The sequence below is a fragment of the Bubalus kerabau genome, chromosome 23 (genome assembly GCF_029407905.1).
Source record: "Bubalus kerabau isolate K-KA32 ecotype Philippines breed swamp buffalo chromosome 23, PCC_UOA_SB_1v2, whole genome shotgun sequence".
Lineage (NCBI taxonomy): Eukaryota > Metazoa > Chordata > Mammalia > Artiodactyla > Bovidae > Bubalus > Bubalus kerabau.
This window is the reverse complement of record NC_073646.1, coordinates 19,619,804-19,763,982: the sequence shown is the minus strand read 5'-3', so window position 1 is coordinate 19,763,982 and position 144,179 is coordinate 19,619,804. Positions and strand designations below refer to the sequence as shown.

General features: G+C 41.8%; 3 protein-coding genes and 2 pseudogenes across 13 annotated transcripts in view; 2 read left to right on the top strand and 3 right to left on the bottom strand.

Annotated features, from left to right (window-relative positions):
- DNAH3 (dynein axonemal heavy chain 3) overlaps positions 1 to 44,456 on the top strand; it is a 242,515-nt gene extending 198,059 nt beyond the window's left edge. Inside the window, exons 52-61 of the mRNA XM_055562073.1 lie at positions 10,207 to 12,348; positions 19,637 to 19,862; positions 23,521 to 23,765; positions 26,658 to 26,774; positions 30,291 to 30,445; positions 31,271 to 31,438; positions 34,024 to 34,166; positions 36,709 to 36,913; positions 37,919 to 38,056; positions 44,103 to 44,456. Coding sequence (XP_055418048.1) covers positions 10,207 to 12,348; positions 19,637 to 19,862; positions 23,521 to 23,765; positions 26,658 to 26,774; positions 30,291 to 30,445; positions 31,271 to 31,438; positions 34,024 to 34,166; positions 36,709 to 36,913; positions 37,919 to 38,056; positions 44,103 to 44,456 — 3,893 coding nt within the window. The remainder of the gene's footprint in view (positions 1 to 10,206; positions 12,349 to 19,636; positions 19,863 to 23,520; positions 23,766 to 26,657; positions 26,775 to 30,290; positions 30,446 to 31,270; positions 31,439 to 34,023; positions 34,167 to 36,708; positions 36,914 to 37,918; positions 38,057 to 44,102) is intronic.
- A 3,423-nt stretch (positions 44,457 to 47,879) lies between these two features.
- On the bottom strand, positions 47,880 to 84,785 carry LYRM1 (LYR motif containing 1). Of its 4 annotated transcripts, none has more exons than XM_055562548.1 (4): positions 84,651 to 84,785; positions 55,452 to 55,610; positions 51,435 to 51,527; positions 47,880 to 48,478 (listed from the first exon to the last, which is right to left on the bottom strand). In XM_055562548.1, exons 2-4 carry the CDS (start codon positions 55,608 to 55,610, stop codon positions 48,362 to 48,364), a joined length of 369 nt encoding a protein of 122 aa, XP_055418523.1. In that variant the 5' UTR covers positions 84,651 to 84,785; the 3' UTR covers positions 47,880 to 48,361. The 4 variants fall into 4 exon arrangements, with proteins under 4 accessions (XP_055418523.1, XP_055418522.1, XP_055418521.1 ...); XM_055562547.1 differs by lacking the exon at positions 84,651 to 84,785 and adding an exon at positions 84,114 to 84,242; XM_055562546.1 differs by lacking the exon at positions 84,651 to 84,785 and adding an exon at positions 83,736 to 83,886.
- LOC129638233 (uncharacterized) lies at positions 72,011 to 72,129 on the bottom strand (annotated as a pseudogene).
- DCUN1D3 (defective in cullin neddylation 1 domain containing 3) lies at positions 84,301 to 143,502 on the top strand. 8 transcript variants are annotated; one of them, XM_055562539.1, is made up of 6 exons: positions 84,303 to 84,454; positions 88,300 to 88,446; positions 89,339 to 89,430; positions 90,847 to 90,922; positions 135,814 to 136,349; positions 137,942 to 143,502. In XM_055562539.1, the coding sequence occupies exons 5-6, from the start codon at positions 135,919 to 135,921 to the stop codon at positions 138,423 to 138,425; spliced, it is 915 nt and encodes a 304-aa protein (XP_055418514.1). In that variant the 5' UTR covers positions 84,303 to 84,454; positions 88,300 to 88,446; positions 89,339 to 89,430; positions 90,847 to 90,922; positions 135,814 to 135,918; the 3' UTR covers positions 138,426 to 143,502. The 8 variants fall into 8 exon arrangements, with proteins under 8 accessions (XP_055418517.1, XP_055418519.1, XP_055418512.1 ...); XM_055562542.1 differs by lacking the exon at positions 88,300 to 88,446 and having other exon boundaries at positions 84,301 to 84,454; XM_055562538.1 differs by lacking the exon at positions 84,303 to 84,454 and having other exon boundaries at positions 87,962 to 88,446.
- LOC129638056 (mitochondrial import inner membrane translocase subunit TIM44-like) lies at positions 108,146 to 109,503 on the bottom strand (annotated as a pseudogene).
- Positions 143,503 to 144,179: the final 677 nt, after the last annotated feature.

Sequence of the window (144,179 nt, the reverse complement as noted above, 5' to 3'; positions counted from 1 at the left end):
TAGCGACCCCATGGACTACAGCCTACCAGGCTCTTCCATCCATGGGATTTTCCAGGCAAGAGTACTGGAGTGGGCTGCCATTGCCTTCTCCGAAAGATGAGCTAGGCAGCTAGCCAGTGCTTTTCCACTCGGGCTGTACCCTGGTATACCTGGGAACTTAAAGAATGGTAATGCCCCTGCCCCCACTCCTAGAGACTCTTATTCCTTTAGCCTAGGGTGTGGCCTGAGCATTAGTATTTTTCTTAAAGCTCCCAGGTGATTCTAAGGTACAGCCAAGATTGAGAACTACTGAAATATGCAAAGCAGGGGCAGGTCTCAAAAATCAGTTCTCTTCTTCAATCATTGATGTTGGCCACAGGATGCATCATCCACCTTTCTTATTTTAAAATTGAAGTGAATTTTGTGTATTATTCACAAAATAACTCACAGAATTTAGCCAGTATATTGGGATGGAGCAAAAGCACACATAAATTAATTTTGTACTTAGTCGCTCAGTTGTGTCTGTCTCTTTGAGACCCCTGACTGTAGCCCGCTAGGCTCCTTTGTCCATGGGGATTTTCCAGACAAGAATACTGGAGTGGGTTGCCATGTCCTCCTCCAGGGGATCTTCCCAACCCAGGTAGATTCTTCCCGCATTGCAGGCAGATTCTTTACTGTCTGAGCCACCAGGGAAGCCCAAATTAGTTTTGGATACCTTAAATTTAAACAAAGCAGATCATTTCCTAGGATGCAAAGAAAAGCTTTCATTGGAAATATTTGTTTGGTGTCTAAGCTTGCTATAGAAATAGGACGTATTTGACCTGTTGTATCTAATACAATATCTCAAGTACAACTCTTTTTTTTTTTAACTTTTTATTTTGTAGTGGGGTTTAGCAGATCAATATTGTGATAGTTGCAGGTGAACAGTGAAGTGACTAAGCCATACATATACATGTATCATTTGTACCCCAAGCTCCCCTCCCATCCAGACTGCCACATGACATTGAGCAGATATTTTTTGATGAGTGGACTTTGGCAAGGGTTTATCATCAAAAAGAGTGACATTTTTCTAACACATTGACACATCCCTTCCTGGGATGGGATCAGGGCTCACTCATTTATTAGTCATCATGAGGGGTGCTGAGGTGAACAAAGGCCCTGTTTCGTTTCAGGGCAGGCTGAGAACCGTCCTCTGTCTGGTTGCAAGTCTGCAAGTTGCTTCCCCTACCCTCACTCTTTACCCTCACTCTTTCTCTGGAGACACTCAGTCACTCAGTCACTCACTAGAAGGACTGATTCATCCCAGGGATGACAAAACATGCTCTATCAGACCCACCTCCCATATTTGGAAAAGAATATTCAAAATATTAATACATGCTTATGGATCCAGTTGCCCTCTTCATGTATGACTGGAGAAAAGGGCAACATTCATTAAATTCATGTTAAAAACTGATAATCAAGCACTATGCCAGATTGTAATAAACACAGAAGGAGCAAACAATTTTTTAAATGTATAATTGATTTACTATATTAGTTTTAAATGTATAACTAGTGACTCAAGATTATTATAGATTATAGATCTATTAATAATATATTAATAATATATTAGGTTATAGATTATTATAGGTTATATAGATTATAGATATTGGAGAAGGAAATGGCAACCCACTCCAGTGTTCTTGCCTGGAGAATCCCATGGACGGAGAAGCCTGGTAGGCTGCAGTCCATGGGGTCGCACAGAGTCGGACACAACTGAAGCGACTTGGCAGCAGCAGCAGATTATAGATATAATCTATTTATATAGATTATATAAACTCACTATAAAATACTGACTATATTCCCTATGTTGTACAATATATTCTTTAGCTTACTTACTTTAATCATAGCAGTTTGTACTGCATAATCCCCTGCCTTTATATTGCTACTCTCCCTTCCATCTCCCCACTGGTAACCACTACTTTGTTCTCCATATCTGTGAGTCTGTTTCTGTTTTGTTGTATTCATTCATTTGTTTTATTTTTTAGATTCCACATATAAGTGATAACATATAGTACTTGTCTTCCTCTGTTAGACTTATTTCACTAAGCAATGTCCCCCAAGTCCATCCATATTGCTACATGGCAGTATTTCATTCTTTCTTATAGCTCAGTAATATTCCATTGTATTCAATATCTTCTTAATCCCATCATTTCTTGATGGGCACTTGGGTTGTTCCCATATCTTGGCTATTGTAAGTAATGGTCCATAAACATTGGGGTGCACATATCTTTTTGAATTACTGTCTTTGCGTTTTTCCAGATACATATCCAGGAGTGGAATTGCTGGATCAATTTTTAGGTTTTTGAGGAGCCTCCATACTGTTTTCCATAGTAGTTGCACCAATTTACATTTGCACTAACAGTATCTGAGAGTTCCCTTTTCTCCACATCCTCTTCAACATTTGTTATTTGTGGTCTTTTTAATGATGACCATTCTGACAGGTGTGACATGATACCTCATTGTGGTTTCAATTTGCATTTCTCTAATAATTAGTGATGTTAGGCATCTTTTCAGTGTGTGTTAGCTATCTGTATGTCTACTCAGGAAAAATGTCTATTCAAGTCTTTGGCCCATTTTTTGATTGGATTGTTGTTTTAAATACAGAGTTGTATGAGCTGTTTATAGATGGATATTAGCCTCTTACTGGTCATACAATTTGCAAATAATTTCTCCCATTTCAGTAGGTTGTCTTTTTGTTTTGTTCATTATTTCCTTTTCTGTGCAAAAGCTTTTAAACTTAATTAGATCCCATTTGTTTAGTTTAGTTTTGCTTTTGTTTCCTTTGCCTTGGGATAAGAATCCAAAAAAATATTGCTATGATTTATATCAAAGAGTGTTCTGCCTATATTTTCTTCTAAAAATTTTATGGTTTCTAGTCTTATATTTAGTTTTAAATCCATTTTGAGTTTATCTTTTGTGTATGGTGTTAGGAAGTGTTCCCATTTCATTCTTTTACATGTAGCTGTCCAGTTTTCCCAGCACCACTTATTGAAAAGACTGTCTTTTCCCTGTTATTTATTCTTATCTCCTGTGCTGTGCTTAGTTGCTCAGTCATGTCTGACTCTTTGTGACCCCATAGACTGTAGTCCCCTAGGCTCCTCTGTCCATCAGGATTCTCCAGGCAAGAATACTGGAGTGGGTTGCCATGTCCTCCTCCGGGGATCTTCCCAACCTAGGTCCCCCACATTGCAGATGGATTCTTTACCATCTGAGTCACCAGGGAAGCCCTTTTTATCTCCTATATCATGGATTAATTGACCACAAATGAGCATGTTTATATCTGGGCTGTCTATTCTGTTCCATTGATCTTTGCATCTGTTTTGCTTTATCAGTCTTATACTGTTTTGATTACTGTAGCGTTGCAATATTGTCTGAAGTCAGGGGCTGAGATAACTTCTGCTTTGTTCTTTTTTTCTCAATATTGTTTTGGCTACTCAGGGTCTTTTGTTGTTCTATATACATTTTAAGATTATTTTTTCTAGTTCTGTTTTTAATATTTTGAAAGGTTTTTACATTAGATTGCTTTGGGTAATATGGACATTTTAATATTAATTCTTTCAATTCATGAGCATGAGATATCTTTCCATTTATTTGTACCATCTTCAATTTCCCTCCACAGTGTTTTATAGTTTTCACAGTATAGGTCTTTCACCTCCTCGGTTAAGTTTATTCCTAGGTATTTTATTCTTTTTGATGATTTTAAGGAGATTGGTTTCTTGCTTTCTCTTTCACTATTAATGTATAGAAAAACAACAGATTTCTGTATATTAATCTTGTATCCTGCAACATTACTGAATTTGTTTTTCAGTTCTAATTTTTTGTGGAGACTTTAGGGTTTTCTATATATATATGTATCATCTGGAAATAGTGACAGTTTTCCTTTTTCCCTGCCAATTTGGATACCTTTTGTTTCTTTTCCTTGCCTGATTGCTGTGGCTAGGACTTTGTTTCATTGATCTTTTCTATTTTTGTCTCTATTTTATTTCTCTTTCTTTGATCTTTATTGTTTCCTTCCCTCTGCTAACTTGGGGCTTTGTTCTTTTTCTAATTCCTTTAGTTGGCAGGTTAGGTTGTTTATCTGAGATTTTTCTTGTTTCTTAAGGTATACCTATATCACTATAAACTTCCCTCTTAGATCTGCTTTTGTTTTGTCCCATAGATTTTGGAAAGTTGTATTTTTCTTTTCACTTGTCTCAAAGTATTTCCTGATTTCTTCTTCAATTTCTTCACTAATCCATTGGTTTTTAGTAGTTTATTTTTGTGTTTTTACCATTTTTCTCCCTGTAATCGTTTTTCTAGTTTCATATTGTGATCAGAAAAAAAAAAAGTGATATAATTTCTAGTTTCTTAAATTTGTCAAGACTTGTTTTGTTGCCTAGAGTGTGATCTATCCTGGAGGACATTCCATGAGCACTTGAAAAGAGCGTGTATTCTGCTGGTTTGGGTTGGAATTTCTTCTAGATATTGTTAAGTCCAATTGGTCTAATGTGTCATTTAAGACCACTGTTTCTTTATTGATTTTTTCTCTAGATGATCTAATTATGTGAGTAACGTGTTACTCAAGTCCACTCCTATTAGTGTATTAATGTCAGTTTCTCCTCTATGTCTGTTAATATTTGCTTTATATATTTGTTTGCTCCTATATTAGGTGCATATATGTTAACAAATGTTATATTTTCTTCTTGTATGGATCCCTTTATCATTATACAATGGTCTTGTTTTTCTTTTGCTATAGACTTTGTTTTAAAGTCTATTTTATGTGATATGAGTGTTGCTACCCCCACTTTTCTTTTCATTTTGTGAAATACCTTTATTATCCCCTCATTTTCAGTCTGTGTGTCTTTAGCTCTAAGAAGAATCTCTTATTAGCAGCAGTCTTGGTTTTTTTTTTTTTTATCCAATCAGTCATTATATGTCTTTTTATTGGAGAATTTAGTCCATTGACATTTAAAATGATTATTGATAAGTATAAACTTATTGAGATTTTTTTTTACTTCTTTTCTGGTTGTGCTTGTAGTTTTCTCAGTTATTTCCTTCTTTTAGCCTCTTCCCTTATGGTTTGATCATTTTCTTTTATCCTTATGCCCTGTTCCTTTCTATTTATTCTTGTATCTATCATAGATTTTTGATTTTGATTTGTGGTTACCAAAGGGGTAATATGTGTTGACCTATAAAATGTATCTACTTGTTTAAATCTGATAGTCATTTAAATACAAACACATTCTAAAATATTTATATTTTCACTCCCCTCCTCCATGTTTTGTGTTTTTGATGTCATATTGTACATCTTCATGTTTATCCCTTAACTGTTTATTGTAGCTATAGTTGATTTATAGATGATTAAACAATTTTTTGTCTTTTAATCCTCATACTAGCTTATTTAACTGATTGATCCACAGCCTATACTATATATTTGCCTTTATTAGTGGGATTTTCATTTTCTATAAATTCTTACTTCTTGTTATAGTCTTTTCTTTTCCACTTAAAGAAGACACTTTAACACTTCTTTTAGATTTGGCTAGTATTGATGAAATCTTAGGTTTTGCTTGTCTGAGAAGTTTTTATCTCTCCTTCAATTATGAATGATAGTATTGCTAGGAAAGTATCCTAGGTTGTAGGGTTTTTCCTTTCAGGACTTTAAATACATAATTTCACTGCCTTCTGGCTTGCAAAATTTCAGCAGAAAAATCAACTGATACCCTTATGGGAGTTCCCTTGTATGTGACTCTGCCTTTCTTTTGCTGCTTTTAGAATTCTCTATCTTTAATTTTTTGCCATTACAATTATGATACCTCTAATATCACCTCCCAGGGGCACATGTCCCAACCTGATTGCTTTTCCTCCCTTCCTGAACAACTCCATGTGGATCTTTGTTTACAGCCTTGGTTGTCAAAGAGCCTTCCTGCCAGTCTCCAGTTGGTTTTCAAAGAAATTTGCTCCACATGTAGATGTATTTTTTATATGTTCATGGGGGGAAGTAAGCTCAGTATCATACTACTCTGCAATCTTGTTGCCCTCCCCCAGAAGGTTACAGCTTTGAGGGAGAAGCACACAGTTAAAACTAAACCAAAAAAAAAATCACAGATTCCCATTTCTGCAATCTATAAAGCATTTATGGATATTCTAGCCTCTGAGATGAAAGAAAATACTCCATAGTTCAGTTCAGTTCAGTTCAGTCACTCAGTCATGTCCGACTCTGCAACCCCATGAACCGCAGCACGCCAGGCCTCCCTGTCCATCACCAACTGCTGGAGTTTATCCAAATTCATGGCCATTGAGTCAGTGATGCCATCCAACCATCTCATCCTCTGTCAACCCCTTCTTCTCCTGCCCTCAATCTTTCCCAGCATCAGGGTCTTTTCAAATGAGTCACCTCTTTGCATCAGGTGGCCAAAGTATTGGAGCTTCAGCTTCAACATCATTCCTTCCAAAGAAATCCCAGGACTGATCTCCTTTAGGATGGACTGGTTGGATCTCCTTGCAGTCCAAGGGACTCAAAAGAGTCTTCTCCAACACCACAGTTCAAAAGCATCAATTCTTTGGCACTCAGCTTTCTTCACAGTCCAACTCTCAAATCCATACATGACCACTGGAAAAACCATAGCCTTGACTAGGCAGACCTTTGTTGGCAAAGTAATGTCTCTGCTTTTCAATATGTTGTCTAGGTTGGTCATAACTTTCCTTCCAAGGAGTAACCATCTTTTAGTTTCATGGCTGCAGTCACCATCTGCAGTGATTTTGGAGCCCAAGAAAATAAAGTCAGCCATTGCTTTCAGTGTTTCCCCATCTATTTGCCATGAAGTGATGGGACTGGATTCTGTGATCTTAGTTTTCTGAATGTTGAGCTTTAAGACAACTTTTTCACTCTCCTCTTTCATTTTCATCAAGAGGCCCTTTAGTTCTTCTTCACTTTCTGCCATAAGGGTGGTGTCATCTGCATATCTGAGGTTACTGATATTTCTCCCAAAAATCTTGATTCCAGCTTGTGCTTCATCCAACCCAGCATTTCTCATGATGTACTCTGCATATAAGTTAAATAAACAGGGTGACAATATACAGCCTTGACGTACTCCTTTTCCTATTTGGATCCAGTCTGTTGTTCCATGTCCAGTTCTAACTGTTGCTTCCTGACCTGCATATAGGTTTCTCAAGAGGCAGGTCAGGTGGTCTGGTATTCCCATCTCTTTCAGCATCTTCCACAGTTTAATGTGAGCCACACAGTCAAAGGCTTTGGCATAGTCAATAAAGCAGAAATAGATGTTTTTATGGAACTCTCTTGCTTTTTCCATGATCCAGCAGATGTTGGCAATTTGATCTCTAGTTCCTCTACCTTTTCTAAAACCAGCTGGAACATCTGGTAGTTCACAGTTCACATATTGCTGAAGCCTGGCTTGGAGAATTTTGAGCATTACTTTACTAGTGTGTGAGATGAGTGCAAAATTGTGCGGTCGTTTGAGCATTCTTTGGCACTGCCTTTCTTTGGGATTGGAATGAAACCTGACCTTTTCCGGTCCTGTGGCCACTGTTGAGTTTTCCAAATGTGCTGGCGTATTGAGTGCAGCACTTTCACAGCATCATCTTTCAGGATTTGAAAGAGCTCAACTGGAATACCATCACCTCCAATAGCTTTGTTCTTAGTCATACTTCCTAAGGCCCACTTGACTTCTCATTCTAGGATGTCTGGCTCTGGGTGAGTGATCACATGATCGTGATTATCTGGGTCATGAAGATCTTTTTTGTACAGTTCTTCTATGTATTCTTGCCAGCACTTCTTAATATCTTCTACTTCTGTTAGGTCCATACCATATCTATCCTTTATTGAGCCCATCTTTGCATGAAATTTCCCTTGATATCTCTAAATTTCTTGAAGAGATCTCTAGTCTTTCCCATTCAATTGTTTTCCTCTATTTCTTTGCACTGATCACTGAGGAATGCTTTCTTATCTCTCCTTGCTATTCTTTGGAACTCTTCATTCACATGGGTATATCTTTCCTTTTCTCCTTTGCTTTTCACTTCTCTTCTTTTCACAGCTATTTGTATGGCCCCCTCAGACAGCCATTTTGCTTTTTTAATTTTTTTATCTTGGGGATGGTCTTGATCCCTGTCTCCTGTACAATGTCATGAATCTCTGTCCATAGTTCATCAGGCACTCTGTCTATCAGATCTAGTCCCTTAAATCTATTTCTCACTTCCACTGTATAATCATAAAGGATTTGATTTAGGTTATACCTGAATGGTCTAGTGGTTTTCCCCACTTTCTTCAATTTCAGTATGAATTTGGCAGTAAGGAGTTCATGATCTGAGCCACAGTCAGCTCCCGGTCTTGTTTTTGCTGACTGTATAGAGCTTCTCCATCTTTGGCTGCAAAGAATATAATCAATCTGATTTCAGTGTTGACCATCTGATGATGTCCATTAGAGTCTTCTTTTGTGTTATTGGAAGAGGATGTTTGCTATGACCAGTGTATTCTTTTGGCAAAACTCTATTAGCCTTTGCCCTGCTTCATTCCGTACTCCAAGGCCAAATTTGCCTGTTACTCTAGGTGTTTCTTTACTTCCTACTTTTGCATTCCAGTTCCCTATGATGAAAAGGACATCTTTTTTGGGTGTTAGTTCTAAAAGGTCCTATAGGTCTTCATACAGCCATTCAACTTCACTTTATTCAGCATTATTGGTCGGGGCATAGACTTGGATTATCGTGATATTGAATGGTTTGCCTTGGAAATAAACAGAGGTCATTCTGTCGTTTTTGAGATTGCATCCAAGTACTGCATTTTGTACTCTTTTGTTGACTATGATGGCTAATCCATTTCTTCTAAGGGATTCCTGCCCACAGTAGTAGATATAATGGTCATCTGAGTTAAATTCACCCTTTCCATATAGAGGTGGCTTTTAAAGTGAGCCTGAAGTTTGTTTAGGAGCCAGCTAGATGCCATTTACAACCTAGGTGAAAAGCTCGTTAGGCAAGCACTTGGGATCATCAGGAAGTTGAAGGAAGCTTCTTGTAATTAAAGACCAGGGAGCAAGGCAAAGATGAGATGGTGAGGAGCTTGGGATTTGAGATCATTTTTTTTTTTCAGAGTGGTTTTAAGGTCACAGAAAAATTGAGTTGAAGATACAGAAATTTCTAATATACCCCCTGCTCCTACTCTTGCATGTTGTTCAGTCATACAACAGTGTCCAGCTGTTTAAGACCCCATGGACTTCACTTACCAGGCTTCCCTGTCCATCTCCATTTCCCAGAGCTTGCTCAAACTCAGCTCCATTGAGCTGATGATGCCATCTAGCCATTCTGCCCTCTGTTGTCCCCTTCTCCTCCTCCCTTCAATCTTTCCCAGCATTGGGGTCTTTTCCAATGAGTAGGCTCTTCACATCAAGTGGTCAAAGTATTGGAGCTTCAATTTCAGCATCAGTCTTTCCAATGCACATTCAGGGTTGATTTCCTTTAGGATTGACTAGTTTAAGCTCCTTGCCATCCAAAGGACTGTCAAGAGTCTTCTCCAACACCATGGTTTGAAAGCATCAATTCTTTGGTACTCAGCCTTCTTTATGGTCCAGCTCTCACATCCATACATGGCAACTGGAAAAATCATTACTTTGACTATACAGACCTTGCATAGGTCTGTATAGTCACACACACATGCATAGCCTCCCTTATTATTAACATCTCCCATCAGAATGGTATATTTGTTATAGGTGATGAACCTACATGGACACATCTTATCATCCAAAGTCCATAGTTTACATTAGATTTCACTCTTGGTATTATACATTCTATGAGCTTGAATAAATATGTAATGACACATATAGTCTCTGCCCTTAAATTCCTCTGTAGGATCTTGGGGGTTTTTTTGTTTGTTTGTTTTGTTTTTTTGCTAAATATGAGGAGTAGCCCCTGCAGGGCTGCAAATTTCAGGCAGGATGTCTTAATAATAGTCTTATCTCTTAGCTAATAGGAAGTTGCTATATAACACAGGGAGCTCATCCCAGGGCTCTGTGACAACCCAGAGGGGTAGGATGGCAGGGGGGGGCAGGCTTGGAGGGAGGCTCCAAGAAGGAGGGGATATGTGTGCACTTGTGATTGGTTCATGTTGTTGTATGGCAGTAAGCCAACACAACACTGTAAAGTAATTATCCTCCAATAAAAATTTTTAAAAATAGCTTTATCTCTACTTCTTGTCCCAAACAGGTAAAATGATAGAAGATTACTGGGGGGTATCAAGAAAGATTCTCGGAGACCTGAAATTCTTGGAAAGTCTCAAGACATATGACAAAGACAACATTCCCCCAGTCATCATGAAGCGGATCCGGGAAAGGTTTATCGATCACCCAGATTTCCAGCCTGCTGTAATTAAAAATGTATCATCTGCATGTGAGGGTCTGTGCAAGTGGGTGAGGGCCATGGAGGTGTATGATCGTGTGGCCAAAGTGGTGGCTCCCAAACGGGAGCGGCTGAAGGAGGCTGAGGGGAAGCTGGACACACAGATGCAGAAACTGAACCAGAAGCGAGCAGAGCTGAAGCTAGTGGAAGACCGCCTCCAGGCCCTGAACGACGACTTTGAAGAGATGAATACCAAGAAAAAGACACTGGAGGGAAACATTGAAATCTGTTCCCAAAAGTTGATCAGGGCCGAAAAACTGATTAGTGGTCTTGGAGGAGAGAAAGACAGATGGACAGAAGCCGCTCGGCAGCTGGGTATCCGTTATACTAATCTGACGGGGGATGTGTTGTTGTCCTCTGGGACTGTGGCTTACCTGGGGGCCTTTACTGTGGATTATCGGGCTGAGTGCCAGAAGCAGTGGTTGGCGCAATGCAAGGACAAGGTCATCCCTGGCTCCAGTGACTTCAGTCTTAGCAACACATTAGGAGATCCTGTAAAAATTCGTGCCTGGCAGATTGCTGGGCTTCCCATTGACTCCTTCTCCATTGACAATGGCATCATTGTATCCAATTCCAGACGCTGGGCCTTAATGATTGACCCTCAGGGGCAGGCCAATAAGTGGATCAAGAATATGGAGAAAGCAAATAAGCTGTCAGTCATCAAGTTCTCAGATGCCAACTATGTGAGGACGCTAGAACATGCCCTGCAGTTTGGTACCCCAGTCTTACTAGAAAATGTTGGGGAAGAGTTGGATGCCTTTATTGAACCCATCTTGCTCAAGTCCACATTCAAACAGCAAGGGGTTGAGTACATGAGGCTTGGTGAAAACATCATCGAATACTCCAGAGATTTTAAGTTATATATCACAACCCGTTTGAGGAACCCACATTACCTCCCTGAAGTGGCTGTGAAAGTCTGTCTCCTCAACTTTATGATCACTCCCTTGGGCCTCCAAGATCAACTCCTTGGCATCGTGGCTGCCAAGGAGAAGCCAGAACTTGAAGAGAAAAAGAATAAGTTGATTGTGGAAAGTGCCAAGAACAAGAAACAACTAAAGGAAATTGAAGATAAGATATTGGAAGTCCTTTCGCTTTCTGAGGGCAACATACTTGAGGATGAGACTGCCATCAAAATTTTGTCTTCTTCCAAAGTGCTGTCTGAAGAAATCTCTGAGAAACAGGAAATTGCTTCAGTGACAGAAACACAGATCGATGAAACCCGTATGGGCTACAAGCCAGTGGCAGTTCATTCTGCCACCATCTTCTTTTGTATCTCTGACCTGGCCCACATTGAACCCATGTACCAGTACTCCCTGACATGGTTCATAAACCTCTACATGCAGTCTCTGGCCCATAGCAAGAAGAGCGAGGAACTGGAGCTACGAATTGAGTACATCATTGATCATTTCACCCTCAGCATCTACAACAATGTCTGCCGCTCTCTGTTTGAGAAGGACAAGCTGCTTTTCTCCCTCCTCTTGACAATAGGAATCATGAAAGAGAAAAAGCAAATTAATGAGGAAATTTGGTACTTTCTTCTAACTGGAGGCATTGCCCTGGACAACCCTTTTCCCAACCCAGTTTCTGAGTGGCTGTCTGAGAAGGCATGGGCAGAAGTGGTCCGTGCATCGGCACTGCCAAAACTGAAAGGCCTTATGGAACATTTGGAACAAAATGGTAATGAATGGAAGTTCATCTATGACTCAGCCTGGCCCCACGAGGAAACATTCCCTGGATCCTGGAAGTTTCTTCATGGTTTGGAGAGGATGGTGATCCTCCGATGTTTGCGGCCCGACAAAATGATTCCAGCCATTCGGGGGTTCATTGCTGAACACATGGGAAGTGTATACATTGAAGCCCCTACGTTTGATCTCCAGGGGTCCTACAATGATTCCAATTGCTGTGCACCATTGATATTCGTGTTGTCTCCAGGTGCAGACCCAATGGCAGGTAAGGGTAGAATGTTGTGTGAGGAATATTAATGGATAACAATAGCTTGTCTCTATTGAGCAGGAATCTCAAACTCAAATGGCTTTGAAGGGCATTCCAATTAACAGACTAAGGCAGGGCTGGGACAACATAGGACTTCTTTTCTGGCCTAAAGAGGGCAGCTCTTTTGTATTGTGCCATTTGATAATGTGATCTTAGGATGACCAGATTATCTGCTTCTTCAAAAGAAACCAGAAAGGTAGAAATCATCCATTTAAAAAAATATTTATTTGGCTTCATCAGGTCTTACTTGCAGCATGTGGCATCTTCTCTGCATCATGTGGGATCTTTCATTATGGTGTACTGGCCTCAGTTACTCTGAGGCGTGTGGGATCTCTCTTCCCTGACCAGGCGTTGAACGTGTGTCCCCTGCACTGCAAGGCAGACTCTTAACCACTAGACCACCAGGGAAGTCCCAGAAATCACCCATTTTTAAATCTTGATAACTCATTCAATTTTTTTTTTTTAAAACTTTAAGAGGGTTCAGTTCAGTTCTGTCACTCCGTCGTGTCCGACTCTTCGCGACCCCATGAATCGCAGCACACCAGGCCTCCCTGTCCATCACCAACTCCCGGAGTTCACTCAGACTCACGTCCATCGAGTCAGTGATGCCATCCAGCCATCTCATCCTCTGTCGTCCCCTTCTCCTCCTGCCCCCAATCCCTCCCAGCATCAGAGTCTTTTCTAATGAGTCAACTCTTTGCATGAGGTGGCCAAAGTACTGGAGCTTCAGCTTCAGCATCATTCCTTCCAAAGAAATCCCAGGGCTGATCTCCTTCAGAATGGACTGGTTGGATCTCCTTGTAGTCCAAGGGACTCTCAAGAGTCTTCTCCAACACCAAAGTTCAAAAGCATCTTAGCCACAGCTAGATTTAGCCTGGTGACTGCTAGTTTATCACCTTTGTCTTAGACCATTTTCTCAGACCATTGTTTCTCTCAGCTATGCTTTTTCTCTTCTTTGAATCTTAAAATTTTTTGAGTAATTGATGCCTCATGTAGTAAAAAAAAAAAAAAAAAGGCAAAAAGCATAGGATTATGGCTCCATTAGGACCATTTTGTTACCTCAACAGACATTCGGCAAAGTGGGAGAACATTTTTATTCTCACAAATAGGGGGTACTACTGGCATCTAGTAGGTAGAAGTAAAGGATGCTGCTAAACAGCCTACGATGCCCAGGAGAGGCCCCACAACAAAGGATTATCCAGACCATGATATAATAGCACTGGGGTTTAGAAGAGCTAAAGGTACATCTTCCTCCTAACTCTCTCAGAAATAACTGCTACTAGTAGTTTGTGTAATTTTCCAGAAAGTGTGTGTGCACATAAAAGGGTATGAGTTATTGATAGAAATAGATTAGTTTTCTATTCTGTTAGGGGATCTTAAAGCTTTAGTTTTCTCTGTTGTTGAGTGAAAAAAGAATACCAGAAATGTAAGTGACAAGATTGGCAGTTCTCCTGTGAAAACAGAAATTTGACATGTATTCTGACCTTGTTAGAAAGCTTCAAAGAAAATCAGAAGAAGGAGCTGAAATGGACTGGTACTTTTCCAGGTTCCAACACTTAAATTATTGTTATTGTCAAAGCTCAATTCATGACCCCTTACTAGCATCTTGCTTCTTCCCCTATGTTGTTTCTGTGGTAGGCTTATATAGGAAAAATGAGGGGAAACTAGCAAAAGTAGAGAAAAGAAATGGAGGAAACAGTAGAATATGCTCTGTAAAATGATGACGTGTTGGGAGAGAACAGGTCTGTAAAATCTAATGCTGTATGTAGCTTATTCCTGTCCCTCTATACTAGAGGCTTCATCAGATTCAGCTTGGATGATGTCCCAGGCAACCGCAGACGCTGTGTCCCCATAGTGTGTCGTATTAGGAGACAGATACGGTCTGGTTGTCATCTATCATTAAGATTGATCAGTGGGTTCAGGAGTTGTCAGTGTGATTCACGTCAATACTCCTCTACTGCCTCCTTTATAAAATTTCCCATCAGCCTTTCACCTAATATGGTGGCTCTCACTCTTGGCTGCACATTGAAATCACCTAAAGAACTTTAAGAAAATCTCCATGAAAAAACAAATACTGTATAATATCACTTATATGTAGAATCTAAAATATGGCACAAATGAACCTGTCTATGAAACAAAACCAGACTCACAGACATAGAGAAGACTTGTGATTGCCAAGGAGGGGTTGGGAAGGGAAGGCTTGGAAGTTTGGGGTTAGTAGATGAAAATTATTATATATAGAATGGATAAATAATAAAGTCCTACTGTATAGCACAGAGAAATATATTCAGTAGCCAAGGATAAACCATAATGGAAAAGAATATAAAAAAGAATGTATATATAATGGAATCACTTTGCTGTACAGCTGAAACTAACACTACACTGTAAATCAGCTATATATTTGATAAAAATAAGTTAAAAGCAGCCAGTGAGAAAAACAAGATAACCTATAAAGAACAGCAGTTACACTAGCAACCAGTGTTTCAATAGCAACAATGCAGTTTGTGCAATAATGTCATCATTGTGCTAAAGGAAAATATGCAAACATAAAATCTATCTTTCAAGAATGAGAATGAAATAAAGAGAACATCTTAATTAAAAACTGAAAAAAAGAAAGAAAATCTTCATGTGTAGGCCTTGCCTTCTACCAATTAAATTAAAATCTTTGTAGGTTAGACCCAGGCATTGTGTTTTATAAAGCTTTTCAGGTAATTTCAACATGCAGCCAATGTTGGGAACCAGTGACCTAATGGTTTTATTGGCCTTAGAAAATCATTACCCAGATGCATTATTGCATTAGGGACTGCAAAATGATGAGAATTTAATTCTATCATTCCTCCCTCATAAATTAGCTGGAACTCTTCCATAAAGAAGAATTTTTCTTTATCAACTCTTTGGTTTACTCAGGCAGCAAAGGTTCTTGGCTCATACTCTATTTACCAGCTTTCAGAGTAATGAAAGCACGAAGAAGGTGGTTTTCTGGTGCATTTATTAGTGCATGGGTTTTAACATAGTGGATGTTTCACATATAGCAGTGTTTTACTCCACTCCTGTCATCATTCTTTTTGATACTCAGATTATTCATCCTTTAGCCTATTAGGATAGGAGTACCTCCATGGCTATATGCTTTTCACATAACCCCAGTAGTTTTTGATAATGTCCTTGCTGTGTAGAACTACCATATATCATTCAGGCTTATCTTGAACAAGTGTTTCTCCAAGGAACTCCAATTCCTTTATTGGGTCATGGTATTTGGAAACCTAGGGTTCCTGTCACTACTGAGTACATCATTGATTGCAGACCTTACTTTCCACTCATTCTCTTTTTGGCTGCATTCAACCTGCTTTTTTATGCTAATTTTGAAAATGCATTTCTTTTTGGTTGCAGTGGGTCTTCATTGCTGCACATGGGCTTTCTCTAGTTGTAGCGAGCGGGGGCTACTCTTCATGGAAGTTCATTGAGGAGGCTTCCGATGTTGCGGAGCACAGGCTCTTACGCATGGGCTTCAGTAGTTGCAGTACATGGGGCTCAGTAGTTGTGGCACAAAGGCTTAGTGTTGCTCCGTGACAGTCTTCCCAGACCAAGCATAGGATCTGTGGCTCGAAGGACTTCATGTGATCTTTGGGTTTCCCTGGTGGCTCAGATGGTAAAGAATTCACCTTCAATGCGGAACACCCAGGTTTGATCCCTGGGTCAGGAAGATCCCCTGGAGAAGGGAATGGCTACCCTCTCCAGTATTCTTGCCTGGAGAATCCCATGGACAGAGGAGTCTGATGGGCTACAATCCATATGGTTACAAGGAATTAGACACAATGGGAGAGAGTAACACTTCCACGTTGAATTTTTATCTTCAATAACAATGCTTTCCATTTCTAGAAGTTTTATTTGTTTTGTTTCAAATTCATGTATTTTTTTCCCATAGAAGTCTGAAATTTAGGCTACTGACTCAGGAAGCAATGCAGAAGCTTGTCACTGGCCTAAAGTCTGGGTAAAAACAAAAAAGCAACAATTGTTCGGTGAGAAATTAAAATACCAAGCCTAGGCTACACGCAGATGAGGGTTTTAGAGTTATAGTACCCTGTGGTATGGGATTCTCAAGCTGAGAAATTTCCCGTAAAACTGATCCAGAATGGGAAAACCCTGGGGACACTAGTGATTGTGTATACAAAATTGTTCTGTCAGGGCACTCCTTAAACCCACAGTATGTCAGACTCCCACAGAATAACACAAACTTGCTGATTGTGAACTGACAATAAAAAAAAATTATAAACTACATGAGGAAACACATCACTATAAGGGATAATCAGCACATCAAACAATTAAGGGAATTAATACCTCCCCACAGGATTATGAGGATATTATGGGCTGAATTTGTCCCTCGCAGGTCAGTATGTTAAAGACATAATTCCTAATACCTCAGAATGTGACTGTATTTGGAGATAAGGTTTTTAAATAGTTAATTGTGAGGTCATTAGGGTAGGTCCTAATCCAATATGACTGATGTCCTTAGAAGATTAGAACACAGATACAATGACAGGGAGAAGTCCATGCAAGGACACAATGAGAAGATGATGTGAGGAGAAAGTGAAAGTGAAGTTGCTCAGTCGTGTCTGACTCTTTGCGACCCCATGGACTGTAGCCTACCAGGCTCCTCTATCCATGGGATTTTCCAGGCAATAGTACTGGAGTGGATTGCCATTTCCTTCTCCAGGGGATCTTCCCGACCCAGGGATCGAACCCAGGTCTCTGGCATTGTAGACAGACATGTTACCGATGTGAGGAGAAAATGGCCACAAACAAGCCAGGAAAAGAAGCCTCAGAGGAAACCAAGCCTGTCAGCACTTTGATTTTTTATTTCTAGCCTCCAGTACAGAGAGAAAATAAATTTCTGTTGTTTAAGTCATCCAATCTTTGGTTATTTGTTATGGCAATCCTAGCAGATTAATATTGTCTCTGACACAGACCATAAAAGAAACACACCTAGTTGAGCTATTTCAAATCCTGAAAGATGATGCTGTGAAAGTGCTGCACTCAATATGCCAGCACATTTGGAAAACTCAGCAGTGGCCACAGGACTGGAAAAAGTCAGTTTTCATTCTAATCCCAAAGAAAGGCAATCCCAAAGAATGCTCAAACTACCTCACAATTGCACTCATCTCACTTGCTAGCAAAGTAATGCTCAAAATTCTCCAAGCCAGGCTTCAGCAATACGTGAACCGTGAACTTCCAGATGTTCAAGCTGGTTTTAGAAAAAGCAGAGGAACCAGAGATCAAATTGCCAACATCCTCTGGATCATTGAAAAAGCAAGAGAGTTCCAGAAAAAACATCTATTTTTGCTTTATTGACTATGCCAAAGCCTTTGACTGTGTGGATCACAATAAACTGTGGAAAATTCTTCAAGAGACGGGAATACCAGACCACCTGACCTGCCTCTTGAGAAATCTGTATGCACGTCAGGAAGCAACAGTTAGAACTGGACATGGAACAAGAGACTGGTTCCAAATAGGAAAAGGAATACGTCAAGGCTGTATACCGTCAGCCTGCTTATTTAACTTATATGCAGAGTACATCATGAGAAATGCTGGGCTGGAAGAAGCACAAGCTGGAATCAAGATTGCCGGGAGAAATATCAATAACCTCAGATAGGCAGATGACACCACCTTATGGCAGAAAGTGAAGAGGAACTAAAGAGCCTCTTGATGAAAGTGAAAGAGGAGAGTGAAAAAGTTGGCCTAAAGCTCAACATTCAGAAAACTAAGATCATGGCATCTGGTCCCATCACTTTATGGGAAATAGATGGGGAAACAGTGGAAACAGTGTCAGACTTTATTTTGGGGGGGCTCCAAAATCACTGTAGATGGTGATTGCAGCCATGAAATTAAAAGACTCTTACTCCTTGGAAGGAAAGTTATGACCAACCTAGATAGCATATTGAAAAGCAGAGACATTACTTTGCCAACAAAGGTCTGTCTAGTCAAGGCTGTGGTTTTTCCAGTTGTCATGTATGGATGTGAGAGTTGGACTGTGAAGAAAGCTGAGTGCTAAAGAATTAATGCTTTTGAACTGTGGTGTTGGAGAAGACTCTTGTGAGTCCCTTGGACTGCAAGGAGATCCAACCAGTCCATTCTACAGGAGATCAGCCCTGGGATTTCTTTGGAAGGAATGATGCTAAAGCTGAAGCTCCAATACTTTGGCCACCTGATGCGAAGAGCTGATTCATTGGAAAAGACCCTGATGCTGGGAGGGATTGGGGGCAGGAGGAGAAGGGGACGACAGAGGATGAGATGGCTGGATGGCATCACCGACTCAATGAACATGAATTTGAGTGAACTCTGGGAGTTGGTGATGGACTGGGAGGCCTGGTGTGCTGTGATTCATGGGGTCACAAAGAGTCAGACACGACTGAATGACTGAACTGAACTGAACTGAAAAATCATTAAAGAAGAAAAACTCACAAATATAACACTGGCTGCCTCTGAGGAAGAGAGATGTGAAAGAGACCTACTTGAAATTTCACTGTCCAAATACCAGTTTTCCTAGTAAGTTTGTAAAAGCCCAGTTCCTAAATTAACTTATTTACAAAGCAGAAACAGAGTCACAGATGTAGAAAACAAATATAGTTACCAGTGGGCAAAGAGGGTAGGGATAAACTCAGAGATTGGGATTGACACATACACATTACTATGTATAAAATATATAACTAATAAGGACCTACTGTATAGCACAGGAAACTGTTTTTAATATTCTGTAATGACCTATATGGGAAAAGAATCTAAAAAAGAGTGGATACATGTATTTGTATAATTGATTCACTTTGTTGTACACTTGAAGCTAACACAGACCCCATGGACTGTAGCCTGCTAGGCTCCTCCACTCATGGGATTTTCCAGGCAAGAACACTGGAGTGGATTGCCATTTCCTTCTCCAGGGGATCTTCCTGACCCAGGGATCGAAACCTGGTCCCCCGCCCCACAGGCAAACTCTTTACCATCTGAGCCACCAGGGAAGCCCAAAATACTGGAATGGATAGCCATTTCCTTCTCCAAGAGATCTTCTCGACCCAGGGATCGAACTTGGGTCTCCGGCACTGCAGGCAGATTCTTTACTATCTGAGCCACAGGGGAAGCCAGATCAACTATACTCCACTAAAAATGAAGTGTAAACCCCCATTTCTGTGTTGTTATTGTTAATATGGTCTTAAGTAGCCTGTTCTCTTTCAAAAGTCCTTTTTCTTCCTGATCTCAGGCCTGCTGAAATTTGCTGATGATCTTGGCATGGGAGGTACCAAAACACAGACCATCTCCCTTGGCCAAGGCCAAGGCCCTATTGCTGCCAAAATGATCAACAGTGCCATCAAAGATGGGACCTGGGTGGTCTTACAGAATTGTCATCTGGCCACAAGCTGGATGCCTGCTCTGGAGAAGATCTGTGAGGAGGTGATTGTTCCTGAGAGCACCAACATGGGATTCAGGTGAGATGTTGTCCTCCACTATGTCTCTGGGCCCCAATCTTGAGATCCAGATGTCATGGTAATGACTGGGAATCCAAACAAGACACAGTTCAACCCTTAAGAAGCTCTCAGACTAGTAGAAGGCAGACCATATATGAATAATGTTGATACCATGCAGTACTTGCTGTACTTGTTTGAACAAGTATGGACAAGGAAGGAAAAATTGAGAAAGGCCTTGAGTATTAGGAATTTCCCAGGAAGGGCATTCCAGACAAAAGGGACATTTGTAAAAGCAAAAGAAACATCAAGAAGTTATCTTGTGATTCTGGGGTACATACTGTGAGAAACTGTTGTAGGGAGGTGATATGATATGTGTCTGAAAAGATAGATTTAATACCAGCAAGTTAGTTTTAAAACTTATTGGTCAAAAAAAAAAAAAAAAAAGAAAAATCCCACCTGTAATCTCGCTATTTGCTCTATCTTCTATTTCTGGAGATCCATGGAATTTTAATCAGTATTGGAAGCAGCCGTTCATTTTCTATGAACTTTAAAGTCCAGCAAGACTAGGCCTAAATTTTTGCATTTAGCGAATGATGAAATGAACCAGATAGGCTTTCAAGTCTTTTAACTTAGATTTTCAGTGATCTTATTCTGGACCAGGGTGAGCAAACTATGGCCGAATCCAGTCTGCAGCCTGTGTTTATATAGCTTACAATCTAAGAATAGCTTTACATTTTTTTTATGGTTTAAAAAATTGAAAGAAGAATAATATTTCATGACATTATATAAAATTAAATTTCAGTGTCTATAAATGGAGTTATAAAGTTTTATTGAAATATAATCACATTCACTCACATATTGTCTACAACTGCTTCTGTGCTTCAGGTAGTTGTGACAGAGACCACATGGCAAGTCTAAACCACTTACTATTTGATCCTTCATAGGAAAAGTTTGCCAAATCCTGTACTAGGCAACAAAGTTTGCTAGTTATTTTTATTTTAGTTATGTCTGCCTGAAAATAGAAAAGTGTTTGGTGTTTATTTACAAAGCCAGATTAGGCCATAGTTGATTGTATTCATGTAAGGCTCATACAAGATTAATGTAGAAGTTTAAGAGGGAATCCATTAATTTCAAGAATTCTATTTTGTATGGGATGCTGAGTTGTTTCATTTATTATCAGTTACATACTCAATGAAGAAAAATTATTCATGTTGACATCTAAGACTTCTTGACCCCAAAGTTGGAGAAGGAAATGGCAACCCACTCCAGTACTCTTGTCTGGAAAATTCCATGAATGGAGGAGCCTAGTAGGCTACAGTCCATGGAATCGCAAAGAGTCGGACACAACTGAACGACTTCACTTTCACTTTCACTAACTTATCCCCAAAGTCACAAGCTTAAGTGCTTACACAAGCCAGCAATGTAACATAAATCACTGAAGAGGATTTGGGCACAAGAAATATTCCACTTTCCACACTGCCGTAGCTATCATCATGGGCATTCAGCCTCAGTTGAGTATCAGTAGGGAGTGGTGGGGACTGTGGTAAACTAGAAGCACATGCCCCATAGAGATGAGCTACTAGTGCCCAGTGGCAGCTAACTGTTGCCAAGCAGGTATGAAGGCCTCTTGTGTCCAGATTTTCTGATTATTTTAAAGGAAAGATGGGAAACTAGAATTATAAAGAAAGAAAATGAAAGAAAGTGAAGTCGCTCAGTCATGTCCGACTCTTTGCGACCCCATAGACTGTAGCCTACCAGGCTCCTCTGTCCATGGGACTTTCCAGGCAAGAGTACTGGAGTGGGTTGCCATTGCCTTCTCCAGAGGATCTTCCCAACCCAGGGATCAAACCCGGGTCTCCCACATTGTAGGCAGACGCTTTACCGTCTGAGCCACCAGGGAAGCCAGAATTTTAAAAGAAAGCCCTAGATTTGTAAAAGTTGGCAACTACTTCAAAAATATGTTGCAGAATGTGTTGGTTTGCATGGTGAGAGTTAAACTTCAGCCAGCTGCAAACTGAGGTCAGGTCATAGGCCACCAGTTTATGGCCTGTCCTTCCTCTTTGAGCCCTGTGCCTGGACCATAGCAGGCTGCCCACCAGCTCTTACCACATCCCCAACTTTTCTTCCTCCATGTGGTTGCTCAGCCTGTGTCTTTAATGACTTTTCACCCCCAAATCTGCCTGTTGGAAACCTTTCTAATGTCTAGCAAAAAAAATGAAACAAAACAGGATACCACAGTTTGTATGTAGCTTAAGCCTGAGTAAAAAAAGCAAATGAAAGACAATATGCCAACATGTTAAGCTGTAGATGGTAAAATTATATATATATATATATATATATCAGATCAGATCAGTCACTCAGTCGTGTCCGACTCTCTGCGACCCCATGAATCACAGCACACCAGGCCTCCCTGTCCATCACCAACTCCCGGAGTTCACTGAGACTCATGTCCATAGAGTCGGTGATGCCATCCAGCCATCTCATCCTCTGTCGTCCCCTTCTCCTCCTGCCTCCAATCCCTCCCAGCATCAGAGTCTTTTCCAATGAGTCAACTCTTCGCATGAGGTGGCCAAAGTACTGGAGTTTCAGCTTTAGCATCATTCCTTCCAAAGAAATCCCAGGGCTGATCTCCTTCACAATGGACTGGTTAGATCTCCTTGCAGTCCAAGGGACTCTCAGGAGTCTTCTCCAACATCACAGTTCAAAATCATCAATTCTTCGGCGCTCAGCCTTCTTCACTGTCCAACTCTCAAATCCATACATGACCACAGGAAAAACCATAGCCTTGACTAGACGAACCTTTGTTGGCAAAGTAATGTCTCTGCTTTTGAACATGCTATCTAGGTTGGTCATAACTTTCCTTCCAAGGAGTAAGCGTCTTTTAATTTCATGGCTATATATTTCTTACTAAATACTTTTGCCTATGTTCTCATTTTTTTATGGACATAGATAAAATTTTATTATTTAAGGAAAAAAATCTTCCATATTCTCAAGACCCATTTCAAATGCCACTGGCCTCTATGACAGAAGTCAGCAAACTTTTCCTGTAAGGGGCCAGATAGTGAATATTTTAGGCTTTGCAGGCCATATTGTCAAATGCAACTATTCAACTCTGCTGTTCAAGCATGAAAGCATCCCTAAACAATTTGTAAATAAAGGGGTGTGGCCATGTTCCAATAAAACTTTATTTATAAAAATAGGTTAAGGCTAGATTTGACTCCCTGGCAGTAGTTTGCAGACATCTGCTCTCCCCACCCCATGTATCCCCATGGCCTATTACTTCCCTCCCCCCCTGCAGTCTTGATTTTAAAACTTCTTGGCACTGTTTGCTTGTCTTTTCTCCCCTCCTCAGCTCCCATTTCCCTTCCCCTCCTCTGCACCCCCTGGACCCTGCCCCTGACATCCCCAGCAGCAAGACTGTGAGTAATCTGGAAGCAAGAAACAAGGTGTGTCCTTGAAAGCCCCACTTGACCTTGCCATACCTCTGTTTCCTCACTGGTAAAGGGGATGGTAAATCAGAGGGTGGCTGCGAGGATTAAAGTAAATGAAGGGACATAAATTCTCAGCATTGGGTTCAACATCTATCAGAGTATTAAAAAAATGGTGGTTATTTTTTTGTTACTGTTTTTTAATATATGTATTACATTGCTCTAAATAATTGGATCTGTTGCTTTTCTAGACTCTGGTTAACCAGCTATCCATCAGAGAAGTTTCCAGTCAGCATCCTCCAGAATGGGATTAAAATGACCAATGAGCCCCCTAAAGGGCTCCGGGCCAATCTTTTGCGCTCTTACCTCAATGACCCCATCTCAGACCCTGTGTTCTTCCAAAGCTGTACCAAAGCAGTGATGTGGCAAAAGCTATTGTTTGGCCTTTGCTTCTTCCATGCCATCGTTCAAGAGAGGAGAAACTTTGGACCCCTAGGTGAGAGATGACAGCATACCTGGATTGCTGGGGGAAAGATCACACAGATGCAGAAATGCATTCAAGTTTGTGCTCAGGGTTGCCAGTAAAATAAGGTGTAAGAAAAAAGATAAGATATAAGTACATTCCATGTAATATTTGGGGCATATTTATACTAAATATGATTTGTTGTTTATCTGAAACTAATTTCACTGAGTGACCGTGTATTTTTCTTTAATAAGTCTGGCAACCTTATAACCAGATTAGGGTCAGGGTCAGGGAAAGAGGTGATGCCCCAGAATCCGAGGTCTCCTAATTACTGAAGTTATGTGATAATGGGAAGATTGAAAGCTCTTCCCTTTGGTGTGTATTTGCCTGGCTTGGGTACAATGGCCATTCTGCAGGGAATTTTCACCAGGTGATTTATAACACTTTAGGTTGCTCTCTTTACATGTGCATAACAATGAAAGAAATACAACTGCGAAATTTTTCTGTGCTTCTCCTTGAAAAAAATAAACATAAATTTCTTTATTAATGTAACCTATCCATGGCCTAACTTAAGTGACTTAGTATTCTTGTTGGAACAGATCTTCAAACTAAATACAGATCCCAAGTCACCATGATTTTAAGGATGGATTATTTTTCTCATGGAGAATGGATGGATATTCATATCATTTCTAATGGATCATTTTTCTCATTATTAATCCCATGGGCTGCCTCCAATTCTTTTCTTGAAATGACCCACCCCAAGGTATTCTTAGCAATTTTGGGGGGTTACCAAAGGAGGCAAATTGTCTTGGTGAGTCTCCCCGAGCATTCTCTTTCCTTCTACCTGTCCCAGTTAGAGCCATACCACCTGACTCTTCCACTTAGGGTTTCAAGGATGAGACAGCCAAAGTGGACACTCCCTCTACACTTGCATCTCACACACCACATTCTTCCATCCGTGACTAACCTCCCAAAATCCATACAACAATTCGGCTTATAGTCAACTGCCCAGTTGTGTTTTGTTTGCCAGAACACAAGTTTTGGGGTTTTTTTAAATTTATTAATTATTTTATTAATAATAAATAATTGTTGGCTGCACTGGCTCTTCATTGCTGCCTGAGGGTTTTCTCCAGTCCCAGCGAGTGAGGGCTACTCTTCATTGCAGTGGCTTCTCTCATTGCAGAGCACCAGCTCTAAGGTATGGGCTCAGTAGTTGTGGCACAGAGGCTTAGCTGCCCCACTGCATGTGGAATCTTCCTGCACCAGGGATCAAACCTGTGTCCCCTGAGTTGGCAGGCAGGTTCTTAATCACTAGACCACCAGGGAAGTCCAGGTCTTTGTTGTATTTAATTTGAATGTGAATTGTTTGGGAGGAAATTAAACATCTCCATTGAATGCAGGTCCTACCACACCCTACTGTCTTACATCAGGCCTCCTTCATACATTTATGTGACTTGTATAGCCCCACTCTATTAGCCTTTGCCCTGCTTCATTCTGTACTCCATGGCCAAATTTGCCTGTTACTGCAGGTATTTCTTGACTTCCTACTTTTGCATTCCAGTCCCCTATAATGAAAAGGACATCTTTTTTGGGTGTTAGTTCTAAAAAGTCTTGTAGGTCTTCATAGAACCGTTAACTTCAGCTTCTTCAGCGTTACTGGTTGGGGCATAGGCTTGGATTACCGTGATATTGAATGGTTTGCCTTGGAAACGACCTGTCACTTCATGGGAAATAGATGGGGAAACAGTGGAAACAATGTCAGACTTTATTTTTGGGGGCTCCAAAATTCACTGTAGATGGTGATTGCAGCCATGAAATTAAAAGACGCTTACTCCTTGGAAGGAAAGTTATGACCAACCTAGATAGTATATTGAAAAGCAGAGATATTACTTTGCCAACAAAGGTCTGTCTAGTCAAGGCTATGGTTTTTCCAGTAGTCGTATATGGATGTGAGAGTTGGACTGTGAAGAAAGCTGAGCGCCGAAGAATTGATGCTTTTGAACTGTGGTATTGGAGAAGACTCTTGCGAGTCCCTTGGACTGCAGAGATCCAACCAGTCCATCCTAAAGGAGATCAGTCCTGGGTGTTCATTGGAAAGACTGATGCTGAAGCTGAAACTCCAATACTTTGGCCACCTCATGCGAAGAGTTGACTCATTGGAAAAGACTGATTCTGGGAGGGATTGGGGGCAGGAGGAGAAGTGAACGACAGAGGATGAGATGGCTGGATGGCATCACCAACTCGATGGACATGAGTTTGAGTGAACTCCAGGAGTTGGTGATGGACAGGAAGGCCTGGTGTGCTGCTATTCATGGGGTCGCGAAGAGTCAGACTGAACTGAACTGAACTGAACTGAACTGAAATGATAGGCATTTATCATTATAAACTTTGGAAATACAGTGGAAGGAGGGGAATTCTCAAAGCTAACTTAGTATTGCCCAATCACAGATACTGCTCTCTACCAAGTCACTAAGTCATTTCTGACTCTTGCAATCCCATGGACTGTAGCCTTCCAGGCTCCCCTGTCCATGGGATTCTCCAGGCAAGAATACTGGAGTGGGTTGCCATTTCCTTTCCCACTAAATCTATGCTTTAGTGTTATTTTTGGCGTTCTATACATTACCATGGTATTCCAGCCAGGGTGAATAATCCTATTTCACAAATCCCAGGATGGTAACATCTTCCTTAACAAATGGGGAGATCCATAAAGTAATTGACTTTAGAATGAATTTTTTTTTTTCAGGCAGAATGTCTCCCATGCTGGCAGTAAATACCAAAGCTAATAGTTGGCAAGGTGCTTAATATTCATGGGACTGAAAAGAGGCTCTTGATCCATGATGATGTTTACTGTCACCAGCCCAATCTCTGAGTGGGAATTAAGAACTCTCATCCCTGAAGCATCTAATTCATCTCTGCCTCTTGCAGGTTGGAATATTCCTTATGAATTCAATGAATCTGACCTGAGGATTAGTATGCGACAGATCCAGATGTTTTTGAACGATTACAAGGAGGTGCCATTTGATGCTCTGACCTACCTGACAGGTATTTATGGGAGGAGGTTTTGAGGTGCCATTTGATGCTCTGACCTACCTGAAAGGTATTTATGGGAGGAGGTTTTGAGGTGCCATTTGATGCTCTGACCTACCTGACAGGTATTTATGGGAGGAGGTTTTGAGGTGCCATTTGATGCTCTGACCTACCTGACAGGTATTTATGGGAGGAGGTTTTGACAACCACTGCTGCTGCTGCTGCTAAGTCACTTCAAACCTCCACAATTATGCTCCACCTTCCTGCTCCTCTGCTTCCAGCTCCATTCGTTTACTCACTTATGCCTTCAACAAGCATTGAGCTCTTACTGATGCTGGTCATCATGCTGGATATTGTAAAACAAAAAAAACAACATACCAAAAAATCAAGATTAATCCCTCCCCTTAAGTGGTGCACAGTCTACAAAGGGAGAGAAATATAACAAAATAAATGACAATACAGTGGTAAGTTCAATAAGAGAAACATTTATAAAGTAGAAAGGCAGCACAATGATTAAACTTCAGATATGGGGTGGGATGATTAGGGATAACTTCCTCAAGGCATTAAAGGTGGTTTTGAGGGAAAAGTAGGAGTTTTACTACTGGAAGAAGAAAGTGGGAGTGGGTGGTGAAAAAAGAAGGTGAGTACCCTGAGGTGAAAATGACCCTTGCTGGTTTGTATTAAAGCAATTCATCAGCAGTATCATCAATATATACCAGTACATAATATGGAAGAATGTAAATATATAAAACTGGGTCACTGCCCTCAAGAAAAATACCATGTAATCCTAGAGAGAGGAGATAAAATGGGCTAATTTAGATGAGCTAAATGAGTGGGTTACTATGGCCAAAAGTCAAAGTGCAGCTCAAAAGAAAAACCTGGGCATCTTCAAGGTCACATACAAGTTCCTCCCTCAACTCTGGATCCTTTCCCCAGTCAAATGGCAGGTGCGTTATCTACATCATTCAGTTTTCACAGTAATCTTATAAGCTTCATGTTAGTGACCCTGTTTTACAGCTGGCCAAACCAAGATCTTAGCACAGGGGTTCTCAGCTAAGGGTGATTTTACCTCCTAAGGGACATTTGACAAATTGAAGAGACATTTTTTGTTGTCACAACTAAATGGGTGTTCTACTGGGTAGAGGCCAGGATGCTGCTAAACATCCTCAATGCACAGGACAGCCCCCTACAACACAGAACTACTCAGTGTACAACATGTCAATCATGCCAAGATTCAGAAATTCTGCTTTAGAGTGATTAAATTCAGTTTAAAGTACAAGGTGACACAGACCTTACTTCAGCACAGTGTCCCCTAAAACAAAACCCCAGGTGACATGCACAACATAAGTTCAGTGGATTTTAGTTTGGTGAAAGAACTTTTCCAAATAAGTGAGCCATATTCCCATTATTCCAGGCCACACAGAAGCACATCCCAGAGCTCTTCTTCAGATCACAGAATGAGTGCATAAGTGTCCTGGGATGTGGTCTTAATGTTGGACTGCCTGGCAGCTCATAAACCAACCCACCCCAGTTGTGCCAGCTGGCCTGAGGATGGTCACTTTCCAACTGTACCAATCAGGATAGCCTAGTTAGGCTGAGATGACAAGCAATCTCCAAATCTCAAGGATGTAAGACACCAAAGGTCTATTTCTTGCCAATCCTGTTATACACGTCCAGTGTGAATTGCCGAGGATCTCTGTTCATTGTAATTGTCTATCAGAGGCACAGTTGGCAAAGGCTGTACCAACTTTTGATGCCACCATCTCAACATATACTTGTGTGGTCACTGCCACAGGGGTAGCACTGAAGAGCTCATGTTGGGAATTAAATATGCAAGAAGTTGTCACCTGGCCACACCTCACTGCAAGAAGTGTAGTGAGGGAAGTGTAGGAGAAGGGAAGGGTAACCTTCCTATGTGCCTGGAAGGAAAGACGAACCAGATAGAGATGACTATCAGAGCTCCGAGACCAAGAGACAAACTAACCAAAGAGACAGGTCTTGTTTGGAGAGTGGTGATCTAAATAGATGGACTAAAGTCGAATACATTCTTAATCTGGTACCCCCAGCCCTGTGGCAGAGCCAATGGAAAATCTTGAAGAGATATAAGACATATCCTGTTTCTGTAGAAACTTGTGTTCTTGCTGTAAAGAAGAGATATATAAGTAAAGAAATGCACCTTCCTTCATAAACATAAAACCCAGGGCCTTAAGGGTACCCCCTGAAGTAGACTTTGCTGATGAGGGGGTGGTGGTGGCACCCTGAACCATGACCCTGCGCCTCAGGTTTACCTTCACCTGTAGTCCCTCTTTGGTCCCTTCTAGCACTGCCACGCTGACTTCAGGGGGACCACTCTCCCTTTAATATTGTAGTTTAGTGTCATCGTAAACCTATTTACAGCTGGGACAAACTATAGTGTTCACACTAAATTTTTCTGAAGGCCTGAGAAGTCAACAGAAAGAGATCTAGGTGGTGGTTTAAGGTAAAGCAGTTTCCATAGGGCTCAAATTATTACTCAGTAGGTATAAACGTCCCCTTAGTCTCTTACTTCTCCCATTATGAGCCACCAAGATGTTCCTCTTAGGCATTTAGACCCCTCCAATGCCAAGAGAAGCTGAGGCCTCTTCCACTTGTCGTACTTCCTGCTTCATGTCCATAGACCTGCCCTCTCCTAGCATGGTTGGAATTGGAAATGAACCCCCCTTCAGGAGAGGCTTTGCATGTGCGCACGCACACACCCACAGATGTGTCTTTTCCTTTCAAATTAATGTGTTGTTCCCAACTTCCAAATATCAGGTAACACACACACTATTGAATCTGATCCAGCTAGAAAATGCATCCGGGGTTGCTGTCTCCTCAAAAGAATTACCTAATTCTTTTTGTAGAAATCTGAGTGTAGAAACCTGAGTTACAGAGAATGATGTTGATGATGGGGATAGGGGTAGGAGAGTCATATCCCAAAGCAGTGTCTATGGATAATCTCAATTTTCTAAATTTGTGAAAGCGGTAATTGAATGTCTTCTATATGCCAAGCATTGTGCTAAATGTTTTATAAGTATTGTTAACCACAACCATGTAAGATGGGTATGCAGTTATCTCTTACTGACAGATGAGAAACTGCTAATAAGCGGCAAAAGTTGGAGCCTAGAAATTGGCTGAAATTGGAACTCAGTACTGTCTCATGCCACAGTTCTTACCCTGAACCACATTTCTATACTGCTTTTCACATATATGTACACAGATACACAAATGTCCAGACGAATATCTGGAAGATGCCTAAATGTTAACAGTTACATTAGTTGAAATAATTGGTGACTGTATTGCTTTTATTTCAGTTTATTGCTATTTTCTAAATTCTAATATAGGAACATGTATTATTTTTGTAGCAACCATAATACCCAAAAGGCCTGGTCTTAAACTAAGCTGAGCATGGTTTTTAGCAACCCTGTGTCTCATTGTTGGCTGGAGGAATCCTGTTTTAGATTAATGACCAAGTTCATTATGGATTCAGCTTCTTCTGTTGGCTATCCCCAGGGGAATGTAATTATGGAGGCAGAGTAACGGATGACAAAGATAGGAGGCTCCTGCTATCCCTTCTGTCCACGTTCTACTGTAAGGAGATCGAGCAGGACCATTACTTTCTTGCTCCTGGAGACACTTACTACATCCCTCCTCATGGCTCCTACCAGGTAAGGGGCAGGAGGAGCTTGCCAGCCTCCATGTGGCCAGGGTTGCAATTGTATCCAAGGAGGGCCCAGGGATAGCTTGGGTTTCCTGACTTGGGTCCATAAGCTATTTCGAATCTTCCAAAAAGCCTACAAGATAGACCTTATTACTATCTAGTGAATCCAAGGCATTTGGTAGATAAGATCTTTCAAAATATGGGGTCCATCTGGGGGAAAAAGGAAGGGATGGTTAAGATGAAGCTTTGCTGGTGAACAGGTTGGAAACTGCTACTTGAAACCAAAGGTTCAGAAGGTGGCACAGGGAGGGACAGAAAAACTGAATGGGAGAATAATAAATGGAAGAAGAAAACGAGATCTGAAGGATGAAAAGGGCTTGCTTTTATTGAGTACCTGTTATATACCAAGGCCTTATTCCTTCATAACCTCATTTATCTTCCCATTTGCAGATACGGAAACTGGGCTTTCGGGTGACTAGCTCAAGGTTACACAATTAGTTTAAGATGGAGCTAGGACCCAAATCCAGTTCTGTCTGAATCCAAATCCAATTTTGTCTCCAAAGCCAAGACTGCTGGTAGAGCAGGAAGGAAGCCAGCAGAGGTGGGAGGGGAGATAACCCATCTACCTTCATATTCATACTCACTGTTCAGAAACCTGTAGGAGGGAAAGCTTGTGATGTCTTGGCCCTGGTGGTGTGTGCATGTGTGTGTGTGTGTGGCCTGTGCTACCAAGACAGTGTGATTTCTATGTGGGTCTGGTCTGGCCAAACCCTGGGTGATCTGTGGGACCCCAAGAACCTGAACTTACATTAACTGAAGATTTTCTTTCCAGTCGTATATTGACTATCTCAGGAACCTCCCTATCACAGCCCACCCAGAAGTGTTTGGCCTCCATGAGAATGCTGACATCACCAAAGACAACCAGGAAACCAACCAGCTATTTCAAGGGGTGCTCCTGACACTCCCTAGGCAGTCAGGAGGGAGTGGCAAGTCCCCTCAGGTAACCAGGCTTGAATTCAATTTCCTAGGCAATCTTCCCTCTAGTGGGCATGCAGGATTATGGGTGATGACCAAAAAGGAAGAAAAGCAGAGGCATGGCAGACCCCTGAGGAAGGGCATGGATGCTCTGGTCTTAATGTTGAGAGCCCTTAAATACTGAGCTGGTTTCTTAAAATGTCAGTCATTCCTGTATAACCTTCATGATTCATTGTTATAGCCACATATCATCTATACTCCATTTACATAATATTTTAAAACAAACCTCTTTTGCTTAAAAACATTTTAAAAACTGCATATCAGGATTGTAAGTGAAAACAAATCCAGTACCATTTCAATAAAGTCATGATAGCCACAAAAAGAAAATGAAGGCTAAACATTATTAGGTTCTTCCGGCTGCGGCTGCTGAGGTCTTGCTGGCTCCTCGGGAAAAGAGGAGGATCAACAAGTGTTACAGAGCATTTAATTAGTCCTGACCTCAACTTTCAGAAAGCGAAGATCATGGCATCTGGTCCCATCACTTCATGGGAAATAGATGGGGAAACAGTGGAAACAGTGTCAGACTTTATTTTGGGGGGCTCCAAAATCACTGCAGATGGTGACTGCAGCCATGAAATTAAAAGATGCTTACTCCTTGGAAGAAAAGTTATGATCAACCTAGACAGCATATTGAAAAGCAGAGACATTACTTTGCCAACAAAGGTCCGTCTAGTCAAGGCTATGGTTTTTCCAGTGGTCATGTATGGATGTGAGAGTTTGACTGTGAAGAAAGCTGAGCGTCGAAGAATTGATGCTTTTGAACTGTGGTGTTGGAGAAGACTCTTGAGAGTCCTTTGGACTGCAAGGAGATCCAACCAGTCCATTCTAAAAGAAATCAGTCCTGGGTGTTCTTTGGAAGGAATGATGCTAAAGCTGAAACTCCAGTACTTTGGCCACATCTTGCAAAAAGTTGACTCATTGGAAAAGACTCTGATGCTGGGAGGGATTGGGGGCAGGAGGAAAAGGAGATGACAGAGGATGAGATGGCTGGATGGCATCACCGACTCGATGGACATTAGTTTGAGTGAACTCCAGGAGATAGTGATGAACAGGGAGGCCTGGCGTGCTGCGATTCATGGGGTCGCAAAGAGTCGGACACGACTGAGCGACTGAACTGAACTGACTTGACCTGACCTGACCTGAGACTTTCTCCTTGAAGGGAATGAAAAGAAAAATGTGGCTAAATCTTGACAAGAGTGACTTTCTCACCATGTGATTCAATATTATTTCTCCAAGTCTTGGAGACACTTGGAATCATTTTGGGTGCCTCCTATGATCATTTCACTTGGTCTACAGATAAGGGCAAAATGAGCCGTACAAGAAGTGACCCACTTCAAGGCACTCATAAACCCAGAGGCAGTGCCAGATCCAAAACCACACCTGACTCTGTCCTGTTCTCTCTTTTCCTTCTCTTCTCTTCTCCAACTTCTAAGCCAACCCATGTTCAACTTTTCTCAGCTGTGGATTTTGCATACAGTTGGCTTTGCATATCTGCAGGTTTTACATCCTTGAGTTTGACTAAGATTGAAAATATTCAGAAAAAAATTTCCAGCAAGTTCCAAAAAGCAAAACTTGCACTTGCCTCACTTCAGCAGCTATTACATGATGTTTACATTGTATTTACCACTATTTACATAGCATTTACATTGTTTTAGGTAATATAAGTAATCTGTAAATGATTTAAAGTATGAAGGGAAGGAGAGATGTGTGTAGGCTATATGCAAATACTACACCATTATACATAAGGGACTTGAGCATCTGTGGATTTTGGTCCTGCAAACCATTTCCTAGTGGATTCCAAGGGATGATTGAATTTGGTTTCTTGAGTCTTTGGTTACTTGGTTCATAGTACCATAAATGGTAATACATGTGAAGATAAAGCAGCCTGGTTTGTGTGTCTCAACTTAGGAAAGGAAATAGCTCTCACAGTGGGAAGGGGGGAAGAAGTATACATTCCAGCTTCCCAGAGTCACAGCATGGCAGAGCTGTGTGTCTCTCCCACATTCAGGTCCTCCTACTCCTCTTCCTCTAGGCCTTGTCCATTCCTTACTTGGCTAAATTCACTGGGCTATTCTTGCTCAGTGCTGAGGAATGGTCTACTGCCTTCCCAGATGTCCATGTCACTGGCTCTGAGCAAAGTCCCATCTGTACCAGGAGCTGGTTCTTAAGCAGCTGGCTATGAGAGCCTTGGGAGATTGTCTCCCAGGAGTGACCTTGAAGACTGGAGGAGCTCTGCAGGGTTCAGCACTTCCCTGAGGCTACCTGGCTGGCTGAGCAGGAAATCCCCGTCCAACCCTCAGGCCTTCGCTCTGGCCATGAGAACAGGACTCTCATTGTTTGGCTTAGAGGCAATGTCCTCCCTAAGTCTGGGGCCAGCAAGGGTAGCCTCCATACCTTCAAGGCAGAATTGGCTTCTGTAGGAAAGTTCCGAAAAAGCTCCTATAGACTAAGTTTAAAAAGACAAATGCTCACTGCCTTAGGTTTACCTGGACAAAGTCACAGCCCAGGAGCCTTGTTTCTCATTCACCTCTCTAATGCTTACACTTTAAGGAAGTGGTTGAGGATCTGGCCCAGGACATACTCTCCAAGCTTCCCAATGAATTTGACTTGGAGTTGGTCATGAAGTTGTACCCTGTGGTCTATGAAGAATCCATGAACACTGTCCTAAGGCAAGAGCTCATCAGATTCAACAGGTGGGCTATATGGTCTTACTTGGATCCTGGGAGTTTAGAGTGTGAGGGGAAGGATCTAATAGGCAGATCCTTTCTATAACTAGAAAGGACACTTGATAAAGGTTGCTGTGCAGAGTTGGTTTGCCCTACCTGCAGGAAGGCCTATAAATAGGGGCATCCCAGCATGTGTTGGTCCAGGGTTAAATCATTCCTTCTATTCATTTGCTCTTACTCATTCACGTGACATCTGTTAAGTGGGGTTAAAACCAAAAGGCTAATAGTGAAAGTAATCATTAAAGCCACTTTTATTGAGCCTTTATTACCAGATACGGCTCCAAGTACCACTCAAGCCTTTGCATTCAAATTACACAATAGTCTTATGTCCATTGGCTCCTCAACCAAGCACATACACCACATGTCTGAACCTGCGACCACAGACTCCAAATGCTGCTGTCTCCGTTTTTGCTCAATGGTCATTGCATAAAGGGACAGCCGTGACTCTGAAAGACAAGGGAACTGGAAGAATTTCATCTAAGAATTGATTAACCTCCTTAGTTTTAGTGTTACTCTCTAGAGTCAGTAGTCAGTTGGCCATATGGGTAACCAAGCAAAATACAGAGTGTGAGTTAAGGTTGCTGACTGAGTCAATACCTTCGTATGATAGGATGCAGTCCTCATTTATCCAGACACGAGGCCAATGACTTTCCTTCTTTGCCACTCATTTGCCCCTAAGGTCATTGGAGCTCTTGGTGATTACAGTCAGCTTCACTAGCCTTTGGGCTTTGTTAGCAGCTCAGCTGGTAAAGAATCCACCTGCAATGCAGGAGACCCCACTTCAATTCCTGGGTCAGGAAGATCCACTGGAGAAGGGATAGGCTACCCACTCCAGTATTCTTGGGCTTCCCTGGTGGCTCAGCTGGTAAAGAATCCGCCTGCAATGCAGGAGACCTGGGTTTGATCCCTGGGTTGGGAAGATCCCTTGGAGAAGGGAACAGGCTACCCACTCCAATATTCTGGCCTGGAGAATTCCATGGACTGTGCTGTCCATAGGGTTGCAAAGACTCAGACACAACTGAGTGACTTTCACTAGCCTTTACCACTGGCCATTATAATGTAAGAGAAGAGGGTAACAGCACTTATATTTCAGTGATGCTCAGGATTAATTACACTGGGCAATACTGCAACATACCTTCCCATTATCCTCTTTTTTTTGCCTATTCACCTAGTGGTATGAGAAGCCCAGAATGACAGTTCAGCTTCCAGTTCAGGGGAACCATTATTGCGTCTTCTGGGGCAAACTTTCCTCCTTGATTACTAAAAATCTTGAAACTAGCAGAGCTCATAGTTTCAAGAATAGAAATAGAACTTTTGCAAGTAGCTCTTTAGGTTTAATAGAAGTCTGTGGTATAATCCCTCAGAGGGTAGTTTTGCTCTTAACTCCTCAGCCAAGTGTATATACCAATGTGTTTGAACCTTAAATTCCTCTTAATATAAATGTTTAATGGTTACACATTCAGGAATCTGTTTCTTGGGTTTAAGCATTCTCATGTCCATTTGGCTAGGATTCCATAAATCTTTGGACATGACAAGCTCTCTCTGGTGGCAGATGCATTGGCACTCTCAGGTCCCCCTGGACTTGGTGAGTCCCCACAATAGAGGCCAGAGACAAAGGCAGATGATCTTAGAATCTTTTAGGCTGCCCCTTCAGCTACCTTTTCTCAGGTAGGCATGAACCTCATAGTCTATAAAAAGAATTTTGTTTTTAAAACAAAGAAGCCTTAAAACTGCATTACCCTTTGACCCAGAAGTTCTATTTTTACTAAGAATATCATTATAAGTCTCTGCAAAGTTTGCTATAGATGGATGTCCCTGCTGCTGCTAAGTTGCTTCAGTCGTGTCCGACTCTGTGCGACCCCATAGACGGCAGCCCACCAGGCTCCCCCGTCCCTGGGATTCTCCAGGCAAGAACACTGGAGTGGGTTGCCATTTCCTTCTCCAATGCATGAAAGGGAAAAGTGAAAGTGAAGTCGCTCAGTTGTGTCCAACTCTTTGCGATCCCATGGACTGCAGCCTACCAGGCTCCTCTGTCCATGGGAGTTTCCAGGCAAGAGTACTGGAGTGGGGTGCCACTGCCTTCTAGTAATGTTATTTACAGTAACAACAATCTAGAAATAATATGCTTCAGCAAGAGGAATAATTAGATAAAATGGAACACCTTGCAGTCATTAGAAACTATGATTTTAGGTATGCCTCTATTGAATAGGAAAGATGTTCCCTTTATGCTAAGAGAGAAAAACAAATTACATATATATATATAATCCCATTAAAAATAATTTGTGTTTACATATAGAAAAATCTAGAAAGATATACATCAGAGTTATCTTTAGGTGGTGAGATAATGGGTGATTTAATTTTTTCTCATCTTTACAATTCTTCTCTCATGAATGTATGTTATCTGACTTTTTAAAGGGAAGAAAAGTAAAAGGAGACTTGGAGTCAGTGCACTTGGGGTAGAATGAGGTCAGTGGAGAGCCAGGCTGAGTCTTCTCCTTCGTTCTTGCAGATTGACAGCAGTGGTTGACAGAAGCCTCATCGATCTTGGCCGAGCAATTAAAGGGCAGGTTCTGATGTCCTCAGAGCTGGAGGACGTCTTCAGTAGCATGCTTGTGGGTAAAGTGCCAGCCATGTGGATGGCAAAGTCCTACCCGTCACTGAAGCCCCTGGGGGGCTATGTGGCTGACCTGCTAGCCCGCCTGGCCTTCTTCCAGGTACCTCGGAGTCAGGGTAACTGGGCACCTGGGACTCTCATTCAGGTGGAGAGGACATTCTGAAATGACAGGTTAGAGCTGGAAGGGGATAGGGTAGCCACAGAGCATCCTGGATTGAGCACCTACTGGAAACCCTTACTAGGGTTGAGGACAGGAGGGAGACTTTCAAAGTCCTTGAAAAGTTTATAGCCTATAAAGGCAGGAGTAGGAACGAGAATAAATGCCACAAACCGATGTGTCATGGGCTACATACAGCTCATGGGCTAATAGATAGATTTCATTTGGCTATCTGGTAATTTAAAAATCTGAGGGCTTCCCTGGTGGCTCAGTGGTAAAGAATCTGCCTGTCAATGAAGGAGACAGTGGATCGATCCCTGATCCAGGAAGATCCCACATGCAGTTGGAGCAACTAAACCCATTCACCACAACTACTGAGCCTGGGCTCTAGAGCCTGGGAGCCACAACTGTTGACCCCATGTGCCACAACTACTGAAGCCCAAGCACCCTAGAGCCTGTGCTCCTCAACTAGAGAGTAGCACCTGCTTGCTGCAACTAGAGCAAAGTTTGTGCAGCAATGAAAATCAATACAATTTTTAAAATATTAAAAAAAATTAAACTTTGAGCTAGCATATACGGATTATTACATATAAAAATACAGATGTTTTTCTTGCAAAAAAAGGAAGACCTGAATCAATGGACCTGCATACCTGCATGGCAACTACTGCGGGAATTGAGTAGCTGTTGCTTAGACAAGACATATATTTTCTACTGCTATAGTCCCTCCCACTCTCTGCTGTATCCCTGACACCAGCTTGCACCAGTGCTTTTTACTTCAAATTGGGAAAATATAAGATAAAGGAAAATATAAGATAAGCCTACAAAGTCTGCCTGTTTCCAGAAAAATGAGAAAAAGCCTATTTCTTTATGGGACTCATTTTTATTCTTGCCGTTGAACTATCTTTGATGTATTACTGATTTTGCATTTTTATTTCTGTGGTTCTCTAGGAATGGATTGACAATGGACCTCCTGTGGTCTTTTGGATCTCTGGATTCTACTTTACACAGTCTTTTTTGACAGGTGTCTCTCAGAATTATGCTCGGAAATACACCATTCCCATTGACCACATTGGATTTGAGTTTGAGGTAGGGGCATTTTAGGGTACAACAACTCAAAGGGGCAACCAGAGAAAGCAGTGTTGTCCATTTCCTTGAGTCCAAACATTTAGATGTGTTAAGGTTCAACTACTTCTGAGATGATACAAATGAAGTATTTAGCATGACTTAAAGTAGCTCCAAGGAGAAGGAAATGGCAACTCACACCAGTATTTTTGCCTGGAGAATCCCAGAGACGGAGGAGCCTGGTGGTCTGCCGTCTAAGGGGTCGCACAGAGTCTGACACGACTGAAACAACTTAGCAGCAGTAGCAGCAGCAGCTACTTTGGAGCAAAGTAGCTCCAAAAATTATCCCCAACAGAACCAGAGGATTCCCAATGCTTTGTCTCTTGTGTATATAAAAAAGGAGTCTTTCCAGAGGAAAACTCTGCCACAGTTGTACCAAAAACAATGAAAGCATATTCCATAATGTCTATTCAACATGGTGGACTTTTCATTTGGAAGGATGTTAAAGGTCTCGTGTAGGGCTTTGCTTAAAGTCAAAGGATGCCAATAGTCAAGAATCACCCAATCCATATTTGGGAGAAAGTAGTAAGACAGACTTTAATAGAGCATTGTATAATTTTAAATTTTATGGAAAGATCCTTTGAGATCATCTCATCCAGACATCACAAACTAATTGCCTTAGATTTTAATTTAGTTTATAAATGAACTTGACTGGCCTTTGTTGTTGTTGTTCAGTCACTCAGTTGTGTCTGACTCTTAGGGACCCCATGGATGTACACCAGGCTTCCCTGTCCTTCACCACCTCCCAGAGCTTGCTCAAACTCATGTCCATTAAGTAAGTGATACCACCCAACCATCTTGTCCTCTGTCGTCCCATTCTCCTCCTGCCTTCAGTCTTTACCACCATTAGGGTATTTTGTAATGAGTCTGCTCTTTGTATCAGGTAGCCAAAGTATTGGAGCTTCAGCATCAGTCCTTCCATTGAATAGGGTTAATTTCCTTTAGGATTCACTGATTTGATCTCCTTGCAGTCCAAGGGAGTCTCAAGAGTCTTCTCCAACACCACAGTTCAAAAGCATCAATTCTTTGGCGCTCAGCCTTCTTTATAGTCTAACTCTCACATCCATATATGAATAGTGGAAAAACCATAGCTTTGACTATATGGACATTTGTTGGAAAGGTAGTGTCTCTGCTTTTTAATATGCTGTTTAGGTTTGTCAAATCTTTCTTCCAAGAAGCAAGCGTCTTTTAATTTCATGGCTGCTGTCATCATCTGCAGTGAGTTTGGAGCCCAAGAAAATAAAGTCTGTCACTGTTTCCATTGTTTCCCCAACTATTTGCCATGAAGTGCTAGGACCAAATGCCATGATCTTACTTTTTTGAATACTGAATTTTAAGCCAGCCTTTTCACTCTCCTCTTTCACCTTCATCAAGAGGCTCTTCAGTTCCTCTTTGCTTTATACCATAAGGGTGGTATCATCTGCATATATGAGGTTATTGATATTCTCCTGGCAATCTTGATTCCAGCTTGTGCTTCATCCAGCCTGGCATTTCATATGATGAACTCTGCATATATGTTAAATAAGCAGGGTGACAATACACAATCTTGACATACTCCTTTCCCAATTTTGAGCCAGTTTGTTGTTCCATGTCCGGGTCTAACTGTTCCTTCTTGACCTGCATAGGTTTCTCAGGAAGCAGGTAAGGGGGTCTGGCATTATCATCTCTTTAAGAATTTTCCACTGTTTGTTGTGATCCACACAAAGGCTTTAGCATAGTCAATGAAACGGATGTTTTCTGAATCTTTCTTGCTTTTTTGATGATCCAATAAATGCTGGCTATTTGATCTCTGGCTCCTCTGCCATTTCTAAATCCGGCTTGAACATCTGTAAGTTCTTAGTTTACTACTGTTGAAGCCTACCCTGGAGAATTTTGAGCCACTTGACTTCACACTCCAAGATGTCTGGCTCTAGGTGAATGATCACACCATCATAGTTATCTGGGTCATGAAGATCTTTTTTGTATAGTTCTTCTGTGTATTCTTGCCACCACTTCTTAATATCTTCTGCTTTAGTTAGGTCCATACCATTTCTGTCCTTTATTGTGCCCATCTTTGCATGAACTGTTCCCTTGGTATCTCTAATTTTCTTGGAGATCTCTAGTCTTTTTCATTCTGTTGTTTTCCTCTATTTCTTTGCATTGATCACTGAGGAAGGCTTTTTCATCTCTCCTTGCTATTCTTTGGAACTCTCCATTCAGATGGATATATCTTTACTTTTCTCCTTTGCGTTTCGCTTCTCTTCTTTTCTCAGCTATCTGTAAGGCCTCCTCAGACAACCATTTTGCCTTTTTGCATTTCTTCTTCTTGGGGATGGCTTTGATCACCACGTCCTGTACAGTGTTACATACCTCCGTCCGTAGTTGTTCAAGGGCTCTATCAGGTCTATTCCCTTGAATCTATTTGTCACTTTCACTGTATAATCATAAGGGATTTGATTTAGGTCATACTTGAATGCCCTTGTGGTTTCCCTACTTTCTTCAATTTAAGCCTGAATTTTGCAATAAGTTCATGATCTGAGTCACAGTCATCTCCTGGTCTTGTTTTTGCTGACTGTATAGAGCCTCTCCATCTTTGGCTGCAAAGAATATAACCAACCTGATTTCGGTATTGACTATCTGGTGATGTCCATGTGTAGAGTCGTCTCTTGTGTTGCTGAAAGAGGGTGTTTCCTATGACCAGTGCATTCTCTTGGCCAAACTGTTAGCCTTGCCCTGCTTTATTCTGTACTCCAAGGGCAAACTTGCCTGTTCCTTCAGGTATCTCTTGACTTCCTACTCTTGCATTCCAGTCCTGTATGATGAAAAGGACATCTTTTTTTTTTTTTTTTTTTTTGGTGTTAGTTCTAGAAGGTCTTGTAGGTCTTCACAGAACCATTCAACTTCAGCTTCTTTGGCATTGGTGTTTGGTGCATAGACTTGGATTACTGTGATACTGAATGGTTTGCCTTGGAAACAAACAGAAATCATTCTTCCATTCTTGAGACTGCACCCAAGTACTGCATTTCAGACTCTTTTGTTGGCTATGAGGGCTACTTTATTTCTTCTGAGGAATTCTTGCCCACAGTAGTAGATATAATGGTCATCTGAATTAAATTTGCCCATTCTGGTCCATTTTAGGTCACTGATTCCTAAAATGTCAATGTTCACTCTTGCCATCTCCTGTTGACCACTTCCAATTTACCTTGATTCATGAACCTAACATTCCAGGTTCCTATGCAATATTGTTCTTTACAGCATCAGACTTTACTTTGAACGTCAGACACATGCACAACTGGGCATTTTTTCCACTTTGGCTCAAACTCTTCACTCCTAATGGAGCTGTTTCTCTGTTTCTTCAGTACCATATCGGGCACCTACCAACCTGGGGATTTCATCTTTCAGTGTTATATCTTTTTGCCTTTTCATACACTCATGGTGTTTGAAAGGTTGGGGCCGCGAGCCATGTGTTACCCCGGGATTCATGACATCGGAGAGGATTTCAATCTGGGGCCAGAGACAAGTCTTGACTCCTCGGAGTTTTTTGTGTGGCTAAGTTTTATTAAAGTATAATAGAGATAGGGAAAGCTTCTGACATAGACATCAGAAGGGGACAGAGAGAGTGCCGGGTTGCTAGTTTTTAGCAAGGCATTTTATGTCTGTTAGCAATTTTCTAATCAGACGAGACACACCTCCAATCTGAGGGAGTTTCACCAGGCCCCTCTCCCACAATATACATTTTGAGATAGAACAGGACAAGGTGTGTCATCCTCCAGCCATAAAGTAATTGACATGAATACTGGTTTGTTGAGTCATTATCAGCCCAAGCTTTGAAAAAAAAAAAAAAAGTCTTGGGTGGAACCAATTTGAAGAAAGGCAAATTCTAAAGCAAATACGTAGTTTCATTAACATAGCTTAAGAAAAACATTTCCATAATAAAGCAGCACTGGTTAGCTCAAGGTCTGAGAAAACTTAAGTTCAGGCAGAACCAGGTGTTGTCAGCAGAGAATGGAAAAAAGTCTGCCACTTGCAATTAATTTTCTCCTACAGCTTGGGGACCTCTTACCGAGGCTGTTAACACCCTCAGGTTCTCAAGGCAACAATCAGATCAGATCAGATCAGTCGCTCAGTGGTGTCCAACTCTTTGCAACCCCATGAATCGCAGCACACCAGGCCTCCCTGTCCATCACCAACTCCCGGAGTTCACTCAGACTCACGTCCATCGAGTCAGTGATGCCATCCAGCCATCTCATCCTCTGTCGTCGCCTTCTCCTCTTGCCCCCAATCCCTCCCAGCATCAGAGTCTTTTCTGAAGTGGTTTACCATTCCCTTCTCCAGTGGACCACGTTTTGTCAGAACTCTCCACCATGACCCATCCGTCTTGGGTGGCCCTACACGGCATGGCTCATAGTTTCATTGAGTTAGACAAGGCTGTGGTCCATGTGATCAGTTTGGCTAGTTTTCTGTGATTGTGGTTTTCATTCTGTCTGCCCTCTGATGAATGAGGACAACAGGCTTGTGGAAGCGTCCTAATGGGAGGAGCTGGCTGTGGGGAAAACTGGGTCTTGCTTTGGTAGGTGGGGCCATGCTCAGTAAATCTTTAATTTTCTGCTGACGGTGTGTGTGGGGGGCGGGGGAGCGGTGCGGGGACAACACATTGTGTTCCCTCCCTGTGGTTTGGCCTGAGGCCACACTATGGTAGAGGTAATGGCAGTAATGGTGACCTCCTTCAGAAGGACTTACTGCCAGCACACCACAGCTCCCAGGACTGTTGTAGTCCGTGCCCCTGACCTCATGGCAGGCCACTGTCAACCCATGCCTCTGCTGGAGACTCCTGGACACTCACAGGCATGTTTGGCTCAGTCTCTTGTGGGCTAACTGCTCCTTTCTCCTGCATTCTGGTGCACACAAGGTTTTGTTTGTGCCCTCCAAGTGTTTGTTTCCCCAGTCCTGTGGAATTTCTGCAGTCAAATCCCACTGGCCTTCAAAGTCGAATTCCTGGGGATTCTCAGCCCTTTTGCTGGATCCCCAGGTTGGGAAATCTGTTGTGGGCCCTAAAACTTTTGCAACAGTGTGAGAACTTCTTTGGTATAACTGTTCTCCAGTTTGTGGGTCGTCTGTTCGATGGCTCTATAGTGGAGCTAATGGCGACCTCCTCCAAAAGGACTTATGCCACATACCATGCCTCCCAGGTCTGCTGCCGCAGAGCCCCTGTCCCCACAGGAGGCCACTGCTGACCTGTGCCTCCGCAGAACACTCAAACGCTCGAAGGCAGGTCTGGCTCAGTCTCTTGTGGGGGTCACTGCTCCTTTCCCTTGGTCCTGGAGCGCACAAGGTTGTCTGTGCCCTCCAACCATCTCTGGCAGGTCTGAGGTTTGATTCTAAATGTGATTTTGCCCCTTCTACCATCTTGTCAGGGCCTCTCCTTTGCCCTTGGATGTGGGCTTTTTTTTTTTTTTGGTGGGATACTACATTCTCCTGTCAATGGTTGTTCAGCAGCTAGTTATGATTTTCATGTTCTCACAAGAGAAGATGAGCACATGTCCTTCTACTCCGCAATCTTAAAGTTTATCAGCTCTGAACCTAATGGTATGCTGGGGGCTGGCTCATACTAACTCACCAGAGCCAGTTACAGGTGGCTGTTAAATAATGGATATGCTGAAATTGATCATGGTGGGGGCTCTTTACACCACAGAAATTGACAGAAACTACAAATCAAAGTTTTACTTCTTCTACTAGAGAACTATTTTACCAGCATGCAGCTGAATCTAACCCCTCACTTTACAGATCCATATTCAGAAAGGGGAAAGGTTATACAAGGCCACTAAGCTAGGTAAGAGTTAATGTGGCCTCCTGGTTCTTGCTGACTGGAAATCAGACATGGCCCATGTAGCATGTAGGAATATTATCAGAGAAGTCTCAGTGTCCTGGGAGACAGACAGTAAAGCCAGTTTTTACCTTTTCAGTCTCTTAATGCTGCCTCATTTAGGAAAACAGCAGGTAACAATGGAACTCACAGCTTCCTGTCTTTCAGGTAACCACACAAGAAACAGTCATGGAGAGTAACCCAGAAGATGGGGCCTACATAAAAGGACTCTTCTTAGAAGGTGCCCGTTGGGACAGGAAAAAGATGCAGATCGGGGAGTCCTTCCCCAAAACCCTCTATGATCCATTGCCCATCATTTGGCTGAAACCTGGGAAAAGTGCAATGTTTCTGCATCAGAACATTTATGTGTGTCCAGTCTACAAAACAAGTGCCCGGAGAGGTACCCTCTCCACAACAGGGCACTCCACCAACTATGTCCTATCCATTGAACTCCCAACTGACAGGCCCCAGAAGCACTGGATAAACCGAGGAGTAGCCTCTCTGTGCCAGCTAGATAATTGATGGCATGTGTCTCAACACAGAAAATAAAAAATAAAAAGAGTATCGTTCTTGACTGAAATATAGCTTTCCTTTCTTGAGAGTCACATGGTATGATGATGATCACCAGGGAAGCCCCAAGGATGATGACAATTATATTAATGGAGCACCTGCTATGATCTAGGTATTTTAGAACACTCCTATAAAGTAGGTTATTGTCCTTACTTTATGGGTGCAGAAACCAAGATATAGAGAAAGTAATATTCTCCAAGTCAGGTAGTTAATAAAATAGTGGAGCCTAGTTTTGAATATAGGCAATAGGATTCTTCAGCCTAGACCTTGAGTCATGTGGCTAAGCTCCCTGATTTTTTCTTTTTCCTATTATTTTGCCATAACTGTCACTGAATTTTAATTGCTTCTCTCCTAGTCTGTTAGATAGTATCACCAACTCAATGGACATGAATTTGATCAAACTCTGGAGATAGTGAAGGACAGGGGAGCCTGGTGTGCTGCAGTCCATGGTGTTGCAGAGTCAGACATGACTTAGTGACTGAATTATACTCACTGTTGTTTCCATTTCAGTGAGGCAAAAATGGAGGCTTAGAAAAGTAACTAGTTCAATTTTACAGCTAGCCCGTGGTACCCAAATTCTTCTTCACTAGCTTACACAGATGGGCAGAAATTTCAGGAAGAAAGGAGATATGGGAGAACCGTTATTTGTTGCTTGCCATGGTTTATCCTTGGGCTTTTAGATATCTTGCCTGTTCCTATGATTGTCTTTCCCTGTAGAAGCTCAGGAAGACTAAGTATCTTGTCTATGATCACCCAGTTTTTTCACACTGAGGAGCCAGATTTTGAGCCAAGGTCTGTCTGGCTCTAGAACCCATTCCTTTTTCACTGCTTCATGCTGCCTCCTTATTGAGGACGTGGGTATATTGTGATGTGGAATTTTAGAGGAGATGTGTAGTTCCAACAACCCTGTCCAAGAAATTTCTAGTTTATCACTATTTCTCCCCAGGGCCAGCTGGAAGAGAATCCCAAAGGAGATAAAAATAAAATTCTTGATGTATTCTCAGTGAACTCTCACATAGCTCTTTGGCTCTAATGGCTACCAAAGGCATTCCATTGGTCAGTTCACAGATGAGCAAAGACATAAGACTTCTTGAATCTTAATGTGTCTGGCCTGGCTTCCCAGCTTCTTCACTAGAAGAAACGTTCTGACTTGGACTGTTTTTCTTGAACGAAGCTTCTGAGAACCACATAAACATATTTCAGGAAACTTGTTTCTTCATGGCAACATGGAGTCAATCAAATTCTGATTGAGGATTCTGAATTCTGAGGTCAGCAAATGATCTAATTGATCCTAAGTGCAAAAGCAGGATGGGGCTGGGGTAGGGGGGGGGTGGTGGCGGTGGTTCTCCAAATCTTGCCAGTGGGCAATAAAGAGTGAGGAGGAGACACTTTTTCTCAGCTCTAAGTATGTGGCTCAAGAGCTATTTTTTTTAAAGAAACGTAACTTTTTCCAATTGAGGGAAAAAAGATCAGAATTAACATATAGATAGAACTGCCATATTGTCTATTATTCTAAATAGATTGTTAAGTCATATGAGATGGAAAGGTGGTCAGGAACCCAAATCCCTGAAATCTTGGACTGGTTGAGGTAAGTCAGACTGCAAACGATAAGGCAGTAAAGAGGTTGCTAAAAGGACAACTGTAATTCAATTACCGTTATCTAACTCCAGCTTCAGCAGCAAAAAGCTGATGGAGGCAGGGACTGTTTCATTCCTCAGCGGTCAAGGGACAGAATGTTTGTATGTGATGGATTAAATTTTTGTAATTAAAAAAAATTTCCCTCTGGGAAAGTGCAGTAGGTTCTTCAGAAGTCCTGGTGAATTAGAGGATGGAACTCTGGAGCAGAAACGGTCAGAGATCAGCTCCGTGAGAAGCTGTAGGCGTGTCTATAAATAGCTCAGCAGATGACATCAGACAAACCTTGTCACCAAGCTAGTTCTCTCTCTCTAAAAATCTGGCTCTTGAGTAAATAGTTTTCAGTTCTTGTCAGCCTTGGAAGAAAATGTCATTAAAAGAGGGGGTGTAGGGGATGCTTCCAAAAGACCAAAGAAGATTTAATAGGGGGTTGAAGAGAAAAAGTTATTATGAACAAGTAGGTTTCATGGAAAGTTTGGGAGAAAATTATGATTTTGTGTAATAGAGTATGCATCTTTGCAAAGGCAGGTAGGCATATATAATTCACTTTTAGCTTAAGATTCCTGGCACACAGAAGGTACTTAGAAGTTAACTAGCAATTAGATGGACTTTCATTTTGGAGGAGGACTTCCATTTTGGAGGAAGGATGATTTCTACTTCTCATAGAGTAAGATAAAAATTGCATATTCAGAATCACCTTGAATTACTTAAGAGAGGGATCATGATGGGGACAGCAAGTCATGTTTCACTCAGTTCAGCACAGCTAGTTTTTCCTCCATTCCAAGAACAGGTCATTGTTTCATTGACTGACCACCAGATAAAGTAGCTGGCTTGAGTTCACAGGCCTTATATTGTTTTAGAAACACTTAACTTTAAACATTAGAACCACCTCTTGGTAGGGAAATACTTCCACAATGAGATCAGACAGAGACTGACTAATGGAACAGCATATTGATGTCTCTGAATTCAAGTTAAGCTGGGATATGTACTCACTGAACGGCTATGGAGTGGCCACCATGCCAACCAACACATTTAAATGTCTCTTTCTTCATCAAAGGCCTATAGCTATATTTTTATTAAATATGTACATGCTACATCTATTTTGACACAGTATTATATTTGTTGTCAATGTTTTTGACAAACCCTGCAATATTTACTTAACCTGCATGAGAAAGCACACTCCTGCTCACAGGAACATTTTTGAAACTGAAATATATATATACTTTAAATTAGAGAATCTGTGTGACAAGGGTATGGGCAGGAAGTTATCAACTACTGCTTCTGAGGGTCACAAGGCCATTTTGGTAAATGGTACAGAGAGACCAAAATAAATAGAGATTTTTCTTTATTGGTGATTACCCATCCCCTCTGGAGGTAAGAGGGAATGACGTTGATATACAAATGACCTGCCATGGGAATCTCAGCTGTATCCACACATGCAAGGGTATAAGTACATTGTGTTTTGATCTCTACTTTGTTCCATTTCTGTTTGGACATAATTTGAAAGCCAGCTTAGCTCTTGTACTTCCTAATTATGTTAAGATAAAATTCTCATAATGAACGCAGTATGAGTTTCTAGTGAGCCTTTCAGGTCTTGGGTGTATCCAAAGTAAACACAGTCTTTAAGATAAACTAAATATATGCATTTACCTAAGATATGCACTTTTGTGTATGTGTACATCTGGGGCAGAGATGTGTCTCATAAAATTTCAATGAAAAACCATGATTGATCCAACGATGCACTTTTTAAGGGAATTTTTTCTGGAAATGGGAAGTTCCAAAAGACAACAAAGCAACACAAAAAGTCCACTTTTAAGTAAATCTATAACTTGGAAAAAAAAAAAGGCCTAAAAATATTCTGAAGGGTAGTGTATAATTCTAAAGTAGCCATGAGAACTTCCATCAATTGGCTAATTTCTTCATATCAGCTGGCATGTCTGGTGATCGGCATTCCCTTGAAAGCTTTTGTCACCCTTCAGTCTTCTGCCCACAGGCCTTAGTTTTGTTTCCAAGTGGTGCTTCAGTGAGGATATAAGGTCCATGACCTCTACGGTTAGTGTTTGCCTCGTCAGGCAGCAAGAGCCTCATTCGGACAGTACCAATATTTCAGAGGTTTTAAGAAGATAATTGGATTTTTGCTCCTAATCAAGAATTGTTAACTGGTTTATATTCAAGGCCTAGTTGGCTCATCATTCTCAGAAAAAAAAAAAATTTATTCTGAGTTAGGAAACTTCATCATGAGATTTGAGGTATATTGGTTTGGAAAATTTCCTCAGTTTCTCCTGGCTTCGAAGTCCCCGGCCTCGTAGTGGGGTAAGGCCCATGGGAGGCAGATGAATCTGAATAACAAGAATAATGATAATATTAAAAATTATAGGACTTCCCTAGTGGCACAGTGGATAAGAATCTACCTGCCAAAGCAGGGGACATGGGTTTGATCCCTGGTCTGCAAGCAACTAAGCCTGTGTGCCACAACAACTGAAGCTGTGTGCCCTACAGCCCGCACACCACAAATGCTGAGCCTGTATGGGGCAACTACTGTAGCCCGCGCTCCCTAGAGTCTGTATTTCACAAGAGAAGTCACTGCAATGAGAAGCCCATGCACTGCAATGAAGAGTAGCCACCGCTTGCTGCAACTAGAGAAAGCCCATACAAAAGCAATGAAGACCCAGCACAACCAAAAATGAATAAATAAAGATAATAAAAGAACTGCAATCATTGCAGCAGCTTATATTCACCAAAGATTTACCAGGTACTATGTTCTCTGCTAAGTGCTAACTCCGTGTTGCTGTTTTTCAGTTGCTAAGTCATCTCCAACTCTTTGCAATCCCATGACCTGCAGCATATCAGGCTTCCATGTCCTTCACTATCTCCCAGAGTTTCCTCAAACTCATGTTTATTGACTCATGATGCCATCCAACCATCTCATCCTCTGTCACCTTCTTCTCCTGCCCTCAATCCTTCCCAGCATCAGGGTTTTTCCCAATGAGTCAGCTCTTTGCATCAGGCAGGGTCAAAGTATTGGAGCTTCAGCTTCAGCATCAGTCCTTCCAATGAATATTCAGGGTTGATTTCCTTTAGGATTGACTGGTTGGATCTCCTTGCAGTCCATGGGACTCTCAAGAGTCTTCTCCAACACCACAGCTCAAAAGCCAACAATTCTTCCTCGCTCAGCCTTCGTTATGGTCCAACTCACACATCCATACGTGACTACTGGAAAAAACATAGCTTTGACTATATGGACTTCTGTCAGTAAAGTGATGTCTCTGCTTTTTAATACGCTATCTAGGTTTGTCATAGCTTTTCTTCCCAAGGAGCAAGCATCTTTTAATTTCATGGCTGCAGTCACCATCCATAGTGATTTTACAGCCTAAGAAAATAAAATCTGCCACTGTTTCCATTTTTTTCCCCTTCTATTTGCCATGAAATGATGGAATCAGATGCCATGATCTTAGTTTTCTGAATGCTGAGTTTTAAACCAGCTTTTTCACTCTCCTCTTTCACCTTCATCAAGAGGCTCTTTAGTTCCTCTTTGCTTTCTGCCATTATGGTAGTTTGATCTGCATATCTGAGGTTGTTGATATTTCTCGAAGCAATCTTGGTTCCAGCTTGTGACTCATCCTGCCTGGCATTTCACGTGATGTACTCTGCATATAAGTTAAATAAGCAGGGTGACAATATACAGCTTTAACGTACTCCTTTCCCAACTTTGAATCAGTCTGCTGTTCCATGTCTGGTTCTGACTGTTGCTTCTTGACCTGCATACATGTTTCTCAGGTGGCAGGTAAGGTGGTCTGTTATTCCCATCTCTTGAAGAATTTACCACAGTTTGTTGTGATCCATGCAGTTAAAGGCTTTAACATAGTCAATGAAGCATGGGTGTAGGCAATTTGATCTCTGGTTCCTCTGCCATTTCTAAATCCAGTTGGTACATCCAGCTTGTAACTCTATACTGATTCATTATTCCTTATAGTCCTTATACACATTAATTCTCAATATAATCTCACAAAGAATATCATTCTAATATTCATAGATGAGAAAATGGAGGCTCAGAAGGATGAATAACTTGCTCATGATTATATATTAAGTGGTAGAACCAGGATTTGAATCCCGATCTGTCTGACTCCTAAGCTTGTGCTCTTCTTTGCCCTATGTCCTGCATGGAGGGGAAAAACCACAGATCATATGGTGAAATGAGAGTCCAAAGAAAGTGAGGAAAAAGTGTGTATATAAACTTGTTCTGTGCAGAATGAAAAACTGGACCAACATAAATGTCCAGTGAAGGGCTACTGGTTAAATTATGGCATATTCTTACAAAAGGATACAATGCATCCATTTTAAAAGATGGAGGCGGAGATATGCAAAAAAGGGAAGTAAAATAAACAGGCAATAGCAGTATGCCTAGTTTCCCATGTACTTTAAGTAAAGAAAATGTATGTACGCAAGTATAGAAAAAAAGACTAAAAGGATATATTACCAAACTATTAGGCTGAGCCAATAAAATATAAAATTGCTGTTTTTGTAGGTCAAGAGTAAAATATTGGCAATTTCATATGGTCCAACTTAAAAGTTATAGTGGTCACTCCCACAGGGTTAGAATTTTTGACAATTTTCACTGTCTTATGTATTCCTTTAAAGTTTGAATTTTATTTATTCTTTTTTTTTAAATTATGTATTTACATTTGTCTGTGCTGGGTCTTCAGTGCTGCATGTGGGCTACTCTGGTTGTGGTGCACGGGCTTCTCACTGCGGCGGCATCTCCACTTGCAGAGCACGGGCTCTAGGGCACCCCGGAGTAGTAGCTGCAGCTCGAAGGCTCTAGAGTGAGGGCTCAGTAGTTGTGATGTATGAGCTTAGCTGCCTTGTGGCATGTAGAATATTCCTGAATCAGGGATTGAAACCATGTCCCCAACATTGGCAGGCGGATTATTAACCACCGGGAAACCAGGGAAATCCTGAATTTTATTTTTTTATTAACAATAAACCTGTTTTTTAAAATACTAGAAATAAAAATCTTTCCATGAGAAAGGTAAAAGTTAGAAAACTATATAAATGTGAGCTGGATTTCCTTTCCATTTAGGGGAAAGTTGTACAAGTAGGAGAAGTCAGGCATTCATTGACATTTTAGCTTGTTGTAATGGGTTGGTGGCCATGCAAGCATAACTTATTTCCAACATGCCTCCTGCAGGGGCTCTAGGCTTTCAGCAAACACGAGCCCTCTTGGTATATATTCTTGGAAATAACTGGGTTGACAAGGATAGGTACACACCACATGTTAACTGAAGTCACACTTACTGGCCTTGGATAAGGAATCTGGTAATGTAGTCCAATTTCAATCCTGGCTGTGCATTCATCTATACATTGTTTAATCAGGTCTGTGTCTGTGAGCTATTAAAAGGGAAAAAGAGGTGAGATTGTTAGTGTCTTTCCAATGCTACACAAAGTAGAGGTACACATTTTCTTAAAATTTTTCAGTTCATCAGCCACTAAATTAAATATTGGTCATTTGAAAAATCAAAAACAATTTAAGATTTCCTTTGGATTAAAACTTGTAAAAATCATTTAGCTAATATAAGCACATAGTAAAAATAATTCAAATAATACAAAAGGATATAATATAAAACAAAATCTTCTTCTTCTTCCTGTCTCTCAATTCCCCTTCTCAGAGACAATTATCAGAAGTTTGTTTGTTTTTCCAGGGATATTCTATGCATATATAAGTATACTTCTATAAGACCTAGTAGTTTTTCTTACAAAAATGAAACCTCTGAACCCTGCTTTTTCACAAACAACTTGAAGTTCCTTCTATATTTACACATATAGAGCTGCTTCATTCTTTTTAACAGCTGCACAAAATACCAACCTATGACTGCATTACAACTTAACCAATCTTCCACCAATGGACATTTAGGTTATTTCCAATCTTTTGCCATTTTAAACAATGGATCTCGTATTTTTAACTCTTACAGATAGTCCCTGCAGATTCAAATTACCCTCTAAGAGGTTGTACCAATTTATATTCCTATGAACAATCCATAAATTATATTCCTACCAACAAAGAACGAGAGTGCTTCTTCATACCCTCCCCATGTTGATCAAGTGTTTCAGCAATTGCTGTCTAGAAACCCCCTGAGTAAGATATTGGAGAATGATCCACCTTCTATTTTGAACTGTAAACTGTTTGCTCATTACTGAGGAGAAGAAATGATGTTTGAAATTTCCAAACAGTTAAACTGTGGTAGTCCAATTTCAAGTAAAGGAATAAAAAGTTCATTCTGAAAACAGAAAGCCAGGAAGTAGATGAGGAGACAATGTTTTGAGGATGGAAAATGAGTCAACACATGACTCTACTAAGAGTATGAAAGTGGGCTTCAAAGCAGAGCTGGGTTGCATCAGCCCCAGATGACACCCACAGTGAAGCCCGGGCTACCATGGCTTGCAAATTCCAAGGGTGTTCCTGTCCTGTGGTCCTCTTGGAGCACAGAAAAGTTCTAGGACCTGCAATGCATAAAAAAAACCACAGCTGAGCCCCTTGGGACAGAGGCTCAGCTTTCTGACCTCTGTATTTCTAGAAGCTATTCTTCTGATTGTCTACCTTGGGGGTAGATTTCCATGTTCTCATTTGCCTATTTGGATTCAGAGCAATTAATGAAATACATTTGGGGTTATTATTAAGCTCTTATAGCAAGTGAGGTTACATGAGACTACTTAGGTCTACATGAGGGATTAGGGAGAAAGAAGCCCCTAATAAAGATATGGGGACTGAGGGCTTCTAGGGCTCCAGCTGTCCATCTAAACAAGCTGGATTAGAGTTCTCCAAATTCAGTGATTCAGAGGCTGCCTGCGTGATTTTGTCATCTCCACAACTACCTATACTAATATTAAACTTTCTCTTTAAATGGACTGTTAAGTACAGTACTTGCAAAATTATCTGATATTATGTTTCCTTTCTAAAACATGGTAAAACAGTACATATTTTAAAATAAAAAACCCATGTACCTCCCCCAACACAAAACATTATCTCATTCATGGACTGGCACATACACCTCTCTGGCTCATACCACACCGGGCCAATTCAAGCAGAGGCAAATGAAGGATTATTATTGCCTTAACTGTAAGCTCAAAGGGTATTGAGTAGTCCTTAGGTGATTGAACCTGCAAAGCTTTACTGGTCATGTATTACTATGATATCCCCATCCCCAGGTTAGACACCGTGAGGCCATGGTACCTGCCTTCAACTATCAAGGATGTTACCTGTGCAGAACAAATCTGACACATGAAGCTACAGACAAGGCACAATGGTACATAATCAATAGGGCAATGACTGCAGACTGCTATATAGGAATTCAGAGTAGGTGGTCATCATGGGGTTGGTTGAGGGCAGGGGACTTGAGGAAGACTTCCTGGAGAAGATCAATTGAATCCAAGTATTTGTAGGTGCTCATTAATTTAGTGACAACCACAGACAGGGCCATGAGATATACTATAAAGGTATAAGAAACTGTTTATGTGCTCAAGGAACTGACAATCTGGTTAAGGAGACCATACCAACATAAATGAAACAAATAAGGAAAAAAAATTATGACTGTCTAATTAGGGAAAGGTATATAGGTCAGTGGTATACAAAGTTTTTGATCATCTACTTCTTTCAATAAAAAAACTTCTGAGCCCTGAGAATTCCACAGTGGTTCAGTGGTTAGGACTTTCACTGCCATGTCCCAGGGAACTAAGGTCCTACAAGCCACACAGTGTAGCAAAAAAAAAAAAAAAAAAAAAAATTCTGAGCCCATAGCTTCCATGTATTTATAAATTTATTAAATTAATAATCAATAATATATATATATTAGACATTTTTAAAGGAGCAATAAAAATAAATATAAACAACACTTACAATATTTTATTTCTATTTCTCAAAGGACTATTCAGGACCTCAAGGGGTACACACACACTGATGTGGTATGCATGGTCTATGCTAAAATCAGAAAAAGTTTGGGGAAGTTGGAGGGTGGTCAGAAGAGAGGAAAGGAGTTTCACAAGTAGGTTGGTATTAAAAGCATGTAGGCTTACAGGGATTATAAGAAGGGAAGGATATTATAGATTGGGAGGGCTTCTCAGGTAGCACTTAACCCCAATGGTAATTTTACACTTCTTCCCATCTAACTCTGAAACATCTTTCAGGGACCCTGTCTTGGTTTTGCTCAGTTATATCCCTGATGTCTAGTCTGATGTTTGGAACATGGTAGACACTCAGCTACTTGTTGAATAAAAGAATGAGAGCAAAGGGTCACAAAGTAGTGGCAGAAGCTATGGCAGAAATGGGCAAAATGGGAAAGGGAGGTGTTCTTGTGGAAAGATGAATTCTGCTTTGGGCTATTATGCTTGTGGTGAGTTCCTACAGGTGGCTGATGAGAGACCAAGATATGGGATCTGGAGCCATGGTCTTTGGGCCTCAGTATGGAGGGGTGACCTTTAGAGGACCCTTATAGCTGGTGGGAGAATGTGTGAAAAAGGGCAGAAAGGAGACTGAGACAGGGGTCAGAGAGGGAAAAGTAAAGAGAGTAGATTGTCAGGAAGTTTCACAAAGTGAACAGTGACAACACTGAATCCATGAGGTCAATGAGAAAGAGGCAAGAAAAGTTAGGAGCTGAAAACGTCTTTCCATGCTTAGAGCCAGACAGTCTTCCCAAGAAGCTGACAGATAATACTTTATGGTTTGTAAAATCAAGCCTCTTAGAATGGTTTTTGGCTCCCTGGTATTTGGGTTCAGCTAGCTAATGGAGGCACTATTTTACCCAATTCTGAGGTCCCAAAGGGCAAATCCTCTCTGCTAGCCAAAGAGGCTTGAGTTCAAAGCTAAGTTATGAAGGGAACCTTTGCCTTAATCCTATTCTCTTTCCTCTGAATGGGTTTATACTTGGAGGTTCTGAATAGCTTATGAACTGAAAAAACCAAACACAACTCTGAGCACTTCCTGTGGGAGTGACCAAAAACAGGCACAGTGTGTGAGGAACTGATCCTACTCTGAAAATTCTCACTGGACTGATTTAGGTCACCTGGCTCACGCAGTCTTCTGAGGATGCTGAGCCACTTACCAGCTGGACTGAAACTTGAAGAAAGTGAAGAGAGAAACCCAGGCTGGGCTCTGTTTTCCAGTGGTTGGGTAAGCCAGCTAGGTTGTGCCTCTGGCCCCTTCTCGCTCCACATTCTGTCCCTCTAATTTGTGCTGCTCAGTCCTTTCAACTATAGGATAGAAAAGAACAAACACCACAAGAATTGCTCTCCTCCTTGCAATCTCCAACGGGGCCTACTTACATTCTTGTTTTTTTGGAACAGCGTTCTGGCTTCATTTAATATGTACTGTTTTTCTTTAATGGTGTCTTCCATCTGCCCTGATGCAGCCTGCCATTTCTTCGCAAGCCTGAAAATTCTGCGGTAGAGGCCAAGAACTTCTTGTCGTGTTGCCATTGTCATCTTCCGACCCACCAAAATAGAAGGGAGGATAATTTGCATAAAAATTCAGTTTGACAGTAGGCAGTACAGCAGCTGTACATTTAAAAAAATCAAGCTCTTTAATTAGTCTAGAAAATAACTGCTCTTTCTCAACAGATATGTTTGGTAACATTGCCAGAATGGTGCTGTATGAATATCAGCAATCTCTTAGACAGCCTTGTACATCATCCCTTAGCTGAAGGTTGTTCAACCTTGCTGTTTGCCATGATGACTATTTTTATGAATATGACAAAACAAAAATGCACATTTAATGTTCTTTAAACCAGTATATTCTTTCCCAGAATATCTTATAAATGATGCTTTTAGTGTATATACTGATAAAATTAATTACTAACTTGAGTGCCCAGGAGAAGGCACATTTTGAATAACTGAATTTTCTAGCTATGTGAGAACTTGAGTTTAATGCAGGGGGTGTAAACTGAAGTGCCTCTGGGGCCTAGCAGGCAACAAAATGAGGAAATTTGGCTAGTGGGGACAGTGGCCAACTAGAGATGTGCCCCCTTGAAACAGAACAGTTGCTACTTAGTCCCAGCCAGCTATTCTTATGTAGAATTAAGGTCCTAAGGGTGCCAGATTTCCTGACAGCTTAACAATAGGTGGCAGTCAAGATGTTTAAAATAAGAAATTTCAAAAAGCACAATATTTATTTTTGAAAATGCAACTACCCAGAGGGCCAAATAAAATGAGTCTGCAGGCTCAATTCCACTTGTCAGGTTGCAATCTTTTTTAGTTCATCATAATCTTGTTGAAAATATTTCTCAAAATTGTTGGTCTACTTCCTTCCTTCCTTGTCCACATAAGAACTGTATAATGAGTACAACTGAAAATCTTTCTGATGACTGAAGATCTTGTGGCCCTTCTGAGTTTTCACTCTGAAATACATCAGTTTTAATTTCAGAGGATTTGGCCAAGGGAACCAACCCAAGTATATTCCTGAAAGCTAACAGTATTTTTAAAAATTAAGTTCCTGTTAAAGTCATTTTCATTATAAAATATTTCAGATATACAAATATATAGTTAATAACATAATTAAGTCATATATTCTTAAAGAACCTTAAAGAATAAATTATACATATAGTCAAAACCCCATTGTACCCCTTCCAAATCAAATTTCCTCTCCTCTCCCCTAGAAGGAATCACTATCCTGAATTTGTTTACCTTTCTCACATATTGGGCTTCCCTGATAGCTCAGTTGGTAAAAGAATCCACCTGCAATGCAGGACACCCTGGTTTGATTCCTGGGTCAGGAAGATCTGCTGGAGAAGGGACAGACTACCCACTCCAGTATCCTGGCCTAGAGAATTCCATGGACTATATAGTCCATGGGGTCACAAAGAGTCAGACACGACTGAGTGACTTTCACTTCACTTCTCACATATAGCTTTATGCTTAACATAATATTGCTTAGCCAGTTAAAATTTATATATATATGAGGTATTATATCCTTCCACTTGCCTTTTTTGCTCAAACTTGTACAATTCATCCATATCCTGTAGCTGTAGTTCATATATTCTAACTACTGCAATTCAGACCACTGCAGGAAGCTATCCCAACATACTTGTCTATTCTCCTACTGATGGACATTGAATTTTTCCCCCTTCCCTCTCTTTTTCACTTATGCAAAAACGTCAGCCTATTTTTTTTTAATAATTTTATTTATTTATTTATGGTGTGCTGGGTCTTTGTTGCTGTGTGGGCTTTTCTTGAGACTGGCAAATGGGGGCTACGCTCTAGTTGTGGTTCCTGAGCTTCTCATCTCGTGGCTTCTCTTGTTCTGGAGCACTGGCTCTAGGGCACACAGTCTTCAGTAGTTGCAGCATGTGGGCTCAGTAGTTTTAGCTCCCAGGCTCTTGAGCATAGCTCAATAGTTCTGGTGCAGAGGCTTAGTTGCTCTACAGCACGTAGGATCTTCCTGGACCAGGGATCAAACCCGTATCTCCTGCGCTGGCAGGTGGACTCTGTCACTGAGCCACCAAGGAAGCCCCAGCCTATTTCCTTACTGTTAACTTCTACATCTAAAAGAAATTCAGGGATCTTAGGCAAGATGGCACAGTGGGAAGACCCTGAGCTCACCTCTACAGGCACACCAAAATTGCAACTATTGATGAGAAAGCCTGGAATATAGCAAAAAAGATCTCCTACAGCTAAATATATAAAGAAGGAATCACAATGAAATGGGCAGGAGGGGTAGAGCTGTGGTACAGTCAAGATCCATACCCCTAAGTGGATGACCCACAAACAGAAGAATAATTACAACTGCAGAAGTTCTCAAGAAGCAGTAGCTCCAAGCTCCACACCAGGTTCCTCAGGATGGGAGGCTGGCACAAGGAAGACAAGCCCCTAGAATGATTGGCTTTGAAAGTCAGAGAGGCTTACTTTTTAGAGATCCAGAGAGTGGTGGGATATAGAGACTGTTCTAAAAGGGTATATACAGACTATCACATGGGCAGAAGCAGTAATGTGAAGGAGCCTAGGTCAGACCCACATGCTGATCTTTAAGAGTCTTCTGGAGAGACAAGAGGCAACTGGAGCTCATCCTGGAGTCATTGAAATTGATGGCAAATGTTTTTGGGAGCTTGTTTCACCACGTGGACCTATTGCTGGCAAGCGTCACTTTGGAATTCTTCCTCTAGCTTATTAGATATCAACCAGACATCACCAACCTGTCTGGGATGCCTCAGGCCAAGTAGCTAGCTGAGCAGAGAAATACCCCACCAACCACCAAACAAGCTGCCTTAAGACTCCCTGAACCCACAGCCATCTCAGGACATGGTTCTATCCACAAAAGGGCCAGGAACTTGCCCCACACACCACATACACTAGCCCCAGGACTTCCAAGACCCTGCGCCTACCCTGAAGGGACATTTGGACTTAGCTCTGTCTACCGGTGCGGCAACACTAGCCTCAGGACCACTACAGCCCTGAAGCCTGCCATGGCAGGACCCAACCCACCTACCATCAGGCTGGCACCAGGCGCAGAATCCCTAGGCCACCACCACCAAGCCAGTATCAGCTCTGAGACATGTTGGGACCTTTAGAGCAAGCTGCCCCAGGATCAGGCCTCATCTACCAGCAACCAACACAAGCTTTGGGACAGCCTATGCCCTGTAGCCAGCTGTGTCAGGAATCAGCTGCACCCATCAGCAGGCAGATGCTAGGCTGGGGAACCATGACTCTGCAAACATCCACCCCAGAACCTGGCTCTACCCACCAGTAAGCCAGCATTAGCCCTGCGGCCCCTCATGATTTTATAGCCAGCTGTGTTGTGACCCAGTCCCACCAATCAGCAGTTGGCAGTATCAGAACAAGTCAGGGCCTAACAAGCAGTTAGACAAGGGGCCAGCCATGCTTACCAGACTGCCCACAGTAGTCAGCCCACCATAACTGAAGGACCCATGCAGTTCACCTAGTGGGTACCCCTTGAGCATATAGTTCTGATGACCAGAGTATGGTGGCAGGATGCACAGAATGTTTCCTACAAAAGACCATTTTTCCAAGGTCGGGAAATGAAATCAATCTACCAGATGTATAGACATAAAATGGCAAATTAGGCAAAATTAGGTGATAGAGGAACACATTCCAAATGAAGGAATAAGATAAAACTCTAGAAGAAAAACTAAGTAAAGTAGAAATAGGCATTTACCCAATAAAGAGTTCAAGGTAATAAACATAAACATGATAAAAGAACATGGGAGAAAAATGGATAAGCAGAGTGAGAACTTAGACGTTTTTAACAAAGAGAAAATATAAAGAAAGAGTTAGAAAATACAAAGAAAACCAAATAGAGATGAAGAGTATAATAACTGAAATAAAAGACACAGTGATGTAAATCACTGAAGGTGAACAGAAAAAAGAATTAAGAATAAAAAGAAATCTAGGACACATTTAGGAAAACAATAAGCACACTAACATTCACAATAAAAGGGTCCTAGAAGAAGAGAGAGAGAGAGAGAGAAAGGGGCAGAGAACATATCTGAAGACATAATAGCTGAAAATTCCTCTAGTATAGGCAAGGAACCAGACATACAGGTCCAAGAAGCACAAAGTCCCAAATAGGATCAACCCAAGGAAAGCCACACAAAGACACACTGCAATTAAAATGGCAAAAATTAAAGATAAGAGAGAATATTAAAAGCAGCAAGGGAAAACTAACAAGTTACCTACAAGGGAACTCCCATAAGACTATCGACTGACTTTTCAGCAGAAACTCTGCAGGCCAGAAAACAGTGGCATCATATGTTAGTATTTAGAGGGACGAACGGGAAAAACCTACAGCCAAGAATATTCTACCTGGAAAGATTTTCATTCAGATTTGATGGAAAGATAAAAAATTTTATAAAGAAGCAAAAGCTAAAAGGGTTCAGCACCACCCAAAATAGTTTAGAAGATGTTAAGAGAACTTCTCTAAGTGAAAAATAAGGCCACAACTAGAAACATAAAAATTACAAAACGTAAAAAGCTCACTGGTAAAGGCAAATATATAGTAAAGGTAGTAAATCAACTATATACAAAGCTAGTAGGAAGGTTAAAAGACAATAAACTCATTAAAGGTTTATTGGTTAAAAGACAATAAACTCATTCCTCATAGATGAGGAATAAACTCATCTATGTTCGCAATAAGTACATAAGGGATATACAAAACAAGAAGTTGTAAAATATTATGTCCAAAACAGTAATCACCAGGGAGGGAAGTAAAAATTCAGGGTTATTAAATGCATCTGAAATTAAAAGATCAGCAATTTTTAAAAATTAATTATTTTAATTGGAGGCTAATTACTTTACTATATTGTAGTGGTTTTTGCTATACATTGACATGAATCAGCCATGGGTGTACATGTGTTCTTCATCCTGAAACCCCCTCCCACCTCGCTCCCCATCTCATTCCTCAGGGTCATCCCAGTGCACCAGCCCTGAGCACCCTGTCTCATGTATCAAACCTGGACTGGCGATCTATTCCACAAATGATAATATCCATGTTTCAATGCTATCCTATCAAATCATCCTACCCTTGCCTTCTCCCACAGAGTCCAAAAGTCTGTTCTCTACATCTGTGTCTCTTTTGCTGTCTCGTATATAGGGTCGTCATTACCATCTTTCTAAATTCCATATATATGTATTAATATACTGTAATCACTGCAGATGGTGACTGCAGCCATGAAATTAAAAGACGCTTACTCCTTGGAAGGAAAGTTATGACCAACCTAGATAGCATATTCAGAAGCAGAGAAACAAAGTTTCATCTAGTCAAAGCTATGGTTTTTCCTGTGGTCATGTATGGATGTGAGAGTTGGACTGTGAAGAAGGCTGAGCGCCAAAGAATTGATGCTTTTGAACTGTGGTGTTGGAGAAGACTCTTGAGAGTCCCTTGGACTGCAAGGAGATCCAACCAGTCCATTCTGAAGGAGATCAGTTCTGGGATTTCTTTGGAAGGAATGATGCTAAAGCTGAAACTCCAGTACTTTGGCCACCTCATGCGAAGAGTTGACTCATTGGAAAAGACTCTGATGCTGGGAGGGATTGGGAGCATGAGGAGAAGGGGACGACAGAGGGTGAGATGGCTGGATGGCATCACTGACTCGATGGACCTGAGTCTCAGTGAACTCCGGGAGATGGTGATGGACAGGGAGGCCTGGCGTGCTGCGATTCATGGGGTTGCAAAGAGTCAGACATGACTGAGCGACTGATCTGATCTGATTGGTGTTTTTCTTTCTGACTTACTTCACTCTGTATAATAGGCTCCAGTTTCATCCACCTCATTAGAACTGATTCAAATGCATTCTTTTTAATAGCTGAGTAATATTCCATTGTGTATATGTACCACAGCTTTCTTATCCATTCATTTGCCAATGGACATCTAGGTTGCTTCCGTGTCCTGGCTATTGTAAACAGTGCTGCGATGAACATTGGGGTATACATGTCTCTTTCAATTCTGGTTTCCTCAGTGTATGCCCAGCAGTGGGACTGCTGGGTCGTATGGCAGTTCTATTTCCAGTTTTTTAAGGAATCTCCACACTGTTCTCCATAGCGGCTGTACTAGTTTGCACTCCCACCAACAGTGTAAGAGGGTTCCCTTTTCTCTGCACCCTCTCCAACATTTATTGTTTGTAGACTTTTGGATAGCAGCCATTCTGACCGGCGTGAGATTGTACCTCATTGTGGTTTTGATTTGCACTTCTCTGATAATGAGTGACGAGCATCTTTTCATGTGTTTGTTAGCCATCTGTATGTCTTCTTTGGAGAAATGTATGTTTATTTCTTTAGCCCATTTTTTGATTGGGTCGTTTATTTTTCTGGAATTGAGCTGCCAGAGCTGCTTGTATATTTTTGAGATTAATTCTTGGTCAGTTGCTTTGTTTGCTATTATTTTCTCCCATTCTGAAGGTTGTCTTTTCACCTTGCTTATAGTTTCCTTCATTGTACAAAAGCTTTTAAGTTTAATTAGGTCCCATTTGTTTATTTTTGCTTTTATTTCCATTAGTCTGGGGGGTGGGTCATAGAGGATCCTGCTGTGGTTTATGTCAGAGAGTGTTTTGCCTACATTTTCCTCTAGGAGTTTTATAGTTTCTGGTCTTAAATTTAAATCTTTAATCCAAAGATCAGCAATTTAAAATAATCATGTGTGTATACACACACACACACAGATATATATATACACACACACATATTTATGGCTATTCATAAACCTATATTGCACATATACATATATTTATATATACACACACAATATTTTTTTAATACCCAGAGATAAATGAAAACAAATAAAGATCCAAAATCTATGGGAGGCAGCAAAAGCAGCTGTAAGAGCGAAGTTTATAGTGATGCAAGCTTACCTCAGGAAACAAGAATAATATCAAACAACCTAATCTTATACCTAAAGGAAGGAATTAGAAAAAGAATAAACAAACCCCAAAGTTAGTGGAAGGAAAGAGATAATAAAGATCAGAGCAGGTGTTTCCTTAATGGGTCAGTGGTTAAGAATCTGCCTGCCAATGTAGGGGACACAGGTCTGATCCCTGCTCTGAGGAGATCCCACACGCAGTGTAGCAACTAAGCTCGTGTGCCACAACTGCTGAGTCAGCACTCTAGAGCCCGTGAGTCACAATTACTGAGCCCATGAGCTGCAACTACAGAAGCCCATGGCCTAGAGCCCATACTCTGCAACAAGAGAAGCCACCACCGAGAAGCCTGCACACAGCAACTAGAGAGCCCATGCACAGTGATTAGAGAGTAGTCCCTGCTTCCCACACCTAGAGAAAGCCCATGGGCAGCAACAAAGACCCAGCATGGCCAAAAATAAATAAATAAATCTGAAAAAAAAAAAAAAAAGAGAGCAGAAATTTTTAAAAAATAGAAAAGTCAATGAAACCAACAGATTTTTTTTTTAAAAGAAAAACAAAATTGATAGATATTTAGGCAGACTCATGAAGAGAAAAAGAGAAGGCCCAAATCAATAAAATCAGAAATTAAAAAGGAAAAGTTACAGTCAACAGCACAGAAATACAAAGGATCGTAAGTGATTACTAGGAATGACTATATGCCAATAAAATGGACAACAGAAAAAAAATGGAGAAAATCCTAGAAATGTATAATATGCCAAGACTGAACCAGAAAAAAAATAGAAAATATGAACAGTCCAATTACGAGTAATGAAATTGAATCATAATTTAAAAATTCTCAATAAACAAAAGTCTAGGACCAGAGGGCTTCACAGGCAAATTCTACCAAACATTTAGAGAAGAGTTAACACCTATCTTTCTCAAGCTATTCCAAAAAATTCTGGAGGAAGGAACAGTTTCTAACTCACTCTATGAGGCCCCTAGCATCACCTTGATCCAAAACCAAACAAAGACATAACAACAACAACAAAAATTACAGGCCTATATCACTGATGAACATAGATGCAAAAATCCTCAACAAATTATTAGCAAACAAAATCCAATGATACACTAGAAGGGTAATACACCATGATCAAGTGGGATTTATCAATATCTGCAAATCAATGTGATCAGATCAGATCAGATCAGATCAGTCGCTCAGTCGTGTCCGACTCTTTGTGACCCATGAATCACAGCATGCCAGGCCTCCCTGTCCATCACCAAATACTGGAGTTCACTGAGACTCACGTCCATCGAGTCCAGTGATGCCATCCAGCCATCTCATCCTCCGTCGTCCCCTTCTCCTCATGCTCCCAATCCCTCCCAGCATCAGAGTCTTTTCCAATGAGTCAACTCTTCGCATGAGGTGGCCAAAGTACTGGAGTTTCAAGTTTAGCATCAGTCCTTCCAAAGAAATCCCAGGGCTGATCTCCTTCAGAATGGACTGGTTGGATCTCCTTGCAGTCCAAGGGACTCTCAAGAGTCTTCTCCAACACCACAGTTCAAAAGCATCAATTCTTCGGCGCTCAGCCTTCTTCACAGTCCAACTCTCACATCCATACATGACCACAGGAAAAACCATAGCCTTGACTAGACGAACCTTTGTTGGCTAAGTAATGTCTCTGCTTTTGAATATGCTATCTAGGTTGGTCATAACTTTCCTTCCAAGGAGTAAGCGTCTTTTAATTTCATGGCTGCAGTCACCATCTGTAGTGATTTTGGAGCCCAGAAAAATAAAGTCTGACACTGTTTCCACTGTTTCCCCATCTATTTCCCACGAAGTGGTGGGACCAAATGCCATGATCTTCATTTTCTGAACGTTGAGCTTTAAGCCAACTTTTTCACTCTCCTCTTTCACTTTCATCAAGAGGCTTTTGAGTTCCTCTTCACTTTCTGCCATAAGGGTGGTGTCATCTGCATATCTGAGGTTATTGATATTTCTCCTGGCAATCTTGATTCCAGCTTGTGTTTCTTCCAGCCCAGCGTTTCTCATGATGTACTCTGCATATAAGTTAAATAAACAGGGTGACAATATACAGCCTTGACGTACTCCTTTTCCTATTTGGAACCAGTCTGTTGTTCCATGTCCAGTTCTAACTGTTGCTTCCTGACCTGCATACAGATTTCTCAAGAGGCAGATCAGGTGGTCTGGTATTCCCATCTCTTGAAGAATTTTCCACAGTTGATTGTGATCCACACAGTCAAAGGCTTTGGCATAGTCAATAAAGCAGAAATAGATGTTTTTCTGGAATTCTCTTGCTTTTTCCAGCAGATGTTGGCAATCTCTGGTTCCTCTGCCTTTTCTAAAACCAGCTTGAACATCAGGAAGTTCACGGTTCACATATTGCTGAAGCCTACTCTACATTAAAAAATTGAAAAATTAAAAACCAAAGGATCATCTCAATAGATGCAGAAAAAGCTTTTGACAAAATTCAACATCCACTTATGATAAAAGCTTCCCAGAAAGTGGGCACAGAGGAGATATCCCTCAAAATAATAAACACCATATATGACAAAATAACATATTCAATGGTGAAAAGCTGAAAGCATTGCCTCTAAGATGAGGAACAAGTCAAGGATGCCCATTCTCTCAACACAGTTTTGGCAGTCCTAGCCACAGCAATCAGAGAAGAAAAATAAAAGGAATCCAAATTTTAAAGGAAGAAGTAAAATTGTCACTGTCTGCAGATGGCATGATACCATACATAAAAAATTCTAAAGATCCCACCAGAAAACTACTAGAGCTTATCAATAAATTCAGTAGAGTTGCAGGATACAAAATTAATATATAGAAACCTGCTGCATTTGTCTCTACTAACAACAAACTATCAGAGAAATCAACTAAATAATTCTATTCATCATCATGTCAAAAAGATAAAATATCTCAAAATAAACCTACTAAGGAGGTAGACTTCCCTGGTGGCTCAGACAGTTAAGTGTCTATCTACAATGTGCGATCCCTGGGTCGGGAAGATCCCCTGGAGAAGGAAATGGCAATCCACTCCAGTACTATTGCCTGGAAAATCCCATGGACAGAGGACTGGTAGGCTACAGTCCATGGGGTAGCAACTGAGCGACTTTACTTTACTTTCAAGGAGGTAGAAGATATCTTGGACTGGAAGAATACTGTTAAAATTATCATACTACTTAAGGCAATCTACAAATACAATGCAATCCCTGTCAAAATACTGATGGCATTGTTCACAGAACTAGGACAAATATTTAAAAATTTGTATAGAAACACAAAAGACTCTGAATAGCCAAAACATCTTCAGAAAGAACAGAGCTGGAGGTAACACATTCCCTGACTTCAGACTATACTACAAAGTTATGCTTATCATAACAGTATCATACATCACTTATGAAGATAAAATAGATTAAAGAACTAAATGAAAGACTGAAAGCCATAATACCTGTAGAAAACACAGATAGAACACTCTGACATAAATTGTGACAATTTTTCTTGACTTGTCTTCTAAGACAAAGGAAACAAAAGCAATACTAAAATGGGGCCTAATTAAACTTAAAAGCTTTCTTACAGCAAATGAAACCACTGACAAAATGAAAAAACAACCTACTGAGTAGGAGAAAATATTTGTAAATAATATGACTGATAGGTTAATATCCAAAAATACATAGAGAGTTCATACAATTAAATATCAATAAAAACAACCTGATTAAAAAATGGGCAGAAGACCCAAATAGACATTTTTCTGAAGAAGACATATACATGGCCACTGTCACATGAAAAGACACTCAGCATCATTAATCATCAGTAATCCCTGGTAGCTCACATGGTACAGAATTTGCCTGCAATGCAGGAGATGCAGGATCGATCCCTGGGTCAGGAAGATCCCTTGGAGAAGGAAATGGGTACCCACTCTAGTATTTTTGCCTAGAGAACTCCATGGACAGATGAGCTTGGCAGTCTACAGTCCACAGGGTTGCAAAGAGTCAGATGTGACTGAGTGACTAACACTTCGCCTAATCATCAGAAATATGCAAATCAAAACCATAATGAGATATTACTTCACACTTGTCAGACAGCTATCACCAGAAAGAACATAAACAGTAAATACTGGGGAGGACATGGAGGAAAGGGAACAGTTGGTGGGAATCTAACCTGGTGTAGCCACTATGGAAAACCTATGGAGGTTCCTTGAAAGCTAAAAATGGAACTACCATCAGTTCAGTTACACAGTTGTGTCCGACTCTTTGCAACCCCATGGACTGCAGCACGCCAGGCTTCCCTGTCCTTCACCATCTCCTGGAGCTTGCTCAAACTCATGTCCATTGAGTCAGTGATGACATCCAGTCATCTCATCCTCTGTTGTCCCGTTCTCCGCCTCCCTTCAATCTTTCCCAGCCTCGGGGTCTTTTCCAATGAGTCAGTTCTTCATATCAGGTGGCCAAAGTATTGGAGTTTCAGCTTCAGTATCAGTCCTTCTAATGAATATTCAGAACTGATTTCCTGAATCAGTCCAAGGGACTCTCAAGAGTCTTCTCCAACACGACAGTTCAAAAGCATCAATTTTTCAATACTCAGCTCTCTTTATAGTCCAACTCTCACATCCATACATAACTACTAGAAAAATCATAGCTTTGACTAGATGAACTTTTCTTGGCATAGTAACGTTTCTGCTTTTTAACATGCGGTCTAGGTTGGTCATAGCTTTTCTTCCAAGGATCAAGTGTCTTTTAATTTCATGGTTGCAGTCACCATCTGCAGTGATTTTGGAGCCCAACAAAATAAAATCTGTCACGGTTTCCATTGTTTCCCCACCTATTTGCAAGAAGTGATGAGACTGGATGCCATATTATTTTTCTGAATGTTGACTTTTAAGGCAAATTTTTCACTCTTCTCTTTAACTTCATCAAGAGGCTCTTTAGTTCCTCTTTGCTTTCTGCCATAAGGGTGGTGTCATCTGCGTATCTGAGGTTATTGACATTTCTCCCAGCAATCTTGATTCCAGCTTGTGCTTCATCCAGCCTGGCATTTCTCATGATGTACTCTGCATATAAGTTAAATAAACAGGGTGACAATATACAGCCTCGATGTACTCTTTGCCCAATTAGGAACCAGTCTGTTGTTCTATGTCTGGTTCTAACTGTTGCTTCTTGACCTGCATACCAGTTTCTCAGGAGGTAGGTAAGGTGGTCTGGTATTCCCATCTCTTGAAGAACTTTCCACAGTTTGTTGTGATCCACACAGTCGAAGTCTTTGGCATAGTCAATAAAGCAGAGAAGTAGATGTTTTTCTGGAACTCCCTTGCTTTTTGCTTTTTCAATGACCCAATGTTGGCAATCTGATCTCTGGTTCTTCTGCCTTTTCTAAATCCAGCTTGAACGTCTGGAAGTTCACAGTTTGCATACTGTTTAAGCCTGGCTTGGAGAACTTTGAGCATTACTTTGCTAGTGTGTGAGATGAGTGCAACTGTGCAGTAGTTTGAGCATTCTTTGGCATTGCCTTTCTTTGGGATTGGAATGAAAACTGACCTTTTCCAGTCCTGTGGCCACTGCTGAGTTTTTCAAATTTGCTGGCATATTGAGTGCAGCACTTTCTCAGCATCAACTTTTAGGATTTGAAATAGCTCAACTGGAATTCCATCACCTCCACTACCTTTGTTCATAGTGATGTTTCCTAAGGCCCACTTGACTTCACATTCCAGGATGTCTGGCTCTAGGTGAGTGATCACACCATCGTGGTTATCTGGGTCATGAAGATCTTTTCTGTACAGTTCTTCTATGTATTCTTGCCTTATGACCCAGCAATTCTACTTCTGGGTATGTATCTGGGAAAAACAGTAGTTCAAAAAGATAAGTGCACCCAATGTTCATAACATCATTATTTACAAGATAAGATAGGGAAGTAACCTAAGTGTCTATCAACAGATGAATGGATAAAGAAGATGAAATATATATACACAATGTAATACTACTCAGCCATAAAAAGAATGAAATTCTGCCATTTGCAACAACATAAATGGACCTGGAGGGTATTGTTCTTAGTGAGATAAATCAGACAGAGAGAGAGAAATACTCTGTGTTATCACTTATATATGGAATCTAAAAAATAAAAGAAATGAATGAATTAAACAAAACAGACTCACAGATACAGAGGATGAACTACTGGTTACCAGTGGGGAGGTAGTGGGGCAACAGAGAGGTAGGGGATTAAAAGCACAAACTACAAAGTATAAAATCAGTTAGCTACCAGGATGTATTATATAGCACAGGGGTTAGAGTCAATATTTTATAACTATTTTAAACAGAGTACAATCTATAATAATTTTGAATCACTATGTTGAACATCTGAAACTAATATTATAAATCAACAATACCTCAATTTAAAGAATGATTTAAAAAAGAAATTCAAAGAAGATAGGAAAATAAAGCTCACTACTGGAGGACTGTGATTAGTCAGATTTAGGAGAATGAATACTGTATTTGCCTTTAAAATGAATTAGCAGGCTGGGAAGATGAGGATTTGGAAAGTGAGTAGCAAGACCAGGCAGTGGTACACCTCATTATGAGTCCAGGACTTCTTTCAAACAGGTCATCTGTTGAGAAATATGCTGCTCATTGCCCTTTGAGAACAAGACCCATTTCCAACCCAAGGTGGAGGGATAATAATACATGGAGATTCCACACTTTAGATTGGTCCTAAGCTTATGAGGATTTAGGCAGCTAAAGAAAGAAGATGGGAGCTGGAAGGAGTTGTGTTATCTAGAAATTCTGAGGGAATTCAAGGAATTCACCTGAGAATGTCTGAATGGCTCTACCTCCTACTTATCCTGACACTGATGACCTTTCTTAAGCAATGAGGAATAAACCATGGCTTAACCATTGTTTTTTGAATTTTATCTTCAAACTTTACAATATTGTATTGGTTTTGCCAAATATCGAAATGAATCCACCACAGGTATACATGTGTTCCCCATCCTGAACCCTCCTCCCTCCTCCCTCCCCATACCATCCCTCTGGGTCATCCCAGGGCACCAGCCCCAAGCATCCAGTATCGTGCATCGAACCTGGACTGGCAACTCGTTTCATATATGATATTATACGTATTTCAATGCCATTCTCCCAAATCCTCCCACCCTCTTCCTCTCCCACAGAGTCCAAAAGACTGTTCTATACATCAGTGTCTCTTTTGCTGTCTCGTATACAGGGTTATTGTTACCATCTTTCTAAATTCCATATATATGCGTTAGTATACTGTATTGGTGTTTTTCTTTCTGGCTTACTTCACTCTGTATAATAGGCTCTAGTTTCATCCACCTCATTAGAACTGATTCAAATGTATTCTTTTTTAATGGCTGAGTAATACTCCATTGTGTATATGTACCATAGCTTTCTTACCCATTCATCTGCTGATGGACATCTAGGTTGCTTCCATGTCCTGGCTATTGTAAACAGTGCTGCGATGAACATTGGGGTACTCGTGTCTCTTTCCCTTCTGGTTTCCTCAGTGTGTATGCCCAGCAGTGGGATTGCTGGATCATAAGGCAGTTCTATTTCCAGTTTTTTAAGGAATCTCCACACTGTTCTCCATAGTGGCTGTACTAGTTTGCATTCCCACCAACAGTGTAAGAGGGTTCCCTTTTCTCCACACCCTCTCCAGCATTTATTGCTTGTAGACTTTTGGATCGCAGCCATTCTGACTGGCATGAAATGGTACCTCACAGTGGTTTTGATCTGCATTTCTCTGATAATGAGTGATGTGGAGCATCTTTTCATGTGTTTGTTAGCCATCTGTATGTCTTCTTTGGAGAAATGTCTATTTAGTTCTTTGGCCCATTTTTTGATTGGGTCATTTATTTTTCTGGAATTGAGCTCTAGAAGTTGCTTGTATATTTTTGAGATTAGTTGTTTGTCAGTTGCTTCATTTGCTATTATTTTCTGAAATCACTACTTCACCCAAATCCAAACGTTAAAAGGGCTAAAGTTATATCCATTATACCTGATATTCATTTTGACATGGACTATGCTGTGCTATGCTTAGTCGCTCAGTTGTGTCCGCCTCTTTACAACCCCATGCACTGTACCCGCCAGGTTCCTCTGTCCGTGGGGATTCTCCAGGCAAGAATAATATTGGAGTGGGTTGCCATGCCTTCCTCCTGGGGATCTTCCCAACCCAGGGATAGAACCCAGGTCTCCCACATCACAGGAGGATTCTTTACCAGCTGAGCTACCAGGGAAGCCCAACATCCGTTACGCCTCACAGGAAAAAACACTTAAAAGGAATTCATACAAATTAAGAGAGATCATCATGCATTATGGCTAATCATAATGAAAACTCAAAGAATTGATGATGTTTTTCCTGGTAAAGAAACAGGTTTCTGAGTTTCTGGCTATCCCTAAAACTCCATGGTTTCATACAAAAATACATGAGTCAGTTCCTGTGAGGAGCAGAGTCTGCAACAAACTTCTATTCACAACTGCTTCACTTTCCTGTCATTAACAGATTAAACTTCCTTGACCGCACAATACCAAAAGAGGAAGGTGAAGGCGATCTGGCATATTAAAACAGCAGCAACCTTCTCCAAAGTCTGGCTTTCATTTCTTTTTTTCTACTACTCTAAGAACCACAGCTTCATACTTTAACTGATCATACTATTTATATCTGATACACAAGCCTTGCCATTACAATACTTGAGGTAACAAGCAGAACTAACAACTCGTATTTAATAGGACCATTTTCAAAACACTTTAATGTTTAAGTGTTTTGAAAACTAATCCTGGTACTTCCGTGGTGATACAGTGATTGAGAATTTGCCTCCCAATGCAGGGGAAGCTGGTTTGATCCCTGGTCAAGGAACTAAAATCCCACACGCCTAGGGGCAACTGCTGAGCCCTTGTGCTCTAGAGCCTGTGCTCTACAAGAGAGGCTCACATGCTGCAAAAAACCCTAATCCTGAAAGGGAAATAAGTGATGTTTCCCTTTCCAACACTAGATGACCCAGAAAACTCAAGTCTAAAAGATTTCCACAGTCTAAGCTGTATTACGTACTATTAACAAGTGGGTGTTACAAAGCTTGTGATTCTAGAAGCAAAATCAGCCACGTAAGATAAAAAAAAAAAAAAAAAAATTAAGCTATTTTCCTTTTGGTTTATATTTCTATTCCTAGGAAGCAACGTATTTAGGAAAAGTGCCTTTTCTCTAAGAGTTATCCTCCTTTTGGATTTAATGGCTTGAAACCAACACTTACTCCTCTAATTATCAATTATCTCTCACTATTGATGCAGGGTTAGTGAAGTGAAGTGAAGTCGCTCAGTCGTGTCCGACTCTTTGTGACCCCATAGACTGCAGCCTACCAGGCTCCTCTGTCCATGGGATTTTCCAGGCAATAGTACTGGAGTCGATTGCCATTTCCTTCTCCAGAGGATCTTCCCAACCCAGGGCTCGAACCCGGGTCTCCTGCATGGTAGACAGACGCTTTACTGTCTGAGCCACGAGGGAAGTTCAATGAAAAGAATAAAAAACACCTACAGCACCCGGTATTCCGAGACGGTCTCCCATCCAAGTACTAACCAGGCCCGACCCTGCTTAGCTTCCGAGATCAGATGAGATCAGGCTCGTTCAAGGTGGTATGGCCATTAAATCAGCCCTTATCCTTCTTCACTAGTATCAGGGGTTGATCTGATGCAGCGGGGTTTGCTGGGATTCTCCCATGGGCGATATAAGGAATATTAAGTTGTTTAGAGGACCACAACTGAACTGCAATCACAACTGCCTGTGAAATCAGTTCTTATATTTAGAACTTCTTAAAAGTTTTGTAACTTTTATCCTGAGACTGATAGTTCTTCAAATTCTGCTTTTCATTTCCTTAACCCTCAAATCCCAGAATGAGGAAAGATAAGAGATAGGAAGTGTGCCTGGGAGGAACTGTGACTGGAAATTGGGCTCTTTTCTTCAAGTCATACTTCATGTATAAACACAGTGCCTGGATAAAACTTGTTATCAAGCACCTACCATGTGCAGCCTGTACTATTAAGAAAAGGCTGATAAATGTCATTGCTAGTACATTTTGGCCTCAGGACATAGTCAGAACTTTCCCCTAAAGCAAGTGTCCCAAAGATTCGTTGGTGAGGTAATTTTTCATGTATAATAGAATATTTATTTTCTTACTGTGATTCTCTTAATGTGTTTTAATAGCCCACCAAACGCACAACCCAGATAATCATGGTGCTGTGATCACTCACCTAGAGCCAAACATTCTGGAATGTGAAGTCAAATGGGCCTTAGAAAGCATCACTACAAACAAAGGTAGTGGAGGTGATGGAATTCCAGTTGAGCTATTATTTCAAATCCTAAAAGATGATCCTGTGAAAGTGCTGCACTCAATATGCCAGCAAATTTGGAAAACTCAGCAGTGGCCACAGGACTAGAAAAAGTGAGTTTTCATTTCAATCACAAAGAAAGGCAATGCCAAAGAATGCTCAAACTACCACACAATTGCATTCATCTTTCACGCTAGTAAAGTAATGCTCAAAATTCTCCAAGCCAGGCTTCAGCAATACGTGAACTGTGAACTTCCAGATGTTCAAGCTGGTTTTAGAAAAGGCAGAGGAACCAGAGATCAGGTTGCCAACATCCGCTCGATCATCAAAAAAGCAAAAGAGCTCCAGAAAAACATCTACTTCTGCTTTATTGACTATGCCAAAGCCTTTGACTGTGTGGATCACAACAAACCGTGGAAAATTCTTCAAGAGATGGGAATGCCAGACCACCTGACCTGCCTCTTCAGAAATCTGTACGCAGGTCAGGAAGCAACAATTAGAACTGGACATGGAACAATAGACTGGTTCCAAATAGGAAAAGGAGTACATCAAGGCTGTATATTGTCACCCTGCTTATTTAACTTATATGCAGAGTACATCATGAAAAATGCTGGGCTGGATGAAGTACAAGCTGGAATCAAGATTTCTGGGAGAAATATCAATAACCTCAGATATGTAGATGACAGCACCCTTATGGCAGAAAGTGAAGAACTAACAAGCCTCTTGATCAAAGTGAAAGAGGAGAGTGAAAAAGTTGGCTTAAAGCTCAACATTCAGAAAACGAAGATCATGGCATCTGGTCCCATCACTTCATGACAAATAGATGGGGGAACATTGGAAACAGTGGCTAATTTTATTGTTTTGGGCTCCAAAATCACTGCAGATGGTGACTGCAGCCATGAAATTAAAAGACGCTTACTCTTTGGAAGGAAAGTAATGACCAACCTAGAGAGCATATTAAAAAGCAGAGACATTACTTTGCCAACAAAGGTCCATATAGTCAAGGCTATGGTTTTTCTAGTAGTCAGGTATGGATGTGAGAGTTGGACTATAATGAAAGCTAAACACCGAAGAATTGATGCTTTTGGACTGTGGTATTAGAGAAGACTCTTGAGAGTCCCTTGGACTGCAAGAAGATCCAACCTGTCTATCCTAAAGGAAATCAGTCCTGATATTCATTCTCGACTGAGGCTGAAGCTGAAACTCTAATACTTTGGCCATCTGATGCGAAAAAGACCCTGATGCTGGGAAAGATTGAAGGCAGGAGGAGAAGAGGACGACAGAGGGTGAGATGGCTGGACGGCATCACTGACTCAATGGACATGATTTTGAGTAAACTCCAGGAGTTGGTGATTGACAGAGAGGCCTGGCATGCTGCAGTCCATGGGGTCGCAAACAGCTGGACATGACTGAGCGACTGAAATGAACTGAACTGAAACCCATGACTTAAAGTGATTTCTATTTTGTAGTTCTACCTTTACACCTATTACAGAAATTTTTAACCTGGTGTAAGATATAGGAATATAATAGTAAAAATTAGGATGTGGAGGAGTCCCCAAAAAAACTAAGTTTGGGAAATGGAGCTCTATGGCACTCTACTGTGGTGTTTGTTCTGGCTAACCTTTTCACTTAGGATGCCTGTTTTGGCTGGCCATGCCAACTTGTAGACACTAGTTTCCTCTGAAGCCTTTTTTGGAGCACCTCTTTCTCTGCTTTTATCACATCCAGTTTCACTGTGTCTTTTTCTTCCTTTCCTCCCTTGTTCTGGAGGGCAGGGACTGCATTTTGCTCACTAAAGGAATAAAAATAATAGTAATAGCTATCACCGACTCAATGGACATTAATTTGAACAAACTTTGGGAGACAGTGAAGGACAGAGAAGCCTGGTATGCTTCACAAAGAATCAGACATGACTTAGTGCCTAAACAACAAAAACACTTACTTTGTAATTACTCTATGCCAGGCTTTCTAGGTACTTTACACACATATATATTAATTCCCATAATCATCACTGTTCTATAAGGTAAACACATTATCCTATTTTATAAAAGAGGATCCTGATGCAAAAAGAGGTTAAGTAACTTGAGTACAGCCACAAGGAAAGGAAGAGGTGGAGCCAGATTCAAAATCAAAGTCTGGAGTCAGAGCACCAACTTTTAATCACTAAATAGGCTGCTCAATCTAAGTAAACGTGGTTGAATGTTTGCTGATTGCTTTAAAGAACTTAGCCAGTTGTGACAATGGGAACTAAATTCTAGTCCCTTCTTACAAAGAGCAAAAAACCATTCTTTTTGCACCTAGATATGAATTGCAAGTACCCTTTTATAAGGTCTCCACCTTATAAATATGTTATCCACCCCTCCCCTGCTACTGTCCTTCCTCAGTAATGATGTTACACATCAGCACCTTTAGAGGAGGCCGTGCACTTGGCTGGACTGCTTGAATCTTCTGTTCCCTGTAGCAACACTGTTCCTGACACTTCAAAGGGAGCTGACATCACAGAAGAGATATCAGCACTCATTACAATACTACTACCCTGCAGGTCTTACTCTTCCCTCCCAAGAATCCATCCATCCATCCATCCAACATTTATTCAGTGCCGTGTGCCAGGTACATGCAGTTCTAGGCATACAGAGATAAACAAGCAGCCACGGTCTCTGGCCTACAGTTTATATCCAAGTGGCAGAGGCAGATGATATACAAGAAAAACAATTTTTCTTGGTGATACGTATTCTCAAAGAATGAAACAATAATATGATATAGATGAGAAGAGGTGGTGATTATTTTGGATAGTCAGTGATATTTGAGTTGGGTCTTGAATGGTGTCAAGGAACCTATAAATGGTAAGAGTTCAGGGGAAGAAGATGCAGGAAGAAAGAACAGTAGGGACAAAGGCTATGAAGTGGGAACCAATCTCAGTGTTAACACAATTAAGTCTATGGGGGAAGTGAGGCAATAGGTATATAGAATCCAACACAGGTTGGGAAAGTAGGCCTTGGAAAGCAGTTTGATTTGTAGTCTAAGAGCAAAAGAAGACACTGGTAGGTTTTAGGCAAGTAACAGTGTACTGGCCTGACCTGATTTACATTTTTTAAAACATGCTGTATTTCAAACTATACCATAAGTATTTGGTGATTCTACCAACCTTGCAGATGGTGAAGAGTCTTGCCTGCTGCTGCTGCTGCTAAGTCGCTTCAGTCGTGTCTGACTCTGTGCGACCCCATAGACGGCAGCCCACCAGGCTCCCCCGTCCCTGGGATTCTCCAGGCAAGAACACTGGGGTGGGTTGCCATTTCCTTCTCCAATGCATGAAAGTGAAAAGTGAAAGTGGAGTCGCTCAGTCGTGTCCAACTCTTAGCGACCCCATGGACTGTAGCCCACCAGGCTCCTCCATCCATGGGATTTTCCAGGCAAGAGTACTGCAGTGGGGTGGCATTGCCTTCTCTGAGAGTCTTGCCTAATGCTACCTAATTGACAGGAAAGCTGGGATTAAGAGCCAAAAAAGCTAGATGGTTATTTTTCTAGCTGCTTTCATTTTTCCCTGTTTCCATTTTGGAGTCAGTAATGGGGACTTGAGAGAAGCAGTGATCAATTTCCTTTAAAAAAAAAAAAAAAGCACCACCCACTCACTCTTCCACTTGCTATTGAGAATGAAAATACATGTTAAGTACTTGGCATGCCTAAATCTAGTTTTGCAGGAGGCCTATGGGAAGATTGGGCTTCCCAGGTGGAGCTACTGCTAAAGAACCTACCTAACAATGCAGGAGACAAAAGAGATGCAGGTTCAATCCCTGGGTTGGGAAGATCCCCTGGAGGAAGGCATGACAACTCACTCCAGTATTCTTGCCTGGAGAATCTGATGGACAGAGGAGCCTGGCAGGCTACAGTTCATAGGGTGGCCAAGAGTTTAACATGACTGAAGCCACTTAGCAAGCATGCACACATGGGAAAATTTGCTAGGACTAGGGGCTTTATCCACTTCACCATTTTCCCCACCCCTGGAACACTTTCTTTCACCTTTGGGAAGACATCACCGCATGAACACTAAGGAGTTAAGAGCAGAGACGAAAATTCCCTTTCCTCAGATGAAATTTATAGAAGAATGACTCTGGTCTCAGGAATGTCAAAATTTCAAATGTTGCACTCCCAGGAGGCTTTGCCATCTACTGAAGAAAAAGTGTTGCAGTACAAACAAGGGACAGAAAGGCAAGGGAAGTTAACTGACTTCCAAACCCCAGGTGGAAGGAGACTCTTTCCATCCATTCTTTCAAGATCTGTCCCTATGTATAAAATTTTAAAACTCATCACCAATGAATATAATGTAGCCAAATTTCTCTCCCAACTACTTTATGATTTGTGGGGGGGAGGAGAGTGATCGTGAAACTCACCCAGAGAAATCCACTTTTATGTTCACCAAGCACCAACTGTTACCTATCCTGTGTTCTGCTGCCCTGTCTCCTTAGACCTGGGACTCCTCCTTTTTGCCAAATGGAAGATTCCAACTCATACAACTGAAATATTCTTTTATTTTTTTTGCTTAACTGCTGATTCTCATCCTTTGGCTTTCATCACTTTTAACAGATTGTCTTCTTCACACTAGGCCAATGTCTTCACACTAGGTTCTTCCTACTCTATTGTAATTTTCTGTTTGACCTGCATTTCTTCCTTCACTGTGTTTTGGGAGGGGGAGAGGGAATAAGGTTGGGACCTTGTCTTATCCATTATACTCCATGCCTGGCAGAGTTGGAGCTTAAAATACTTTTGTTAGAAGAAAAAAAATTACCCACACAGAATAATTACCAGTAATTTTCATTCTCATCCTGAGATATATGCATTGGTATTTGGGCCAGGTTTCACAACAGAAGACCCTAAGGCATTTAAAAATACTAATTAACCCTCACAATGATGTTTTCAAGAGTGGCACTGTGGGTATCAGGATGAAGAACTGAAGATTTAAGTGTTATTTGGGAAAGCAGTCTTATTACTTCCAGGCAACCCACTCCAGTGTTCTTGCCTGGAGAATCCCAAGGACGGCAGAGCCTGGAGGGCTGCCATCTATGGGGTCGCACAGAGTCGGACACGACTGAAGCGACTTAGCAGCGGCAGCAGCAGAGCAGTCTACACAGCTTTTACCTAACCCTCACTCTTTAGTTCTTTTAAGGCCACTTAGCAGCAATGGCACCCCACTCCACTACTCTTGCCTGGAAAATCCCATGGACGGAGGAGCCTGGAAGGCTGCAGTCCACGGGGTCGCTGAGGGTCGGACACGACTGAGCGACTTCACTTTCACTTTTCACTTTCATGCACTGGAGAAGGAAATGGCAACCCACTCCAGTGTTCTTGCCTGGAGATTCCCAGGGATGGGAGAGCCTGGTGGGCTGCTGTCTATGGGGTCGCACAGAGTCAGACACGACTGAAGCAACTTAGCAGCAGCAGCAGCGCAGCAGGGTTTGCCTATAGGACTGAAATGATATACTATGTTTCCATGAAGCTTAGAACTGTGAAATTGAATATTTCCTGCCATATCAATAAACAAGGATGTAAAAGCCATCAGCGATTTCGGGCCTCCAAATGTGAATGAGGGCTTCCAAAAAGGGACACAATGCCATGCCCCCCTACTCTCCATGGTGATTGTTGAGGAGCTCTAGGGTTGGGGGTGGTGGGTGGGGGGAGGAGGGAATAGTGAAGGAAAAAAAAAAAAAAGCAGGATGCTGGCCTCAGACAGCTGAGATGCATAGGAAGAAATGACTTCAATAATCTCAGATTCTTACATCTTCCCATATGTAGAAGAGTGCTACATTCCTTTAACTTGGTATCTGGTTTTCCATACTTAACAATAATTGATGTTCAGTCTGCCCGCCCACTTTGTTGCAAACTTGTATATAGCCTGACTCTCTCTTCTGCTTCCTCAGAGAAGTCTCTTGGGGCTATCTGAAATCCTGTCTCCCGGGCTATGAGTCCTAACATTCCCACCAAGTAAAACACTCTACTTTCAGGTTGTGAATGTATTTGTAGTTGACAGAAACAAACACATAGAAAAATGAGGTTCTGGTACTTTTTTTTCATAAAAACAATCCTTTGGGGGAATAAGGTCCATTGCACGCAAATGATCAGGGTTCAAAATCAGCTCCCAAAATTATAATTTAAAACTTTAGTCATCTGGAAAACCTGCAGGGAATTGAAGTGTTCTTATAATGTCAAAGCAAACAGATTTTCTTGCCCAGGATAGCAGAATAGAGAATGACTACCTTGATTTCAGGCATTCAAAAAATTTCCACACATGTAAAGAAAAGATATATAATACAAACAATGAACTAATTGGAGTTTGAATACTGACTTCACCACATCAGGCAAGATATTAATCTTCCAGAGCCTCAATTTCTTAAAATGGGGTAACAATAGAACCTTCTTCAAAGAGCTGCTGTAAGGATTGTTCATAATTATCCACGTAAATCACTTAGCATTGGGAGTTAACAAAGGCAAAATGTTACCTGAAATAGGAAATAAAGGAGGAACAGTGAGGCCTCTTTTATCTATGCTAAACTTTGTCTGCAGAGGAGGGAAAAGAAATGTGTTGTCTGTTGGTGAATTTATTGCTTTGTGGTAGTAATGGATTTTCCTAAAGCTGTTTCCCTCTGATTATTAATAATCCATGTACAGTAAAGAGCTATTGTTCTTCAGAATGACTAACCAACCCTGCTGGAGGCACTGCTTATCTTCAGACCACAGCACATACTTCTTACTGGAAATACAATGCAGGTGCCAAAATCAAGAACATGTCCAAGCTTCCCTTCCTATTTCTCTTCCTTTATCTCTTACTCCTTGCTTGCTTACCCTTCAGTGCACTTTTCTCCTAGATCTGTTATCCTTCCCTACTTTCTAATGCATTTCCATATCCTATACAGTATCATTTTATATAAACTGAATAACTTTCAAGATAAACTATGGGCCTCATCTCATTGCCCCACACATACCCCATGGACTTATTTCTTGACTGGATTCAGTTTTTGGTTACTAGAATCCAAAAAGGGAAGTGTAATGCCACACACTGCTTTGCATATCTCAGGATATGCTTGTGTGGTGTGCTTAATCATACTACAGCTATTCTCTGAAACAGCATCTTTTTACAAGAAATTGACAATATGGTATGTCAGAGTTAAGGGTCATGGAGGAGAGGATAGATTATATACACAAAGGAAGAGAAATTAAGTTAGGCTTTGTAACACAGGGGATCTTTGGAACACAGGGAAAAACCAAAAATATTTATGTCTGGAAGGTTTCTAAACTATCCCAAACAAGATCATATAAGGCACATATACTCATTCTAAATATATCGGCACAGGAGCACACACAAGATTATACTTGTAAGGGGAACTCCAATCAGGCTATAGTCACCATTGAGATGTTCAGCTATTTGCCCCCCCCCCCCCCCAAGGGATAGAAACTCTAAATGGACACCAAGTTTCAGTCTCTCAATTAAAAAGAAATGGAAGTAACTGCTTTCTTGTCATCATATTTTAAGAGACAAAGATGAGGTCAATCAGAGAAATGAGAACAAATTACCAGAAGTAGGAGGTGTGTGTGGAAGTGTGTTGTATGTGTGGGCACTAGGTGTTGAGTTATTTGCTGTCGTGTCTGACTCTTTGCAACCGCCAGGCTCCTCTGTCCTAGGAATTCTCCAGGCAAGAATACTAGAGTGGGTAGCCATTCCCTTCTCCAGGGACTGAACCCGAGTTTCTTGCATTTCAGGCAGATTCCTTACCATCTGAGCCATCAGGGAACTTGGTCAATGCTAAAGATCAACCCCAGTCATTCATTCATAACTTAACTATCCAAGATTTGAACCCTTCAAAGGAACTAGGTAAGTCAGAGAACACGAAACATTTAAGACATTCAAACCCCTTCTTTGTGATAAGTCCTAAGGAATTGGATTAAGAAGCAGACAAAAGGGTTCTGGTTATAACCTTAGATACACCTGACCCCTGATCCAATCATCTGATATATAGCCCTTACTCCGAATAGGGGGTCTCCGCCTTCATGACAGTTTCCAAGTACCCGCCAACTATTGAATGAACCACTTTCCCCATCTGCAGAGGCACAGGAGCTCTTTACTAGACAAATTTCCTTCAGAGTAGGAGCAATGACTTTACTATCCATGGATAGCCACACTATCCATCTTTAGTGTGCAGAATGATTAGACCTGAGAGCATCTTTAAGTTCCTCCAGTCCAACACTGATCAACAGAATTTTCTTCAATGTTGGGAATATTTTCTATCTTTGCTGTCCAACAGGGTAGCCACTGGCACTGGGCGCCTGAAATATGGTGAGTACATCTGAGGAACTGCATTTTTTATTTTACTTCATTTAAATTGAAATAGTTACATGTAGTTTGTGTGTACAGACAGACAGCAGAGCTCTAAACCAAGAACTGCAAATCAAATGTCCATAGGGGTCAGGCAGATAGAGGAAGGGAAAAGAATCTCACTGGCTCCAGCTGACTGTTGCTGTGCAGGAAACTCAGGCTGGTGTTGCCAGATTGTCACTTTTTCAAATGAAGCTGAAAATTGAATTTTTTAATTTGGCAAGTAAATTTAAAAAAATAATTTAGATCAATTTATGGGCCAAACCATGTTTTCAGGCAGTTTGTTATCTGTAATCTAGGCCAATCTGTAACCCCTTAAGCTCAAAGAACAGGACCATTCTGCTGGTCAGTAGTGACCCAAGACTGAAATCCAAGCCTTCTGATTCTTCTTTTTTTGGTATATGGGATTTTAGTTCTCAAATCAGGGATCAAACCAGCAATCCCTGCAGTGGAAGCATGAAGTCTTAAACGCTGGATGGCCAGAGAAGTCCCTTCTGATTATTCTTTTGATACTCTTTCTAGATTTTATGAAATCAACCATATCTAGTGATGGAGGCAGCAGCAACATCAGGGACAAACGCTCCTTCGTCAGAAGGTGTTGAAATTCATGGTTTATACATTAAGGACACACAGTTCCTATACACTGGGCTCTATGGGCAAAGCTCTGAACTAGGAGCCAACAGGGCATAAAGAAGAAACAGTTCACAGGATAGTCAGACCCATAAACAATAAGCAAAGTAAGGTTTGTTACAGTGAACACAATCCACCTAAGCAGGAGTCCAAAAGCACGGACAGCTGGCAGAGGAAAGGAAGAAAGAGATTTGAGCCAGAACTTCCAGGCTGAGTCTCAGTGATTATGAGGGTGGGTCCCATTATTCAAGAATATTACAGGGCCTCCTTTTATCTTTGAGGCTTTATATGTACAGTCTCCTCTGCTGGCTTTTCCTTCTATGGATCTCTAAATGTAAAGAGCCCCAAGGAGTTTAGTGGCCTTTCTCTCCCCCACCCCGCCAAGAGTATGTTTCAATACATAAACATTTAACAGCACAACAGCGAAGCCAAAATTGCCCAATTTCAAAACTTCACCAGCATTCTTAAATTTACTTTTTATTCCTTGATTAACAAAGCAAAATAGGGCTTCCCACAGAGGCCTTCCTCTCTATCTGCACTCTCTTCTTAGGTGATTTAAGAATAAACTGCTACATTTATTATCTCTCTTGAGTTTTCCCTTGATTTTCATATTTAACTTCTCAACGTCTTTACCTGGACAGTTAACAAACTTATCAAAACTAGTATGTCTAAAAGAATGTTTAAAAGAATAGAGTGCCTTCCAAACTATTTTCTCTGAGGAGTCATCTTTGGTTCCATCCTTTCACATACACTTCATATCCAATTTGGCAACAAGTCCTGCAAGTTCTAGTTTCAGAATACATTCTGAATTTAATTCTTCCATTTCACTGTCACCTCTCCCTTGGCCTACTGCAACAGCTGCCAAACAGGTCTGACCACTTGTACCCTTCTCTATCCAGGAGCCAAGAATTATTTTCTAAAACTGTAAATGAGATCTGTCACTCCTTCTTAAACCCTCCAGTAACCCAACAGTTAAGCTCTGGCCTTGGGCTAAGCTATGCTTGATCAGGCCATGCCACTTCTCCATCACAGACCACTCTGGCTCTTGTTCTTCCCTTTCTGATCCAAGCATCTGACTTTCTTGCCGTTTCCTTCTTTAGATACTTTCCCGTTGGTTCTTTTCTCCACCTAGAAAGCTCATTCCCTAGCTTCCCTCTTTTCTGGGATTTTTGCAAACCCGGCCTCCTCTGAACAGCCCTATCCGATTTACAGTGGCCCTCCCCTCGTCTTCTAGGCTTCCCTTGTGGCTCAGCTGGTAAAGAATCTGCCTGCAATAAGGGAGACCTGGGTTCGATCCCTGGGTTGGGAAGAGCCCCTGGAAAAGGGAACGGCTACCCACTCCATGGGGTCGGAAAGAGTCGGACACGACTGAGCGACTTTCACTTTCCCCTTACCTTCTACCACTTCACCTGATATTACTTCCTTTGGGGCATTTCTTACTTGCTGATATCTACCTTATTGATTTACTTTTTAAGTTACTCCTGGACTCGAAAAATTTCACGTAGCAACGTCTTTCATGGACCAAAGGATTTAAGAAGCTAGTTCTCATTATCTTAGAAAATCTCAGTATCGTGCAGGGTACTCGTTTGTGTCAACCTTCCTCGGCTAGACGCCTCGCCTCCGGATTTGCCCCTGTTAATCTTCCATTCATCAATACATTGGGGGAATCCAAAGGATTCAGAGATGGGCCCCAAATCGGCATTTCAGCGTTCCCAAATCAGGCCTCCCCTTCCTGGCCCTCAAGCCGCTTCCCTTAGCAGGTTCCTGAGGCGAGCGGCGGTGACACCAACCAGCCCTCGCGAGGCTGGGGTCACACAGGCTCGTCTCCTAGCAACGTCGTACCCCCGCCCCCCCCACCCCATCCCTGCCCCTGAGGAGTCCACCCCTTCCCCGTTTCCCGCGCCAGGAGTCGGCGTCTCCATCCTCAACACTCACTCTGCGTCAGTCCAGCCTTCCCCCACCCACAGAAGCACCGCAGCCTCCGGCAGGCTGGGAGGAGGCGGCGCCGAGAGCGCAGCTGAGCGGCGGCGGACTGAGCTCTCTAGCAGGTCTGGTAGGCCAGACCGGACCAAACCACCGGACGGACTTCAGTGGGAGCATTAGTCCCAAGTCGAGGGTAGGCTCGACCCTTCGCTAAATTTCAAACTCTAGATCACGCTCCGCCGTATACCCAACAAGATAGCCAAACTCATCCTTTCTTTAATTCCCTTTTCCCCTTTTCGTTCTCCTCTCGCCACCCTATTCCAGCGAAAAAAATGGTCCACTCCATCTCTTCCTAGCCCTCCCTCCGCGTTGCTAAGTCTTTGCCCTTACTTGGCGACAGCTTCGTACGTCTTTGCGTACGTCATGACGCAAACTGCCACTCGTTCCCTCCTCTCTCCTTTCCCATTCCGCCTGCCGAAGCGGGCGGCCTGCGGGGTTACCGGAAGTGATGATGCAGGAGGCGATGGAGGGGGCGGGGCTTCGGGGCGGCCGCCGCTGGTGGGCGGCAGATGAAGGGGAGGCGGCGGCAGTGGTGGGAGAAGAGGCGGCGGCGGCGGCGGCGGAGGGGGTAGGGAACCTGGAAACGCGAGCGGGGATGGTAGGTGTTTTGGACCCGCCGGGCCGCCGTCGTTTCCAGAAAGGGTTTGACTGGAGGAACCTCTGGAGCAGCTGTGAGTTTGAGGGGGGGCTTGAGGAAAAGGGGAGGCTTGGGGAGATGAAGGGGCGGGGGCTGGGTACCTTCGAGAAAGGGAGGGGGGGTGGAAGGGGAGGCGTGGAAATCAGCTCCTTGTCTGGACTGGTCCCGCTGGAAGGAGAGGCTGTGAGGGGAGCCTGTGGCGTGTCAGCCGCAGGGCTCAGAAAACTTACCTACTGTCCCTGCCTCCTCACCGCCAGCACCCCTCAACCCAGGGCCTGGGGCTCTGGGGGCCGGAGCTGCCCTGGAGGGGGTACGGACTCTGGTCCTCTGCGCCTTGTAAGCGCCGTGAGGTAGGAGCCCAAACGAGAGGTGGTGGGTGAATCTCCAGCTCCCTCCGCCCTCATCTACCTCCCCACCCCCATCTTCCTCTTTAATCATTAACAGCCCTGGAATTAAGGGGCTCAGACCTGAAGTCCTTTCTATGCACCTTTGCTATATACGATAACCATCTGTGCCTGAGGTGATGGGGCTGGAAGCTTTGCCCGTATCCTGTATAGGAAGTGGGACAGAGTGACAAATGTATTGTTTTTTTCCCCCATTCCCCCCCCCCCCATCTTCTCCCGTGCATAGCCCTCCTTTCCACTTTAATTCTCCGTGACTAGGTGGTAATTGTGGTTTTTTTTTCCTTTATTGCACTTGGTATCTTGGTTACCTCTTTTGAATTTGGTGTTCCGCCTCCATCCCAGGTCTTAACTGCAAGCTTTGTAATACTTAAGTTACAAGCTGTCTGTCTTTGGGAGTATCTCTCAATCCCTGGTCGCTCCGGATTAAAATGAGCGTTTTATCCTCTGAATACTGGAATTCCAAAGCCCTTGCAAGGATTCCTAAATGGCATCATAGCCCAGGAATCAAGGTCTCTTGCTCTAAATACTTTATGTGTGAGGAATTTAAATGTTGTCAACTCTTTCCAAAATGATTTGATGTTAGGCTAATTCTAGATTTCTTGTTTCTCTCCACCCACACTTCATGATGCACTTTGGAGAACAGAAAACCCCGTATTACTCTTTTGTTTCTACAATTGGACAATAGCTCTTATTTTTTTCTTTTGTGTGTCTGGCACACAAGTCTATAGTGACACATTTGGCTTGTGCAGATTTCCATCTTATTTATTTAGTTTATTCTTTGTGTATAGGTGGTCTTACATGAGAGAGCATGATTTGCTTAATTTTCTTTCAGGGAAGAATACAAACCAGTAACGGATGTGAAAAAATTATTTAGCAAAGAATGATTTGAAAAGAAGATCTCTTTGTCGATGTTTTGTTGGTTTTTGTGGAGGGGGGGGCGGGAGTAGTGCTTCTTTAGCCTGTAGTATGGATTTCAGAGTGAAGTGTAATGATTCCTACTTTGGTGTTGATATTTTCTTTGGAAGTCCTTTTGAGTCTGGAACTGTTTTCTAAAGAACTTGAAGAGATGGTTCCCAAATTTTAGGGATCCTTTGATGATTAGAAAGTGTCTGTAAATCCTGTCCCTCTGTAACTGAGTTTATGTGCATATTGCTAGAATTATCATAACGGGTTCCATCCTACTCATCAGGGCTTTCAGGCCTGATAAAACAATATTTAATGCTTTCATTGTACAAGTAACAGCATGTTTGGATGTTTCACAGAAATGCAACAAAAGAAAAAAATGACTACTGTTCTCACCTTAACTGATTTGGAATCATTGAATACAAAGTCCAAAATTCATTCATTCAACAAACATTTATCGACAGGCTACTAGTTGCTAGCCAGTATTTTAGGCAGTGGGCATACAAAGAAGAACATAGCAATAAGGTCCATGCTCTCATGGAGCATACATTGGAGTGGGGTGGGGACAGATAAATAAGCAAATTGGATTTTGATAAGAGCTGAAGAAAATCAGCTCTTATCTGTGATTGTGAGTGCTGTGATAGAAAGTGTCTGACTGGGATACAGTCTAGACCTTTCTGAGAAGGCAACACTGAAGTTGAGCTTTAAATAAAAAGGAGCCAGCTTTGCAAAAATACAGGAGGAACCTTCCAGGTTTAGGGACTAGCTAGTGCAGAAACTGGGCTGGAGTATGGCAAGTTCCAAGGAGTGGGAAGAAAGGAATGGTGAAGAGGAGGTCGGGGAGGATAGGGGTAGGAGTAATAGCTAGAGCCTAGTGATCAAAGCGGAGAAGGCAATGGCACCCCACTCCAGTACTTTTGCCTGGAAAATCCCGTGGACGGAGGAGCCTGGTGGGCTGCAGTCCATGGGGTCGCTAGAGTCGGACACGACTGAACGACTTCACTTTCACTTTTCACTTTCATGCACTGGAGAAGGAAATGGCAACCCACTCCAGTGTTCTTGCCTGGAGAATCCCAGGGACGGGGAAGCCTGGTGGGCTGCTTTCTCTGGGGTCGCACAGAGTCGGACACGACTGAAGAGACTTAGCAGCAGTGATCAAAGAGAAGAGTGAAAGAGTTTAGGTCAGAGAGATGGAGGCTGGGCTCAGAATAGGTAGGCAAAATAAGAGCAAGAAGGAGAAGGATATAGAAAATGATGTTCCTTGTAATTCTGTTGTTTTTCCCAGAGTCTTGCCACATACTATTTTAAGGATACTCTTAGAATATTGTCTGGAGAAGGGAACAGCTACCCACTCCAGTATTCTGGCCTGGAGAATTCCATGGACTGTATAGTTGGACATGACTGAGCGACTTTCACTTTACTTAGAGTATTGTAGGGGAAAAAAGGTCACCCTGCTGAGAGTGGGAGAGGAGGAGGCAGTGGTTATCTGAGTCTTTTCTGGCAGATGAATCTCAAGCCACGAGTTAAGAATTCAGTGGGATGTTCAATTGAGAGGTTGCCTTTTTCCTTACAGGATTTCGTCTTATATGCTTTTTAAAATTCCATAATGGGTATCCCAAATGTGTTGTAGTATATGAATCCTCTTTTGCTTCTAGCTGTGAATTTAGGGCTGAAGATTGGGCACATGATAATAATATGCCCCTGTTGGTCTACAAGATGACCATTACAATCATACAAGTGAAGTTGTTTTTCATAGGAAGGCAGATTTTATGTTGCGCTATTTCCATTTTTGTCTGGTCTGCCTGATGACTAATAACATTCAGCTGAGGTGTGTGTGTAGGTTGGTGCTAAAAGTTCACTCTGGATTACGTTAGATAAATGACCATTGTGGGCATAATCCCACTCTGTTGGCATCTTTGGGCTGGCATGTAACCAAGTGATGTAACCTACTTTTGCCTTCTGTTGAGGCCATTCATCTCTAGTAGCCAGTTGCTTCTCAGCTTCACCTTGACCAGTGTCCACTTGAGAGGCCCAATCAGGACTCCTCCTTGATTTGGCCCTGTTGAGCCAAATGTTTCAGTGGGCTGAAACAGTTAGAATATGCTGTTTCTTTTGAACACCACAACAGTGACTAGTGTGTTCTTTGAGTGAATTGGCTCTTTGAGCTAGGCATTTGAGAGACTTAAATGTTGCTTGGGCTGTTTGTAGTAAAGTTAGTATCAGAAATGCTATGTAAAACTTTTTTGTGTTTGCGAAAAATGAATCAGAAATTTTGGACTTGTCACCTGTTTTAAGTTTTAGCATGGGTAGATGGATTATCAAAAGTAACTTGAATAGTCCTGGGCAGTCCTGGGGGTAATGAAGGGATTGGAGTTGAGCCTGAACTGACTTACTGAATCCCAACTTGAATGTAAATAGGAAGTCTTTGGTTGGCAAGCAAGTGAACAGCTAGAATTAGGCAAACAATAGACTCTACCCTTTATACTGCAGAGTAACTCAAAGAACTGAGAATTGATTATATGTGGCGGCTTCCCTGGTAGCTCAGATGGTAAAGAATCTGCCTGCAATGTAGGAGACCCGGATTCAATCCCTGCATCAAGAAGATCCCCTGGAGGAGGGAATGGCTACCCACTCCAGTATTCTTGCCTGGAGAATTCCATGAACAGAGGAGCCTGATGGGCTACAGTCCATAGGATTGTAAAGAATCAGACATGACTGAGTGAGTAACACTTTCACTTACACACACACACACAGGCTTCCCAGATGGCTCTAGTGGTAAACAACCTGCCTGCCAGTGCAGAAGATGCAAGAGACTCAGATTCGATCCCTGGGTCGGATCCCTCCCCTAGACCCCCCTGGAGGAGGGCATAGCAGCCCATTCCAGTATTCTTGCCTGGAGAATCCCATGGACAGAGGACCCTGGTGGACTACAGTCCATCAGGTCGCAAAGAGTTGGACAGGACTGAAGCGACAGCGCACATGTGCACGCACACACATACACACACACATGCACACATGTGGCTTTGGTCTAGGTTGTATCCTAATGTTGGATTTTAATCTAGCTAATGGATTATTAAGCTGTCCACTATTCATCTTCAGTTATAATTCAAGTATGAAAATACCCTGTAGGCTGAAATTTCATCAGTCAGTTTGGAGACTGGTGGCTCTTATTTGTGAAATGGGTCAGATGGGTAGGAGGGGAACTTGAATACAGGGAGAAGCCATTGACTCCTGCATTGGCCAGTAATTGTGTTTGGGGAAAGAATCGACAAACCTAAATGAATTTAGATTCTCAGACCTGAACTGGCCTTTTAATCTAGAGTACCAGTGAGTTTGTTAAACTCCTGGGGCTTTTGGACAAACTCTTCTGAAAGAAGAGTTGATGCCACTTACTTTTGGAGTTGTGGGTGTGCATTGCATTAGATGACTTAAAATTAACCTGATTTTGCTACTGTTTTGTGCTGCAGTAAGAAGAGTTAATTGTACACTGGCTGCCAGTTGTTTTAAGGTGAAGATGTGGTAACTCTGAATGAAACAATGGTAATTACGTGGTGACTCCTGTTCCCCCAGCTCTTGATTACTTACAGTTACCTCTTTGTGTCTATTTACAGATGTTGATACCCGTGAACCAGGATCAATTCTCCCTAAATGTTGGAACAGTGTTCTGAAGCTCTCTGCACAATGGACCAGAGTGTTTCATTGAGTTAGTGTCTTTCAATTCAAATCTAGTTTTACCAGTTCTTATATCTGTTTTTCTTGGTCATGGAGGAACCTACTTATTTTAGGGGGAAAAGGCGATTACTATAGCACCTGTCTTATTCAATTAGTGAATGATTACAAGTAAGAACTTAGCATACTAATTATCTGAAGTGGCTCAAACTAATCCTTTGAAGTTGTGATATGTAGAAAGGGGAAAATGGGAGGGGAGAAATGCCAAATCCTCTTCTTTAAGATGAAACTATTTAAATACCATACATCAGAATAGGGAAGCTCAGTAAAGGGATCTTGAGGTGGTGAATAGCCCTTGTATCAAAATAAATCATTATGGTCAGTGGGTGCCCTGATACCAACCTGATTATATGAAAAAAGTAGGCATCATATTGATGACTACTGGCTTCCTGAGGGCCTGTCCTTGTTCAGCAGTGTCCTTTGACCAAGGTGTGTTGTTGGGTTTTGGGCTGAACTGTATCATGCAAGCTTAGGTTGCATACTGCTGCAATGCATAATCCTTGTTCCTGTTCTCCCTGCTCTGCTGGAGGATTCAGCCTCAGGACCTGGGTACTGAAAATGATTCTGTCACCAAGGCCTGAAGATCCAGACCAGATATGATGACTGACCAAGGATCTTGGGTAGCATCACTGCATAGTGTAGGACTTGTCATTTTTGCCTTAATCTCTGCTGGTCAGTCTAGGATACAGTGCTTTGGAAAAACCTGCTCTCATTATTTTAAAAGTAGATCATTTCTACCATATCAAGATCACAGAGTTTGGTTATAGCTTTAGCTCTTTTTGGTTGATGAAGTATTTGGATTCTGCAATGTTTGCCTAAAAGTGAGTTGGTGTGTGACCTATAACTTTGATTCTGAATAAGACTCAAGTCATAGCATTTACTATATTGAATGCATTTAATTCTTTGTCCAGCTAAGAATAAGCAGGAAGAAGACCCTCAAAGAATCTTAGAATATCTGGCATGATAATTTTTCAAACGGGGCTATGTAGAGCCCTCTCAGGGGTCATTTCTGGAGTATATCTGTGGTAGACATGGAAAACCCTCTCATCTTGCTGTCTAGCTTCCATTTCACTGCTCCTGCTCCCCACCACCACACCCAAGTTTGACTCTGCTAAAGTTGCTGTTACATTGGGTTTCCCCATAAGATTTCAGTCGATCAGAATGTTTTGAGGCTGAAAACAGATAAAAAAGCAGAAGGTAAATGGGAATCTATAAAGGTTAGTAAACTTGCTTAAAGTTACAGAGAAGGTACTGGCAGGTATAGGACTTCTCTGCACTGATTTTGTTTTCTCATTTACACTGCCTTAAATATGTCCTTGTAGGCACTCAGTAGAGTTTGTTTGAGTTTAATTGAATCCTTGGTGTTTGGTCTCTTCTATATGCTGTCCAGAATGCCTATGCAAAATGCTGACCTGCATATTCCCATTTCCAGTGACCTGCCTTGGAATATGAACAGGAAAATCCAGGTATATCCATGGACAAAACATTTTTAGAATGGCTCTGTGAAAATATCTACAATTGCTTTGTTCTTTAAAAAAAAAAAAAAAAAATCCGTGAAACAAATTTGTTTCCAATTAAACATTTACTTTATATCTACTTGATGACCACCTAGTGGCTGCCTTTAAACAGGAAGGGAAGGCAAGGAATACCACTCCAGTGAGGGTGCTGGGACTCTAGCAGCATGTGTTCAGGGTGGCAAGATTATAGACATGCTAGAAGTTCCAGATTCTCAGAGTGGTGACGTTTTCTTTATTCTAAGTGAGTACAGTTCAAAAGTAAGGAGTGATGTGTTCATTTTAAAGGATGTTTCTGTGATTCTTTTTCTCCTAGTAAATTAGTTTTTCTTTGAAATAACTAGTCACTTGTCCAGTTATTTACTCAAAACAGTTGGTTATAGCTGATGTCAATGGTAGGAGAATTTTGCTTGGGGGTTTACTAATATTATATGCAAGAGAAAAGTCTAAAGACCTTTCCAGAGGCATTTAGATATGTGGGTTCAGTTGCTCGGGAGGAGAACATTTCGGGAAGCAGGCCTTTGGGAGTGCAGAATAGTGGCAGTGATGATATTGTGGGCCATGTGCACAGGGTGAGGAGAAATTCCATTGGTTGTCCAGCTGGGAAAAGGTGGAAATTGCTAACAGTGGCACTTGATAGGAGAAGAGTGGATCAGAAGGAACAGGACCACAAGGTTGCCCAATGCTGGACAACACCATTTACAAGGAAGAGAACGGGGACCTTTGGAGTTGGGTAATCCAGTGCCCCTGACCAGGTCTCTGACGACGGTACTCTCTTCCCTAATTGAAAAGTGTGTTCCTGATGGGAAGGGATGAGTGCAGTGTCTGGTTTGACCAGATTGGTCTTCAAGATTGACTAGTTGGTCATGATTGACTGCTTAAGCCTAACTTCCTTGAGATCTCTCTTTTGACTTTTGTTTTTGACAAATAAGAAGTTGGCAAACAAGAGCAAACGTATTGTTCCTGGGTCCATTAGGGTTTGAGTTAAATACATAATACTGTGTGGTGGTGATTGTCATTTAACAATGTCTGTTATCCAAAGGGAACAGTTACATGTAAACTATTGAGGTAATTCATGATTTTCTCATGGGGACTAAATATGAGTTAAACTACAACTAAAATAATTAAAGAAAATATATTTTGACTTCATAGTTCTGTAACATTACATGGTCTCTTTAGCAGGTCACATTACATCGTTAGTCTTTTAATAGAAATTTTATTCTACCAGGTACTTGTGAATCTGACATAAGGCCAGATTTTCTTCTAGTGCTGGAAATGGCAAGTACTGCTCTGAATTGGTGACAGCTACAGATATAATGATTAGATCAAGGGAGGTGGTTCAATTAAATAACTATCAGTTAAGTTGGTTGTAATATGGATCTCTTATGCTGTCCCTTCAACAATTTTCTGACATCACTGAGAATCCAACAGTTCACTTCTGACACAAACTGCCTGGAGTTTGTGCAGATCCCACAGGTTAATGACTCAGTCTCAGGAGACTGCCCCACTTCAAGTGCCAGCCGCAAGTATCAGGTTGTCTCAAATTCCTCCTTGCACTTTTGCCTGGCAGACCTCAAATTTAGGGGTTCCCATGACCACCCTCCCCCACGATGGATAATTTGCTAGAACATATGACTCATTTAGCTGGTAAAACGTGATATTTATGAATTCAGTTTCATTATAAAGGCTACAACTCAGAAACAGCCAAATGGAAGACCTGAATAGGGCAAGATTTGAATTAGGGGCACAGAGCTTCCATGTCCCCTGTGGGCATGCCAGCCTCCCAGCACATCAGTGTATTCACCAATCCTGAAGCTCCCCTCTGTGCTAAGTTGCTTCAGTCATGTCTGACTCTTTGCAACCCTATGGACTAGCCTGTCAGGGTCCTCTGTCCATGGGATTCTCTAGGCAAGACTACTGGAGTGGGTTGCCATGCCCTTCTCCAGGGAATCTTCCCAACCCATGGATCAAACCTGCATCCCTTACGTCTATCTGTATTGGCAAGCAGGTCGTGCCACCTGGGAAGCCATAAACTCCCCTCAGTTCAGTTCATTCACTCAGTCATGTCCTACTCTTTGCAACACAATGGACTGTAGCACACCAGGCTTCCCTGTCCATCAGCAACTCCTGGAGCTTGCTCAAACTCATGTCCATCATGCTGGTGATGCCATCTAACCATCTCATTCTCTGTCATTCCCTTCTCCTCCTGCCTTCAATCTTTCCCAGCATCACAGTCTTTTCCAGTGAGTCAGACCTTCGCATCAGGTAGCCAAAGTATTGGAGCTTCAGCTTCAGCATCCATCCTTTCAATGAATATTTAGGACTGATTTCCTTTAGGATTGACTGGTTTGATCTCCTTGCAGTCCAATGGACTGTCAAGAGTCTTCTCCAACACCACAGTTCAAAAGCACCAATTCTTTGGCGCTCAGCTTTCTTTATGGTCCAACTCTCACATCCATATATGACTACTGGAAAAACCATAGCTTTGACTATACGGAAGCTCCCCTAGCCTTGTTTCAGTTTCAGTTGCGGTTCCTTTATGTAGGCATAATTTATTAAAGCACTGACCTTTGTTGATGAAACTTCAGCCACCCTTCCCTTCCTTAAGGGCTAAAGGTGGGACTGAAAGTTCTAGTCATATGCCTGGGCTTTCTGACAAAGGTAGCCTCTCTTCAAACTATCAAAAAGAAACTCAGGTGTGGTCCAAACCCTGCTCCTTAATGAATAACAAGAAGTCTATCTGTAAAGGAATTCCAGGGGTTTTAGGACCTCTGGTAGTAACTGGGGACAAAGACCAAATATATTTTTTATTATACCACATTAATACTCCAGTTGTATCCCAAAAGTAGGAATAAGGTTGTGAGTGTGCTCAATCGGTCAGTCCTGTCCAACTCTTTGCAACTCTTTGTGATCTTGTGGACTATAACCCAGTCTCCTCTCTCCATGGAGTTCTCCAGCCAAGAATATTGGAGTGGGTTGCTACTTCCTCCTTGAGGGGATCTTCGCCACCCAGGGATTGAATCCCATCTCCTTGCATTGGCAGGCAAATTCTTTACCACTAAGCCACCAGGAATAAGATTACTGAAAGTTGATTTTGGTGATAAGTAACAATATGCATTTAGTTTTAATTTGATGGCTTCTCTTTTTTTGGTCAAGAGAGTGCAAATTGCATAGTTTCAGATTACAAGGAGCAAACTCTTCCCTCAATCAGTATGAAATGGCACTCAGAATGTGTTATATATATATTTTAATTTAATACATGCATTTCCTAATGCAATAAAGTAGCTCACTTTTAGGAAATTAGATACACAGAAATCATGCTTCCTTTCACTGTGAATTTAAAGTTTCAAGTGAACATAGTGCACAGGTAAGAGCATCTGTGTAGTCTGGGTTTGCATCTGAACTTTACCATGTACTTGTCACTTGACCTTGGATGAGCCACTTAGCATCTCTAAGCCTTGTTTCCTTCATGTATTAAGTGAAAATAATCACAGTAAATTGTTGTGAGGAGTCAGTAAGACATTTGCAGGACACAGCACAAAGCCTGGCATATAGATAAACATTTAATAATGTTAGTTATTATTAACTGCCTGCATGTACAGTGAAACATGGATTGGCCGCTCCCAACAGGCCAGGAACTATACCATTTTGCCTTCTCTTATATGGGAAGTATGGGACAGTGTATAAAACATTGCTGGGCACATAGTAGACACAAGTTATCTATCTATGAAAATAAAACCTGGTCTGGGTATCTGGGAAATACTGGAGTAACTCTGTAATGGAAACTTCCAGCCTGTTTCCAAAGCTAGCCTAAAACCCAGAGATGGAAAATCTTCCTCCTGAAACCATATAGAGCATGCATGAATCTAGCAATGGGGACAGGAGATCAGTGGCTAGGATATTGTTGGATCCAAAAGTGGGAAACTGATCCAGGAGACATTTTTATCATTGGCAGCACGCCTTGAGATTCAGTGAGGTTGGGAAAACCACATGAGAGTTCGGGAAGGAAGCAACAGATTTATTTCAGCCCATCCAGACACTCTTTGAAAGTCCACTGGCAAATACCATGTTTTGTGTATTGCTTCTCAGAGAAAATGAAAAACCTGGATCTGCTGTCAAAGGGCTTAGCAACTCCTTGAAGTTCACTTCTTGGGGAAGTCCCCAAGGACTAATTCTCCCTGCATCTTACCCATCTGTAGATTCTACTTTAGTAGACCACCACTGGACTCAGTTCTAGTCTAGAGTCTGCCACCAGTTCTGTGTGTCTTTGGGCAAGTTACACCCCCTCTAGGAGCCTGTTTCCTTACCTGCAATGAAGGATTTGGTACTAAATCACTGTTCCCCAAAGTGTGGCTTTGGTTACATTGTTAGTGTACGTGCTGCTGAAATGAGTGTACAAAGGGGTGTTTTTTTATACTATTGATGGTACATGAGATGATTTTTGCCTGATGAATACTTTTTATCCTATATTTTTTTAACATGTATTAATGAAAGCGTAACTAGCATATTAGACCTATGACTTCATGGATAATGTTACTTTCAGTTCAGTTCAGTCGCTCAGTCGTGTCCAACTGTTTGCAACCCCATGAATCGCAGCACGCCAGGCCTCCCTGTCCATTACCAACTCCCAGAGTTCACTCAAACTCATGTCCATCAAGTCAGTAGGGTGATATTAAAGTGGATTTTTTTTTATCCTTTCAAGAAAAACCTTAGAGGAACGATGGTTGGGATGGTAAATGGATGTAGAATATCATAAAGGTTGTGTAGGAATAGCTGATGTGTTTATAAGTTCTAAGACTAAGTAATTCTAGTGCAGTGCCATACTTTCTTTATGAAAGCCTTTGTGGTGATGGACTCAATAGACAGGTCTAAATTTGAGTGGCTTTAAAAAACTTGCTTAACTTAAGCAAATTGACAAATTTATTTTTATGCATTCATGGTGAAAATGCCCATAAGTTGGTTGTGTAGAATTTAAATTAGCATAGACTTTAGAAGTGGTGGCTTTTTTTAAATAACAAAGAATGAATAATGTTGCTTCCTCTCAGTTTTAGCAGATTCCTCAAAACCTGGATTGATCTTTAGTTCTTTTCACTCCTTGTTGTTGGAACTCCCTAAGACAGGAGTTAGGGGTTCCCATTTGTTCTGTTGGGGAGGAAGAAAAAGCCACCCCCATCTCTTGAATGCATGCATGCCTATGCCTGCTTTCTCTGTTCTGGAGATGCTGAGGCTGCCCCATCCTAATGATCTCTACCTTACTTCTTCTTGGTAGCCACTTTAAAGGTGCAGTGTGATGTGTACCCTAAAATGAACATAAATTCTGAGGCAAGGTTTTTTAAAATTTCATATCACTTTTTGTTGTATTGGTTTTCACATAGTGGGAATCTTGAGAAGTAAAACGAGCAGTGGTAGAAATGAAATAAACTTGTGGGAGGTACTTTCTTTTTAAGCAAAACCCAGAAAAAATAGTGCAATCTTGATTGTGTAGTAAGAGCCAAGAAATCTGCTTTCAGATGTAGTCTATGATTTAGAGTTTTTTTTTTTTAAGTATTAATTATTTGTGTTACTTTGACATTTTCTGTGTATCTTAACACTGTCATCATTCATTATCTACATTTAGTTGTTAACCTCTCTTCTGTAAATGATATTGTTCTATTTCGTTCTCAACGTAAAGGGCCATTCATTTGATATAGCATCTTGTAATAAATTGTTTCATGTTTCAAACTGTAGTTTTTAAAAGTTGCTATAAAGATGGTTTCAAGTCTTTTATTTTTCTGAGCCATGTGTTATCTATTCAGTTCAGTTCAGTCGCTCAGTTATGTCTGACTCTGCAACCCCATGGACTGCAGCATGCTAGGCTTCCCTGTCGATCACCAGCTCCTGGAGCTTGCTCAGACTCTGTCCATCGAGTTGGTGATGCCATCCAACCATCTCATCCTCTGTCATCCCCTTCTCCTCCGGCCTTCAATCTTTCCCAGCATCAGGGTCTTTTCCAGTGAGTCAGATCTTCACATCAGGTGGCCAAAGCTTTAGCATCACTCCTTCCAATGAATATTCAGGGCTGATCTTCTTTAGGATTGACTAGTTTGATCTCCTTGCAATCCAAGGGACTCTCAAGAGTCTTCTCCAGCACCACAGTTAAAAAGCATCAGTTGTTCGGCACACAGCATTCTTTATGGGCCAACTATCACATCCATACATGACTACTGTAAAAACCACAGCTGTGGCTAGATGGACCTTTGTCAGCAAAGTAATGTCTCTGCTTTTTAATGTGCTCTCTCGGTTGGTCATAGCTTTTCTTCCAAGGAGCAAGCGTCTTTTAATATCATGGCTGCAGTTACCACCTACAGTGATTTTGGAACCCAAAAAACTAAAGTCTGTCACTGTTTCCATTGTTTGCCCATCTGTTTGCCATGAAGTGATAGGACCCGATGCCATGATCATAATTTTTGGAATGTTGAGTTTAAACCAACTTTTTCACTATCCTCTTTCACTTTCATCAAGAGGATCTTCAGTTCCTCTACACTTTCTGCCATAATGGTGCTTGTCTGAGGTTATTGATATTTTTCCTAGCAATCTTGATTCCAGCTTGTGCTGCATCCAGCCCAGCGTTACTCATGATGTACTCTATAGATTAAATAAGCAGAGTGACAATATACAGCCTTGAGGTACTCCTTTCCCGATTTGGAACCAGTCTGTTGTTCCATGTCCAGTTCAAACTGTTGCTTCCTGACCTGCATACAGATTTCTCAGGAGGCAGGTAAGGTGGTCTGGTAGTCCCATCTCTTGGAGAATTTTCCACAGTTTGTTGTGATCCACATAGTCAAAGGCTTTGGTATAGTCAGTGAAGCAGAGGTAGATGTTTTTCTGGAACTCTCATGCTTTTTCTGTGATCCAATGGATGTTGGCAATTTGATCTCTGGTTCCTCTGCCTTTTCTAAATCTAGCTTGTACATCTGGAGGTTCTCAGTTCATGTACTGTTGAAGCCTGGCTTGGAGAATTTTGAGCATTACTTTACTAGCATGTGAGATGAGTGCAATTGTGCGGTAGTTTGAACATTCTTTGGCATTACCTTTCTTTGGGGTTGGAATGAAAACTGACCTTTTCCAGTCCTGTGGCCACTGCTGAGTTTTCCACATTTGCTGGCCTATTGAATGCAGCACTTTAACAGCATCATCTTTTAGGATCTTTTAGTTATCTAGTCAAGATTAGGTTAAAATAGAACAAAATGGTGACAGTGCTGTAACTTAATATTCTTTTCTTCCTTCATTTTTTCTCTGTCATTGGTTTAATACAAAGTTTTCACATGATTGCATAATGAGAAACTCTCAGATGTTCCCCAATCGAGATGGCATCTAATGTTCCAAGCCACAGGCTCTCAAACTTTGTAAATTTTGGTTTTGTCATCCATACTATCTTGTCTCCCGAGAAGAAGTAGTAAATTGTATTACTTAGCATATTGGAAAAATCTGTATTCAAGACTGTATTTTGCAGGATTAAAAAAATCTCTTTTCTTACTAAAATCTGTTTCATGACTTGCACAATACTCATCCTTTGCACACATTTACAAGACCACCTTACTCAGGGTAGGTGTCAGGTTTTTGACAGTCTGTTTCCCTTAGGGCTTCCCTGATGGCTCAGAGGCAAAGAATCCACCTGCAATGCAGGAGGTGTAGAATCTATCCCTGGGTTGGGAAGATCCTCTGGAGAAGGAAATGGCAGCTCACTACAGTATCTTGCTCCTTTCCTGTCTCCTGAGAAACCTGTATGAAGCAACAGTTAGAACTGAACATGAAACAACTGACTGTTTCCAAATTTGGAAAGGAGTGTGACAAGGCTGTTTAACTTATATGTAAAGTACATCATGTGAAATGCCATGCTGCATGAAGCACAAACTGGAATTAAGATTGCTGGGAGAAATATCAATCACTTGAGATATGCAGATGATACCACTCTAATGGCAGAAATTAAAGAGCCTCTTGGGCTTCCCTTGTGGCTCAGCTGGTAAAGAATTCGCCTGCAATGCAGGAGACCTGGGTTTGATCCCTGGGTTGGGAAAATCCCCTGGAGAAGGGAAAGGCTACCCACTCCAGTATTCTTACCTGGAGAATACCATGAACTGTATAGTCTGTGGGGTCACAAAGAGTTGGATATGACTGAGCAACTTTCACAAAGAGCCTATTGATGAAGGTGAAAAAGGAGAGTCAAAAAGCTGACTTAAAACTCACCATTCAGAAAACTAAGATCATGATATCTGGTTCCATCGCTTTGTAGCAAATAGAAGGGGAAAAAGTAGAAGCATTGGCAAATTTTCTTTTCTTGGGCTCCAAAATCACTGTGGACGGTGACTGCAGCCATGAAATTAAAAGACGCTTGCTCCTTGGAAGAAAAGCTGTGACAAACCTAGATAGTGTATTAAAAAGCAGAGACATTACTTTGCTGACAAAGGTCCGTATAGTCAGATTTATGATTTTTCCAGTAGTCATGTATGTATGTGACAGTTGAATCATAAAGAAGACTTGAGCACTGAAGAATTGATTCTTTGGAATTGTGCTGGAGAGAAGGTTCCTAAGAGTCCCTTGGACTGGAAGGAGATGAAACCAGTCAATTGTAAAGGAAATTAACCCTGAGTATTCTTTGCAAGGAATGATGCTGAAGCTGAAGCTCCAGTACTTTTTGGCCATCTGATGCAGAGAGCTGACTTGTTGGAAAAGAGCCTGATGCTGGAAAAGATTGAAGACAGAGGAGAAAGGGGTGGTAGAGGGATGAGATGGTTGGCTGGCATCACCAACTCAATGAACGTGAATTTGAGCAAACCCTGGGAGATGGTGAACTGGCATGCCACTGTCCATGGGGTCACAAAGAGTCAGTCACGACTTAGCAACTGAATAACAACTATTTCCCTGGGTGCAAAGGCTAGTCATTATTTACAGACAGTTGCTGATGAGTCCGGAGAAGGCAATGGCACCCCACTCCAGTACTCTTGCCTGGAAAATCCCATGGACAGAGGAGCCTGGTGGGCTGCAATCCATGGGGTCGCTAAGAGTTGGACATGACTGAGCGACTTCACTTTCACTTTTCACTTTCATGCATTGGAGAAGGAAATGGCAACCCACTCCAGTGTTCTTGCCTAGAGAATCCCAGGGACGGGGAAGCCTGGTGGGCTGCCGTCTCTGGGGTCACACACAGTCGGACATGACTGAAGCGATTTAGCAGCAGCAGCAGCAGCTGATGAGTCTGGAGAAATTCTGAAAGGGGATATGTAAGGATTGTGACTTTTATCCTTGGTCTATAGACTAGAATTTGCAAACCTAGAGTGAAGTTGTTTAACACCTTCTCTTCTTGGGAAATTGCTATTGGATCAGTCGGTCTTGGTTCAGATCTCTTGTGGGCAGCTGAATAGTTGGGCTTTTAAAAATGAAAAGTGAAAGTGAAGTCGCTCAGTCTTGTCCGACTCTTGGTGACCCCATGGACTGCAGCCTACCAGGCTCCTCCGTCCATGGGATTTTCCAGGCAAGAGTGCTGGAGTGGATTGCCATTTCCTTCTCCGGGGGATCTTCCGACCCAGGAATTGAACCCGGGTCTCCCACGTTGCCCACAGACGCTTTACTGTCTGAGCCACCAGGGAAGCTCAGGCACATAAAAAAATGCTTATTTCCCAATCATAAAATAGTTATCTCCATGATAGTATAACCTCCATCTATGGAGTGTAAGTACTCAGGACCACACATTTAAAAAGATAAATTTAATACTGAGTCAGAATGAAAGATGTGCAAACGTAGTGGTAGAGTTCAAAACCTTTTCAGGCCATTCTTAAATGTTTCCAGTGCCACTTTGGTTTTCTCTTGGTAGACTAACCTTTTATTCATTCGGAGCCTTTTCACTTCTAAAATAAAGCCTTTTAGGATGCTGAAACTTGAACTTTCATGGTAAGTTAAAGTAAAAAAAAAAGGTGTACGCAGAGACTTTCTAACTCTTGACTTTAAACCGTCCTTTTAGAGAACCAGAATTGCTTAATTTATTAGAGCATTTGCTTTTCTAAGTTTCCAGCTCACAACCATCCCATGGCCTAGCAGAAAGAGATAATAAAAAGTTAAGCAACAGGTAAAAATCTTTTACAGTTGCCTTTTCCCCAGTTGGAAGCAGAGTTTTTCTTTCCCTCTGGGCAGTTTGGCCTCTAAGCTCCTCCTTTTTCTGATTTGAAACTTTACTATTTGCGTACAGTGTTTAAATTGATTCACTCACCAAGTTCTGAATGTCTCCAGCATTAGTACCTTTGACTCAAGCAACTTAAGCAAAAGATTATAATAGTGGTTTAACAGGACAAAACCTTTAAAAACATACTTGAAGGTTGTTTTTACTCAGGATTTCCAAACAGATACAAACTGTTTTCAAAGAAAAGCCAGTCTATGTGGTTTTCAACTTAGACATACATGAGCAGGGAAGCAGCTTTCCCAGATGGAATGTGGGTCTTTCATAGAGAACTTGTGAAGCTGAAAACTAGTCTTGTTAAGTCTTGGCCTCCAGACTTGATTCTTTCACCGTTATATTCAAAGTGAAGTATGTGTAGTCTGAATTTTTCTTAAGGATCAACTCTAGGATGGGGTGCATAGTGCTTCAGGGAAAATAAATGTGTTTATATGCTGCCAGATTTTCATTCTAGTAAATTTGAGTGTCTTTTGTGGACCTTGTTTTTAAAAGCTTTATGGTAAGAAAACGGATATAAAAACAAGTGAAGGTGTAAAGAGACAGAGAGGCTCTAGGTCACCTTGAAGGAGTCAGGAGAGGATTCCTATAAGAAGTAAAATCTGAGCTGGGATTGAAATACCAAGACTAGAGAAGGAGGAGGCATTCCAAACACAACTAACAGTATGTGTAAAACTACAGTGGGTTGAGAGGCCATGGCATCTTGGGAAGCGGCAGACGTTTCAGTATGCCCGAGGGACCAGGAGTGAGAACAGGAGAATGGCAGTAATTGAGGCCAAAGTAAAAAAAAAAAAACCTTGTATACCTTATTAAAGTTGTATTTGTAGGTGAAGGGGAGCTATTAAATAATTTTGAGTAGAGGCATGGCATATTCACATGGGCTATGTGTGTGTTAAAAAGATCACTCCAGTGGCAGTTTGGAAGAGAGATTGAAGGGAGCAATCCCAGAAGCAGGTACTGAGAGAATACTGCAGTAAAGATGGCAGAGGCCTGAACTGTAAAATTACTGAGGGAGTGGTAGATATTCAGGAGTTAGAGCTTAACAAAGTTTGGCATAATCTGTTGAAAAGTTCATTGCTTGCATATCCCACGTGGGGTTTAGGCTAAAAGGTGCTCAGCTCCAGAAGTTGCTCAGAGACCCAAGCTGATGTGGGTTCCAACATCATGTGTTGTACCATCTGTATTGTCTTGGTCACCATGGCAAGGGAAGAGATGGCTGAGATGTCTTGTGTCACCTTTAGGCTTGGGCTTAGAAATGTAAGTATCACATCTGCCTACAGCTCATTGTGTCATTTCTACCTATACCTGTTTGGCCAGAAATGGACACATTTCCTCATCTAACTGAAGAGGCTGGGAAACTGGGGGAACTGGTGAAATGTTGGATGAGCTTCTCTGTGCTACAGTGTAGGGTCTTAAGTAAGGTGCTTTATTTCTGAGTGTATTCCCTTATTTGTAAAATAGGAACATCAAGAGTACCAGCCTCACTCCCAGAGACTCTTTTAGAGGATCCCCAAGACACTTTTCATAGGATCTGAAAAACCAGATTCTCTTCTTAGTAATACTAACAACATTTGTCCTTTATACTTTCATTCTCTCATGAGTTTTATAGAGTCTACATGGTGTGTTATATCACAAAAGATTGATTGAGAAGCACATACGGGAAATTAGCTGTCTTCTGAGCCAGACCTTAGAGACATTTGCGAAAATGTAAAACAATGTTGCTGTTCTTGTTAAGTTTTTGGAAATACAGTTCTTTTTCATAAAATTGTCATTTATGTTAACATATAATGATTTATTATTGATATTTATTTTTTAGAAGCTATTAGGAGAAGGCAATGGCACCCCACTCCAGTACTCTTGCCTGGAAAATCCCATGGACAGAGGAGCCTGGTGGGCTGCAGTCCGTGGGGTCGCTAAGAGTTGGACACGACTCAGCGACTTCACTTTGACTTTTCACTTTCCTGCATTGGAGAAGGAAATGGCAACCCACTCCAGTGTTCTTGCCTGGAGAATCCCAGGGATGGCGGAGCCTGGTGGGCTGCCATCTATGGGATCGCACAGAGTCGGACACGACTGAAACGACTTAGCAGCAGCAGCATTATTTTCTTAGACTCCCCCTTTCCCTAATTCTTCAATATTTTTGTTCTTTGTACTATACATACTTTGATAACCTTGCTTAAAATGCATACATATATGATAACACATTATGTGTTTTTATTTTTATTTTTAAAATTTTTATCTTATATTAACAGTGTTATGTTAGGTTCAGATATATAGCAAAGTGATTATCCAAACACAGGTATCTATTCTTTTTCAAATTCTTTTCCCATTTAGTTATTACAGAGTATTGAGCAGAATTCTCTGGGGGTGCTTGTTGTAGGTCCTTGTTGGTTATCTATTTTAAATATAGCAGTGATGTTTTAAATGAATTAATACAATATTTTTAAATTTTTCAGTTAAAAAAAGTACCAGCCTCATAGCACAGCTTTAGGGATTAACTGCTGTCACAACTCTAAAATGCCTAGCATTGTGTCTGGCACAAGAAAGATATTGGAGGGAATCTTTAAGTTTGATTTTGAATTTTTCTTATTATGTGCTGTAGGTGGGTGTCCTGTCATGTCCGACTCTTTTGCCACCCCATGGACTGTAGCCTGCCAGGCCCCTCTGTCCATGGGATTTCCCAGGCAATAATACTGGAGTGGAGTGCCATTTCCTTCTCCAGGGGATTATCCCAACACAGGAGTCAAACCTGAGTCTCCTGAATCTCCTGCATTGGCAGAGGGATTCTTTACCACTGAGCCACCTGTGATTATTTACTTAGTGGATTATAACCAACAATTAAAAACCAAGTTAAAAAAAGAAGCAGCGTAAATTAGAGTTCATCATCGAAGTGAGAGTAAATATTGCTTCTTAAGTTGTATGTGTGTGTATGTATATATATGCATTTGGTCAGGATATAACTTGTTTCTCACAGATTGTTGAAGTTCAAGTTGGAAAGACACTGATTTAGTTCAAGCTCTCATTTTACAGTGACTGAAAGACTTAAATATACTAAACAAAAAAAATGACTGTATTCTACTGTACTTTTTTGAAAGAGGCAGTTTAAACTGCGTTAATGTGTTTACTTATTTTTGGTTGCCCTGGGTCTTCGTTGCTGTGCACAGGCTTTCTCTAGTTGTGGCGAGTGGGGGCTGCTCTCTTGCGGCGCGCTGGCTTCTCATTGCAGTGGCTTCTCTTGTGAAGCTCCTAGGTGCCTGGGCTATGGTAAGTGCAGCACACGAACTCAATAGCTGTGGCTCACGGGCCTTAAAGAGTGTGGGCGCCAGTTGTTGTGTACAGGCTTTAGTTGCTCCACAGCATGTGGAATCTACCAATATCAAGGATCAAACGCATGTCCCCTGCATTGGCAGGCAGGTGTCCATCCACTGTACCGCCAGGGAAGTCCATATTTTTAAAAAGTAGGCTTGAAAAACATTATCCTTAACTTTGAGAAAGAGTAGAACATGGATTTGAATTTAGAAAGTGTTTGTTAGATACCAGTTAGCCCTTTTCATTTTACCATATACACTTCCTGCCTTCTTGGAACTTTAATCTAAGATGTAGTCATAAAACAGTAACATCTTTTCTGTACTTGTCATTTTTTGCCAGCTCCTGAGAGCCATGAATATATATGTTCCATAGGGGTAAAATGCATAATGCATTCAAGCCTTGAATGCATAGTAGAAATAATTATTTATTATAATAGGGGGTCATCATAGACAATAAAAAATACTCAGTCAGAAGAACTTACTGAGGAAGGAGTTAATGAAATACTTTCTTTTTCTGTTTTTTCTCTTTTTGACCTGTAAGAAACAAGTACGAAACCTGTATTTAACAAAGTATTTAAGTGACTTCTCTTACAATGAGTAGTGATGTCAGCAAACTGATGTGCAGTGAGCAACCTGCTGTGTCTTTTTCAGAGCAGTGGTGGATAATAATGCTTCCATTTTGATTAGCCCATGCTGAGTGAATAGGAGTTAATCCTGGCTGCCTGGCAGAAGTAGATTTGTTATATAATTTATGGTACCCAGAAGCCCTTTGAGGAGGTCTTTATCATCTTATTATCCAGACAGTATCCATCTAGGCCTGAAGATTAATTTTTGTTGTTCTCATCTAGTTCCACCAGACTGATTTAACAGCAACTTGCTGTTAAATGCTGGCACTTGGTTTTTGCTTTTGACACAAAGGTGTGCTAATTAAGAATGGCTGTTAGGAATCCTGTAATGTTTCAATTAGTGATTTATTGTCGTTTAGAGGGTTTTGTACCCGCCCCGTTAAACTGATTTTTCTGAAAAATGAGTCAATTCAGGGTTTCAAACATTTCTTCTTCAACTAGCCACCAAAAAAGGTTTATTAATGACTCTGTCTTGTAAATTGCTGCTGCAGTTCTTTTGTGTCGGTCCCGTCACTGCTGAAACAAACGCAGGAGGAGTGTCTGTTTAGTTTTCCTTCGTCTGGCACATGGACTTCTTAACTCTATTACTGGCAGATGCCTGCTGTTAAACAACCTGTACTATTTTTTATGACTTGCTGAGAAGTCATGTGGTACTGTGATCCCTGTCCCCAACTACCAGCCTTTAAACTTATAATTTACAATGTATTGTGTTAAAACAGACTTCTAATTCTGGATATTTTTCTTTTCAGTTTTAAACCTAAAGGTGGAAGTTCTATTTTTAGAAAATACTCTGCTAGAAAAAGTCACTGGTGTCGCTACCCCAAATACTAGGCCTAAGGGTGGGAAGAGCAAGAGCTGACTGTTTCACATGGCTAAGCAGAATGTGTGGGCTGGTCTGCCAGCCAGCAGAGGTGGAAGCTGCCGTTTGCTTTGTTGGCAAGTACATCTGGTTGTGAAGGCCCTGGTTAGGACTTTAGGTTTTGGCCTTTTCTTGGCAGTTATATGAAACATAGTCTGTTGTCTCCAGTGGTTCTAAAGAGATGCAGGGCCTTGATGGTCCACATCCCTTATCCTCTTTGCAGGAAATGTGCTTCATCCCTCAGAATTAAAAGCCAATCTGTCATCAGGCAAATTTTTAAAAATACTACAGTGGAAAAAAATATCTTAAGTAGTGTAAAACTTAAAGTGAGTTCTTCATGTTCACTATATAGCATGCAAACAAGCTGCTGGCTTTTGCCCTTACATCTCTAGACACCTTAAAAGTCATTCCTTTGTTGTGATAGAGAAGAAGCAGTTTGGACCAGCACCAGGAGGTTTTTCATTGCTTGGAGAGCCCTTGGAGCTTCGTACAGTGCTGCATGGCTATGGCTTGAATAAACTGTCTGGACTTTCACGCTTGCTTGAAGGACAGGCAGGACTGATTTCCATTATTATGTGGATTTTTTCCAGGGGACTAAGTTGCAGGTCAAAAAGAGGTACTACAGGGTGAACATCTCCCAATTTTAGCTTCAAATTTTGCTGTGTTTGAGGTGAAAACTTGTAGAATAAGGAGAGATGGGACTATATACTGCTGACTGAGAAGCTGTGTTTGTATCACATTATCTGGTTAACTGATGAGGTAGGGAATAATTTGGAACAATGAGACAATTTCCTGTTTTCTCTTTGAGGGTAGTGGGGTGTTGAGAGGCAAGGTGTCCAGGAATTGGATCTTAGGAACCAGCTCTTGAGTGGTGAAATTAAGGCCTACTGTACATCCTTAGGGCTTAGGTTCCTTGACTGTTGAGTATTTGATAACAATATAGAATTGGTACAAATAGCTATCATCTATTGAGAAGTAACTGTGCTAGGAACAGTGCTAAGCATGCCGTACTCATCATTTATTTAATCGTGAGTTAATACATTTAAGTGCATAGACTAGTACCTTGTACAGAGTACTCAGTAAATATCAGAGAGTATTATTCAATAGATATTATCAAAACATTTACTTACATGATAAAGCTTAGGTGCCCAGGACAAAATGCTGAATAAAATAATTTCCACTCTTCTGGAAATTGCTTTCTAGTAGGGGGAGTGGACAATAAATAAGTTAACAAGAATTTCAGAGAGTGGTATGTGCTAAAGAAATAAAATGGTGTGCTGGATCAGAGGGCGATGGTACTTTAGATTGGTTGGACAAGGAATACATCTCAGCATTTGAACTGAAATCCTCTGATATGAAGGAGCCATTTATTCTTCACAGTGACCCTTTGTCCCAATTTTCAGGTGAGAAAACAGAGATGCAGGGTGACTAAGTATGTGTGGAAAGTGAATAGAGCTGGGCTGTACAGACCCTATCATTCTGCATCCAAAGCATAGCATGTCCTTCCCAGAAGGGCAGCTGTAGGAGTTGAACTATATGCAGTTGGTTTTGAGTAAAAGAAATGGAGGTGGTTGCAGTGCAGGTAAAACCCCCAGGCAATTCAGAAAAGTTGTAATTTCATGGACCCCCCAATCCTGGGTTGCAAAATTTGAGTATGAGTGTGTGTATGTATGTACATTTTATTCTGGAATCCAAAGCTATCTTCAACTTTTCAAAGGTGATGACAAAAACAGCCTGTGCACCACTGCTTTCTTTTAGGATGTTTTCCATTATTGTTTTGGAAAGTAAGGCCTACTTGCTAGGGCAGAGTTGTTGTTGTTGTTTTTCACTTTGGTGATTTATTATTTACAAATCTCTGCTTCTATACAGGATAACAAGGGCACTATTTTTTTTAAAAAACGAGATAAAATGGCATCGCTGATGTGGCTAGTGGGCCCAGGCCCCACTGCTCAGTCCTGGGAAGGAGTGCCTGGTCTGGAGCCTTCTGGCCAGCAACCTGCCACTGGGCCAGGGGCTGATGCAGCCCCCTACCCTCCCACCCCATCCATCTGGTGTTGCAGCCGGCCTGGCAGAGTGGGGGCAGAGCTGACAGAAGTCTTGCTGCTGCAGGTAGACGCCAGTCCCCCACGTGTCCTCAGTGAGCGTCAGTCCCGGAGGGCCCGGGCATGGCCACCGTGCTCAAAGGACCTGCTTTGTGCTGGAGGCGGAGATGTCCAGGAGCTGCCCGGCCACGTAGGGGTTTAGCTCGTCCTTGTCTTGGCAGAGCATCCACACGAACAGCATTTGCAGTACCGTCTCCAGGTCGCCCTCGACCACCTTGCCTTTGCAGTTCTTGATCAGCATCACCATCTGGGCCTGGAAGGGGATGATCAGCACAGGCCCTTGCTCCATCATCGTGCCCATGGCCATATCGATGTTGTCAATGTCCACGATACAGGAGTGCAACTGGAGGGCCAAACCCTTGGCCTGCTGGATCAGGTTGGCCAGTTGGCTGTAGATAGCTTCATAGCACCAGTCTTCGAGAATGTCAAGCTCCTGGGAAATCATGAATCCAGAACGTTGGGGATGATGTTGTTCTCGCACTGCTACAGGAAGCAGTGCTTATTGATGGTGAGGTCTACACGCAGGATCTCTGAGCACCTCTGACATCTCCATCTTCGAGAACAGGCCTCCCAGCAAGCCTGTGATCTTGTCTTTCAGTACGCCAGATGCCCGGATGAAGGCGGCGTCGCTCTCATCATATTTCATTTTCATCTTGAAGAACCGATTAAACACCACATTGTTGTCCCTGAAGTCCTCCTACTGCTGGTAACACTTGGAGTCCTTGTGTAGCACGACCCCCAGTGCCTCCTCGTTGCCCTCAAACATTTTCTCTTCCTTGAATTTCTCTCCGTCGAACTCCTTCCTTTTCCAGGGCCGCTCAGGCCACCAGTAGGGCCCGGTCTGTCCCAGGATGCTCTCGTCGATCTTCTTGACAGACTCCACGCCCTGGGAGAGGGCTTTGAAGGCAGTTGTCCAGCCGAGCTTCTCCCCACCTTTGGATACCAATTTGGCAGACTGCTTGGCGGTCTTGGCTGCTGTTTCCACTCTCTTTTTGATATTTCTGCCAAGGTCACTTTTACTGACTTCGTCAAGACTCTCCTTGACAATGCCCATGATCTCCCCCTAGCTTCTTCCTGATCACCTCGCTTGTCCTCTGGGTTTTCAGTTCAGTGGTTTTTATTTCCTCCTGGCTTCCTGGAACACATCTGACTCTTCCAGGTTCTTGGCCTTGTTTCGGAACTTTTTTATACTTTCTTTCATTTCTTTGTTTTTGGCTAATTCCTCTTTGATTTTATTGAGCAAACCAGAGAGAAACCCTTTTCTGTTTCCAGAGGAATAGGATTTGGACAGGGTTAGCTCTCCCCTCGGCTGGGCAGCTGGTAGGTACCATGGGGTAGTGCCCCTAGATTGTGGCTGGACAGGAGATGGACTCTGCTGCCAAAATATCTCTGTGGGCAGCAGCACCAGCCTGCCCACAGCACTGCCGCTGCCATGGTGGAGGATCCTGTGTGCTAGGGCAGAGTTTTAATAGAAAGCATTGCAAATGACCATTCAGTTCAGTTGCTCAGTCTATTCAACTCTTTGCGGCCCCATGGTCTACAGCATGCCACACTTGCCTGTCCTTCACTATCTCACGGAACTTGCTCCAACTCATGTCCATTGAGTTGGTGTTGCCACCCAACCATCTCCTCCTCTGTCATCCCCTTCTCCTCCTGCCTTCAGTCTTTCCCAACATCAGGGTCTTTTCTAGTGAGTCAGCTCTTCTCATCTGGTGGCCAAAGTATTGGAGTTTCAGCTTCAGCATTACTCCTTCCAATGAATATTCAGGACTGATTTCCTTTAGAACTGACTGGTTTGATCTCCTTGTAGTCCAAGGGACTCTCAAGAAGCTCCATCACTACAGTTCAAAAGCATTAATTCTTTGGCACTCAGCCTTTTATCCAACTCTCACATCCGTACATGGCAACTGGAAAAACCACAGCTTTGACTAGACAGACCTTTGTCAGCAAAGTAATGTCTGTGGTTTTTAGTATGCTGTCTAGGTTTGTCATAGCTTTTCTTCCAAGGAGCAAGTGTCTTTTAATTTCATGGCTGCAGTCACCTTTCTCAGTGATTTTGGAGCCCAAGAAAATAAAGTCTGTCACTGTTTTTGTTGTTTCCCTATCTATTTGCCATGAAGTGATGGGGCCAGATGCCAGATCTTAGTTTTCTGAATTTTGGGTTTTAAGCTAGCTTTTTCACTCTCCTCTTTCACTTTCATCAGAGGCTCTTCAGTTTGTCTTGGCTTTCTGCCATAAGGGTAGTGTCATCTACATATCTGAGGTTATTGATATTTCTCCTGGCAGTCTTGATTCCAGCTTGTGCTTCATCCAGCACAAGTACATCTCATGATGTACTCTGCATATATGTTAAATAAGCCTGGTGACAATATACAACTTTGATGTACTCCTTTCCCAATTTGGAACCAGTCCATTCTTGGACTGCATACAGGTTTCTCAGGAAGTAGGTAAGGTGGTCTGTTATTCCCATCTCTTGAAGAATTTTCCATAGTTTGTTGTGATCCATAGTCAAGGACTTCAGCATAGTCAGTGAAGCAGAATTAGATGTTTTTTCTGGAATTCCCTTGCTTTTTCTATGATTCAACAGATTTCGAAAATTTGATCTCTGGGTCCTCTGCCTTTTCTAAATCCAACTTGTACATCTGGAAATTCTTGGTTCATGTACTGCTGAAGCCTCACTTGGAGAATTTTGAGCATTACCTTACTAGCATATGGAATGAATGCAATCATGCAGTAGTGTGAACATTCTTTGGCATTGTACTTCTTTGGAATTGGAATGAATACTGACCTTTTACAGTCCTGTAGTCACGATTGAGTTTCCCAAATTTGCTTGCATATTGAGTGCAGCACTTCCACAGCATCATCTTTTAGGATTTGAAATAGCTCAACTGGAATTCCATCACCTCCACTCGCTTTGTTCATAGTGATGCTTTCTAAGGCCCCCTTGACTTAGCACTCCAGGATGTCTGGCTCTAGGTTAGTGATCACATTAGCATGGTTATCTGAGTCATTAAGATCTTTTTTGTACAGTTCTTCTGTGTATTCTTGCCACTGCTTCTTAATATCTTCTGCTTCTGTTAGGGCCATACCATTTCTGTCCTTTATTGTGCCCATTTTTGCATGAAATGTTCCCTTGGTATCTCTGATTTTCTTGAAGAGATCTCTAGTCTTTCCCATCCTGTTGCTTTCCTCTATTTCTTTGCATTGTTCTCTTAGGAAGCCTTTCTTCTCTCCTTGCTATTCTTAGGAACTCTGCATTCAAATGGATATATCTTTCCTTTTCTCCTTTGCCTTTCACTTCTCTTCTTTTCTCAGCTATTTGTAAGGCCTCCTCAGACAACCATTTTGCCTTTTTGCATTTCTTCTAGGGGATGGTCTTGATCACTGCCTCCTGTACAGTGTCACAAACCTCTCTGTCCATAGTTCTACGGGCAGTATGTCTATCAGATCTAATCCCTTGAATCTATTTGTTACTTCCACTGTATAATCATAAGGGATTTGATTTAGGTCATACCTGAATGGTCTAGTGGTTTTCCCTACTTTGTTCAAGTCTGAATTTGGCAGTAAGGAGTTCTTGATCTGAGCCACAGTCAGCTCCCGGTCTTGTTTTTGCTGAGTGTATAGAGCGTCTCCATCTTCGGCTGCAAAGAATATAATCAATCTGATTTCAATATTGACCATCTGGTGATGTCCATGTGTAAAATTGTCTCTTGTGTTGTTGGAAGAGGGTGTTTGCCATGACTGGTGCCTTCTCTAGCAAAACTCTGTTAGCGTTTGCCCTGCTTCATTTTGTACTCCAAGAACAAACGTGCCTGTTACTCCAGGGATCTCTTGACTTCCTACTTTTGCATTCCAGTCCCCTATATTTTTAATTTAATTATCTGCTTATCTTTACCCTCATTAATGTACCCTTTGGTCTCATGCCATATGAGTGCACATTTGTGAAATAAGAAACTTGACCAAAAAAAAAAGGAAAAAAAGGTCCAAACATTGGGGCCTCAGGTTTCAACCTACAGGGACTATATTTCCAATAAAGACACACTAACGTGAGCATTTCCTATCACTGTCTTCAAAACCTGAATACTTTCTAAATAGACTTTTTAGTACTTGACACCAAAGAGAAATTGTTTCCGTAATAGTAATTGAAACCAAGAGAGTAGCAAAGTTCTGGTCAGGTCTGGTCTTTCAGTTTCATAGGATGTGGTTTAGATCCAGTAGCCTATGTTAGTCAGAAGATTGATCATGTTACTGCATAGGGAAAGACTTACAGGAGTTTTTACTTTGCAGTCATTCACGTGGTTGTCTGAGTGCTGGGAGGAAGTTCTTCCTTGGAAACGTGAAGATGACAGAAGCATACACAGTAGGATAAAGCAGCTCAAAGTGCTCTGTGGTACTTTTGCTTGAAGGAGGCTTAAGATGGTAAGAATTGCAAGAAAGATTCTTTTTCTCTTAGTCATATCATCTTTCAAATAGCATCCTCATGGTCCACCCAGTTGTCATGCGATTTTACAATTTGCTCAAGTTTGGGATCATTGGTCCTAGTGTTCAGCTAAGAAGTCTCTTGATATATTTGGTTGAAACTGTGGCCTGCTAAGTTGGTCTCTGACCATGGTATCAGATCTTCTGTTTCTTTGCTCTGTAAATAGATCTGAGTGACATAGTTGTGTCTTGGTCGGGACTGTTTCAGTTGTGACAGGAAAACTGGCATCTGGCTTATGCTAAAGGAGAATTAACTGGCTCATACAACTGTGAGGTTCAGGCTTTGATCTGACTTTAGGTACAGTTGGATTCTGGGTTCAAATAATGCCTTTAAAAAACTGATTTTGTCTCTTGGCACTGGTTTTATTCTTGTGTCTTACACGCATTTAAATTGAGACCCATCTGATAAGAAGAGACAGTTTAACCCTCACAGTGACCCTTGGATAGGCATTATTATTTTCTTCGGTGCTCTTTCTTCCTGATAAGAAGACCAAAGCAGCTCCAACCTTCCTTGCTTTTAGTGCTAAGATTCACTTTGTCTGACTTAGGTCTCCTGCATATTCCTGACCCAGTTGTTGAAAGCCAAGGGCATAGGGAGACTTTGGTGGGCTTGAGTCACATAGTTCATTATGTGAACTTACCCAACATGAATGACTAAGAGTGAGGGAGTTGGATCTTTCTAGTGAAGAAAATGAGTGGCCAACTGATGAAGAACCTGGATGCTGGGGGAGCAGATGAGTCTCTGCTGCAAGCCTTTGATCCAGTCTGAAGCTAAAAGGCCATATATTAATTAAGTCTGTGGTCTGAATCCAGACTATTAACCATTTTAAGTACACCATAGTTCCATTTGAATGAAATTCTTGCTCCCTGGGCATGTGATTCACTCAGGTTCAACTCCATGGGTTGAACCTGAATATATAGGTCAGACCCTTCTACCCCCAATGCTAAACTTATGATAGTTCCATTCAGTTCAGTTCAGTCGCTCAGTTGTGTCTGACTCTTTGCCACGCTGTGAATTGCAGCACGCCAGGCCTCCCTGTCCATCACCAACTCCCAGAGTCCACCCCAAACCCATGTCCATCAAGTCGGTGATGCCATCCAGCCATCTCATCCTCTGTCGTCCCCTTCTCCTCCTGCCCCCAATCCTTCCCAGCATTAGGGTCTTTCCCAGTGAGTCAACTCTTCGCATGAGGTGGCCAAAGTTTTGGAGTTTCAACTTATGATAAGGGGACTATTATTCATTAGACCTATTATTATCATTAGACTGTTTTTCATTAGATGGTCTTTATCTTTTTTGTGTGTGTATGGGACATGGGGAAAGGTTCATTTTCTTTTGAAAGAATAAATCTGGAATTTAGATATTATTGAAACATGATTAATCACTTTCTGTCCCCTGCTCTGCACCCCACCCCCATCATTTAACAGTACTGTCTTGAAATCCTTGGAGCTAAAATTGTTGGATTTGTCAGTCTTTCGATGCAATTTATAATGAAACAAATGGTCTCTCCTGTTTTCCATCCTCCTCTGGCAGTTGGATATTTTCCCTAAAATATAATGTCTAAAAGTACTTTTGGTAAGGAGTTGGGTTTTGTTTTTTTTTAAGAAATTGAATTAGTTGACATATTACCAGGTGATGTTGGGAGAAATACACACTCCCAGTCCAGTCCCATTATGTAAGCTGACACTACTTTTTTTGAATTCAGATTGATTTTATGTGGTGACTCAGCTGATAAAGAACCTTTCTGCAGTACCAGAGAACCAGGTTCAATCCCTGGGTCAGGAAGATCCCCTGGAGAAGGGCATGGCAACCCACTCCAGTATTCTTGCCTGGAGAACTCTGTGGACAGAGGCACTTGGGCTGCAGTCCATGGGGTTGCAAAGAGGCAGACACTGAGTGACTAATACTTTCACTTTTCATACACAGACACATACACTTATAATATGTTTTTGCATAGTCTTTGATCTGTTGTTCCACTTCTGGGAGTTTATTCTCAGGAGCTGAATTTTAGCTGCATATTCCGTTTATTATCCCAATATTGTTTATAATAGTGAACTGTTGGAAGCAAACTAAATGTCCCACCATTAGAGTTTAAACTGTCAAATTGTCAATGAAAGACCTATCTGGCAATTAAATATGTTTTAACAGAGAGTCAACCTTTCTGCAACCCTTCTGTAGTGTAGCACCAAATTTTTGTTTGACAGATTGAAGTCGTAGGCAATAAATAGTTTATGGGTTATGTGAAATAGCTGGTGTGTCAGTGGTAATACTGCCACAGTCTTGGTAGTACGGCCATTGATTTTCAGCTCTTTTAAAGCATTTGATGAGGGAAGATTTATATGAAAAAGTGTTTTCAAAACAGTTTGCAAAATAGAATGTACATTATGACTCAGTTTTGTTTAAAAGTTGGATATGTGTACTATGAACATGCATGTATTTATTTATGTGTGCCACCTATATGCTTATATAGACCACTGAAAGGATATATTCCAAAATACTAATTTAGGTGAAGGGATTGTGTCGGTAAGTTGTGTTCAACTCTTTTGGGACCCCCATGAACTGTAGCCTCCCAGGCTTCTCTGTCCATGGGATTTCCCAGGCAAGAATACTGGAGTGGGTTGCCATTTCTTTTTCCAGGAGATCTTCCCAAGATGGGTCGAACCAGAATCTCTTACATTAGCAGGAGGATTCTTTACCACTGAGCCACCTGGGAAGTGGCAGATGGTGGGGTACTAGGGGACTTTTTCTCTTTATGGTACTCCATATTTTCTAAACTTTACAGAATAACTGTGTAATGGTTTTGAATTTTGCAGTGGGAAATAAAGCCTTAGTGGTCTTACTTCTCTGACCAGCTTGCTGATGTAATTGAAAAAGATATTCTTTTATTATACAGATCTTTTTTCTGTCCCTCTTCCTTTTCTTATCTACTAAGATTTAGCAATCAGCTTCCATCATGGATCTCTGGAAAAAAATGATAAATGTGGCCTTAATGAATTTGGATTTTTTTTTTTTTTAAGAATTAGCAAACATTTATATGTTAGCAAACCTCACATTTGTTACCATGTGATGAACATGAGAGCTGTTTAGAAGAAATGTGGCTCTAGAAACTACATCTGTACATTTGTGGTCATTCAGGTGCCCCTCTGAGAAGACAGTTGCATGCAGTCATTTATCATCTTTATATTGGATTCCTTTCTCATCTTTTGACTCGTTTCATAGTTTCCTTTCTTGCCTTTCTTAGATACAAAGACCATATCTCAACTCCAGTTAACTCTTTTTCGTCAGTAACTACTGAATTCTACAGGTGACTGAAAAGTGAACAGTTGATGTGGTGATTGGGTGTTTGAGGAATGATTGTCTAGTAAATGTAAATTATCTGGTAGATGTCTGGGATAGCTCGTACCATATGCTGATTGGAAGCAGGCAGTTGGTGCCTAACCAGTGGTTTTACTTTCAGTTTGACCTAATGAGGCCTGTATTCTGAGGATGAGCTGCAAGCTAAAACCAGAGTTAAAAAGTATATTTCACCCTGCTTATTAACTTATATGCAGAGTACATCATGTGAAATGCAGGGCTGGATGAAGCACAAGCTGGAATCAAGACTGCCAGAAGAAATTTCAATAACCTCAGATATGCAGATGACACCACCCTTATGGCAGAAAGTGAAAAAGAACTAAGAGCCTCTGATGAAAGTGAAAGAGGAGAGTGAAAAAGTTGGCTTAAAGCTCAACATTCAGAACACTAAGATCATGGCATCTGGTCCCATCATTTCATGGCAAATAGATGGGGAAACAATGGAAACAGTGACAGACTTTATTTCTTTGAGCTCCAAAATCACTGCAGATGGTGTCTGCATCCATGAAATTAAAAGATGCTTGCTCCTTGGAAGGAAAGCCATGATCAACCTATACAGCATATTAAAAAGCACAAACATTACTTTGTCAACAAAGGTCTGTCTAGTCAAAGCTATGGTTTTTCCAGTAGTCATGTATGGATGTGAGAGTTGTACTGCAAAGAAAGCTGAAGAATTGATGCTTTTGAGCTGTGGTGTTGGAGAAGACTCTTGAGAGTCCCTTGGACTGCAAGGAGATCCAACCTGTCTATCCTAAAGGAAGTCAGTCCCGAATATTCATTGGAAGGACTGATGCTGAAGCTGAAACTCCAATACTTTGGCCACCTGATGTGAAGAACTGACTCATTAGAAAAGACCCTGATGCTGGGAAAGATTGAAGGTGGGAGGAGAAGATGACAGAGGATGCGATGGTTGTATGGCATCACCGACTCAATGGACATGAGTTTGAGTAAGCTCCGGGAGTCGATGATGGACAGGGAAGTCTGGAGTGCTGCAGTCCATGGGGCCACAAAGTCCATGGGGACACTACTGAGCGACTGAACTGAATTGATGGAACATAAACCCAAGACGGCCCTCTGTAAACAGTAAATTTAGCTAATGAAAAAGCTGGTGCAGAAACACGGAGAGTAACCAGCTTAGAAATCTGATACCCCTTATGATGTCCACTTTGCACATAAGTGTACAGTCAGACTTGTCCAGATCAATAGTGACAGCAAAAATATTCCAAGTGTGGGTCACTAAAATAATTCAGCTCTTTTTTGGTCATTTTGAGTCATGTGGGATTAAATATGTAGCAGCTCTGGAACCCAGAGACCAAAAATGCTTGATTCTTTGGTATTTGGGAACTTTATAATATGTATGTATTGACTTTGTTGAATTTGGCAAGTAGTATTTGTTCTGGCCAGCCCACAGTGGCCTCAGTCCTCAGACCTCAGTTGCATATATATTCTCAGTATATTTGAAGTATGCAAGGTAAGGAACATAAGAATCCTTCAAAAAGAAGAGAGAAATTATTTTGTACAAAGCTAACTGGTCTTAGTCCTGTGACCTGATTATTTTACAGAAATATAACCAATTGGTTTATTTTCTTTTTAAAAAAAATTATCTTCCCTTCCTTCCTCCCTGTTTTCCCCCATCCTCCTCTTCTTTTTGTAGTTTTGAGATTGGTGGATTTAGAAAGTCATGTGTTCCTATCCATCCCTAACTGGAACTGCTGTCTTAGCTTGCAGCTTGCAGTACATTTTAGGACAAAAAGTCTTAAAAGCATGAAAATAGCAGACACGCCTCATTTGCTTTGGCAGAGGGAACAGCTTTTTCTCCCAAGTAGCTCTAGGTAAGACCTAATCTCCAAAGGTGATCTTGTAAGTGCCAAATGACAGAAAGCAGAAGACCTTGGAGTTTAAAGTACTCCCTCCAGTCTTTCCTCCTTGTTTGTTATTTTTGCAAGTTTACTTTCTAAGAGGTAGTTTAGAAATGGATACTACCCATTTCCCGACTGTTTCTTAGGTCATTCAGCATCTACATCTGCCAGTTGGCATCAAGAGACTCTTGTGGTCTTGCTTTGAGACTCCTCAGGGGTATGGCTTTTGCCACTATAGCTGCTTCAGCCCCTGGCAGCTGGGTGTCTGGCATATATAGTAAGAAGTAAAAACATGTGCCCAATTAGCTATACAAATTGTTTGGATGAAAGTTGGAAAGATGGGTTTCTTACTGCTGTAATATATAAAAGCACTAACATTTGCTAGTGGCGTCTTGCTTCTGAATAGACTCTGGTGCTGGTGCTAAGTCACTTCAGTCGTGTCCGACTCTGTGTGACCCCAGAGACGGCAGCCCACCAGGCTCCCCCGTCCTTGGGATTCTCCAGGCAAGAACACTGGGGTGGGTTGCCATTTCCTTCTCCAATGCATGAAAGTGAAAAGTGAAAGTGAAGTCGCTCAGTAAGCATCAGACTCTTCACAACCCCATGGACTGCAGCCTACCTGGCTCCTCCGTCCATGGGATTTTCCAGGCAAGAGTACTGGAGTGGGGTGCCATAGACTCTAGGTGGGAACAAATGGGAGAGGTGGACTGGATCATTTCCTTCTTTCAAAGAAGTCATCAGAGTAGACCTCAGGTGCCTTGCTGACATTGGCTTTTGGTACCAGCATTTGCCTCATTTTTTTTTTAAGCTCCCAACCAGGTACAACAATGAGCCAGCTTGCTCTATTTTCTGTATCACCTGTGCTTGTTCTTAGTCTTGTGTTTGACTCTTTGTGACCCCCTAGACTAGTTTGCCAGGCTCCTCTGCCCATGGAATTTTCCAGACAAGAATGCTGGAGTGGGGTGCCATTTCCTATTCTAGGGGATCTTCCACACTCAGGGGTTGAACACATCTCTTGCATCTCCTGCATTGGCAGGCGGTTTCTTTACCACTAATGCCACCTGGGAAGCCCATATGTTATATGTCAGGGCCTTTTTCTTAGCCTGCAGAGGTCAAACTAAGATGATTAAGAGAGGGAAGGGTGCAAAAACAGTGTCACCTTTCACCTCTTGTTCAGATTGGAATAGACTGACTTTCCCATTTTCCTTTGGCTCTAGTAGGCTTGGGCAAGAAGTATGAAAGCTATTCACTGAGGAGGCGAAAGCCCTGTCCTCAGAAGGCTTGCAAATTTAGAACTTCAGCGTCTTTGCATGTCAAAAAATAAAGGTGGTCCCAGAATGTTAGACTTCAAAGGATTTTAATGTTGGGAACATGGAAACTCAGAGAGGTTAAGAGACTTGTTCAAGGGCATACATCACTTAGGGATATCCCAGACCAGAACTGAAGGCTTCCTGAGACTTTACTCTGATCCTACTGACTCAGTACCTCTGGAGTACAATCACGTATTGATAATGTATTTTTTCTTCTTGGGCCATCATCGTCTCCTTAGGGGAAGAGTATATCCTGGCATGTGTGTGTATGCCCCGGAGAAGGCAATGGCACCCCACTCCAGTACTCTTGCTTGGAAAATCCCATGGACGGAGGAGCCTGGTAGGCTGCAGTCCATGGGGTTGCTAAGAGTCGGACACGACTGAGCGACTTCACTTTCACCTTTCACTTTCATGCATTGGAGAAGGAAATGGCAACCCACTCCAGTGTTCTTGCCTGGAGAATCCCAGGGATGGTGGAGCCTGGTGGGCTGCCATCTATGGGGTCACCTAGAGTCGGACACGACTGAAGCGACTTAGCAGCAGCAGTGTGTATGTTCAGTTACTCAGTTGTGTCTGACTCTTTGTGACCATGAACTGTAGCCCGCCAGTCTCTTCTGTTCATGAAATTTTCCAGGCAAGCATACTCGAGTGGATTGCCATTTCCTATTCCAGGGGATCTTCTCGACCCAGGTACTGAACCTGTGTCTTGTGTCTGCTGCATTGGCAGGCAGATTCTTTACCACTATGCCACCTGGAACAGCATAGCGAAGAACAGTAAGTAGTGAGACCAGTGATGTAATATGATGAGTTTAGAATCAGACTCCTGGGTTTGAATCCCTTACCTTTATAGATTGGCTGTGTGACCTCAGGCCAAATCCCTTAAACTTTGTTCAGTTTATCCCCCTGTAAAGTGAAGATTATATTTTCTTGCTCATAGAGTTATAGTTGGTTAAAAGTGATAATTCATGTCAGTCTCCTCATTACATGCAATGGACTTAAAAGATTATTACTATTAATAAATATTTTAAAATCCTCTCTCAACCTAGACCAACCAGATTGACCATTTGCCTCTTTCCTTTCCACTTTATGCTCCCAGTCACCGAAGGACCAGAACAGGACTCATCATCTCTGTGAAACTGAGTAGATTTTGGAGCCTGACAAACTGATTTCCTAGTCCCATTGCTTAGTGGTTAAGAAACCTCAGGTTCCTAATCTGTAAGACCACTGACATCGTAGGTTGTTGTGAAGTTTGAAGATGATGATGTATATGAAGCATATAACAAATACCAATTCATCTTCATCAGTCCCTCCACCTTCCTTTCCATAACACTGGTTCATACTCTCTCCTTTCCTGTCTCCATTCGTCTTTGTGTGATTAAGCCCTTCATGGTCTTTCTGTCCATAAGGGGTGATTCTGTTTCAAAGGCAGACTGTAAGTCCTAGAAAATAGGGACTTGCCTGATTGTCACTTCATGGAGCTGCCTAAGAATTAGAAACACTTTCCTGATCTCCCTTCTCTGGCTGTCTGGAGCCAGACCATTCACTGGGACCATGATCTCTGGGACTGCCCTTAGCCCAGCAGTGCCAGCTCCAGACCTGGGGCCAAGCAAGCAACCAAGCCCATCCCCAGGAATAGCAGCTGGATCTGCCACAGGAGAGGAGGGAGGCTGGAAGCTGATGCAGAGAAGGAGGGAGAGAGAAAGGCAGAAGCAGTTAGAGCTGAGATTGGAGGAGAAAAGCTGGAGGCTTATCTTGGTCCAACATAAACTAAGCAGTTACTGGCTTTGATGTTTCAAGTAAACCCCCAAAGCTATGCCTAGAAGTACGTTTCCTGGTTTGTAGCTTTTTTTCTCCCTTTATTCTTCTTCCTGCCTTTCTCTTTCTTCCCACCCCTTCTTGTCTGTCACTCCATTTCACACGTGTATGCCACTTTAGCTGAAACAGGAGACCAGAGTCACTTACTGCAAGAACAGGAGAGCTACTGTGGGCATTTGGGGCATCAGCATTCCTGAACTGCCCCAGGAGACCTGGCCTGGCTGCTGACAAGAGCACTTTTCTAGGAAAAGAGGAGCTTGATCCTGTCACCAACTTTCTGATAACAACAATTACAATAAAGGCTAACACTTACCAAATACTTTTTATGAGCCCGGTATTAGGGCAGAGCATTTTACATGGGACATCTCATTTCCTCTATCCACCAGTCCATGAGGTACAACTGTCCCATTTTAAAGTTATATGCTGTTGGTCACAAACTTGGTACATCGCCATGATTCAGATACAGGTTCCTCTGCTTGTGGAGCTCATCCTGTTAATTACTCTACTCCAGTTTCTCCTTTTCTAGATAGCTGCTTGACCTCTGTGTACTTACATTTATTTTCCTATGAAATGGCAGTAATTATTTCCTAGAGTTACACTTCAGTGTAGCTCTTAACAATGTACTGACAATGAATAGTGGGATTAATTAATGATGATATTCTGTTAGTAATGAAATTTGGTTCTGGGTAGCCCAGATTGTGCTGAGGCTATCCATTTCAGAGGGATAGCAGGAGGACCACTGGGAAGGTAGTTCCATTAAATGAGTGTAAATCAGTACCAAGTTAGAAATCCTGGTTTTCTCCAGATCTGCACACCTGGTATCTAGTGGAAAGGGAATGAAGTTTGGAACTGACTGGAAGATTGCCCCAGATTAGGGAAAGAATTGACTTCATTTCAGTCACTCAAGAGCACTTGACTCTTTGTGACCCCATGGACTGCAGCATGCCAGGCTTCTCTGTCCCTCACCGACTGCCAGATCTTGCTCAAATTCATGTCCATCCAATCAGTGACTTCATCTAACCATCTCATCCTCTGTTGTCCCCTTCTCCTCCTGCCTTCAATCTTTCCAAACAGCAAGGTCTTTTCCAGTAAGTCAGTTCTTTGCATCAGGTGGCCAAAGTACTGGAGCTTCAGCTTCAGCATTACTCCTTCCAATGAATATTCAGGAATGATTGCCTTTAGGATTGACCGGTTTGATCTTCTTGCAGTCCAAGGTCCAAGGGACTCTCAAGAGTCTTCTCCAACACCACTGTTCAAAAGCATCAGTTCTTCGGCACTCAGCTTTCTTTATGGTCCACCTCTCACATTCATACGTGACTACTGGAAAAACCATAGCTTTGACTAGACAGACCTTTGTTGACAAAGTAATGTCTGTGCGTTTTAATATGCTGTCTAGGTTGATCATAGCTTTCCTTCCATGGAGCAAGTGTCTTTTAATTTCATGGCTGCAGTCACCATCCACAGTGACTTTTGGAACCCAAGAAAATAAAGTCTGTCACTGTTTCCATTGTTTCCCCATCTATTTGCCATGAACTGATGGGACCAGATGCCATGATCTTAGTTTTTTGAATATTGAGTTTTAAACCAGCTTTTTCACTCTCTTCTTTCACTTTCATCAAGAGGATCTTCAGTTCCTCTTCACTTTATGCCATAAGGGTGGTGTCATCTGCATATCTGAGGTTATTGATATTTCTCCTGGCAGTCTTGATTCCAGCTTGTGCTTCTTCCAGCCCTGTATTTCTCATGATGTTCTCTGCATATAAGTTAAATGAGCAGGATGACAATATACAGCACTGATGTACTCCTTTCCCAATTTGGAACCAGTCTGTTGTTCCATGTCCAGTTCTAACTGTTGCTTCCTGACCTGCATACAGATTTCTCAGGAGGCAAGTAAGGTGGTCTGGTATTCCCATCTCTTTAAGAATTTTCCACAGTTTGTTGTGATGCACACAGTCAAAGGCTTTGGTATAGTCAATAAAGCACAAGTAGATGTTTTTCTGGAACTCTCTTGCTTTTTTGATGACCCAACAGACATTGGCAATTTGATGTCTGGTTCCTCTGCATTTTCTAAATCCAGGTTGAACATGTGGAACTTCACAGTTCACATACTGTTGAAGCCTAGCTTAGAGAATTTTGAGTATTAGTTTGCTGGTGTGTTAGATGAGAACAATTGTGCAGTAGTTTGAACATTCTTTGGCATTGGAACTTTCTTTGCGATTGGAATGAAAACTGACCTTTTCTAATTCTGTGGCCACTGCTGAGTTTTCCAAATGTGCTGGCATATTGAGTACAGCACTTTGACAGCATCATCTTTTAGGACTTGAAATAGCTCAGCTGGAACTCCATCACCTCCACTTGCTTTGTTCATAGTGATGCTTTCTAAGGCTCACTTGACTTCACATTCCAGGATGTCTGGCTCTAGGTGAGTGATCACATCATCGTGGTTATCTGGGTCATTAAGATCTTTTTTGTATAGTTTTTCTGTGTATTCTTGTCACCTTTTTTTTAATATCTTCTGCCTCTGTTAAGGTATATACTATTCTGTCCTTTATTGTGCCCATCTTTGCATGAAATGATCCCTTGGTATCTCTAATTTTCTTGAAGAGATTTCTAGTCTTTCCCATTTTATAGTTTTCCTTTATTTGTTTGCATTGATCACTGAGGAAGGCTTTCTTATCTCTCCTTGCTATTCTTAGGACCTCTGTATTCAGATGGGTATGTCTTTCCTTTTCTCCCTTGCCTTTCACTTCTCTTCTTTCCTCAGCTATTTGTAAGGCCTCCTCAGACAGCCATTTTGCCTTTTTACATTTCTTTTTCTTGGGGATGATCTTGATCTCTGTCTCCTGTAATATGTCACGAACCTCCATCCACTTCCACTGTATTTGATTTAGGTCATACCTGAATGGTCTGTCAGAATGTGGTCCACTGGAGAAGGGAATGGCAAACCACTTCAGTTTTCTTGCCTTGAGAAACCCATGAACAGTATGAAAAGGCAAAATGATAGGGCACTGAAAGAGGAAATCCCCAGGTCAGTAGGTGCCCAATATGCTACTGTAGATCAGTGGAGAAATAGCTCCAGAAAGAATAAAGGGATGGAGCCAAAACAAAAACAGTACCCAGCTGTGGATGTGACTGATGATAGAAGCAAGGTCCAATGCTGTAAAGAGCAATATTGCATAGGAACCTGGAATGTCAAGTCCATGAATCAAGGCAAATTGGAAGTGGTCAAACAAGAGATGGCAAGAGTGACATTCTAGGAATCAGCGAACTAAAATGGACTGGAATGGGTGAATTTAACTCAGATGACCATTATATCTACCACTGTAGGCAGGAATCCCTCAGAAGAAATGGAGTAGCCATCATGGTCAACAAAAGACTCCAAAATGCAGTACTTGGATGCAATCTCAAAAATGACAGAATGATCTCTGTTCGTTTCCAAGGCAAACCATTTAATATCACAGTAATCCAAGTCTATGCCACAACCAGTAACGCTGAAGAAGCTGGAGTTGAACGGTTCTATGAAGACCTAGAAGACCTTTTAGAACTAACATCCAAAAAAGATGTCCTTGTCATTATAGGGGACCTGAATGCAAAAGTAGGACGTCAGGAAACACCTGGAGTAACAGGCAGATTTGGCCTTGGAATATGGAATGAAGCAGGGCAAAGACTAATAGAGTTTTGCCAAGAAAATGCACTGGTCATAGCAAACACCCTCTTCCAACAACACAAGAGAAGACTCTATACATGGACATCACCAGATGGTCAACACCGAAATCAGAATGATTATATTCTTTGCAGCCAAAGATTGAGAAGCTCTATACAGTCAGCAAAAAACAAGACCAGGAGCTGACTGTGGCTCAGATCATGAATTCCTTATTGCCAAATTCATACTGAAATTGAAGAAAGTAGGGAAAACCACTAGACCATTCAGGTGTGACCTAAATCAAATCCCTTATGATTATACAGTGGAAGTGAGAAATAGATTTAAGGGACTAGATCTGATAGAGTGCCTGATGAACTATGGACAGAGGTTCGTGACATTGTACAGGAGACAGGGATCAAGACCATCCCCATGGAAAAGAAATGCAAAAAAGCAAAATGGCTGTCTGGGGAGACCTTACAAACAGCTGCAAAAAGAAGAGAAGTGAAAAGCAAAGGAGAAAAGGAAAGATATAAACATCTGAATACAGAGTTCCAAAGAATAGCAAGAAGAGATAAGAAAGCCTTCCTCAGCGATCAATGCAAAGAAATAGAGGAAAACAACAGAATGGGAAAGACTAGAGATCTCTTCAAGAAAATTAGAGATACCAAGGGAACATTTCATGCAAAGATGGGCTCGATAAAGGACAGAAATCGTATGGACCTAACAGAAGCAGAAGATATTAAGAAGAGGTGGCAAGAATGCACAGAAGAACTGTACAAAAAAGATCTTCATGACCCAGATAATCACGATGGTGTGATCACTTATCTAGAGCCAGATATCCTGAAATGTGAAGTCAAGTGTGCCTGAGAAAGCATCACTGTGAACAAAGGTAGTGGAGGTGATGGAATTCCAGTTGAGCTATTTCAAATCCTGAAAGATGATGCTGTGAAAGTGCTGCACTCAATATGCCAGCACATTTGGAAAACTCAGCAGTGGCCACAGGACTGGAAAAGGTCAGTTTCCATTCCAATCCCAAAGAAAGGCAATGCTAAAGAATGCTCAAACTACTGCACAGTTGCACTCATCTCACACGCTAGTAAAGTAATGCTCAAAATTCTCCAAGCCAGGCTTCAGCAATATGTGAACTGTGAACTTCCAGATGTTCAAGCTGGTTTTAGAAAAGGCAGAGGAATCAGGTACCAAATTGCCAACATCCGCTGGATCATGGAAAAAGCAAGAGAGTTCCAGAAAAACATCTATTTCTGCTTTATTGACTATGCCAAAGCCTTTGACTGTGTGGATCACAATCAACTGTGGAAAATTCTGAAAGAGATGGAAATACCAGACTACCTGACCTGCCTCTTGAGAAATTTGTATGCAAGTCAGGAAGCAACAGTTAGAACTGGACATGGAACAACAGCCTCGTTCCAAATAGGAAATGGAGTACGTCAAGGATGTATATTGTCACCCTGCTTATTTAACTTATATGCAGAGTACATCATGAGAAACGCTGGGCTAGATGAAGCACAAGCTGGAATCAGGATTGCCTGGAGAAATATCAATAACCTCAGATATGCAGATGACACCACCCTATGGCAGAAAGTGAAGAGGAACTAAAAAGCCTCTTGATGAAGATGAAAGAGGAGAGTGAAAAAGTTGGCTTAAAGCTCAACATTCAGAAAACGAAGATCATGGCATCTGGTCCCATCACTTCATGGGAAATAGATGTGGAAACAGTGTCAGACTTTATTTTTTGGGTCTCCAAAATCACTGCAGATGGTGACTGCAGCCATGAAATTAAAAGATGCTTGCTTCTTGCAAGAAAAGTTATGACCAACCTAGATAGCATATTCAAAAGCAGAGACATGACTTTGCCAACAAAGGTTCATCTAGTCAAGGCTATGGTTTTTCCTGTGGTCATGTATGGATGTGAGAGTTGGACTGTGAAGAAGGCTGAGCGCCGAAGAATTGATGCTTTTGAACTGTGGTGTTGGAGAAGACTCTTGAGAGTCCCTTGGACTGCAAGGACATCCAACCAGTCCATTCTGAAGGAGATCAGCCCTGGGATTTCTTTGGAAGGAATGATGCTAAAGCTGAAATTCCAGTACTTTGACCACCTCATGCGAGGAGTTGACTCATTGGAAAAGACTCTGATGCTGGGAGGGATTGGGGGCAGGAGGAGAAGGGGACGACAGAGGATGAGATGGCTGGATGGCATCACTGACTGATGGACGTGAGTCTGAGTGAACTCCGGGAGTTGGTGATGGACAGGGAGGCCTGGCATGCTGCGACTCATGGGGTCGCAAAGAGTCGGACACGACTGAGCGACTGATCTGATCTGATCTGATATGGTCAATGAGTAGAGTCGTCTCTTGTGTTGTTGGAAGAAAGTGTTTGCTACGAGCAATGCGTTCTCCTGGCAAAACTCTTACCAGCCTTTGCCCTGGTTCATTTTGTACTCCAAGGCCATTTTGTACTCCAAGGCCAAACTTGCTTCTTTCTCCAGGGAAATCTTGACTTCCTACTTTTTCATTCCAGTCTCCTATGGTGAAAAGGACATCTTTTTCTGGTGTTAGTTCTAGAAATTCTTTTAGGTCATCATAGAACCATTCAACTTTAGCTTCTTCGGCATTAGTGGTTGGGGCATACACTTGGATTACTGTGATATTGAATGGTTTGCCTTGGAAACGAACCGAGGTCATTCTGTTTTTGAGATTGGACCCAAGTACTGCATTTCAGACTCTCTTGTTGACTGTGAGGGCTACTCCATTTCCTCTAAGGGATTTTTGCCCATAGTAGTAGATATAATGGTCATTTGAATTAAATTTGCCCATTCCTGTCCATTTTAGTTCACTGATTACTGAAATGTCGATGTTCAAACCCTTGCCATCTCCTGTTTGACCACTTCCAATTTACCTTGATTCATGGACCTAACAATCCAGGTTCCTATGCATTACTGTTCTTTACAGCATCGGACTTCACTTCTATCACCAGTCACATCCACAGCTGGATACTGTTTTCATTTTGGCTTCGTCTTTTCATTCTTTCTGGAGTTACTTCTCCACTCTTCTCCAGTAGCATATTGGGCACCTACTGACCTGGGGAGTTCATCTTTCAGTGTCCTTATCTTTCTGCCTTTTCATGGGGTTCTCAAGGCAAGAATAATGAAGTAGTTTGCCATGCCCTTCTCCAGTGAACCACGTTTTGTTAGAACTCTCCACCATGACCCATCCATCTTGGGTAGCTCTACACGGCATGGCTCATAGTTTCATTGAGTTTAGAGATGGCTGTGGTCCAGGTGATCAGTTTGGTTAGTTTTCTCTGATTGTAGTTTTCATTCTGTCTGCCCTCTGATGAATAAGGATAAGAGGCTTATAGAAAGTTCCTCATGGGAAAGACTGACTGTGGGGGAATCTGCGTCTTATTCTGATGGAAGGGGCCATGCTAAGTAAATCTTTAATCCAGTTTTCTGTTGATGGGTGGGGCTGTTCCCTCCCAGTTGACTGAGGGCAAACTTGACCCATGCTTTCACAGGAGAATCTTTTCTCCTGGCTCTTAATGTACACAAGTTTTTGTTTGTGCCCTCCAAGAGGCTCCCCATTCCTGTTAAAGTACTGTAATCAAATCCCACTGGTCTCCAAAGTCAAATTCTTTGGGAGTTCTCAGTCCCTTTGCCGGTTCCCTAGGTGGGGAAATCTGTTGTGGGTCCTAGAACTTTCTTAACAGTGCAAGAATTTCTTTGATATAATTGTTCTGCAGTTAGAGACAGAAAGTGAGCAACAATTCAGATATCCAGAGGGCACAGCAAATAGCCAGCTTGATTATATTCAGGATTATTCACACGTCTTATCCTATGGAGAATCTGACCCCCTGTGTATTTCTGATTGGTGGTGCATTTGAGCAGGGTTAGTTCTGTAGTTCAAGAAACTGTTTTTGAGCGATACTCATGTGCATGATGGAGAAGGCAATGGCACCCCACTCCAGTACTCTTGCCTGGAAAATCCCATGGACAGAGGAGCCTGGTAGGCTGCAGTCCATGGGGTTGCTAAAAGTTGGACACAACTAAGCGACTTCACTTTCACTTTTCACTTTCCTGCATTGGAGAAGGAAATGGCAACCCACTCCAGTGTTCTTGCCTGGAGAATCACAGGGACGGGGGAGCCTGGTGAGCTGCCGTCTGTGGGGTCACACACAGAGTCGGACATGACTGAAGTGACTTAGCATTAACATGTGCATGACTCAAGCATAGGCATCCTGTCTTGTCTGGGCCTGGGGAAGCAAGCCTAGACCCATTGTTCAGATGGGACAAGCTGGGATTTCCATCAGGGTAAGCAGATACTACTTGTCTTTTAATAAAAGCTTTCCTCTGTGGCAGTCATAGTGCCGGGTACTCTTTATCAGTGTATCCTTACTGAATCCTTACAACTGTTCTATGAAGTAGGTACCACTTTTCAGGTTGATGAAATTCAGGTTTTTGATCAAACAGCTGGTAGCAGAGTTGGACTTAAAGAGCTGGAGCTTTTAGCCATTATGGGGTCCTGAAACATCACAGGTTTAAGGACTCTGGACTAATTCTAGTCCCCAGCCTCTGGTGAGGCTGAGCCTAAGGGCATCTTGCCTGCCTGCTTCACGGTGGTATGGCTTGCGGGGGAGAGAGCAGTGGCTAGGACATCATTCTTAGCTCTGGGCACAGACCATGTGCTGTTCTTTTTTCCAGTTGTTGTTGTTGTTGTTTAGTCCCTAAGTCATGTCAAATTCTTTGTAATCCCATGGACAGGCTCCTCTGTCCTTCCCTGTCTCCCACAGTTTGCTCAAATCTGTGTGCATTGAGTCAGTGCTGCTGTCTAACCATCTCATCCTCTGCCGCCCCTTTTTCCTCCTGTTCTCAATCTATCCCAGCAGCAGGGTCTTTTCCAGTGACTCAGCTCTTTTGTATCAGGTGGCCAATGTATTGGAGCTTAAGCCTCAGTCCATCCAATGAATATTCAGGGTTGGTTTCCTTTAGGATTGACTAGTTTGACCTCCTTGCAGTCCAGGGGATTCTCAAGAGTCTTCTTCAGCACAGTTCAAAAGCATGAATTCTTTGGCACTCAGCCTTCTTTATGGTCCAGTTCTCATATCTGTACGTGACTACTGGAAAACTATAACTTTGACTGTATGGATCTTTGTCAGCAGAATGATGTTTCTGCTTTTTAATATGTTGTCTAGGTTTGTCATAGCTTTCCATCCAAGAAGCAAGTGTCTTTTAATTCATGGCTGCAGTCACTGTCCACAGTGATTTTGGAGCCCACTAAAATAAAATCTGTCACTCTTTCCATTTTTTCCCCATCTATTTGCCATGTAACAGTGTGACTAGATGCCATGATCTTAGTTTTTTGAATGTTGAGTTTTAAGCCAACCTTTTCACTCTTCTTTCACCCTCATCAAGAAGCTCTTTAGTTTCTTTTCACTTTCTGCCATTAGGGTGGTATCATCTGCATATCTGAGGTTGTTGGTATTTCTCTCAGAAATCTTGATTCCAGCTTGTGATTCATTCACTTTGGCATTTTGCATGATGTACTTTGCATATAAGTTAAATAAGCAGCGTGACAGCATACAGCCTCGACATACTTCTTCCCCTATATGGAACCAGTTCATTGTCCATGTCCAGTTCTAGCTGTTGCTTCTCGACTTGCGCATGTTTGTTAGGAGACAGGTAAGGTGGTCTGGTACTCCCATCTCTTTAAGAATTGTCCAGTTTGTTGTGATCCACACAGTCAATGGCTTAAGCATAGTCAATGAAGTAACTGGTTTTTTTTAATTCCCTTGCTTTTCCTGTGATCCAGTAGATGTTGACAATTTGATCTCTGGGTCCTCTGCCTTTTCTAAAGCCAGCTTGTACATCTGGAATTTCTAGGTTCACATACTGCTGAAGCCTACCTTGGAGAATTTTGAGCCTTACCTTGCTAGTATGTGAAATGAATGCAATTGTGCTGTAGTTTGAAATTTCTTTGGCATTGCCCTTCTTTGGGATTAGAATGAAAACTGACCTTTTCCAGTCCTGTAAACACTGCTGAGTTTTCCAAATTTGCTGACATATTAACTGTAGCACTTTAACAGCATCATCTTTTAGGATTTTACATAGGTCTGCTGGAATTCCATCACCTCCATAAGCTTTGTCCCATGGATGGAGGAGCCTGGTAGGCTGCAGTCCATGGGGTCGCAAAGAGTTAGACATGACTGAGCAACTTCACTTTCACTTTTCACTTTCCTGCATTGGAGAAGGAAATGGCAACCCACTCCAGTGTTCTTGCCTGGAGAATCCCAGGGACGGCAGAGCCTGGTGGGCTGCCATCTATGGGGTCGTACAGAGTCCGACACGACTGAAGTGACTTAGCAGCAGCAGCACCATTAGCTGTGTTCTTAGTAATGCTTCCTAAGGTCCACTTGACTGACTTCACATTCCAGGATGTCTGGCTCTAGGTAAGTGACTACACTCCTATCATTGTGGTTATCTGAGTCGTTAAGACCTTTCTTGTGTAGTTCTTCTGTGTATTTCCACCTCTTAATATCTTCTATTAGGTCCTTACTCCCATTCTTGGATGAAATGTTTCCCCTACTATCTCTAATTTTTTTGGAAGAGAAATTCTCTTTCTTAGAGAATCTTTCCCATCCTGTTGTTTTCCTCTATTTCTTTACACTTCATTTCAGAAGGCCTTCTTATTTCTCCTTGCTTTTCTCTGGAACTCTGCATTCAGTTGGGTATATTTTTCCCTTTTTCCCTTTTTAGTTAGTTGTAAAGCCTCCTCAGACAACCACTTTGCCTTCTTGCATTTCTTTTTCCTTGGGATGGTTTTGGTCACTGCCTCCTGTACAATATTATAAACCTCCATATATAGTTCTTTATGCACTCTGCCAGATCTAATCCCTTGAACCTATTCATCACCTCCACCATATAATCATAAGGGATTTGATTTAGGTCATACCTGAATGGTTTAGTAGTTTTCCTTACTTTCTTCAATTTAAGACTAAATTTTGCAATAAGGAGGTCATGATCTGAGCCATGGTCAGCTCCCAGTCTTGTTTTTGCTGACTGTATAGAGCTTCTCCATCTTCAGCTGCAAAGAATATAATCAATCTAATTTCAGTAGTGATCATTTGGTGATGTCCATGTGTAGAGTCATCTCTTGTGTTGTTGGAAAAGAGTGTTTGCTGTGACCACTGTGTTCTCTTGGCAAAACTCTGTTAGCCTTTGCCCTGCTTCATTTTGTTCTTCAAGGCCAAACTTGCTTGCTACTGCAGGTTTCTCTTGATTTCCAACTTTTGCATTCCAATTCCCATGACGAAAAGGACATCGTTTTTGCTGTAAGTTCTACAAGGTCTTGTAGATCTTTATAGTCAACCTTAGCTTCTCCAGCATCAGTGGTTGAGGCAAAGTGATGTTGAATGGTTTGCCTTGGAAAGGAACCGAGGTCACTGTTTTGTTGACTGTGAGGGCTACTCCATTTCTTCTTGGAAAGGAACCGAGGTCACTGTTCTGTTGACTGTGAGGGCCACCTCATTTCTTCTAAGGGATTCTTGCCCACAGTAGTAGATATAATGGTTCCCTGAATTAAATTCACCCATTTCTGTCCACTTTAGTTCACTGATTCCTAAAATGATATTCACTCTTGCCATCTCCTGCTTAATCACGTCCAATTTCCTTGATTCATGGACCTAACATTGCAGGTTTCTATGCAATACCACCAGACACATCCACAGTTGAGTGTCATTTCCGATTTGGCTCAGCCAGTTCATTCTTTCTGGAGGTATTAATAATTGCCCTCTCATCTTCCCCCATAGCATATTGGACACCTTCCAACCTGGGTTGCTCATCTTCCAGTGTTATGTGTTTTGCTTTTTCATACTGCTCATGGGGTTTTCATGGCAAGCATACTCCTGTGTTTTGCCATTCCCTCTTCCAGTGGACCACATTTTGTCAGTACACTTCACTATGACCTGCCTGTCTTGGGTGGCCCTGCACAGCATGGCTTATAGCTTCATTGCATTACAAAGCCCCTTCACCAAGACCATGCTGTGATCTATGAAGGGGCTTCTGATATGGGTGTTAAGCAGTCTAGCTTAGTGGTTAAATTGAAAGTGAAAGCTGGCTCAGTGGTGTTTGTTTGCAACCCCATGGACTATACAGTAGAATTCCATGGAATTCTCCAGGCCAGCCTTTCCCTTCTGCAGGGGATCTTCCCAACCCAGGCAAACCCAGGTCTCCTGCATTATGTGTGAATTCTTGACCAGCTGAGCCACAAGGAAAGCCCAAGAATATTGGAGTGGGTAGGCTATCCCTTCTCCAGTGGATCTTCTTGACCCAGGAATCGAACTGGGGTCTCCTGCATTGCTCGCAGATTCTTTACCACCTGAGCTATCAGGGGTTTTTCAAGTCAGACATATCAGGTTCTTCTTGTAATCCTGGGTAATCTTCTTTGCACCCCAATTTTCCTATCTTTGAATGGAATTGTGGTAAGCATATAAGAGTTTTATTGTCCATAAAGTGCTTTGTATAATGCGTGGTGTGATATCCAGTGCTCAGTAATTGATAATTGCTCTTACTAGGAATTAGCCAACAGTTACTGTGTTCAGGGAAGCAGGCAACTTTAAAACACTTGAAGTGTGGCCATCCTGTGACACAGGGCTGAGCCCCTGATTGAACCTGAGAAATCTCTTGGTGCAGAACTGTTTCCCAAAGAAAGAGGTAGACAGTAAAGAAGGGAGCCCATTAGGTAATCAGGGGACCACACTCACCATCAGATCTGTAACTGGCTTGAGACCATCACTTGCTTCAAAGGAAAGGACTGGAATGGAAGGAAGGGATCCAGCCTTCTGGCACTTTCTGACTAATCATCTGTCTAAATTGATTTCCCACTCCTTTTTTTCTTTTTATCTTTTGGGTATGTAAAATGCCTTCAGGTTTCAGCTGGTTCTGCTGTGTCAGGTCATCAAAGATGCTCTCATGTGGAGGGCTTGTAAATGGGTAAATGGATTAGAACCTCTTTGGTAGGTCCATCTGTTCTGTCCCTACTTGAAGGCCTTGGCACCAGGATTTGGAGGAAGCTGGTATAATACAGCATCTGCCCAATGGGAGCAGAGGTGAGTGGCCTAGGGTAGGTGAGTCAGTCAGAAACCAGGAAATCCTCTTATCGTGCCAGATACCTGGGCTTTCCTCAGCAGCAAGAACTGAGCAGCAAAATCTGGTGAGTTAGCATGTCTGGGAATTAGAGTTGCCAGTCTGTGAGCATGTGGAATTTGTGTAAGTTTGGGCCTTTTGTTTCTTTCAGCATTTCAGTCTTAGAAACACAGATCTGGAAACCAGAACGTCCATGTGGTATAGTGCTGTTTGTTTTGGATAATTTGGCTTGAACAGGTTGCTTCTCATGTATTCTGGTCTTCCAAGAATTAACCCACTTGCCTTTAAAAATTTTAATAAGTTGCACTATGAATTACTAGTTATACTCAAAAAGCATAAAAAGGTTTCAAAAAACTTACTTGGATCTGTCATTTTCCACACCAAAACCCTTCTGAAGGGGCTACAGTGTGTTTTTGAAACCTAAGTGAAACTGCAAATCCAAAAAGGGCATGTATAGTCATGTCTGTCATTTATTCTTTTTGAAGGTGGAGAATGGGACACACCCTGATACTATGTGATTCCAATTAACACAGGAATGATTATGGTCTTCATTTTAAACTTGTACACTCAGAACATACCCTTAGAATTCCTTTTGAAAATAACTCTGAATTTATGCAAGTACTATTTGGAGGAAGTAAAGTTCTTTAGCTAAAGTTTAAAGCTTCAACTTTCCATTAAAAAATCCTTTTACCCTACTGCCAATCTCATTAGAGCTTTGAATTTGGATTGTGAAGGTCCATGACTCTAGAGCTGGTGAGACACGGGTCTGACATTGATTTGGTCTACTTCCCTGCTATACTTCCAAGTTTCTATTAACATAATTTCAGAGGCTGCAATTATTATGCTCTGCTGTGCTGTGCTTAGTCACTCAGTCGTGTCCAACTCTTTGCAATCCCATGGACTGTAGCTTGCCAGGCTCCTCTGTCCTTGGGGATTCTCCAGGCAAGAATACTGGAGTGGTTTGCCATGCTCTTCTCCAGGGGATCTTCCCAACCCAAAAATTGCACCCAGGTATCCTGCATTGCAGATGGATTCTTTACTGTCTGAGCCACCAGGGAAGCCCAAGAATACCAGAGCAGGTAGACTGTCCCTTCTCAAGGGGATCTTCCTGAGCCAGGAATTGAACTGGGGTCTCCTGCATTGAAGGCAGATTCTTTAGTTAGCAAAATTTTACAAGCACTAAATTTTAGATGGATCTTCTAGTAGCCTAGTTGAAGGTAAGAATGAGTCTAAGTAGATAAAGTGTCTCCAGAGAAATCACCTCCTTCCTAGCCAAGAAATTTATAGCAATCTTCCTATAAAACGCTTTTTAGTTAAAGATAAGTAAATCACTATGATGTTATGTATTAGTGCAGACTTTTCTTTTTCATCTAGCTGTTATCTTATCATTTAGAGATTGTATTTGGGTAAATCAGCCCTTCTTTTAAAATGGAGACACCTTCTTAGAAGACTAAGCCTGCAGGCCCTGTAGGGCATTCACATTTAGTGTGAACTTGACTTTCCTTCTACATACTTACCTTTCTGAGAGGGGTATTTAGAAAAGCTCAGCGACTTGGACCCTTGGCATGGAATACAGTCCTGGTGGATGGCTCCCATAGGCGCATAGAGTAAGGGTGGAGAAAGGGCTTGCAAATTCTTTACCTCATCTTTAGGGCATTATGGAACTATATGTAGTTATTTTGGATGTGACCACTCTTTCTCCCTGTTCATCCTACTTAAAAAGAAAATCTGATAATTTTGACATTAGAGACTAGAAGATGAACCTTTTATTTGTACGTTTGGTGTTAACACAGGTTCAAATAACTTTCTTATGTGATGGCAAATTTGCAAGACAAATTTCCTTTGGAATATTTCTGGCAAACCCATAGTCTTCCTGATGCATTCTGCACATGAATTCTTTGTGATCTATGTTACCTTAAGAATTTTAGGAATTTCCATTATTGGTTCTCCATATGTGTCCTAGCCACTGCATTTCCAAGGTGAAGGTATAGGCTTGTGAACTTGGGGTATTTCCACTAGTTCATGGTTGGCTCATTGCAAGAATGGTGTTGCACTGTGCAGTCCCTGGAGGAGAGTTTGCATACTCTGTCTTCCTGTTCGGTGGTGATTGGTCTTTAATTTTCTTCTAGGTTGGCTGGCTCCTCTGGCTGATGGCATGTTGAGGCACATGGGCCAGTGGCAACGAGGGCATCCAATCCAGAGAGGGCCACTCTAGAGGCCAGGCCACCAGCATCATGGGCCAGTGTGTCACCAAGTGTAAGAATCCCTCATCAACTCTGGGTAGCAAGAATGGAGACCGTGACCCCAGCAGCAAGTCACATGGTAGGCGGAGTGCAAGCCACCGTGAGGAACAGCTGCCAACCTGTGGCAAGCCAGGTGGAGATATCCTTGTCAATGGGACCAAGAAGGCAGAGGCTGCTACTGAGGCCTGCCAGCTGCCAACATCCTCCGGAGATGCTGGGAGGGAGCCCAAGTCAAATGCCGAGGAGTCGTCTTTGCAGAGGTTGGAAGAACTGTTCAGGCGCTATAAGGATGAACGGGAGGATGCAATTTTGGAGGAAGGCATGGAGCGCTTTTGCAATGATCTATGTGTGGACCCCACGGAATTTCGAGTGCTGCTTTTGGCTTGGAAGTTCCAGGCTGCTACCATGTGCAAATTCACCAGGTTAGTCACAAATACTTGGTGTCACCAGGTGAACAGAGGAGGAAAGAGAGCACCATTGAGCAGTGGTGCCCAGCTAGGATAGAAGTGGGCACCAACAATCCTTGCCTGAAGTTATAAATCCATGTTGCCAAGCTGCTGTCCCACCCCACTGCTGTTTCAGACTTTTTTCTTCACTCCTTTGTCAGTTCACTTACTTCCTTACTCAGTGTTTACTGCGCACCTATCATGTGTCAGGCATTGGGTGCCACTGGGGATGTGCTTGGGAGAAGGCAGTGGCACCCCACTCCAGTACTCTTGCCTGGAAAATCCCATGGACGGAGGAGCCTGGTGGGCTGCAGTCCATGGGGTCGCTAAGAGTTGGACACGACTCAGCGACTTCACTTTCACTTTCCACTTTCATGCACTGGGAAAGGCAATGGCACCCCACTCCAGTGTTCTTGCCTGGAGAATCCCAGGGACGGGGGAGCCTGGTGGGCTGCAGTCCATGGGGTCACACAGACCCCATTGCTCTCCGAACAATACCCTTAGTCACCCTATGTGCCAATAAGGACAGCTGGCCCTGGTTATCAGCTAGTGCGTGCATGCACAGTCACTCAGTCATGTCCAACTCTTTGTGACCCTGTGGACCATAGCCTGCCAGGCTCTTCTGTCTGTGGTATTTTCTGGGTAAGAATACTGGAGTGTGTTGCCATTTCCTCCTCCAGGGGATCTTCCCAACCCAGGGATCGAACCCATATCTCCTGCGTTGGCAGGCTGATTCTTTACCACTGAGCCACCTGGGAAGTCCGGTCAACCTGTAGTTATGTCCATTGTTATCATCATGCAGCCTGATAGAGATTATTTGTGGGAGACAACATGGCAGGGTCACTGCAAGGTATGGTTTGCAGAGCACTGGATTATAAGAAAGAAGAATTGACTTTGAGAACCCCTCTATAAAACTTTTAGTCCCTGGGTAGGTTACTCAGCAGATCTCAGATGTTCTATCTTCAGAACATACAGAATCTCAAAGAACATGATCAGTGTGAGACCATGTTGTAAGCCAGAAGTGTTATATATAGATGTTAAAAAATACACATACAGTTTTTGCTTTTTAGTAACAGAACTTTGATCTCTGGTGGCAGTTTCCCCAGGTTCATTCAGAATCTTTGGACTCCAAAAATTTTCCTTGGCAGTAACCAAAAATATTCCAAAACCAAACAACCCCTATAGAATCAAAAGGAAAACAGGAAGACTCCCTCCCCATCTCCAAGGAATGTCTACAGCTTAATCACTGTTGCAGAATGAGAAATGGCATGGAGCAAGAGACTTTGAGTTTAGCTTTAGAAAGATGAATAGATGAATGAATAACTGTTATCTGTAGCCTACCATGTGCCTGGCACTATCTAGAAGTTGACATAATAACTTGTTGACTTAAACCCTATGAAATAAGGTAGTATTCTCACCATTTGGCAGATGAAATAGGATTGCAGTTAGTAGAGGAGTTGGAGTTCAAATCCCGACAGCCTCATAGTTATGCTCTTATGATACTATATCGCCTCTCAGTAAATGATATCATTTGCAATTATTAATTGTGCCCCTCCTTCCTGTTGCAGGAAGGAATTTTTTGATGGCTGCAAAGCAATAAGTGCAGACAGCATTGATGGGATCTGTGCACGGTTCCCTAGCCTCTTAACAGAAGCCAAACAAGAGGATAAATTCAAGGATCTCTACCGGTTTACATTTCAGTTTGGCCTGGACTCTGAAGAAGGGCAGCGGTCACTGCATCGAGAAATAGCCATTGCCCTGTGGAAACTCGTCTTTACCCAGAACAATCCTCCGGTATTGGACCAGTGGCTAAACTTCCTAACAGAGAACCCCTCGGGGATCAAGGGCATCTCCAGGGACACTTGGAATATGTTCCTTAACTTCACTCAGGTGATTGGCCCTGACCTCAGCAACTACAGCGAAGATGAGGCCTGGCCAAGTCTCTTCGATACCTTTGTGGAGTGGGAAATGGAGCGAAGGAAGAGAGAAGGGGAAGGGAGAGGCGCACTCAGCTCAGGGCCCGAGGGCTTGTGTCCCGAGGAGCAGACTTAGTGGCTCTGTCAGGAGCAGCAGCAAGGATCTGCCTGCTGCCCTGCAGTCAACCAAGGAATTGGACCTTTCTGGAAATTACTGAAGATCCGGATATTTTCTACTTTACACCTTTCTCTGCCTTGTATCTGAAAGGGCTCTAAAATGCTGTATCATGTTTTAGGCACTTTCTTCACTTTTGGTTATTTTGGTTATTTCCCTTTTTTGGGGAGGGGTCCCCCAAAATATTTGAACCTGGCTACATGTTGTGTATCTTTTTTTTTTTTTTTTTTTTTGAAGCCTTCAGATAGAATAAGCCTGCCACTTCTTGCACAAATTAGATTTTTTTTTTTTTTTGGTGGGGGAGGGTGTAGAGCAGGTAGTAGGGAATGGGAGTTAGGTTGAATTATCATTATAAAATGATAGTGCCAGATCTCAGTTTTGCATATTCTTGTTTTTCAGGGCAGGTCTGTACTGTGTGTAGTGCTGTTTACATGGTTGGATTTAGGTTGTAATAATTACTTTTAAAGATTTACACAGAGTTGAATTTTGAATTAGCAGTGTTAACTGTTAACCACATTGCATTAATTCCCAGGCGATTTAAAGTTCTTGGAGAGCCAGGGCCGGCCAAGAGCATTTGTAGTCTGGTGACGACCCCCTTTTAAGCTAATTTATCTGAAACTCTTTATTTTTCTCACTTCTTGCTCATTCCTTCTTTGACCTATTGCATTTCATGTTGAGTTTATCCATCAACATGCTGCGCCTGTCAGTCAAGTGAGCAGTTTTGTTAGAACACATTGTACTGAGAACCACTTAAGCATTGAATGCAGAGAAAGCAGTGCTACCTCAGTTTTGCTGGAAGTAGACTTTGATAGTTTTCTTTCTTTGATGAATTTTCTGTATTTTCATGTTGTAAGTGGAAATACTTTTTTTTTTTTTTTCATTTGCTTTGGAGCCAAAGTTTCTGTTCCTGGTGGTCGGAAAACTGTGCCTGCCGGCCAACTGACTTGAAGGAAAACTGTGGTATGGAGCTCTGCTTGAATTTTGTTTTTTTTTTTTTTTTCTTGAGTATCATCAGCTTACTTGTCTGGCAAGTGCAGGAGCCTGGGGTTGGCCTGAACTCTGCCAAACAAATACATAAGTGTATTTAATAGTTAAACATGTGCCCTTTCCCTTCTTGCTGCACCCGTGTTGTCACTTAACCCCCAGAAGTTATTTATTTTCTTCTTTGTTAATGTCAGGCTTATTTGGGGTAATGTGATGACTATTTAGGTTTACATGACCCTCCTCACCTTTTCCTACCCCCAAATATGTATATATACATATATATGTATATATTTTACCTATATAATATATATATATATACACATATATGTATCTATATTCCTTTGTTTCTTTGCCTGCTAAAACTAGCTATAAAAGGGAGCTGCCTTCAATATACAAAGTATAAGAGTGTCAGGGAGAATCACAATGAAGGCTTTTGAATCTGAATTTAGATCATTTTCATTAAAGATGAATTTTCTCAGTCCTTTCCTCACAGGAGGGAGTCCCAGTTCCCTAGACACCTCCACTGCTTGCTCTGTAAGGCCAGCTTTGGCTAAACTGCCACACAGGAGCTGACTGGTCCTACCTGGTTTTAGTAGAGGGTCCTCTTATTTTTCCATTAAAAAAAAATGTCCTCGTAAAACTGTACTGGAAGGATGGATGGCAGGAACTTGTACCGTTCAGCTTCCAATACTTTGGAACAGATTGAAAAGGGAATTTTTAAATAAAAATTTATAAAAATATTTATACTCTTGAGGCAGTGAGAGTTTGTCTATTAAATATTTGGAGTTTTCTCCCTCAACTTACCCCCCATCTCCCTCCCAGGTATATGTTTCATAGCCTGGGCAGGAATTGCTTATTTTGAGTTCTTTTATTACTAACCTATGGCTCTGGGCTCCCATCTTTACAAAGATGATTTAAGGAGTTTCTGCAATGTTTTTGTAAAATTGGTATTGACATAGGGAACATACATATATTTTTTAATCCGAACCCTGAGAGTTACCCCTTTTACAGGACTGGATGGGAAACTAAAGTCAGCCACAGTAGTTAGCAATACTGCTGGAAAGCTGATGGGTCCCAGTCCAGATATCTGGCTTTGTTCTAGCCTAAGACACAGGAACCTTGTAGACAGTTTCTGAGGGTCTTAGCAGGTTCTGTGGGCTCAGTTGAAGTCAAGGTACCTCGTCTGAGGTATTGAGACTGCCATCTCATCCAGTCAATTTACAACCCCATTTTTCCTCAGTTCTGGATTGGGCAGAGGTTAAGGTTAAAACCTTAACCTAGCAAGCTGCTTCTAGCCAGGTAAGGCTTTTTCTGTCTCAGATCAGAAGGGTGTATGGCAAGGACACAAAATGCTGAGTATCCTAAAGACTCTGGAGGAACTGGATTCCTTCCCCAGACTACAAGAAAGCATTCCATGCATTAGGTGTGTTATGATGGATTTTTAAAAAAACACTCAGCTTCCTTATCAACAAAAGAGCCATTTAAATATTTTTGGTTATATATTTAATGGTCTATTTGTTAACAAATGCAAATTAGAAACCTGAAAAGGGAATGGTTAGGGAGGGACTTAGTTTCCTTCCAAGTTTGAGTCTTTGATGCAAGGAATTCAAGCTTATGCAGTCACGTGGACCAATGCTTCACTTTTTCGTGGCTATAGGAAAAGCAGTTTTCTGCAGAGGGATCCAAGATGGAGTGTGTGTGTGTGTGTGTGTGTGTGTGTGTAGGGTTTGAGGTTACACTTCTGGGAAATGAGAGGTTCCCGTTCCTCTTCACCTACGGATAGGTTTGCTGCTTAATGAGTGAGCAGTAATTGTGTTGAAGAGGTCAATGCATGCCCCTCAGGTAAGCCAGTGCACACTTCACTTTAAACAATAGGACACCAGAGTGGTATGGTGGTGTGTGGTCAGGGGCAGGATGTGGATGCCATTTTGAAAACAGGCAAATACCAGAGTGACTACAACAAATGGAGTGTGTTGGGAAGTTGTTTTTTGGCAGCAGTTTTGTGTGTGAACTTCTATGGTATTTCTTCAGCAATTGATTAGAAAGCAATATGAGATGAAGTGTGCTTCACCGGTTGCTCTTCCCCTGTACCTGCCAAATGTGACTGTATCACTCTTACCCCTGCCTCCTGTGATGACACTTTGCTGTGCTTAGGCTAGTTGCCTCAGCAGTTCTCCCTGCCACATGTGCTCACATGTGTGAATTTGGATCAAGATTCCATTTCTACCCTTCTGGTAAGAAAAAAAAATCTAGAGCTATGTAGAGATCCAAATTTCTGCCAAGCCCTCAGGTTCAAGGAAATTCAACAGAAAATGTACAAGGCAGTGTTTTCAATATTAAACTTTGCTAAGGAAGGCACAAACTAGCCTTCTTGGAGAGGAAGAAAGGATTAAGCCACACATTTATTAGTGGGTCTTAAAACAGTATGAATCTCCCAAGGACTGGTGGTAAAATTCAGTCCTCAGTGTTGGAGCCTGCAGGGTGTGGGACTCCATGGTTCATGTGATGGCCGCATATAGTATACTATACCAAACTGTATTAAATAGTGATGGGAAATTACATAGATAAGGATCTGGTATAAAAGTTTAAAAACCAAAACATCTGTATTTTGGGCCAAGTTTGGTTTGCATTTAAAGTCAAGTCTTCAGTTCAGTGAGCCCGAAAGGTATAAAGGCTGGAAGAAAGCTGCTGCTAGGTTTGTTTTGCTGTAGTAGCCCACTTTGCCACTCTTCTTGTGTGTCTGGTTAGTGATGACCTGAACATCTTGGTAACTGCGTAACTGACAAAGGTCTTCCCTGGGGGACTCAGCAGTATCTTGTTTAAATGCGTGCATGTGTGCTAATTCACTTCAGTCATATCCGACTCTGTGTGGCCCTGTGGACTATAGCCAGTCAGGCTCCTCTGTCCATGGGATTCTCCAGGCAAGAATACTGGAGTGGGTTGCCATGCTCTCATCCAGGAGATCTTCCCAACCCAGGGATTGAACCGGCGTCTCTTATGTCTCCTGCATTGGCAGGTGGATTCTTTACCACTAGCACTACCTGGGAAGCTTTTGTTTAAACAAGATGGACTAAAAGGACTATTAAGTCATTAAAGTGTTAATTGGGACTCATTTGAGAACATGTAACATTGATCCTCCTCTTACTCCACAGTTTTCTGAATCATATAGAGGGGTTTCCCACCCACTCCCCATTCAGAGTTTACACCTTTGTTAAGTTGTAATCATTAGCATTTATCCAGGTTAACCTTGACTAGCACTGCCTTACATTGAGGATCTGCAGGTGTTTTTCCTCACTGAAAAACAAAATTGAGTAACCATCAGATTCTGTTTCTGATTCAGGTGCTGGAGTTTATCACATCCTTCTCCCTATTCCTCTTTTTGAAAACTGAGCCTGCTCTTCTGCCACCCACCTTCCCTACAACTTTCAACATAAATCTTGCATATTGCCAAAGGAAGCCATTCAGCAGCTGCTGTGGTTTTTTCCCCCAACACATTTATTCTGGGAGAAGTGTCTTCCTTCTGACCCTGGTCCTAGCCCCTTGAGTCTGTTATTAATTGCTCTTACCTGTTGCACTAATGAATATGATGCTAGGTTTCAAAGGAGGGATTTGAAGCAATAGGCAAATGGGGCTTGGATAAACTGGTCCTACAAATAAGATACCCTGCCTTATCCCGCTGAGGTGATGAGTCCACTGCTCATGTGACCCTCCACCTTTGTGGATTCCTCTTGTTTTGTGACCAGCGTGTCTGTTTCTTGAAGTTGTACAAACTTGTTGACAAAAGTCAATACTTTGATTTGTATTCTCTGCACTGTTGCACTCTCCAAATGGCTCCTTGAATATTTTTATTAACTTGTTACACACATTATTGTCTACTTTTTTATTTGGAAGGTAACCTGCTGTTGGACTTAATAAATTTGTTTACTTGACTAATGACAGTTCTGCAAGAAACAAAAAACCACCCCCCAAACAAACAAATATCTGTGACTTCATTCTGGGGTGAGCTTTACCCACCAGGAGCCTCTTCCAACATAATGGATGGCAGATCCTGTGCTTTGGAAAACCGTCCAGATCATACAGGATCCCCAGCTACAAATACGGATGTTGATCTCCCACTCACCAAGCTTAACGGCTTTTCAAGTCCCAGTACTTATAGGCAAGAAGCAAATGCGTCCTCACAGGGCCACTACCTAAACAGTCTTACCTTATCAACTGATGTGGATTCCCATGAAGAATAAAAAGTGAATTAGAACTCTTTAATAGTTGGCTCCTATATCTGCTAGGTTGGCAGTGATTAAGGCAAGGAGGCAAGCTGAAAACTTGTCAGGTGCTACTGTTCTGTGATCTTTGGCAAATTAGTGAAATTCTGAGTTTCCTTTTAGTCATCTGTAAAATCAAGAGACTGTTATTTTTATCAATGTTAAGATTTAAAAGAACATCCATGATTGTTAAGCACCTAAGACACAAAAGTTTAAGGTTTCCAAAGGCTGTTAGGTAATGCAGGGAATCCAGATAATAGGAGGATTGGAATGGTCACATATGACCTTTCAAAAGTCACTACCTTTCTTGGGGACTCACCTTCCTTATGCCATATTGGGAGGATGGTGGGCTTAGAATAACATAGTCCCTAATGGCTCCCTCTGGCTCTTACATTCTAGAAGTCTAACTGTGGTAGACATTGTTTAGTCACTAAGTCGTGTCTGACTCTTGCGACCCCATGGACTGTAGCCT

Coding starts and splice junctions, on each gene's coding strand:
- LYRM1 (XM_055562548.1), bottom strand. CDS start 55,610: ATGACAATGGCAACACGACAAGAAGTTCTTGGCCTCTACCGCAGAATT. Junction 51,528..55,451: donor TGTTCCAAAAAAACAAGAAT/GTAAGTAGGCCC, acceptor CCCTTTTAATAG/CTCACAGACACAGACCTGAT. Junction 48,479..51,434: donor AGATTCCTTATCCAAGGCCA/GTAAGTGTGACT, acceptor CTTGTTATTCAG/ATTCATCTGCCTCCCATGGG.
- DCUN1D3 (XM_055562537.1), top strand. CDS start 135,919: ATGGGCCAGTGTGTCACCAAGTGTAAGAATCCCTCATCAACTCTGGGT. Junction 136,350..137,941: donor ACCATGTGCAAATTCACCAG/GTTAGTCACAAA, acceptor TTCCTGTTGCAG/GAAGGAATTTTTTGATGGCT.